This window comes from Dama dama, chromosome 20 (assembly GCF_033118175.1).
Source record: "Dama dama isolate Ldn47 chromosome 20, ASM3311817v1, whole genome shotgun sequence".
In the NCBI taxonomy this organism is placed as follows: Eukaryota; Metazoa; Chordata; class Mammalia; order Artiodactyla; family Cervidae; genus Dama; species Dama dama.
In genome coordinates, this window is record NC_083700.1 from 57972342 (window position 1) to 58116520 (window position 144179).

Sequence of the window (144179 nt, forward strand, 5' to 3'; positions counted from 1 at the left end):
GAATTGAAGATTAATGATGGTCTTCCATGCTTATGTTTTTCTTTCATTGGCTTTCATGTTGCCTTTTATTTCTTTTCCTTCCAGCTGAACAAAACACTTTCAGGAAGAAAAATCTTTTTTCAAGGTTACCCTGTGCCTGTGGAAACATTGTTTTCTCTCTTTTTAATGATTTTAAACAATTGTCACCTTGACAACTCTGTTATCTATTTGGGTTTTATTGAAAAATATTTTCTTATAACTCGGCTAATAGACATATCTGGGACAAACCATTTTCTTTCCTTCCCTAGGCTTCCACTTGGAGAGTTCACTGTGAAAGTTAGGAGACTCATTCTTTCTGCCTCTTGGTTTCATTATGGGATCCCAGTTCTGATAGAACATACCTCTATGGCTTGCAGTGACTGCCTCAAAGCCTGATGTAACATTCTTAGGCCTATTGACTTGGGCTGGTAAGCAAAGGTCATGGGTGACTTTCACTTCATTGAACTACTACTAATTTTTTTTAATGTACTGTTTCTTAACATCTACCTAATGAAAAATTCATATCACATCTCTATCAACATACTCTCTGGTCTTCAAAAGGGATTGCTCACTTTCTTAAAAGCAGTGAGGGAGAGAGAGGGGCTAGTTTGTAGGAATTAATAAATATTTATGATAACGACTTGAGATTAAGATCACTTCATGCATAGATTTAGTTCATACCTGAACTATCTTAGGGGTCAACTATTTTAAAGTTACTGGTGAAGAGTAAGATTTTAATTAAGTAGGACTCTCATTACAGGACTCTCCCTCATTGTCTCCTGCTCCTCCCCATCAAGCCCCTCCCAGGATTTTTCTGGTCCCCCCACTTCTTTCTGCATACACCCATACTTTCATCATGTGTCCATACCACGTCTAGATAGCTAAAATCCCAGCTTACCCTGAACTTCGGTGCCTGGGCAAGCTACTTCCAGTTTCTAGGTGATGAAACCTCGACAAACTGTGGGATTGGCATTTAAGTCAGGTAATTCATGCGAAACCTGACGTTGAACATTGAAACCTGAGCCATTCTTAGTTTTTATTTTCTGCCACGTTTGTATTAATAAGTAGGTTCCATGAAATCATGGGGGAGTGAAGATGTTAAGCCATTTAGTTTGCCAGGGTGCCTGGCCTCCTACTATCTGAGTCTCCTTGGACAGGTCACACCAGCCTTGGTTTCTTCATCTGTAAAGTGGGGATTGTAGGGATTAAATGAGTCAAATGTAAAGTGAGTAGAACTGAGCATGACTTATAAGTGTTCAGTGAATACTGGATCTTCCAAAAGCTTTTCTTGCGTGGTCTACACATGTACAAATCTATCACCTGGGCAAGCCAGGAAGATCTTTACTTTGAAGAGAGCTCACCACACAGTTTTGGTGAACTTTGTTAGGCCTGTAGGTGAGTAGATACCCACATCCATCTTTGTCCTGGAGGCAAAGATCAGTTCAGTGTCTAAAGCTCAAGCAGTTGTGGAGGAGCCTGTGGACCTCAACAGCCTAAAGGCCCTGCCCTCGGGGCAAAGCTGTCAGTAGGATGGGTGGATAAAGGCCCCCGAGGTACAGAAGTGTCACAAATCCCCAGTCCTTCACCCTGAGACACCCTCCCCCCACCGCCCGCCCCTGCGCCGGTCCTCAGCTGGGAGCCCACTGCCTTAACCAAATTTGTCAGAGGTGTGCGGTACTCATCAGCTATTGCTGATCTGATGTAACAAATGTGGAAAGGCGAGAAAGGGTCTTCAGGAAAAGGTTTTCCTAAAAATCTTTTAAGAAGGTTTTCCTTCCTTCTGCCCCTGCTGAAGGCTCACATTGTAACAATCGTGGGAGGGGTGCCTGACCTACCCCTCACCCACTCCCAAGGAGGCCTCAGCTCAGCATCTCAGGTTGATGAGAAGCACAGTGACCCAATCTCTTGATTACTAGCCAGACACCTGGTGGTTCCTGAGGGCCTCCCCGTAAAAACAGCCCAGCACTGTTTCTGAGGTTCAGGGTCACTGGAGTCATTGGGAAAGTATGTTCCCCAAGTGCCTACTATGGTCTTGGCCATGGATTGCTCCAGCCAATATAAAGAGCTGTGATGCTTAGAGGTCCAATTCCAGCTACCTGAATCACTCAATGTGTGGTGGCCGCTTTTTCCAGCAACATTGGATAACTAGATTGCATTTTGCTACTCTCTAGTTCCACATTTATTTTCATGTAATTTGAGCAAATTTATTTTTCTACCCCTGACTTGAAGTTTAAATATCTCAACCACAGTATTCCAGTGGTGTGGAATCTTTCTCTAACAAATATCTAGAATTTCACATACTTGTGGAACATGCAGAAAGTAGCTCTTGTGTGACAGCGTGATTGAGGACCTCAAAGACAAAATCCTGAGCACGGCTTCTGGATCTTAGGCACTATAGGAAGGACAGTGAACAATTGCAATGAGAACTGGTACTAGAGGAGCGCTGAACAATTCTGCCTCCTCCACTCCCCCCCCCCCTTTTTTTTCTATTTGAGAGGTTCCGAGCCCTCAACACTGACAAAAGGCAGCTTCTTGGTTGTGTGATCTGTCCTTTTGAGAGGACTTCACACTTGGTTTAATGTCCTTCCCTGATAGTCTTGAAATTCTCTCTATTTTTTTATGTGCACCATCATTAAAGTCTTCATTGAATTTGTTACAATATTGCTCTGATTTATGTTTTGGTTTTTTGGCCACGAGCCATGTGGGATCTTAGCTCCCCAATCAGGGATTGAACGTGCACCCCCTGCATTGGCAGGCGATGTCTTAACCACTGAACCACCAGGGAAGTCCCATTTCAATATTTTTTGAACATGGGGCCACACAAGTGATGCAGCAAATTCTGCTGATTGGACTGAGTAACTCAGTGATTAGCAACGATTAAAGCATAGCCTTTTAGGAAAAGGCTAGCACTGTAGTTTTTCTTCAAAACAATTGAAATTTAACAAAAGGAAAGAATAAAGCTGATGGGAATTAATTTTTAATAGAATTTCCAATGCATCATTTTTTTCAGTCTCTGATTTTGCAAATAAGTGGCTATGGGGTGGCTTCTCATCTCATATCTTTGTTTCACAGATCAAACTTCTGTGGTTGGTGATATTAGCTAATATCGTTTCCATGTCACACTGGCATTTTGGAACTGGACTTCTCACCTTGCCCCCTTTCTCTGTACACCCCCTTCTCCCCAGCAATGAAGAGTCTCATTTTCCAGATTTCCACTTCATGTTTTTCCCTTGACAGAGAATCGACTTAAGGTGGTTCTTCTAAAGTCGAGCATGTTTGCCCAGTTGCTATATGGCCTTCAACCTGGCTCAACAAAGTCCTCTGGGACCTGCTCCTCCCACTAGACAATCAAGCACTTTCTCCAAGCTCTTTGCAGCCATTTACGTTTAGAATGAAAGACGGTCTTTGAATGGGAAGATGTAGAATTGTTCAGCATGCTGTGTATTAACATAATAGCACTGGGAAAACTTCAAGATAAGCCAGATCTCAAAATAGACACTCAAGTTGTTGGAGAAAATAATACAACCGATGGCTGTTCCACCAGGGCCTTCTTTACAGCAAAAGAGGCTGCAAACCAATGGGTGAAAATGATGGCCAGTGTTTTTCTTGCCAGCTCACTCTGCCAGAGAACCAGGGAATGAATGAGAAAATAAATGGGTACACACGAACATTTCCACACCAGCTGACGTAAAAAGGACAGCTAAACTCTAATTTTCCAAAGACTCCTGGGAGCTATTGGCTGTGGTGGATGGAAGAGACAATTTGTTACCATGATATATGTTTCTTAGTTTCTAATGATACATAAATTATCCCATGAGCCATGATACATACCGTTTAGAGAGAATTTTAAGTGAAAGAAATTTTTTTTTTTTTTCTAGCAGCACTAATTGCCTCGAAGCACCTGCTGCCTGTGGGCTGTGGTCATTACTGTCTCCTGGAGGTTGAGACGATGTCCCCCAAGAGAAATGTTTGCTTTGACAAAATGAATTTACATCCTCCCTTTGGAGCCTGCCAAGCCAGGCCTACAGAAGGAGAGAGTATTAACAGTGCCTTTCAGACTCATCTTTATGCGTTTGTGTCATCCTACACGTGTTATTTATGAAACGGGACAGTGTGTTGGGTCGTCCTGCATGTGTTATCTAAGAAACAGGACAGCGTGTTGGGTCATAGCTCTTGGCTGCCTTTGGAGAAAAGTCAGGGAGCTGATATCAACGTTTAATCTCCAGCTTGGGGGGGGTTTGAAAGGTAGACTTAGATAAAAAACTTGGACATTTCCTAATGACAAGCAAGGCAAGTTGATAAGCACCATTAATTTGAAGAAATGTAGATAAATAACATGTGTTGATAAAAAATGGTGATGCTATTAATGACTAGAATTCAAAACATGCTTGTTGATTTAGAACATTGTGCTGGGAACTAAGGATGCAAGAATGAATGACATGATCCCTTCCCTCGTGAAGTGTGGTGTCCAGTGAGAGGAACAGTCATGTACCAAGGTAATACAAGGTCACCCACATACTGAGTGGGAGTGGAATGGCAGTAGCTCCTGACTGCCTGGAGTGTAATTGGAGGCCTCTTAAGGAGACCTAGACAATGCTAGAACTGAGATTTGAATAATATATTTTATTTGACCAGATGGCCATGATGTGGGGTGGGGGTAGGGCTTTCTGGATAAAAGGAGTGGCATGGCAATGGCTTAGACATCTGAAAGAGAACCCAGCCAGTTGGGGAAACTATATGTTTTCGGGTGGTCAGAATATAGGTCAATGTTGGGGAAAATTTTAGAAGATGAGACTCAAGCAACACCAAAGGAAAGCTTTAGACCTGGGAGCTACATGACCGGAAAACGCAGAACTGGTAGAATTGAGAAGGATGGATTGGGGTGGTGTGAAATGAGCAAGGAAATCAGTTAAAAAGCTGCTACAATCATCCAAATTAAATTTTTAAAAAGTGATGCTGTTATCCTGTAATTAAACTCAAAACAAGCACAATAAGAAGCCTGCTTGAAACTGTCTCTAAGGAATGTACCTCTCTCATATACCTGTTTTGTCTGCCAGCATATGTATATTTTTTGCTTCCTTAAAAGATTTCTCTGCTAAATGCTGTGTCATTTCCCTGGGAATTTATGCTTTTAGACTCTGCATTTAGAGGGATGTTCTCTTTTCATAACTTCTATTATTGAGAAATATACGTACTGGGAGGAATGGGTTGAATGCATATATCTATCATATGCTATTTCTCCTTCCCATATATTTAAAAGAAAATTATCTATTAATAAGACTATCTCTGTGTCATCCCTACCCACCTACTCCACACACACCACACACACATACACTCTGAAGCACCCTGACCTTGACCAGCCACAGTTTATGTCTGTTGAGGTTGTGAGACTTGTGGGTATGTGAGTTCTAATAAAGCCAGCCTGATATCCATAGTCTGAAGCTTATGGGTTACACACAGACTTTCCGAAATTTCTTTCTCCCTGCCCCCTACCAAGGACAGCCATGAAGATTTGGGTGTGCGGTCACAAAGGTCAGAACTGAGGGTGGCACCTGGGAAAGGAGAGTGTCACAGGAAAGAGCTGGGAGGTCCTTGGGTCGATGGCTCCTTAGTCTGGGGCAGTTTGTGGAGTGGGGGTGCAGGGGAGGGGAGCTGGTGGAGGGACTCTGAGGAGAAACTGTGGTGCTCACCCCCACTGCCTTGATTTGGAGGTTTGTAATGGCAACCCACTCCAGTATTCTTGCCTTGAAAAGAGTCAGACATGACTGAAGCGACTTAGCAGCAGCAGCAGCAGAAGTGAATGTGAGTGTTAGAAGAATGTTCTTGGGCCCAGGGAGCCCGAGACTAGGGGGAGTAAGGGGTGGGGGGAGTTGCAGGCAGAGCAGGGAGGGTGGCATGTCTTCCATCTCACAAATGAAGAAAACGTAGCGTGTACCAGTGCCCGAGTGCACCATTGCCTTCCAGACCCTGCAGAGAAGGGCAGCAGTTGGTGCTGAGACCAGCCCCAGCCGTGCCTCCTGTCACAGTCTAGCGAACTCACTTCCTTAGGACCAGAGGTGGAAGACTCTCAGCACTTCCTTAATTTGTGGAGTGGATGAGGATATTGGCGGGGTCAGAACCCTATTAAGGGTTTCCTCACCTCTCAGAGTTGGGGGTCAGGGGAGCCAGCCTGGGTGTTGGAGGTGAGAGAGAACTCTCGAAGCTCTACAGACTGCCCACCCTGAGGGGCACAGTGGGCAACCTGGCTCGGCCTTTGGGGGTTCACCTCTTGGAGTGCTCACCTCTTGGTGTGCTCAGAGGGGAAATCATGGCCTTAAAGGTGCTGGACGACCAGCAAGACACTGTGGGGCAAACTGCCATGTCCACAACTGCTCCTGCACAGTGAGGCTGCCCAGCCTGAGGCTGATATCTGGGGGGAAATGCATTGGTGTTTCCTGCCAGACTAACATGGAGACTGTTTGCTACATCTTTTCTCAAGAAAGTCAAGTTTCTGGAAAGTATTTAAGGAACCACAGTAATGGACTGAGGCAGGGATGGGTGGATCAGTAATAATTCTTCTACTAGACTTTTAGCTCCCTTGCTTAAATGGCTCCAAGTCCATCTGGAAAAGCTGAGCACATGGGAAGAGATGACAGGCAGATGAGGGAAGTTTGGGGTGCGGGGGGAGCATGGTTGTGGCTAATAGGTGATGACCTGGCTCGCACTGTTTTACACTTTTCTCTGGGCTTAGGGAGGCACTAACTTTTAGCCCTTATGCAAAATATTGTGTCACAGTTTCTACATTTACCTGATTGAGACAAAAGAGCTGACATTTATTATTCTGCACTAAAATTAAATCAATTAAATGGGAAAACTCTATAGATACATATTTCTATCCTATGGGCCTTTTCAAAGTGGGACAATTCAAGTACACAGCAGGCAGCTCAGAGGGTAAGTTATTGAGATAGAAATGAGTATAAATCAAATATACTGGTCTCATCAACCAGCATCATTAGGAAGGTGTCTTAAAAAGAGAACTATTCAGCACCTTGCAACCATGTAGCCAAATAAATTCCAGATGGATTTAAGATTTAAATGTGAAAAATGAAGACTGTAAAAGAACCAGAAAGAAAGAGAGATGAATATTGATTTGATTGAAGAAGTAGAGAGGGGCTTTCTGAGTTTAAAGCTGCAAATCAACCATACAAGAAAATCTAGTAGATTTACTACACAAAAAGGAAAATTTGCAGAGAATTAAAAATATAAACAAAAAATTTCAGTGCCCTGGGGAAAAAGAATCGCAACATACCTGACTGGCTAATATCCTTACTAGGTGAAGAACCATTACAAATTTCTGGAGGGTGACCCCCGGAGAGGAGTAAATTTTTTGCATTTCTGTATTTCATGGATAAGGAGCTTCCCATGTGGTTCAGTGGTAAAGAATCTGCCTGCCCCTGCAGGAGATGCAGAAAATGCAGGTTCAGTCCCTGGGTTGGGAAGATACACTGGATTAGGAAATTGCAACCCACTTCAGTACTCTTGCCTGGGAAAATTCCATGGACAGAGGACCCTGGCAGGTACAGTCCATGGGGCGCAAAGAATCAGACACGACTGAGCAACTGAAAGCATTTCATGTATATAGCAAAGCTCCTGATGAGTAGCAAGCACACAAAAAAATAGTATATTTTTGAAAGGCTATATTAGGTTCAATGCCTAGTATGTACACATATTGTGCTATCATCCCAACAAACTTATAGCTTACATATCAGGATTTTCATTTTACTGAGCACAGATCAGGTAACAGAGGCTAGTTTCAAATACAAATCTTCTGATCCAAAGCCCTCACCCACTTCCCTTTCTTCTGCCTACTTTCTAAATAATGCTTACTGAAGAGAACTGAATGGCAGAAAAAATGTTTAACCTCCTTAAAGAGAAATGTGACTTCTATTTTCAAACAACACCCTGTTAAACCACATTCCTCCAACTCACACAATACCAGTGCTTAGTGGAAACTAATCTGTTTTTTTGTAAGGGAGTTGAAATCTCCATGGGAACTCCCAGTTCTTACACTAAATTGCCAAGTGATTTAAAACAAGTTGTCAAGATGCTTGAAACCTCAGAATCATTATCTGTACTACAGGGATAATAAAGCTGAGAATACAGAGAGGTCACGGGACTTGTGCAAGGTCACACAACAGAAACCACCAGTGCTGGGACTCGGACTCAGGCAGTCCATCTTTATTTTATTTTATTTTTTTTTTCCGTTTTATAAACACTTTATTTCTTCATCATCACCTCATACAGATGCTGAGGTACCACCCTCTCTTTCCATTTGGTATGCTTGTGACTTTTTGTGGTGGTTTTCCTTAATCAAGAAAATTTGGAGTAAACACTGTGTATTGCCAGTTAGTCTTCTAACAATAATTTTAAAATGCTGTTGTATCGTCAGTGCAAGAAGACAACACCAACACTACAGTACAAGGGGGTCACACGATGTCATGGCGGAGGGGGTGAGACCACAGCAGGGTTATGGACATGCACCCAGAGACGTGCAGGTCAAGAGGAGCAGGTGGACTTGCAGCCCAGCTGTGGCCTCTGCAGGCAGTCCATCTTTAGAGCTGGCTAGCGCACAAGGCTGATGTAATGTCTAGAAGATAAAGGATGTAAGTAAGCTTTGAAAAGGATAAACTGGGCCCATCGGATGAAAAGACATAAAAATTAAAGCTATAAGCCTGTTTTTGTGTGTGTGTGTGTGTATGTGCAAGAATTGTGAAAATGAGAGCTTGATAGGGACATCTCAGATGTCTGGGTGTGTCCTTTTTGACCTTATATCTATTTTAAAATTTTTTCAACTTAAAATGCACATAGGCAGAGTGATCATCCCCTCCCTCCCACCCTCTTTATGTCAACCAGCATGGGAATACTGGTTAATAGATCAAAGACAACATGACCACACTTAGAAACATATTCAACTAGCTTTTTGAAAAAAAGAAAATGAAAATGAAACATATAATTGCATCCACTGGGGTGGAGTTGCTGGCATGTGCAATAATGAATCACTAGACAGTTGTGATTGAAAAAAGATAGCCACCCCATAAATCTCGACTCAGCACCTCTTTCATCTCACTGGCCAGAAGCCAGGAGAGCCAGTTTAAAATGTGTTTAATATCACTCATGTACTTTTCATGCCTCGGTGCAGTATTTGATCACTGGCAAAGTCAGGGAGGAGATCCAACCAGTCCATCCTAAAGGAAATCAGTCCTGAATATTCACTGGATGGACTGATATTGAAGCTGAAACTCCAATACTTTGGCCACCTTATGCAAAGAACTGATTCATTGAAAAAACGCTAAAGCTGGGAAAAGATTGAAGGCGGGAGGAGAAGGGGACGACAGAGGATGAGATGGTTGGATGGCATCACCGACTCAATGGACATGAGTTTGAGTATACTCCGGGAGTTGGTGATGGACAGGGGGACCTGGCTTGCTGCCCCCAGTCAAAGGGATTGCAAAGAGTCAGACATGACTGAGCAACTGAACTGAACTGAACTGAACTCAAAGTCAGCAGTTGCATGTGCACCCCACTCAGCATATCTTTTGGAAAATGCCCTTCATCTTCTGTCTCTCTCATTTATATAATTTATGTTTCTAAACCATTTGAGAGATGGTTATATATATTATGCCCTTTTATGCGTTAAAACTTCAGCATGTATTTCTTAAGATCAAGAATAGCCTCTTATACACAAGGATGTGGGCTTCCCAAGTGACTCAGTGGGTAAAGAATCTGCCTGCAATGCAGAAGAAACAGGAGCTGTGTGTTTGATCCCTGGATTGGGAAGATCCCCCTGGAGGAGGGCATGGCAACCCATGAATCCCATGGACAGAGGAACCTGGTGGGTACAGTCCATAGGGCTGCAAAGAGTTGGACACAACTGAGGTGACTGAGCATGTACACACATGTACATGCATGCATGTGTACATGATATATTGTACAACACCAGGAATATAGCCAATATTTTGAAAAACTATAAATGGAGTATAATTTTAAAAATTGTGAGTCACTGTGTTGTACACCTGAAACTTACATGTATTGTACATCAACTATGTTTTTGTTGTCCTGTGTTACATATAGCTCCTTCATTTGGATTTGTTGATGTTTCCTCATGATTACATATAGGTTAAATACTTGCAGCAGGAATGCCGCAACGGCATTGCAGTTTCATCCTCAAGGTATCTATCTAGAGGTGCATGATACTACTGTGCCCTCATGGATGATATCTATTTGGACCACCCTGTCAAGATGTTGTCCTCTTTCTCCCTCATCACAGTGGCCATAAAAACACACAACTCAAATCTCCAGATGTGAGGAGCCTAACTGATGACTGTCCCGGCCGCGGTGCTCAGAATCCATTTGTGTGGAGACCCCACTGATGCTCTGGCCACCGAGTGCATACAGCGAAGATCTCAAGGCAGGCCCATTTCTGCTAGATGGGCACCCCTCTGAGAGTGCCCCATCAGTCTGACTGACTTCCTCCTAGAACTGGGCTGCAGCTAAGACTCTCCCACCTGCCACTTTATCTTCCCCTCCCTCCTCCATGAGGTCAGACCAGCATTGTCTGACAGCTTTCCCTGCCTCCTCTGGCTCACTCCCATTTTCCCCTCACAGCCACAGCCTCTCCCCGCCCCTACAAATTCTCTTGCATTTCCCATCTTGTCTTGGCATCTGCCTCTTGAAGGGTCCAAACTACACAGTAATATGGAAAGAGGTGATTGAAAACAGGTAGTAAGGTGAAGATTTGGGACTAGGTTAAGTCATCCCTGGTAGGTGAAGAGGATATCACCCTGAGTGGCAGGTGGGGGACACATAATCTTTGACACAAGGTGGTGGCCCAGTTACCAAAGATTTCACTGTTGGTGACCTGGGGATGCGTCCTGGTGGTCATGAATGCCATTGCAGCCAAGATGATTCAGGATCCTTCAGGCATTTAGAAGATACAGGGAGAAGGATGCTTATGAAGACAGATTGCTTCTAAGGTGACCGTCTGCAAAGGGGTGAGAAACTAAGAGCTGAGAAGTAGTTAAAGGCCAAGTGTGAATCAGAGGTGGTGGTGGTAACTTACAAAGAGGACCTGATCTTCTGAAGTGCAAGAATAGATAGACTGAGCTGAGGACTGAAGACCCTGTTTAGCAGACTTTCTTATCTTTATTCTATAAAAGTGGAGGCTCAGAGAGATGGAGTGACTTGCCTTTATCACCCAGCTCTCAACTTTTTGACAGGTCAGCATAACTTGTCTTTCTGCAGATCCACTTGTGTGAATCCATGGACTTTACAGAAAAAGAAGGTGGCCATAGGTTTTGGGGGGAACACTGCCGTATCACATGCACCGCATATTCCATCTCACCCCTTCTTCACAACAATTTTGACTGCCCTTTTTTTTCATTTTTGTTTTTGCCAGACTCATGCTCTCCAGCTCAAGAATTCGGGGATACCTAAATAAGAGTGACGTGATGGGTCAAAGGTTTTAGTCAGGTTCATAAGAGCTGCAAAACCAACAACTAAGAAAAAACACCTCTTTACACTAAACATTGAAACAAGTTTTCCTTCTCTTTGGTGTATGTATAACTCCAGTGTGTGTGTTTCCAGGGAGAGAAAGGTGAATGGTGAGAATTGTTTTACTGGGCCATGATTTACTTACATTTTTGTAACTATATAAATGGGGGTAGTTTTACTCTTAAACATTAGTAAAAGCACAGTAATGAATAATTGAGATTTTTACAGACATGTTCAAGAAATGCTGGATAAAGCTTTTTAATACTAACAACCCATCCTAGGACCATGGATTTATAATAATATCTTACAGTTCCATAGTACTAAATGTTTATAAAGGGCTTTTACATACATTACTTAATTTCATTCTCACAGCAATCTTGCATTAGATGGAGCAAGTTTTATTATCCCTATTGTATATATGGATAAATTATGTTCTTTCACAAACCAAAAAACTAAATAAAGTTGATTAAAATGCCCATGCATTATAAGAAATGGATCTGAAACCTGGCATGAAAGGAACTCAGTTTCTGAAACTACCTACTGTTCTGCCTGGAAACTTTCATTTCTTTTATAATTTTTAATATTTAATATGTTAATATAATTGCTGGTACACTAAAGTCAGTGTCCCCAACCTGCAGAGAGTCCTCACTTAAATCTATATTTCCTGGTGCTGCTCTTTGCAATCAGGATTTAATAAATAAAATAGTACTAGCACTCAACATGATTTGCTTTTTTTTTGACATTGCTGAAAATTGTAAGTAGCTTAAAATCTTTTAGATTGCTATGGTTTAATTTAAAAAGGAGAGATAGAAGAACCAAACAGTAATTCTAGATCTGATTCATCTGGGAGATGGGATAGAAAGGGGTTATTATTTTTTTCCAGTAGGAATACTTCTGTAAAGTTTGCACAGAAAGTTAGTGAAAACCTTTTCATAGGCAAAACAGCCCTGCCTTTTTTAAGCAAAGTCTTTTCTTGGAGGATACATATGTGGTGATTCTCTTTATTTCAAATAACACTTTTTGTCTTCAGGTCTCTCGCTGGGTATTGATAGAGTTACACAGTCTTTCTTTTGGTTAATCTTTGCCTACCATATATTTCCTATCATTATGCCTTAAATATTTCTCATTCAAATAGCATGTGGCTGGATTTGTTGGCTCAATCAAAGTATCTATATATAAACTGGATAGTTTATTTTGCTTACATTGTTGTGACAATAAATATATTTGAACATATTTGTATAATCCTAATTTTTGTTTTTCATAAATTATGCTCATTTTTCCTAGTTTCTTTCCTTCTATTGGATTAATGGAGCTTTTCTTTATTCCCTTCTGTTCCTTTTCTTTTGGTATTTACTCTTAACTTTTGAACCTTTTACCTGACTTAGAACAGTCTCAAGTTAATCAAAATTTTGATGTGTCTCTTCAATAGTATAAAAACCTTGGATCTTTAGTTTCAGGTCACCTTCATTTTCCATTTACTGTCTGTCTTACATGATTTTCTTGTCTAGTAACTTATTTCCTTTTTCTACCTCCCTTCCCTCATTAATTATTATTTTTACTTATTGTCTGGTGCAGACAATGTTTCCATAGTAAAAATGTTCTTTGTAAACCACTTCTTCTTTCTGGGTTTAATTTCCTTCTTCCTTGAGTAGCTCTTTAATTGAGTCTCAATCTTCATTTGAAAAACATTTTTATTTCATTCTCAGTTTTCAATACATAACTCTTTACCTGGAAATTCAATTAAATGGTAATGGTATTCCACTGTACTAGTCTCCTGTTATTGAGAACTGTTATCAGTCTAAGTAATCTGTTTTTTCTCAATGGTGGCTTTTAAGATTTACTCATCTTTACTACTTCAGTGTGTGTGTGTGTGTTTGTGTGTGTTTAAAAATTTACTTGTTTGAGGATACTGTGGTTCTTGAATCAAAAATGCATGTCTTTCTTCAACTGAAAAATACTGAATCATTAGTTTAAAAACAATGGTATTTGTTTCTGCCCATTCTCTCTTACCTGCCTTTCTGATTGCAAACCTGTTGAACTTTCTCTTTTTGGTATCTCCTAATCTTTCTTTAAGGCTTTCCTGGTGGCTCAGTGGTAAAGAATCCGCCTGCCAATGCAGGAGGTGTGATCCCCTGGAGAAGGAAATGTCAACCTACTCCAGTATTCTTGCCTGGGAAATCCCACATATAGAGGAGCCTGGCGGGCTACAGTCCATGGGGTTGCAAAGAGTAGGATACAACTCAGTGACTAAACAACAATGATCTGTCTTTCATATTTTAATCCCCTTTATTCTTTCTGCTACAGTGGTAACTCCACTGGTGAAGAATCCACCTGCAATGCAGGAGACCCCAGTTCGATTCCTGGGTTGGAAAGATCCCCTGGAGAAGGGATAGTCTACCCACTCCAGTATTCTTGGGCTTCCCTGGTGGCTCAGAGGGCCTTCCCTTTTATATTTTGTCCTACCTCCTTTTGAAGACGATGGGCTGCTTTTCTGGGCACCTGATGTCTTCTGCTAGTGGTCAGAAGTTGTTTTGTGAAGTTTGCTCAGCGTTCAAATGTTCTTTCAATGAATTTGTAGGGGAGAAAGTGGTCTCCCCGTCCTATTCCTCCGCCATCTTGGCTTCTCCCCGCTAGGGCCTTACGTAATAGCTCTCAGTTGGTAAAGAATCCGCCTGCAATGCAGGAGACCCCGATTTGATTCCTGGGTTGGGAAGATCTGCTGGAGAAGGGATAGGCTACCCACTCCAGTATTCTTGGGCTTCCCATGTAGCTCAGCTGGTAAAGACTCTGCCTACAGTGCAGGAGATCTGGGTTGGGAAGATCCCCTGGAAAGGAAAGGCTACCCACTTCAGTATTCTGGCCTGGAGAATTCCAAGGACTATATATTCCATGGGGTCACAAAGAGCCACATACAACTGAGCGACTTTCACTTTGGTGGCTCAGATGGTAAGGAATCCATCTGCAGTGTGGGAGGCCTGGGTTCCATCCCTGCATTGGGAAGATCCCCTAGAGGAGAACATGGCAACCCACTCCAGTATTCTTGCCTAGAGAATCGCCATGGATGGAGGAGCCTGGTGGGCCACAGTCCATGGGGTCACAAAGAGTCGGACATGACTGAGCACAGCACAGTATATAGAGAATTTCTTTAGAAATATCTTTCAGTTCATTAATTCTCTTTTCAATGGTTTTAAAATTTTTGTTCAAGTGGTTCATTGAGTTTTTTTTTTTTTCTATTTCAGGGACTCAGTTTTTCATTCCTAGAAGTTCTTTTTGATTTTCTTTTTGTATTGATTTTTTAAAGCGTCTTGCTATATGCTCAACTTGCATGAGCTGATCTCATAAGATGTAAACAAAATATAAATGTAACATTTCTCTTAATTCCCATTTAAACCTGATGCATGCTGAGGCCTTTTCCTGCCTTTTGGGTGAAGTCATATGCAAGTCTCATAAATACTCTAGTTATCATTAGATAATTAGGCATCTGTGATTACTTTTAGACACAAGAACAATGATAAAAAGACCACCCAATTTGAAGATGAGCACAACACTTGAGCAGAAATTTTAAGAATATAAATGAATGCTAATAAGCACATGAAAAGATGATGAAAAGTCACCAGAGAAATATAAATTAAAACTGCCATGAGATACCACTTCACACATACTATAATGACTAAAATTAGAACGACAAAGAAAACCAAATATTGGCAAAAAGTGAACAAAATGGGAGTCTTATATATTGCCAAAAAGAGTATAAAATGGTACAATCTTTTGAAAACCTATTTACTAATAGCTATTTCATATATATTTAAACATACACCTGTTCCATGACTCATGTATAAAATCGTACAATCTTTTGAAAACCTATTTATTAATAGCTATTTCATGTATATTTAAACATACACCTGTTCCATGACTCAGCAAGTCTACTTGTTCTTTACACAAAAGAAATGAGAACATATGTCCATAAAAGTCTTGTATGGCAGTATTCAGAGCAGTCTTATTTATAGTAGCCCCAAACTGGAAATAGCACAAATGTCCATTAACAGGTGAATGAATATATTTTTTTTATATTTATACAGTGGAATTCTACTCAACAACAAAAGCAATGAACTATTGATATAGCAGCAACTGGGGTGAATGTCAACAGTATAAAGCTGAATGAGAGAAGCCAGATATAGTATATGATTCTATTTATATGAAGTTCTAGAACAAAGAAAACTAAGACATAGTGATTGAAATCAGAATATCAGGGATTCACTGGAAAGGGGCCCAAGAGAAGTTCTGCTCTTCTTTTTCTATCTTTTTTAGTTAGACATTTAGGTCATTGATTTTTGACCTATATTTCTTTCTAATATCAGTACTTAAAGCTAAATATTGTTTTGGCTGCAGCCCATAAATTTTGGTATGTAACGTTTCCATTATCATTCAGTTCAAAATATTTTCTAAATCCTCTTGTGATTTCTTCTTTGACCAATAGGCTATTTTCTGCATGTTGCTTAATTTACAGATACTTGGGGATTTTCTAGGTATCTTTTTGTTACTGGCTTCTAATTTATTACCATTTTGTCCAGAGAATGATCTCAGTCCTCTTAGATTCATCGAAACTTGTTTTAAGATTCAGAAAATGGTCTAACTGTGACGATTACATGTGCACTTAAAAATACATGTATTTTGTAGTTGGTGGGTATAATGTTTAATAAATGCCAACTGGGTCAGTTTGGTTGATAGTGTTGTTCAAATCATCTATAATCTAATTTTTTGTCTACCTATTCTATAATTACAGAGAAATAGATGTTAAAATCCCCAACTATGAGTATGGATTTGTCTATTTCTTCTTTCAGTTCTGTTAAATTTTATTTCATACATTTTGAAGTTCTGTTATTTGATGAATGGATCCTTTTAACATCATGAAATAACCCTGCTTTATTTTTCTGGTAATAATCTCATCTTTAAAAAATTACTATAATATACTATCTCTTGCTAATTTTCACTTCAATTTGAGATATGTACATTATTACATTTATAGTTGTAAAGATTGAGTGAGAATGGCCAAGTTTGTATAACTAGTGAATACTAAAAGTAGAGCATACTAAAGTTAGTTGAGCATAGTAGAGCATACTAAAGTTTTTGAGTCTGACAGCAAGTCTTCGAAGTTATAGCTACTTTAATTAATACAGTCCCCTATGATAAAGTTCTATAAACTGTCTTTTTAAAAATCTTTTTGGCTTTCACAATATTTGGCTATTTAATATTTATTCCTACATATGTGAATCATTATTCTTATTAACATTCATGTTTCTCTCATTGTTCTTTACCTCCACTGTATTCATTCCTACCACAATACATTATTAAAGTAAGCTACATCCCAGAAATGAAAAGGAAGCCGAGAATTGAGCTTCTTAAAAAAAAAATCCAATTATAGGAAAATAATTTATTATGACATTTTCTTGTCTGTTAGGAAAAAATATTTATTAATGATTGCAAACCTAAGTATAAAATTATGTGATATGATTATTACAATGTGCTTCTTTCATAAAATCATAGAATCCTATTGTATTTTATATTAAATTCTTTGGTTTAAAACGTCTCCACATAAAAAAAAGAATGAAAATTTCTCTTGATCTTCTATTTTGAATGAATCAATCCTCTGTTTTAAATGGACTAAAGGTTAATCGCTCAAGTCTCTTCTGGAGTCCATTCATATCTTAGTCTTTTGTGTTATTATTCAAATTATACAAAAACATTAAATATTAACCCAGCCAGTGGCTATGAAATCCAGTTGAAACAATCAATCCTGGAGATAAGAATGTTAGGGTCATATTACAGCATTCTTTTGCAAAACAAGGGAAAATATTTAGTGCATGGAATGCAGAAAATTCTAACAAGATTTATTTACAACTGTTTGCTTTTCCTTTTTCAGGTTTACTAGAATAAATATTTGTGCAGCTGAAAGTGTTGCTGGTAGCAGGTCCTTGATGGCTTCTCAGGGCAAATATGTAGTGGTAGCCTGAGTGTCAGGTTTGGGAGTAGAAGCTGGCCTATTACATAAGGTGTTCCCATTGTCTATGCATGGCTTCAGCTTTGCCTGCCTCCACCCTTAGCACCTCACTGCGGCTGAATACATGCAACCTCCATGATGTACTCTTAAAGTTATCTTGGTGTCATATGTACACATTTCTCAGAATGCAAACTTGGGCAGGCAAACATGTAACTATTTTTCTAAAAGTGTATCTAAAATCTACCTTGAACCTCCTATTTCTATCACTAACAGGCAACTTCATCAGTCTTGGTCATTTGAAGTTTATACTTAGGTTTCTGCCCCTCCCATTTTCTCCCTACTGCGGCAAATAAGTCCTGAACAGACTTATTCGTGTCCAAGTGTTGGGGTAGAATGAGTGGGTGATGAACACATGGTGTACCTTCTCTTAAGAGGTAAATCTGGATGCTGGCTCAGTTCCTGGTATACCCACTGCCAGGATTTCCCTTCACGTACTTCTCCATACATAACTGACTTCAGTGTTGTTTTGCATCAGTCTGGGACCCACAAAAAACTCAGACAGTGGGTTCAGTTCCTCCTATGTCTAGATGTGCCATGTCACCAGTATTGCTGTTCCATTATCACCACAGCATGGAGCATAGATGCAAGAGTGTTTCCTACCCAAGTCTCAGATGGACAGCAGGGCACAGTATATCTCTACTTGGACTAATGAGGATAAATTCAGTTATGCTGTGGTGACAAATGCTCCCCAAATCTCAGTGGCTTAAAAGGACAAAGGTTTATTTCTCACTTGTATGTCACTCCTGGGTCAGGCATGGTACGGCTGGTTCTTGCCCTCTTCACTCCTGGGTCCAGGTTGATGGAACTGACTCTGTCTGGGACACTGCTGGTATCAGAGCAGACGGAGAGAGAACAGGTGAACTTTGTTCTGGCTAGTAGCACAGCTCACACTTTATTGACCAAAGAAGTCAAATGGATACACAGAGAAGTGTAATTATTCCCCAGGAAGGGGCAGCTTATGGTTTTAAATAATACAATCTACCACTCTAATCCTGGGTTCATAATCAAAGGGAAGGATCTATGTTTCTCTAATAATTTAGCCTGAGAAATGGTGAGAAGTCAGCATCTTCATGCTCAAAGATATCAGTGTTGCTTTTTCTCTTCTTAAGTTCTCCTCTCCAGTCAGGGAGGACCTTATCTAGTCCTCAGGGAGGATGGTCTGGTTTTTCATCTGTTTTCTTTTAGTTGATTGTTTATGGGGAAATTTTTTAATGTTTTTTATGTTCAGTTTCTTTCAGCATTTAGCTCTTTGAAGATTAAGAGCACCCAACTTTTGCAAATCACAAATCTGAGGTCAAGAGGCGTCCTAGTTATTATGGTTTTATAATGTATCTTCATATCTGCTAAATCAATCTGATCACATGGACCACAGTCTTGTCTAACTCAATGAAATGATGAGCCATTCATGTAGGTCATCCAAGATGGAAAGGTCATGGTGAAGAATTGTGACAAAAAGTGGTCCACTGGAGAACGGAATGGCAAACCACTTCAGTATTCTTGCCTTGAGAACTCCATGAACAGTATGAAAAAGCAAAAAGATAGGACACTGAAAGATGAATACCCCAAGTCGGTGGGTGCCCAATATGCTACTGGAGATGAGTGGAGAAATAACTCCAGAAAGAATGAAGAGACAGAACCAAAGCAAAAACAACACCCAGCTGTGGATGTGACTGGTGATGGGAATAAAGTCTGATGCTGTAAAGAGCAATAATGCATAGGAAACTGGAATGTTAGGTCCATGAATAAAGGCAAATTGGATGTGATCAAACAGGAGATGGCAAGGATGAACATCGACATTTTAGGAATCAGCGAACTAAAATGGAATGGAATGGGTGAATTTAACTCAGATGAACATTATATCTACTACTGTGGGCACAAATTCCTTAGAAGAAATGGAATAGCCATCATAGTCAACAAAAGAGTCCGAAATGCAGTACTTGGATGCAATCTCAAAAATGACAGAATGAATTCTGTTTGCTTCCAAGGCAAACCATTCAATATCACAGTAATCCAAGCCTATGCCCCAACCAGTAATGCTGAAGAAGCTGAAGTTGAACAGTTCTATGAAGACCTACAAGACCTTCTAGAACTAACACCAAAAAAGATGTCCTTTTCATTATAGGGGCCTGGAATACAAAAGTAGGAAGTCAAGAAATACCTGGAGTAACAGGCACATTTGACCTTGGAGTACAAAATGAAGCAGGTCAAAGGCTAACAGAGTTTTGCAAGAGAACGCGCTAGTCATAGCAAACACCCTCTTCCGACAAGACAAGAGAAGACTCTACACATGGACATCACCAGATGGTCAACACTGAAATCAGATTGATTATATTTTTCCAGCTAAAGATGGAGAAGCTCTATACAGTCAGCAGAAACAAGACTGGGAGCTGACTGTGGCAAAGACCATGAACTCCTTATTGCCAAATTCAGACTTAAATTGAAGAAAGTGGGGAAAACCACTAGACCATTCAGGTATGACCTAAATCAAATCCCTTACAGTTATACAGTGAAAGTGACAAATAGATTCAAGGGATTAGATCTGATAGACAGAGTGCCTGAAGAACTATGAACAGAGGTTCGTGACATTGTACAAGAGTCAGGGATCAAGACCATACTCAAAATCCCTTACAGTTATACAGTGAAAGTGACAAATAGATTCAAGGGATTAGATCTGATAGACAGAGTGCCTGAAGAACTATGAACAGAGGTTCGTGACATTGTACAAGAGTCAGGGATCAAGACCATACTCAAGAATGAGAAATGCAAAAAGGCAAACTGGCTGTCTGAGGAGGCCTTACAAATAGCTGTGAAGAGAAGAGAAGCCAAAGGGAAAGGAGAAAAGGAAAGATATACCCATTTGAATGCAGAGTTCCAAAGAATAGCAAGGAGAGATAAGAAAGCCTTCCTTAGCAATCAATGCAAAGAAATAGAGAAAAACAATAGAATGGGAAGGTCTAGAGATCTCTTCAAGAAAATTAGATATACCAAAGGAACATTTCATACAAAAATGGGCACAATAAAGGACAGAAATGGTATGGACCTAACAGAAGCAGAAGATATTAAGGAGAGGTGGCAGAATGCACAGAAAAACTGTACAAAAAAGATATTCAAGACCCAGATAATCACAATGGTATGATCACTCACCTAGAGCCAAACATCCCGGAATGCAAAGTCAAGTGGGCCTTAAGAAGCATCACTATGAACAAAGCTAGTGGAGGTGATGGAATTCCATTTGAGCTATTTCAAATCCTGAAAGATGATGCTGTGAAAGTGCTACATTTAATATGCCAGCAAATTTGGAAAACTCAGCAGTGGCCACAGGACTGGAAAAGGTCAGTTTTCATTCCAATCCCCAAAAAAGGTAATCCCAAAGAATGCTCAAACTACTGCACCATTGCACTCATCTCACATGCTAGTAAAGTAATGCTCAAAATTCTCCAAGCCAGGCTTCAACAGTACGTGAACTGTGAACTTCCAGATGTTCAAGTTGGATTTAGAAAAGGCAGAGGAACCAGAGATCAAGTTGCCAACATCTGTTGGATCATCAAAAAAACAAGAGAGTTCCAGAAAAACATCTACTTCTGCTTTATTGACTATGCCAAAGTCTTTGACTGTGTGGATCACAATAAACTGTGGAAAATTCTGAAGGAGATGGGAATGCCAGACCACCTGACCTGCCTCCTGAGAAATCGGTATGCAGGTCAGGAAGCAACAGTTAGAAGTGGACATGGAACAACAAACTGGTTCCAAATAGGGAACCAGTCCTAAAGTACTGGTTGTACTCCTAAAGGAGTACATCAAGGCTGTATATTGTCACCCTGCTTATTTAACTTATATGCAGAGTACATCATAAGAAATGCTGGGCTGGAAGAAGCACAAGCTGGAATTAAGATTGCCAGGAGAAATATCAATAACCTCAGATATGCAGATGACACCACCCTTATGACAGAAAGTGAAGAAGAAGTAAAGAGCCTCTTGATGAAAGTGGAAGAGGAGAGTGAAAAAGTTGGCTTAAAGCTCAACATTCAGAAAACTAAGATCATGGCATCTGGTCCTATCACTTCATGGCAAATAGATGGGGAAACAATGGAAACAGTGACAGACTTTACTTTTTGGGGCTCCAAAATCACTGCAGATAGTGACTGCAGCCATGAAATTAAAAGACGCTTACTCCTTGGAAGAAAAGTTATGACCAACCTAGACAGCATATTATAAAGCAGAAACATTACTTTGCCAACAAAGGTCCATCTAGTCAAAGCTATGGTTCTTCCAGTAGTCATGTATGTATGTGAGAGTTGGACTATAAAGAAAGCTGAGCACCAGAGAATTGATGCTTTTGAACTATGGTGTTGGAGAAGACTCTTGAGAGTCCCTTGGACTGCAAGGAGATCCAACCAGTCCATCCTAAAGGAAATCAGTCCTGAATATTCATTGGAAGGACTGATGCTGAGGCTAAAACCCCAACAGTTTGGCCACCTGATTTGAAGAACTGACTCATTGGAAAAGACCCTGATGCTGGGAAAAATTGAAGGTGGGAGGAGAAGGGGTTGACAGAGGATGAGATGGCTGGATGGCATTACCGACTCAATGCACATGAGTTTGAGAAAACTACTGGAGTTGGCGATGGACAAGGAGGCGTGGCGTGCTGCAGTCCATGGGGTTGCAAAGAGTTGGACATGACTGAGGAACTGAACTGAACTGAACTGAAAGCAAGATCCCCATTATGGTTTTCAAAATTGGTCACTTGGTACAAGGATAAAAATATGCAGAAAAGTAGTGATGGGATAAAAATCTAAGAAGTACTGATATTTTTGAATGACTCACACATGTTATATGAGATGGTTTACTCAGTTTAAATGAAGTTTAAGTTAACGTTGATTTTTGATGTTTTGTTATTTCTGACTATTCCTGTGATTTTCATTATGGCTTTCCACTTAAAGTTACATGCATTTAAGAGAGACTCTACAGGGCCATCACCTTCCTTGTGCCATCTCTCTTTTCTTTTGGTTTCTTTAGAAATGACCTTTTCTTCAGGCTTTTCTCAGAACCTTCCAAATAAGTTACTTCAGGTACCACTGACATCTCACTTTATAGCTGCCATTCCACTTCCTTATACCATTCACCTGCTTTAAGCATCATCATTGCTAATTAGGCCAGATAAGCAAAATTGAACGGTGATGCAGTTCAGATACTTCCCAAAGGTAAGAAAGACAAATCCGTGAGCCCCTGTCCTTATACTTGGAGGTCTAAGCTGAGCTGGGGGCAGAGGAACACTTCTCACAAGTCCTGAGAGGAAGAAGTCCTGCCTGTGTCCCGCTTTGCTTCTCATCATGGCAGCTGGCTGACCTGGTTTTAGTTTTGTTTGCTTATTTACTTATTTTGCAGCATTTATTCCCTGCCAAGTAAATGCTGGCTGACACAAGTTCTCCAAGGTCATAATTGTTCTTCCAGCCATCACTATTCCATTCTATCAAGTATTGTAGAATCCATCCCCTACACTGGCCTGCCTTTCCCCTCATAGAAACAATGTTATAAATCTTTGGGTCTCCAGGAACATAAACTAGACCAGTTTGTATACAGGAAGCTAATCAGCAAATGCTTGTTGAAAAAGTTTTGAATGATTTTCCAGCCAGTGATCTTTAAGGGAAAGTATATCCTCAGGCTTTGTCACTTTTTGCTGTTAATTTTAATTTGATTATACTGATTAAAAAAATTATTTTTTTTTTGGTAGAGAAGTGAGACACTGTAGGCCCTACAAGGATTTACAGAATCTGGTGGATAATCCCTCCAAAAAACTAGATTTTAGAGCCACATTTGTCTCTTTACTTGCCCTTTGTGTCCTGTCTCCTTTTTCCTGTTCCTGCCTATAGGTCAATAAACTAGCTGTTCTTCCTGCCCCATCCCCTCTGCATATCTTTCTTGCATCACTTCCTTGTCTTCTGCTCAGATTTATTAAAAACCATCTAGTTAGAATGTCTTTTTCCTTTTGCAACACAGTTCACCATCTTTCCTTCTCCTTTCTCCCTTTTAAGGATTCATACATCAAAGGTAATCACATCTGGCTTTACAAGATCCCTGTTCCACTTTGCATTGCTCCAGTTCAGGAAGTTCCCAAGTTACAACGTAATGAGTTGCCCAAATCCCTTTGCTAATAAGTTGTTTGGAACTTGGAACAAATTTCCCAGCAAAAAGAAGGCTCTAAGTGGTGTTTACAGTTCCCAGTCCAGCCTACAACAAGTTACTCACTCAACATACTACACATTTATTGAGTCAAGCATTCGGTAAGTGCTGGTGGTTGAGAATTTTTGTGTTTACCACATTGCCCTTCAGCACTGTTATTTGAGTTGAGCTGTTCACTCCCCTGACCTCATTCTCATATATATCGTCTGCAAGAGTTTTGCTTGTTCTGGTAAACATGATCTTTAGCACTAACTGCAAGCTGTATCTTTCTCTATACAGTCCATCTGTAAGACACCACAGTCATTTTCTGCACACCCAGAAGAAGCAACAATATTTTGGGAACATGTTGATGAAAGTATGACCCAATCTCTGTCAAAGTTTGAAGCACACCAGGCTGTTATGGCCTATAGGATGAGATCCATTGCATAAAGAATAAAACATTATTATTTTCAGAGGGGGCAGAATTTCTTTAACGGTAAGAGGGAAGTTCTCATCCAGATTGTTTCCTGGGATATGATTCCTAGTTAGCATATAAAAGGGCCCTATATCAACATTGAATGATGAATGAAAGAATGGATGAATGAATGGCAAAGGGTTACAGGAAGACATCTCCGCTTCTGTCTGGGTTTCCCAAGGTTTTGAAGCATGAGGAGGAAGGACCTTACTTTACCGTATTTCCCTCCTGTGTGGTCACCGGGAAAACCCTACTCTGCACGTCTGTGCCCTTTTTGCTTTGCAGACTTCAGAGAGAACAAAGTCTTCATGACAAACATTGGTTTACTTTGCACCTTCCTTCTTTACCAAAGGTGGGTCAATGGAGGCTTTATATTTCAGCTTTGAGAAACAGTATCCAAGACTCTTGACCCCAAGAGGCCCAGAATTCTCTTACAAGAACTTTAAATATTTTTTGTTCCCTGTCGCAATAAACAGGTGCCTAGGAAAGGCCCCAAGTCAAATGTCTGTAAACACCCTTGGCCTCTGGGGGCTGCGTGCTCCCTTAAAGGGCTTTGGGATTCAAGTTTTAGAGCACGCAGCCAGCTGCCTCCCACGTGGGCTGTACTTCCTGAAGCCATTCAAAGGAATCTCTCCCCGCAGAATGAGGAGAGGTACAGGGGGACAGTGCTTTAATACAGGGCTCCCAGGTATGGCTCTGTAGGGCCTGTGGGTCCTTCAATGAGTGCCATCTCCTCCTGGAGGCCGGTCGCACTCCCGGGGACAGTCCCAGGCAGAAGGGCATCTGCAGAAGAGCCCCGAGCGCCGATCCGTGCCTCGCCGGTGGGGGGCGCTCTTCCGTGGGAACAGTCGGACCGGGCGGAGCGGGAAGAGGCGGAGGGGCGGGACGCGGACCCTCCGCCCCCTGGGCGCCGCCCCTCGGTCTGCCAAACTTTGACTTCCCAGCGGGTCTCAGCGGCCACTGAAGAGGAGGCGCGCCGCCGCCCGCCCGCCCGCCCGCCGCGTCCTCCGCCGCTGCTAGCGCCCGGCCCCCGGTCGCCCGTCGCGCTCGGCCCCGAGGGCATGCGGCAGCAGCAGCGGTCCCGGTTCCCGGGCTCGGCGGCGCGGGCGAGCGTGAGCGGTGAGTGGGGCGCGGAGCTCGGGGAGGGTTCCCGGAGCTGCAGCCGGCCGGGCCGCGTGGGGAGGTCGGGGCGCATCTCTGCCGGGCCCAGCCCTTGGCTTTTTTGGGTTGCCTGGCGTCCAGCCCGGACCCCATACCTATTCCACGTACCTTGGACAGACCTCTTTGGGCGACGTGGAGCACATCTTGCCCTTTCCGCCTTCCTTCCCCCCCGCCAGGAATAAAAAGCCGTCGGGATGCAGAATCCGCGCTGCGTCGGTCCCTGCTGTGAGCTGGTGGGCTGGGCGCAGAGGAGCGGAGAGCCGGGCTCAGGTTCCGCTCTGCCCTTGCGCAGGTGTTTCTTTTCCAAACTCGGTCTCGCAGCCGTCGATGGTGAACTGAGGTTCTCCCGTAGAGCCCACAGATATAACAATTTCCAGCCATCAACTCCTCCCGGGCTGGCGGTGTGTTAGTTAGGAAACAGTTCGAACCATGCGAGGCATCCAAAGATTTGGGCAATGGTTATTATGAATTCACTGGTAACCCTGTCAGGGGCTGTGCTTTGAGAGTAAGTGAAGGTCCTGGCGGTCCCCCTCACCACCGGCAAACAAAAGTGCTTTGTTCTGTAGCAGTGTTACTTTATTGCTTTCCTTCAACAAGTTACAACTACCTAAAATTGCTTAGAAATTTCTCAAGCAAGTACTTTGAGGAGTGACTGTGCAAATTGGAAACAGTTTAGTTTTATTAAGGGAATCATTAAAACTGCCCCCAAAACATATAGGTCATTTTTAAACGGTATTTTCCACGAAATGTTACTTATTACTGTCCCTGCGGTGCATTTCGCCCCCCTCACTTCTTTGCTGCTCTGGGTATCACCTGGCCTTGGGATATTATTTTAGAAGTTAAGAGCTGCTTTTAGCTTCTGGCAGTTCCTACTTTTGTAAGTCAGAAAATAAAGTAAATGCCAGTCACAGGCGATCCCTCTTCACCAGTGAGTTATTATTTCATGCACTGCACAGCATGTCATCAATGCATGAACTTTTGTATTGGTAAGGAGAGTTATTGGGTTTCCCAGTGAACTACTTATCAGGGGTTGCTAACCCTGCTTCCGATGAGGAATTGCATCCAATTTTGTGTGTTCTGATCCAGTGAATAGAATTTTCCTTTTTTTGAACAGAAGTGATACAGGTAGAAACACACCACCTCTGCTCTATTAACACCATGCTTGTCCAAACAAGGTGGGCTGTTCTAAAAAAGACAGCAAGCAACCCCTGCCAGTGAGGTTTTTATACTTGAGATAAGCTTCTGGAGGTGTCTCTTGTACCATGCGACTGTATGTAGCATGTAGTGATATTCAGTCATCTGGACATAACATATTCATTGTTATGTCAATTTAAGTACCAAGTGCGTGCATGTGTGTGTATGCATGCTCAGTCATGTCCGACTCTTTGCAGCTCCATGAACTGTTGCCTGCCAGGTTCCTCTGTCCATCCATGGGTTTCTCCAGGCAAGAATACTGGAGTGGGTTGCCATTTCCTTCCCGAGGGGTTCCTCCCAACCCAGGGATCGAACCCATGTCTCTTACGCCTCCTGCATTGGCAGGTGGGTTCTTTACCACCAGCGCTACCTGGGAAGTCCATGTAAGTAACAAGTACCTAGGAAAACAGATTATTTGAACACATTTTTCAAGTTTTCTATTTTTGTCTTTAGAATTCAAAACTTTGTAGCTTTAACTCTAAGTAACACATTTCTTTTCTAAATCTTACAAATGTATAAATAGTAGTTACCAGCCTCTTTATATTATTAGGTCACATCTAGTTAAATATCTAAGTTTCCCTGGTGGTTCAGTGGTCGAGTCTGTCTGCCAACACAGGAGACTTGGGTTTGATCCCTGGGTCAGGAATAACCCCTGAAGGATTGGCAATAATCCTGAAGGAAATGGCAACCCACTCCAGTATTCTTGCCTGGGAAATACTATGGACAGAGGAGCCTGGCAAGCTACAGTCCACGGGGTCATAAAGAGTTGAACACGACCTAGTGACTGAAGAACAATTTACATATCTGGATGATTTACAAGATGTTTTATTGAGCAGATCTACGTATATTTTCTACAAATGAAGACTAAAATGAAAACATTTCAAAATGGGATAATTTTCCATTTATGTTAATCAGAACCTATTTGAAAATCTGTGCGCTAATCCTCTCTCATTTTTCCAAAACGCATAGACACAAAGGAACCCCTGCACACATAGCACCATAGCCAGTTAGCAATCAAGGCGCACACCCTCAAAGTGGTGCACCCAAGCCCGAGGCTGGCTGCCTCTCCCCCAAGTTTTTCATCTTGGAGCAGAAATCCACCATAATCTAAGCCTAGTGTCTGATTTCTTCGGGCTGTGGCTGGGGGAATCACTGTAACTCGAATGGGAATTACTATAACTTAAATTACCCATTAGCCATTCTCTGTGGAGTATACATTAGTTCAAAATGCTTTCTGGACTGTGATTATACCCAACAGAGTGGTTAAGTCTGATTGCAAGGTTCTAAATGGCAGAGCCCAGGCCCAGGGCGTTATTACTGTGGTCTAAAGAGAAGAGCTGGGCTTTGCAGTCAGATCAGCCTTTGTTCCAGGCCAGGCTTTGCGACTATGAATACTTCGCTTCACCTCTCTAATTTCCTTGTCTGTAAAAATGAAGATTATATCCACCTCCCAAGATGAAGAGAGAAAGCACTTAGTTGGGTCTTGATGAACAGGAAGTCCTCCTTAAACGCTGGCTGCCCCCTTTCCCTCCTAGATAAACCCTAAAATATTGACATTTCTATCAACGTGGTGCAAATGTACATTGTACCAGTGAGAGTGCAAAGAGAGATTCCCAAGTCCTGGGTGACTTAGACATGTTCTTCTCACTTTCCTTCCTCATTTTCCTGCTTCCTCTCCATGGCCCTTTTGCTCTTCCGTCCATCGTTTCTCTTCAAGGTACTGAGCTGCCCCCTCTCGGACCTTTGACCCTCATCCTGGATTCTGTGTGTGTGTGGAGGAGTCCCCTGGAACTTAGTCTTGCCGTGGCTGGGAAAGGTGGAGGTGAGGGGTGCAGAGCTGAGTGAAAGCCCCAAGAGCTTGTGTCCTTACAGTGCTGGGTTAGAGAGGCAGTCTGGTGTACAGGGGTCTGGGTTCTAATCCCAGCCACACTTGAGTGAGCTCTTGTAACCTTGAATAAAGGTTATCGCCTTTGAATTAGTTTTCTCATTTGCACAATAAGGGTAATAATTCCTTTTCTAGCTACCTGCATTGGTTGTGTTAGGTCCCATTAAGTCAGGTATGCAGAAGAGCTTTGTGCCCGGCCAGGGTCACATAAATGTTGGAATTAAAGAGGCAGGGCCTCCAGATGTGGGGCAGACAGGCTGTAGGGGTGGGAGGACCTCCACATGGGTGTTGGACATTTTGAATTTGCTGCCTCCTCAAGGAGGAAATCCTGCCAAAGGTTGAGAGATTGCTTCATGGGAAATATGAGAGGAAGAGAAATGTCAGGACCAAGATTACCTAACATTGTGTGATCGAAGGCACAAGGCAGAGATCCAGAGAAGTTTTCATTCCATCTTAGAATTACCTGTGCTGTCTGCTCATCTCAGTTCTTGGTAGACAGAAACATAGAGTTAACTAACCAGCCAGTGAGTCAGAGCAGAGCGGTACTGGTGATCATCAGACATTAAACTGGGGTGTCCTCTCCTGTCCCTGGGCTTCCCAGGTAGCACTAGTGGTGAAGGACCGGCCCGCCAATGAAGGAGACAGAAGAGATGTGGGTTGACCCCTGGGTCAGGAAGATTGTCTGGAGGAGGGCATGGCAACCCACTCCAGTGTTCTTGCCTTGAGAATCCCATGGACAGAGGAACCTGGTGGGCTATAGTCCGTGGGGTCGCAGAGTTGGACACTGCTGAAGCAACTTAGCATGCATGCACGAGCCGTCCTCTCTGGCCTGTGCCTACTTGGTAACTTGAGTCTCTAAGGCTTACTCTGCAAAGCACTAAACTGACTCAAGGCATTCCCCCTCCTACCCCGAACAATTAAGCTTATTATTTCATTCAGTCTGAAAGGTGTGTGTTGCTCTCTGTCTGACTTGCCTGGTGAGCCAGAATAGAGCCCAGTGAAAGGAAAGTCTCACTTCCTGGATTGTACCCCCTCTTCCCTCTCCAGGCTGTCTTCATCCTTATTGCTCCTCATCTCCTGGCCTGGCCTCTGTGGCCCCGACCCCTAGCCTCTTGTCCCATCTGCCTACTGCCTTGAACTCCTCGATTGCCTGTTCCCCTCCCTGCTCCCATGGACCTTGCCTCCCATCCTCAGATGTGAATTATTCATACAGCCAAGTCTGGGCCAGACTGAGTGTCACTCTGGAAAACAGCCTGCCCCACCCCTTCCTAACGATGTTAGTCAGCCCCTGAAATTACTGATCAGCTATCCTGTGTCTTTATTGTTCCCTGGATGTTTCGCTGGAAGACCTACTAGCCCTGGTTGATTCAGCCTCGTGCAGCCTGATGTGGTATCATCAGGGTGGCTTGGCAGGTGGCAGGGGTGGGTTGGAGGGCATTTTATCTCCTCCCTAAGTGCCACTAGTTTGCCCAAAGCCTCTCCAAACAAATATGCAATCTGAATAAAAGCAGTGTGCTTGCTTTGTAAATGCACCTTTAAGCCAAGTCCCCTGGTCTCCCCTTTCAGTCTTGCTGCCTCCAAACCCCTCCTTTTCAGAAAGGCTTGAGCTGTCCCCAGATGGACTCACAGCATGTAAATCAAAGGTGGGCAGTAGAGTCGGTCACAGGCATTCACTTCCCAAAGAGAGCTAGAATCCAATGTTAAGGCTCAGCACCCTTGAGAGTAACTAGTTATTGAAAATCAAAGCAAGGCATCGGGTATAGAACATCCCTGAATGATCTGCCTCCTACCCTGGTTGATTTCTAATAGGTCAATCCTTTGAATGGGAGCCCTTTCCCTGAACTAAACTGTCACATGGGACTGGCAAGGAGAAAATAAGTATAATCTTTTTCTATATCCCCATGGCATTAGGATTAGTCTGGGTTCTCCAAAGAATGGAACCAATGGGATAGCTATTTATAAGAGGGTGTTTGTTTTAAGAATTGACTTAGGGTCATGGAGGCTGAGAAGTCACACAGTCTTGCCATCTGGAAGCTGAAGAACTAGCAAAGCAGGTAGTGTAATTCAGTCTGAGTCTGAAGGCCTGGGAATTGGAGCTCTGATGTCTGAGGACAGGAGGAGATATTATCCCAGCTCAGACAACAGGGAATATTGGCTCTTCCTCCTCCATTTTGCTCTATTCAGTCTCTCAGCAGACTGGATGATACTCAACCACATTGCTTGAGGATCATCTTCTTTACTCAGTCTACAGATCCAAATGCTAATCTCTTCTAGAACCATCCTCACAGCACACTTAGATAATGACTTACCAGCTACCTGGGCATCCCTTAACCCAGTCAAGTTGCACAAAACAATAATCCTTGTACCACCAAACCAGGAAGTTGCCATTGTTACAGCAGTACCATCCAGTCCACAAAGCCCACCCGTATTTCATCAAGAGTCCCCCAGATGTCTCTTTTCTTCCTGCTTGATTTGCGATTCATGTTAAATTTGTCATGTTGTTTTCTAGAATATTTCCTCAGACTTTCCCTTTCCTAAAGCCCTTGCAGTTACACAGGTCTTACAGACAGTAGATGACTCTTAACCTGGGTCTGGCAGGCATTTCTTCTGAACCAGACTTAAGCATATGTTCTTGGCAGGATGCTCTGCTCTTCTTAGCACATCATATCAGAAGGTACACAATATCAGCCTAATCACCACTGGAATTTTGGCCCTAATCACCTGATTATGTTGGTGTCTGCCACATCTACCCACCTTCAATTCACCATTTTTCCCTTTGAAACATATTGGTGTTTGTGGAGAGGTATTCTGAGGTTATTCTAATAGCCTGTTCCTCATTAAACCTCTACCTAAAGCCTTATTGGGATTCCCTGATAGCTCAGTTGGTAAGAATCCACCTGCAATGCAAGAGACTCCGGTTTGATCCCTGGGTCGGGAAGATCCCCTGGAGAAGGGAAAGGCTTCCCACTCCACTATTTTGTCCTGGAGATATCCATGGACTGTATAGTCCATAGGGTCAATGAACAGATGGACATGACTCTTTATTCTTCCCTGCTGCCTTCCTGCCTGAATCAGCTACCTCTCTGAAGGTTGCCAAATGGTGATTCTTTATTTCCATCACTCCTTTCACATTTGTTAGTTGGCATTCTATTATAAGGAAGAACTTTTCCTCCTTCATGCATTTCTTCATTATATTAGGACATATTCGTGGATTCCTTTTGAATACAATATGTTGAGATCTCTTACTATCATTATTTATTTTGATGCTCAAATTGTTCTCAGTTTGACCAGTTGAGAATCCCTCTGAACTGGCTCCTTTGTCCTTTTGGCATCCTTATCATTCACTGAGCATTTTAAAGTTTTCTGTCATCACAAGATATCCCGGGCTTATCTTGTACTTTCCCTGACCTGGTTAGTCATCCCTTTTGGTAGAGAATGGTATTTAGAAAACAAGATATGGAAGGTTGGTGTGCCTGTTGTTACTGGGGTATTGTTGCTTTAGATCTCTCAGAGGACAAAACTAGGAAATATATGTATATATACATATACATTTATGTATTGTCTACATAAGGCCACATATTATAAAATCATGAGTTCATACTAAGACCTCCAATTCCAATCCAACACCCAAGGATCTTTCTAGTCTTATCTGTTTATATATTTCTACATATCATCTCTGGCAGTTAGAAACTTGACTCCCATTACCTTAAGTATTTTTACTTATTTGTTCAAAGTAGCTCATCTCTCAGCCACAAAGGCCATCCTGCTTCCTCTGTGTCCGCCGCTCTTCCCACTGCTGCCTGTCTTTGACTTCCAGGCCTGTTAGCTCAGGCATATGTGCAGCTTTATTATCAGCCTCCAATCCCTCCAGCTCACTGTGTGGTTCCCCAACTATAGCCTATTCTTCCTTGCAACTCCCCAGATTCCCTTTCATCACACTGCATTCTCAGCCACCTGCTGGCCCCTCAGTTCTGGGGAGGGAAGAAAAGAGAAGGCAGCGGAAGAGAGAAGATGAGAATGATAGAAAGCAAAAAGAGAAATAGTATATACATTTTTAAAAGTTTCCATGGGTTGATACTAGGTGATCACTAGCCTTTCTTAGTTAAGTTCTAGTCTAACTTCTGTAGTCAGATAATTGATGTCTGTGGCCTAGTTCAGCTGGTAGACTCTGTTGAATTGATGGGGAAGGTAAAATGCGTTAGGAGAAACTGTTTCTTAAATTATATCATTCAACATGTTAGAAGTAAACTGCGTTGCTTGCTCTTCTGAGTTTTCTCTGAAGCAGGCAAACTAACTAATCGTTGCTATTTTCTATCTTGTATTTAGAGTTTTAGCCAGTCATTTTCATTTGATTATGGATTTTCCCCCATAAACTCTTGTCAGAAATTCTAAGTAGAGATACATTTATGAATTTTTATTGACATTTACCACAATCATATTATATTACTTCTAGAATCACTAAATGTTTGCAAAAGGCATTAATGTCATTATGGAGAACAAATCTGCGTATTTTATTTCTCGTGGGGTTAGGGGATTAACTACTGAAAAAAAAAGAGGCTCCAGTGGTCAGTGTGGTGAAAAGAGCCCTGGACGTGAAGGCTGAGAGCTGGTCAGAGTGAATCAGTCTCCTAGTTTTAGTTTTCTCGTCTGTGAGATGGAGAAAGCTATGCTGCCCATCTCACCATGGGTTCAATGGGAAAAGAGACATGAAGTCACCTCGAAAACTGTTCATTGGTCTTTTAGTGATTTTGATGGGTTACTCCAAGATCCAGGTAGAGTGTTCTAGAGGAAGTGTAGTAAAATTATCAGAAGATTAAACATCAGGTTTAATTTCATCGGGTGAGGATTAAACACCCAGCTGGCTAAACTCCATTTATACTTTTTCTCTGGGGTCGCATGTTTCCAGCTGGTAGTGAGAAACACCAGTTAGTGACCCTGGACAGGGTGGTAGAGGGGAGCCGTCTTGAGGTTGTAATGCCAGTGACCCCCGCCGCCCCAGCCTGAGGGAGGGATTTCCTCCTTTGATCTTCCCTCCCTGGTCGTGTCTCTTGGGACCCCTGCCCCCACCTCTTGGGAAGAGACTTGCCCTGTTGCTTTACTGGACTTGTCTGACTCCTCTGGACCTGGAAGTGGGTTGAGAACTTTACACTGGCTATTTCACTCACTTTGTCCCAATAACCTAACAAGTTAGTCTTGTCTCACTTTCATAACAGAGAAAATTGAGGCTCAAAGAGGTTAAGTAACTGTCCTCATGTGTGCGTGCTCAGTCATGTCCAACCCTCTGTGACCCCATGGAATGCAGCCCATGAGGCTCCTCTGTCCATGGATTTCCCAGGCAAGAATACTGGAGTGGGTTGCCATTCCTTCTGCAGGGGATCTTTCTGACCCAGGGATGGAAACCAAGGTCTAGTGCCCCCTGGGAAGCCCAACTGTCTTCAGACCCCACTGATAATAACAATACAGCCTCTGTGTCAGAGACTATTCTGAATGCCTCATTAAATCTCCCATTAGTCTTAGGAAGAGGGTACTGTTTTTATTCCCATTTTATAGATGACAAAATTAGGGCACAGAGAGGTTAAACCTGGTAAGCAAGGCTTTGGGTTTACCTGTTGGCTCAGTGGTAAAGAATCTGCCCACCAGTGCAGGAGACACAGGTTGGATCTCTGATCCAGGAAGATCCCCTGGAAGGAAATGGCAACCCACTCCAGTATTCCTGCCTGGGAAATCCCATGGATAGAGGAGCCTGCCAGGCTTTGGTCCATGGGGTCACCAAGAGTCTGATACAGCTGAGTGACTAAACAACAACAACAAAAGCAAGGCTTTATACTCAGGCCAGTTATCACCAGAGGCCATGCTCTTTTTGGCCTTTTGATATCCAGTTTCCCCAGCACCATTTGTTTTCCCCATTGCATATTCTTGGCACCCTTGCCAAAGATCAGTTGATCATATATACATGAATTTATCCCTAGGCTCTCTATTCTGTTCCATCTGTCTGTGTGTGTCAGTCACTCGGTCGTGTCCGAGTTTGTGACCCCATGGACTGTAGCACACCAGGATCCTCTGTGCATGGAATTCTCCAGGCAAGAATACTGCAGTGGATAGCCATTGCTTTCTCTAGGGGCTCTTCCTGACCCAGGGATCAAACCCAGGTCTCCCACATTGCAGGCAAATTTTTTACCGTCTGAGCCATGAGTGAAGCCTCCATTTGTCTATATGTCTGTCTTTATGTCATACTTTTTCTGATAACTGTAACTTTGTATTGCTTTGTAGTATGTTTTGAAACCAGGAAATATGAGGCCTCCAGATTTGTTCTTTCTCAAGATTGTATTGGCTATTTGGAATCCTTGGTGTTTTCATATGAATTGTAAGATTTTTTTCTATTTATGTAAAAAAAAGTGCCACTGAGGTTTTGATAGCAATTGCCCTGAATTTGTTGTGTAGGCATCTTAACAATCAGTTCATTTAAGTTCAGTTCAGTTGCTCGGTCGTGTCCAAATCTTTCCGATCCCATGGACCTTAGCACGCCACGCCTCCCTGTCCATCACCAACTCCTGGAGTTTACTCAAACTCATGTCCATTGAGTTGGTGATGCCATCCAACCATCTCATCCTCTGTCGTCCCCCTTTCCTCCTGCCTTCAATCTTTCCCAGCATCAGTCTTTTCCAACGAGTCAGCTCTTCCATCACGTGGCCAAAGTATTGGAGCTTCAGCTTCAGCATCAGTCCTTCCAATGAATATTCAGGACTGATTTCCTTTAGGATGGACTGGTTGGATCTCCTTGCAGTCCAAGGGACTCTCAAGAGTCTTCTCCAACACCACAGTTCAAAAGCATCAATTCTTCAGCACTCAGCTTTCTTTATAGTCCAACTCTCACATCCATACATGACTACTGGAAAAACCATAGTTTTGACTAGACGAACTTTTGTTGGCAAAGTAATGTCTCTGTTTTTTTAATATGCTGTCTAGGTTGGTCATAGTTTTTCTTCCAAGGAGCAATCGTCTTTTAATTTCATGGCTGAAGTCACCATCTACAGTGATTTTGGAGCCCAAGAAAATAAAGTCTCTCACTGTTTCCATTGTTTCCCCATCTATTTGCCGTGAAGTGATGGGACCACCTGCCATGATCTTAGTTTTCTGAATGTTGAGTTTTAAGCCAGCTTTTTCACTTTCCTCTTTCACTTTCATCAAGAGACTCTTTAATTCTTCACTTTCTGCCCTAATATCTTAACAATATTAGGTTCTAATCCATGAGCACAGAATGTCTTTCCATTTACTTATGTCTTCTTCAGTTTCTTCCACCATTGTTTTATGGTTTTGAATATACAAATATTTCGCTTCCTTGGTTATATTAATTCTTAAGTATTTTATTCATTATAATGCTATTGTGAATCAGATTTTCTTAATTTCCTTTTCAGTTTGTTTGTTGTTAGTGTTTAGAAATGCAACTGATTTTTGTATGTTGATTTTGTGTCCTACAACTTTACTGAATTCATCCATTAGTTCTAACAGGTTTTTGTTTTTTTTTTAATGTGTGTGGGATCTTTAGGGTTTTCTTCATATGAGATCATGTCATCTGCAGATATATAAGTTTATGCCTTCGTTTCTGATATGAATACCTTTTTATGTCCTTCTCTTGTCTGATTCTGGCAAGAATTGAGATACTCTATTGAACGAAGTAGTCAGAGTGAGTATCCTTGCCTTGTCCCTCCTGATCTTCAAGGAAGAACTTTCAGTTTTTCAATGTTGAGTATGATGTTCATTGTCGGGGCCTTGCTCTTTAACCACTCTGCTCACCTGCTTTACTACTAATACTTGAACCCAGGACCCCAAACCCGTGTTCTTCCACCACAACACGCTGCCTCTCCTCTGCTTCCTCACCCCCTTCTCCCTGCCCCTTCCTGCTTCCCTGCTTTGTTTCAAGCAGCAGAAGAGGGAAGTGGCAGCGCCCTAAGCCTCATCACAGCAGTGCTGGGCCCATACTTTCAGGCAGGGGAAGAGTCTTTCCTGGACTGTAGTTAGTTTGGTGTAGGTATAGGATGCCTTGGTTATTGGTCCTTGTTAAATTGAAGGGTTAGAGTGTGAACAGTGATTCCAGAATGCCAGTTGTATATTCCATTGAATTTGGGGAAAATTTTGAGTTAACTAACTTTCTTGGTAAGTATTATCTACCATTTATTGAGTACACCCTACGTGCTAAGCATCTTGCTAGGTGCTTTATAAACATTGCTTTCATTATTCTTTCAACAATCTATATAGTTGTTGTAGTTATTGTGCTGCAGTTACTTTTAGAGAGGAAGGAAAAGGGTCTGGCCAGATCAGGGATGTGCCAGGTTAGAGGTGTTGCTGACAGTGATGAGGCCACATCTGACCCGGGGCCAGCTGTCGCCAAAGCTTGTGCTGTTTTCTCCCTGCTCCCCAGCCTCCTGTGTGTCACAGCCTGCCATATTTTCCTTGGAATGGATTTAGGTGACCAGAACTCCACAGGTCTGGCCTTCCCTTCTCTAAACCCTGTTTTAAATACTCATGATAAAATGTCCATTTCATTGCTTATTCTGACCGACTGATTCATTATACAATGGAGGAATAGAAACAAGCAGACCACAACAAAATAAAACTCCCATTCTGAAAAGTAGAAGACACCCAGCAGCCGCAGGTGTATAAAAATGATGAAACACCGCTGGGCAGGAATGATTAAGGTTTCCCCGCCTCAATCTGTGCTTCTGCTCTCTGGGAGAGTTTTCCTACTGGCCTTGACTTTGACTCTGTCGCCTGGGAAGTTCTTCCTTGTCCATTACCCTCTGTGGCCATATCTGAAATGGATGTTGGAAAATGTGAGCTCCATGCCACGCTGTAGCTTCCATGGCAGTATGGTTCCTTAAAAAAGTTTACAGTCTTCTGATCTGTTTGCTTTTGGTCAGTTCCATACACCAGTTACCATATCCAAGTTCTATCCTGGATCAAGTTCTTTAGCATTCCTTATTTCCCAGCTTCTGTCTGGGCCCATCTCTCTTCCTCTCCCTAAGGAGCTCTGCTCTGGTCTCTGCTCTGACTTCCTCTAAAACACAGACTTGGGCAGGAGGGTGCACACTTACTCTGATCTTTCCTATTAGCCTGATTTCTTTGTTCCAATGCCATGTTTTACTGAGAGTCCTTTGAGAAAGGCTATGAGCAATGATACTATTTTCTAGTCTTTGCAGTTGTAGAGGCAGTTAACTTTTCTGATCCTCCAAAGCCTCCAGCTTCTAGGTACTGCTCATTTGTCTCCACTTTTGCTTACAGATGATCTTTGCCTGAGCTCCTCTCTTTCTGGGAATGCCTTTCTAAAAGCTAGGGCTTCCCAGGTGACTCAAGGGTAAAGAATCTGCCTGCCAATGCAGGAGACACAGGAGATGCTGGTTTGATCCCTGGGTCAGGAAGATCCCCTGGAGAAGGGTATGTCAATCCACTCCAGTATTCTTGCCAGAATAATCCTATGGACAGAGGATGCTGGTGGTCTGCAGTCCATAGGGTCACAAAGAGTCAGACACGACTGAGTGACTGAGCGTGCACACACACACACTAAAAACTGTGAGGAGCAGCCAATGCACGCTCAGAGCATGTTTCCTTCCAACACTTGCACCTAGAGCTACAGGCTTCTTTGGCAGAGAGGCCCCCGAATACAGTGATTTGAAGATGACAGAAGTTTTTTTTTTTTCTCTCGTTAATAATCCTGAGGTGAGTGGTTTGGATTTGAAGGGCTCCTTTTGTTTTGTTTCTCCACCATCTACCAGGGTAACATTTCTCAAACTCCCTTTGTTTAAAGATAGATTTCTTTACATCTAGTGTGCTGAAGACCAGTATTTTGGTTTGGACCCCACAGATCATGCATTTGTATTTCATAACAACGTCAAATTGTGACAGACATTTCTAGGTGTTTATTCATAATTTCTGTGTTTTTATCTGTTTATTAATGGAAAGTTGTCCCCGGATGACTTTGAGCTGTGCTTCTAGGGCTCTGTCTTGGTCTGAAGGTTGAGTGCCAGATCACAGGCTTCTCTGAGCTCCAGCATGTGGGAAGGTGAAAGAGCATGAAGGTGTCTGGGCTATTCCAGGGCTAACCCGGGAGCTGTGTTCTTCATTAATGCTCACAGTCAATTAGCAAGGAGTTAGCCACACGACCACCCTGGCTGTAAGGAGGCTGGGGAATGGAGTATATTACTCTGTAAGAAAAGGAAGACATGATCTAACAGTCTGTGCCATAGACCATAAAGCCAAGAATGACAACAGAAATAATTATGAGAGAAGTCACAGGGCAGCAGACAGTCATGGGCAAGTGAGTTGGAAGAACTGTCCTAAGCTCAGTGTCCTGTCACTCAGAACAGGACCTCTTGGAAGTGGAGTCTGGGGTTCTGCTGGTCCTTTTATGCAGTCTGAGGGCCACAGGCTGGTAGTGTGGTGAGGTTAACAAGGGGGAAGTTCGTGCAAGAAGGGCCCAAGAACCATTCTCAGGAGGAAATCCAGAAATGAGATACACAGATTTGGCATTAGAATGCACAAGGCTGTATTCAAAGTGCTGGGGCAGAGGTGGATCTGATTGCCTGGGATGCTGCAGTGATCAGGACTGGTGGAGCACCGGGAAAGGGGTTCTACTAGTCTATCCTGAATCCAAGCAAAGCCCTGAAAGAGGGAAGACAAAAAGTCCAGGCCAGTGTGAGCTGGGAGAAGTCTCTCCAATCCCAAACCTCTCTGCCAGCTTGCAAATGCTATGCTACAAACAACTAATAAAACCCAAGATCACCCTTGCTTTAACCCCTGCGTTATAACCTGGTGCTTAAGCCTCAAACTTTGTTCTATTCCAACAGCTGAACTGAAGGAGGTTTCATCCCATCCTGCACAGATGCTACCCTCATGGTGACTTTCTTGTTTATCTTGGAGGCAGTTTGGGAGCTTAGCATGAGAGAGAGAGGACATGAGCAGTGTCAGGGCTTAAGCTAGTTCTAGAGTCACCATATAGAGGAAATAACTTAAGCAATCATAGCTCTGGTGCAAGAAAGTTTAAAGGGAAAAGAAGAGAGACCTGAGAGCCAAGTCTAGGAATATGTACACTCCAAGGCTGATGGAAGAAAGCATGACAGAAATATTGAGGACAGTGGAAAGAGAACCAGGAAAGAGTAGGCTCACAGAGGCTTGGGAGGGGAGTTTCAAAAAGAGAGTAACTCTCTGTCCAAATCCACAGTGAAACCAAAGAAAAAGAGAGACTGGAAATAAAGGATTTGTTATTGAATTATTCAGTAAAATTGAGCATATATTTATTATGTGCTGATTACAAGCAAGATTCTGTGTTTGTGCAGGGGGACAGAAGGATACCAGCTCTGCCCAACAGGTTTGGAAGTAAGGTGAAGACAAATATTTAATACGGTGTGTTGAATGCCATAGGAGAGGTACCAAGTATTTCATAGCCGAATTTCTTGAAAGAATAGCCTATACTTTCTTTCTACTTCTGTGTCACCCAGGCATCATTCAGTAAAGGGTGATCAAGTTCTTGCCTGCTCTACTCCCAACCAGCAAACTAAAACTAACCAACGCATGAACTAGACGCGTGTTGTCCATGACCTTATATTGCGCATCAGGTGCACAAATGTGAGTAAAAAACTGGTGGCCTTTCAGAAGCTCGCAGTCTGGTAGTAAAGGCTGACACTGAGACAGAGGCTGCTTCTACACTGCAGTAACAGGGGAGTTCCCTCCAGTGGCTAAAAGAATCTGAATTTAGTAAATAAAGAGTCATCTTAGGAGAATGAATGTATATATGTCTGAAAGTTCCAGGTGTATACCTTTGTATAGGTTCCAGAGTTAAGGACTGCCTCTGAGCTCCCCCAAGTGTGTTTGTATTCATTTTGGAAGAGTAGAGGGGAAGAATGCTGGAATAAGATGAGACTGCTGATGGAATGGAGATGAGCTGATTCCTGAGCCCCTCCCTCGCCCTCAGTGCCTTAAGCCCCCACGCTCTTCATCTACTTAGGGACTGAGTCCAGTTCATGTCCGCAGGGCCTGAAAACCATCTGCCATTATAGCATCACCACTATTGTAGTATCTCCACCATTTTAGCATCTCCAGCCTGCAGAGCTTCTGGGAGAGCAGCTCTCATCCAGCAGCCCCCCTGGCTGGCCCTGCCCCTGGAAATGCCACTGCGGAGGATGGATCAGTGGTGCCACCAAAAGGCAGCCCCTGTGGCAATGTCTGCCTGGCCTCATATCAGGTGGCAGGTGCCCCCTTGGTTGAGGTTGTCACTACCCTGCCCCTCTTTGCCTCACCCCCTTCACAGCACCTTACGGAAAAGTCTCCTGCTGCTTTCCAGTTCTAGTTTCAGACCTGGCTAACCTGAGGCCCAAATGAACACCACAACCCATGTCATTTATTTCCATGGCATACAAGACCAGGAACTCAGAGCTGAGACTGATGCTGGATTACACTGGAGGACATCCATGAGGTAGACTCCGGCATGCGGGGATCTGTTGTGCAGTCATCTGTCTTGCATACAACCCCTGATGCAGATGCGTGTGTGCTCAGCCACGTCTGCCTGTTTCCAACCCCATGGACTATAGTCTGCCAGGCTCTTCTGTCCATGGGATTTCTCACGCAAGAAGACTGGAGTGGGTTGCCATTTCCTACTGCAGGGGATCTTCCTGACCCTGGGATTGAACCCGTTGTCTTCTGCATCTCCTGCATTGGCAGGCAGATTCTTTACCACAGAACCACTGGCAAAGCCTGCATATAACCCCTAACTGTGGGCAAATCACTCATCGATTGAATCACTTAGTGTGTGTAGGGAAATTTGCTAGGGTTCTGGCATGTCTAAGGGGACATAGGGAACATCTAAAGAATCGTAATACTGGCCATGCCTTTGAGAATACTGTTTATTCCTCTTTCCTTCTCTGAGAGTTGCTACATTTGTAGCTAGGAAATATTACGTGTGCTTGATCATACTAAAAGATTAAAGAAAATCTATAGCATATTAACACCTTTCAAATAACACTGTTGTATTATAATGTACTTGAAGATGATATCTGTTTTACTACGTGAGAGTTAATTTGGTATCTGGAGGAGGGGGATGATCACTTGGTAACTGGGGGAGGGCAGAGTTCATGAAAATCAAGAAATGGTGCAATGAGCCAGAGCTGGAAACAGCAAGGAGCTGTTAACACCCCTCAAACTGAAAGCCAAGGAGAGGGGGAAGGGGAGGCTGCCAGTAACAAGAGGCTGCCTGCCAGGTACTAACCCGGCCAACCCAGAGCCATATGCCAGGGAGTGAGCAGGGGAAGTCAGTGTCTCAGCTCTGCCCCACCCCTCCTCTTCATCTTTCACTGTACCTCTCAGGGTAGGCGTTGGAGGGCAAGGAAGCCGATGTGGTCCCAACCGGGAAAAGAGCACGTGGATAGGGTCGGAAAGGGAGCTGAATGGGTGGATGGTTGAAATCAGGCACCGCATTCTCTTGTCTTTTATATGCACTTCTGAGACCTGATTACCTTCATACAGGTGTGCTGTTTTACTTCTTGACACGCATAGGGTGGGAGAGGGGGATGGGATGGGGATGACTGTGAGACTCCTGCTTTGGTGACCAAACATCGGTGCTCTCCTTTAGAGCCTCTGAAGCTTTCGTTAAAACAACCGTTTCCCTCTCTAGCCACCTGCTTTGAAAGTGTGATTTTCCTTTCTGTATCGAATTTCAGGATTCAAGCAGGCACTAACCTGGGTGGACATGCTCTCCAGAAGCAAGGAGGGGTCACTGCAGGTCACTATTCACCTGTTACTGGGAACAGCGGGGGACTATTTGGAACACACCATGTAGAGTAGGAGATTCTTGAACATCCTTCTCAGTACCAGAGACATATTTAGTCATGAAATGGATCGTGCCAGGGAATGAATGCAGTATGTGGTTACGTTAAGACAAGCCGTTTGGACCAAAATTTTCTCTGTTGTGAATTTTATAATGAAAAGAAATCTGATATTCTTCTGAGAAGTCACTGGCTGTAAGTAGGAACTTTGAAATTTCTCGAAATATATCTTCACAGAGTGACAAAGTTCTTTATACAAAAAATATCTCTTTCAGGGATGAATGTCCACATTTTAAATTTTGGCATTCTCTCCTCCTTCAAACATGTGATTACATGACGATCTAAGGATCATTTGCTATATAGTAGAACATATGGAGTTATATTATATGTAAATATTATTCATTTTAAGCATTCTGATTAGCATCATTACTTTTAAGATGGCCAAAATGTATGTCATCTGTCCAGCCTAATGAAATAGAGGAGATTAAAATTGTGTACAATGGACAGAGTAAACACAGTTAAAGATTTATATTACACTTGGATAAGCTGAGTCAGAGAATTTGCTGATCACATAAAATCCATGTCTCACCTCTTTTATTTGGTTTAGTTCAGTATGTTTTCAAGTTTGCTTTCCTGTTTAACCAAGAGGTTTAAGACAGTTCTCAGTCGGTCATCAGTGACATCTGGGGAACAATACGTTTGACTCTAGTTGTTTATTAAACAAGTCCTTGGGTAGAAACTGTGTGTTTACAGCCTGCGCTTTCATAAATCCACCCACCTGATGGAGAGAGAAAGCAGTGGTCAAATCAGCTGACATGCAACAGGCAGGCCTCCCTACCTACAGGGCTTGGAAGCGAGCCCTGACACAGTAATCTGTTTATTCTGCTGAGCTCCCGCTGCAGGTCCCCCTGTGTGTCGCCACTCTGAGCTGAAGATGGCTCGAGGCACGGAAGCTTCTCGTTTCCCGAGTGCACCGGTTGTGCCTGCTCCTCCCGTGTGTCTGCTGTTTGAGGAACACTATCAGGAGTGTCTCTCGGTGTACTGCGGGACCTGGAGGCGAGGTGGAGAACCGGGGGTCGAGATCAGGACAACTGTGCCTGAGTTTACCATTTGTTCTTAAGAAACAGAGTAATGAAACTTTTTTAACAGAATTGAGTTTAACTTGCTTAAAGTCCAGTGTATTCAGAGAGGGTAGCAGATTTGTAGTAGCCCTACACTTAGCAGGTAGCCCTAATATAAATGCATGAGCTTTACCTGAGAATATCGAGGATCCCAGTCTTCTGTCATGGACAGTATCCATTTAAGTTGAATCTCCAATAGATGGCTGCGCCTCTGTGTTATTTTGCTACAGCAAAGAGTAAAGTTACTGCTTATGAAACCTGCAGGCTTTATTTATTTTGAAATTGTTGCAGTATAGCAGAGCTGATGTCCTCTCCCCTCTCTTTTTAAAATCTATCTTAAATATTATTTGCTTATAGGACAGTTTCATATTTACAGAAAAATTGAGCAGATAGTATAGAGAGTTCCCATGTTATACTCCTACTCCTATTACTAACATCTCCCATTAATATGGTGCATTTGTTACACTTAATGAACTGATATGGAAACATTATTATCAACTAAATATTTGTTTATTTATTCTCAGATATTAATAATATTATATAATTATAATAATTGAATAAATTATATATAATCATATAATTATGTACTTGGTATGTTTAAATTTATAAATTACATATTTATAAATATATAAATATAATGTTTATATTATAATTATATATGTCATATATTAATAAACATAATAATATTCATTCAAATATTCTCACTTTTTCATAACATTCCTTTTCTCTTCAAGGATCTGAGATATACATTATATTTAGATGTCATGTCTCCTTAGGTTCCTCTTAGCTGGAACAGTTTCTCAGATTTTCTTTGTTTTTGATTACTTTGATGATTTTTGAGAATGTCTTCCTGTTGGGATTTGTCTGAGGTTTTTCTCAGATCAGGCTGGGATTATGGGTTTTGCGGGGGTTCCTTGGTAGCACAGTTGGTAAAGAATCTGCTTTCAAGGCAGGAGACCCTGGTTTGATTCCTGGGTCGGGAAGATCCCCCGGAGAAGGGGTAGGCTACCCACTTCAGTATTCTTGGGCTTCCCTGGGGGCTCAGATGGTAAAGAATCTGCCTGCAATGCGGGAGACCTGAGTTCAATTCCTGGGTTGGAAAAGTCCCCTGGAGAAAGGCATGGCAACCCATTCCAGTATTCTGGCCTGGAGAATCCCCATGGACAGAGGAGCCCGGCAGGCTCCAGTCCATGGGGTCGTAGAGTGGACATGACTGAGTGACTAAGCGGCAGCAGCATGGTTTTGGGAAAGAAGATTGCAGAGTAAAGTGTCATTCTTAATGCATCTGATCAAGGTTACAGGCTAGCAATGTGACTGGTCACTGTTGATGTTGACCTTGATTACCTGGCCGAAGTCATCTTTGTCAGGTTTCTGCACTGAAAAGAGGCCCACACCCTGTCACGCTCTCCTCTTTGGGAAGAAGTCACCATGCACAGTCCACATGTAAGGACTGGCAGAGATGTTCCCCTCTAAAGGAGGGGCACATAATTTATTTGGAATTCTTCTGCATGGGAGATTCATCTCTTCTTTTGCATTTATTATATTTTTCAGTCTTTTATTTCTATCAGTATGACTAATAGATCTTCTTTTTTTAATGTTGGGTGATAGTCCAAGCCTACTTTACTTTGTTGCTCAATTGGCCTAGCTTTGGCCACCATTGAGTCCTCCTTTTCTTTGGAAGTCATGCTCAAAGAGAAGTCATAATTTCTGATGTCCATACAGACCGGGGAGAGGTCTCTACCATGGAACTACCCTTCAGACCACCCTGATTTGTCTGCTCTGGTGAAGCTTTTGTTCCAAGGTGGCAAACACCACTCCTCACACCTCTCAGCTAGCATGGCCGGGAGCCAAGTCTACAGAGGAAAGTGAAAGAGTTCTGAGACCCTAATTAGAGAGTATGCAGCAGCAGAAGCAGCAGCGGAAAGTAATAATGCTCAGTTTGGGTAAACAGGTAGGGGGTGTGTGGGCACATGTGTGCTTCAGTTAATTCTGCATTGAACTAGTGTCTACGGAGTGCCTACTATGTGCTGGGCATTGTTCTGCGTGCTGGGGACATGCCACGATAGCACAAAGGCCCCAGCTTCCTAAGCGCATGGGGAGACAGACCATAACCCCAAGGAGATGGTGTCGGGTGCTGAAAAATGCTGTAAAGAATAATAAAGCAGGGGAAAGGGTGACAGCAGTTGGCAAGGGGTGGGGTGGGAGTTTGGAGAGGTGCTGTTTTACAAAGTGGCAGGGAAGGGACTCTCTGATGAAGTGATGTTTGAACAAAAATGAGGTGGCAGAGTAAGCCCTGAGAATACCTAGGGGAAGAGGCTTCTGGGCAGAGGGGCAGCAGTTTAAGGGCCTTGAAATTCATGGCTGAAATGAACCTCAGGGATCATATGTGGAGTTAAAATATCCCATGCTATCCCAATTTTGCCATTCACATGAATTAGTAAGAAGAATTCAGTGCACAAATGTAGTTGATTGGCAGGAGTGGTCTCTATTCTGGCTGGTAGTATACAAACTTACCTGATCTCCAGCTCCCATCTGGCTGGGGCTTCCAGAGAGGAGAGGAGAGTTCTACACTTGTGGACCACAGGAAATGAAAATGTGCACAGCACCAACAGATCTCATTTTGGAGGTACCCTGTTTCATCCTAAGGGGAAAAAGAAAGTGTTGTTGAAAGCCAACTAAAAGGCCAGCAGCAACTTGTCTCCCAAGATGTAGTTTGAAATAAGCTGCTTGAGTGGTTTTCACATGTCTTAATTTTCATAATTGTTTCCACATTATGGGCTGGCTGGACCGTGTTTTAGAGAATCAAGTTTGGGAGAGTCTAAATGAAAGCTTTGCTCCTGAAGTTTTCATTTGGATTCCACATATAGACTTTCTAAACCATCATTTTCTGAAGTCTTAAATTACTGTAGTTTAAAGTTGTGGTAATACCTCCAGAGTTTAACATCTTTTGTTTCTGGGTCGAAACTATTCAAACCCTCTAAACCTTTAGTATAGAAAAAAAAAAAAGAAAGAAAAAGAAAAAAAAGCCCAGCTGGAGATTTGGGAGAATTCAAGTTGAAAAACATTAGTCTTAAAATTGTATTGTGTGGCCTGCTTACTATGAAATTTGAAAGCATATTTTCAGAAAAAAAATGCCTTTTCCTATATTTCTCAGGGCTTTAGAAACAAAATAAAACACCCAAAGGGTATTTAGGCTGTCCCAATTTTTTTTTTAATATGCATTTAACACAAGACAGACTTTGAACATGATTTGATGGGATCATTCTATTTTGGTAATTCCATGGTTATTGTGAGTATGACTATAGTTCTTGGTCTGTCTGGTATTTCATTTGTCTGTGGAGAGAAAATGTAGTCTTGTAGAGAAGCTTGCAAGCCTGGGAGCACAGCTGCCTCAAGAGAAGCCAAGGTCTTCCAGTTACTAGCTGTGTGACCTCAGGCGAGGATACTTCAGTTTCCTCACCCGCACAATGGATCCTATAATAGTATCTGCATCACTGTGGGTAGGATTAAATGAGAAGACCGACATAAAATGCTTAGTCCAGCATCAGGCACAGAGTAATCACTCAAATATTAGCAATTAAAAATAGTAATAGTAAAGTCAAGATATTAAGTAACTAACCCAAGAGCACATAGTTAATCAGTGAAATTCTCCAGTTGGCATAGTTGGTGGGTGATGTGTAAGTCATCAAAGGCATTTAACTGAACCTCTTCCTTTTAGAGGGGAAGAGAGTGTTAAATGGACATTCATTTGCCCCCTTCACACATGCTGATGCTGTAGATGTGAGCATAAAAGGCTAGGTCCCTGGTCTCATGGAGCAGAGAGATCTAGCAGAGAGGGATGGATAATAAAAACAAAACACACACAAAAAGTATGTCATAACTGGTAGAGAAAGCAAGGCTCTCTGATAGCGGGAACTGAGGGTTACTTTGGATTGGTTAGAGGGGGTATCTCTGTGGAGGGGATGTTTAGAATTTATAATAGAATTATATTTTGAAGTTTGAGGGAGGTCAAGAAATGATAAGTCAATCATTTGTTATAAGAGCACTAAGTTTTTGGTAATTTCCAGCTAAGAAAATATGGTGATCTGTTGTTAATATGTATTGGGGACTGTCAACAGTTTGACAGCTTATGCCGGAGGAAAAAAAAATCAGAAGTACTAATTCACAAACTTCCATTATTCATTTTTGGGACTCTGGGATGATTGTGTTGAGAATGTTTTATAAGAGAGTTGGGGAAACTGACCTCTTGATTTGGCCAGTTGTCAGCATTATAAGATTTTGTTGTTTCATGAAGTTTCAAGTAGAAAACCATTTTGTTCTCATTATCATTGGAAAACTCTAAAGTGTGCTATGCTGACAAGAGTAATAATAATGAACATAAGTGAATCCTTGAGGTTTTTCCTTTGAGGATTAATTTTTATTTTTCAATGTCATAGTTTTCAAAGAAAGGTATACTAAGTAGAATGTGTTCTCCTAAGACAGAATTTGTAAACCAGCATTTAAGAGTCTTTTTATTTATTACAATAAATATGGACTGTAGAAAAAACTGTAAAGAATTAAAAAATAAAAACCCACAATTCTACCATTCTTCATAAAGTATTTGCACTTTGAGTTTTTTCCCCTCTTCTTTTTTCTGTCTTTTAAAAGTAGTCAAGATGACACAAACACACATTTGTGTGTGTTTATATGTGTGTGTGTGTATATTTATAAATATATGTGTACATACATATGTATACATACATATACTTTATTTTAATTAAAACAATGGCAGATGCTTTTCTTCATATTATTACAGCTTCATAGTAAACATGATTTTCAATGGCTGCATAATATTCCATCTTGTGAAATCTTTTTCACTAATTTCGTATGTTAACTTTTTTATAATCTCATTGTTTAGTTCTCCCAAAAGTAGAATTAAAGTCTGGGAGGTAGGAAATTGTGTGGTGGGAGTTCTGGTTAATCATGGTTTTCCACTTTGTAAGACAAAACTGCTTCTCATTCTGAGGACAAATTTTGCTAAAATATGTCAAAGAATGTGCCATTTTGGTTTTGATGAGGGAACGTTGAATTTGAAGATTTTTAAAGTTTTTAAGAATCATTAAGGTTTTAGGGCATGATGTCATTAGAAATTCAAGCAAGTTTATGAACCACAATAAATGTTAAAACCCCTTTTAAAGGAAATTAGGAAAAATTTGGCCTTTTGCTAGTGTGTTAATTCCTATATCTTTCTGACATTAATCTTGATAAACTGATGAGTTAAAGATAATATAATTTTAGGACTTCCCAAGAGGTTCAGTGGTAAAGAATCCACTTGCCAATGCAAGAGACTCAGGTTTGATACCTGAGTTGGGAAGATCCCCTAGAGAAGGAAATGGCAACCCACTCCAGTATTCTTGCCTGGGAAATCCAATGGACAGGAGGAACCTGGTGGGCTACAGTCCATGGGGTCACAAAAAAGTCAGACATGACTTAGCAGCTAAACAGCAATAAATATAATTTTAAAGTCAGAACTGTGTTTCTCTTAGCTATCAAGTGAAAGTGAAAGTGAAGTCATTCAGTCGTGTCTGACGCTTTGCGACCTGGTGGACTGTAGCCTACCAGGATCCTCCATCCGTGGGATTTTCCAGGCTAGAGTCCTGGAGTGGGTTGCCATTTCCTTCTCCAGGGGATCCTCCCGACTGAGGGATCGAGCCCTGGTTTCCTGCATTGTAGGCAGACGCTTTAATATCTGAGCCACCAGGGAAGCTATCTAGAACATATAGCAAAATAAAATACATGAAATATTTTTCATTAGTAGAAGGACACATAGCAATTGCATACTAAAAAGACACATAATCATTAAAATTTCTCATGTGGTTTTTGGATTTTTTTGTCTTGAATTTCAGTATACTTTCAGTACTGTTGAAAGCTACGTTTTCTGTTTGGATATTAAAATTGAATTTTACTTGATTAGTATCTTCCATTCAACTCTCATCTGCTGCTGCTGGTGGGATTAGAAATATCTGTCTCAAGGGCAGTTCAACAACATATACAAGAAACCTTTAAATAAGTTTATTTTCACTACTTCATCAACTAAAATCTATGGATTAATCCTAAGGAAATAATTGGCCAAGTGTGTAAATATTAATGTATAAGAATGTAGTCTTTCTTGTCAAAGTAAGATATTAGAAACAACTTAAATATCCAACAGTTAGGGATTAGTTAAATAAATTGTGGTATATTCATACTGGAATATTGTGAAGCTATTAAAATTATCATATAGACACGTGGTTTTAATTTGGGAAAATTATCATGATATAATGTAGATATATTGACCTGTTTTATGAAGTCATCTGATATTGGCAGTTAGTGGTTGATGAATATCTTCCAAAGAGAGTAGTTTTTGTTTTGTCAGAGTAAAAGGCACTTAGACCCATTTGTATCTTGAGATCATTCTCTTTGTTTGTCTGAAGCATATAACATGATATTTTACCTTTCATTGTTTATGGCAGAGACACATATATCTAATTCAGTAAAAATATCATTATACCATTGTAAATTAAAAAGAAGACTGTCTACAATAATTTTCTATTTTGTGCTACTTTAGACTGATATTTAACGTATTTATTCTGATTCTGGATATGATGTTGGATTTTATATGAGCCTTTAGAATTTATAAGAGCCTTAAAAGCTGGGATTTCCACCAAGTTTTCACTGTTAGAGCCGCTTCATTCCCACCAGTGGCCTGCTCAGTGCATGTGTCTACCAGATATCCAATTTTCCAGCAGAAATATTGTAGCCTCGTTTCTTGAAAGAGAGCCCTGGTCATTTTCCCCAGAAGCTAGGTTTCCTGGTTGTCAACCCCAGTCTCCATTGATTGGACCCTTCATAGCAATGGCCGAACCCCTCTGAGGCAAGAACAACTGGTCTTCCGAACAAGCACAGATGCATGGGCATCATTTGAGCCCCTGCCCAGCCCCTCCTTGGTCGGAACCCCTCACTTTTGGACTGCAAGAGACCGCATCCTGAGACTAGTGTCTTACTTGTCTGCCTGGTACCCCAGTGTGGACTCTCCTTTCAGACATGTGTCTGGACAACTTGCCCTTACTTGGCAAGTGCATTCTCATCCCCTCGGGCTCCAGATCCTAGTCTTACCCATGAAGGACTGGTCTTCTGCTGTCTCCGTTAAACAGCCCTGGGAAGGAAACTGACTTGAAGTGATTGAGGTGGATAATCCAATATGCAAATTCACATTGGTGCAGTTTGGCTTAGGAGAATAAAAAAGAAGTGAATAAGAAGGTAAAAAAGGCGGATTGAGGACAAAGTCTCCAGTCCTGTACCGCATGCTTAACCAGTGTTGCCGTGGCTTGAAACTAAAACATGGCGAAAGGTGGACCAGAAGTCTTGGGAAAGCCATACAGTCACATGAAGAGAAACTCAACACCTGATATCTTGGCAAGAATGTGCCTGGCATTACCAACTTGCCCTTGATTAATGAACAGAACCTATGTATAAGAAATGAGCTGGAAACCACCAGGCAGAGTGTTAACATGCCATGCTGTAATTGTTACCAGTATAGAGGGGATTAATGCAGGACTCAGAATATTTGACCTAGTTTTGCTTCCTGCTCGTTCATTCTCTCAGCCAACCAGCCAACCATTCAGTAAATATCAGTCTTGAGACAGCCAGGGCAGGTGGGTCCTGGGGTTGTCATGATGAACAAAATAGATACAGACCCTCCCTCACTGAGCTTGCACACAACCTGAGAAACAGACAACAGTGACTGATGTGAAATAAATGCTATAATAGGAGGTCAAGGACCAGGGTCCTGGAGCAAGGGACATTTACACTGAGATCTAAAGGATTAACAGGAGTTGACCAGAATAAGGGGCTTAGCAATGGCAACTGGTGGTTTAGTGACTGATTTTTGCAAAGAGTGATATTTGTTTCTTCTTTAAATTTCTTTCTAGGATGTTCAGTTCTTCTCCACAATGAATGAGTGTTACTATGATAAGCGGATGGACTTTTTTTATAATAGGAGCAACACTGACACTGATGATGAGTGGACAGGAACGAAGCTTGTAATTGTTTTGTGTGTTGGAACATTTTTCTGCCTGTTTATCTTTTTTTCTAATTCTCTAGTCATCGCAGCAGTGATCAAAAACAGAAAGTTTCATTTCCCCTTCTACTACCTGTTGGCTAACCTAGCTGCTGCAGACTTCTTTGCTGGAATTGCCTATGTGTACCTGATGTTTAACACTGGCCCAGTTTCAAAAACTCTGACTGTCAACCGGTGGTTTCTCCGCCAGGGACTTCTGGACGCTAGCTTAACAGCCTCCCTGACCAATTTGTTGGTTATTGCCGTGGAAAGGCACATGTCAATCATGAGGATGCGGGTCCACAGCAACCTGACCAAAAAGAGGGTGACTCTGCTCATCTTGTTCGTCTGGGCCATCGCCATCTTTATGGGGGCTGTGCCCACGCTGGGCTGGAATTGCCTCTGTGACATCTCTGCCTGCTCTTCCCTGGCCCCCATTTATAGCAGGAGTTACCTCATTTTCTGGACTGTGTCCAACCTCATGGCCTTCTTCATTATGGTTGTGGTGTACCTACGGATCTACATGTACGTAAAGAGGAAAACCAATGTCTTGTCTCCGCATACGAGTGGGTCCATCAGCCGCCGGAGGACACCCATGAAGCTAATGAAGACGGTGATGACTGTCTTAGGTAAGAGGAACCAAGTCAGCCATTATTCCCCTCATTCAGCAAATATTTATTGAGTACCTGCTGTAAAACAAGGCACTTACTAGGTAGTAGGAATGCAGCAGTGAAGATGAACAGACATAAACCCCCACCTGCCTGGAGCTTATACTCTAATAGGGGAAGACAACGTAAGTACTCTAATGGGACAAACAAAATAATTTTATGGTAAATTTTATTATGAATTTTGTAAAATAAGATGTTGAGGAGTATAATGGGAAAAAAGAGAGCAGGGAAGATAAGGAGTGTGCTAAACTGGTACAGTTTGCAATTTAAAAAGTGTTGTGAGGGACAGCTTCACCTAGAAGATGACTTTGTAGCTGAGATAGGAAAGTGGTGAGGGAGCGAATCACGTGGGTATGGGGTGATGGGTGTTCCAGGTAAAAGATGCAATGAGTTTTGGAGGCTGAACAGCCAGGAGGCCAGTGTGGCTGGAGTGGAGTGAGCGAGGGGGGTGATGCGGTCAGAGAGCTGAGGGGGTGGGGGTGGGGAGACTCAGATTCCATGGGGCTGTGCAGTTACTGTAAAGGCTTTGGCTTTTCTGAATGAGAGGAGAAGCCACTGGAAGGTTTTGAATGAGGGAGTGACATGACCTCGCTTACATTTTAGTGGCATCTCTCTGGTTGCTGTTTTGAGGAAATACTGTAGTGGGGCAAAGGCAAAAGCAGAGAATTGCTTAAGAGGGCATTTCAGTGCCCAAGAGAGATGGTAACGACTAGGACCAGAGAGCAGTCTGGAGGTGATGTCACGTGGCTGGTTTCTGAATTTTTTTAGATGATAGCATCAGTAGGATTTGCTGATGGGTAAGGGACAAAGGAAGATGGGAGGGCTAGGGGAAGGTGGAGATGGGGAAGACAGAAGAGGAGATTTGAGGAGAAGGTGGGGAGTTTGGCTTTGGTCTAGCTAAGTTTAGGAATTTTTTTTAGACATCTCATGGAGTTATTGAATGAAGCTTTCAGGATTTAGGGGTGGACTGGAGATCTATATTTGAGAGTCACTGGGTGGGGGAGGGGAAGTGGTAGTTTAAACCACAAAACTGGATAAGCCCACTGTGAAAGGGAGTGTGGATGGAGAAAAGAAGAGGACCAAGGAACGAGCCCCTACATTCCAATGTAGGGAAGGTGGAAAGGCAGGAGCAACCGGCATAAAACCAAGAAAAGGAGTAGCCAGAAAACCCAGGGGAATACAGTGGCCTGGAAACTATGAAAAGGAAAGGGTGTATCAGCAATGTTCATACTCCTGAGAGGTAGAGTCAGACAAGGTCTCACTGGGTTTAGCAGAGTGGTAGTTGTTTGGTGACCTTGGAAAGGTCAAAACTAGCATGGTTGTTTGGTGACCTTGGAAAGATCAAAACTAAGGTAGCCAAGAGCCTGATCCAAAGGAAATGAAGAAAAGGACAGAGGAGAACCTTTAAGACAATGGGTTTCAGCAGCTCTCAGGAGTTTTGCTTTCCATTGGATTCTTGGACCAAGAAGACTCATTTGGGTGAAGAATTTTACCTTTGTTTTGTATTCTCTGTGGCAGGTAGCCAGTTGTGTGCCAATTCCAGTCCTGTGTCCAGCTGACAAGTAGACTTTGTGATGGGTGGACAAACAAAAACTTTGATGGTTTTGCAGGCCTTGACTTCTACATTAGAGAGGCCATTTCTCACCCTGTGTGGTGGCTGCCGCTGTGGGGCCCATTGTTGAGACAGATTCAGGAGTGGAGTCCTTTTAATTCCCAATGTGAAGGAACTATAAAGTGAATTCTTGGGGAGCAATTCATAGTGGAAAATGTAGGGGATATGTGGTCTGGAATGGAAACCATCAGGATATCAGTAGGTCCTGAAACTGCTAGTGTGGTTTGGAAGTCAGCAGACACATACTATAATTGTTAAAATAATTTCAAACTGAGGATTTATTTTAGATAACAAATATTTATATAGGGTTTAATATGTGTCAAGCATTGTCCTAAAGGTTTTATAGATATTAGCTTATTTAATCCCCTTGGCAACCCTGTGAGGTCAGCTACTGTTATCCCTGTATCAGATGAAGAAACACTTAGTTTAAGTGTTTAAACTTAAGAGTTTAAGCAGTATGGCCAAAGTCATTCATTGTTAATGGTGGAACCAACACTGACCAATTGGCCATTGAAGTCCACATGTTTATTACCAGATTCTGTAACTAGTTTTGCTTTATTTGGACTTTGTACTGGCTTCTTCTTTGTTCTGTCTTCAAGTTTGAACACCTCATTCTCCTTGTAGTGCCTTGACAAGAATGTAGATAACAATAAGAAAAGGTGGAGTCATATTGATCCATTTTTCTACTCTTGAGCTAGAGCTATTGATGTTTTGGGGTTTTATTCCTAGTGTCAATAAACTACTTTTCCTGTTTGCAAGCATAACCATTTGCTTTGTTGCTGTTGTTCAGCTGCTCAGTCGTGTCTTTGCAACCCCATGGACTGCAGCCCGCCAGGCTTCCCTGTCCTTCACCATCTCCCAGAGCTTGCTCAAACTCATGTCCATTGAGTTGGTGATACCATCCAAAAATATCATCATCTGTCATCCCCTTCTTTTGCCAACAATCTTTCCCAGCCTCGGGATCTTTTCCAATTAGTTGGCTCTTCACATTAGGTGGCCAAAGTATTGGAGCTTCAGCTTCAGCATCAGTCCTTCCAATGAATACTCAGGGTTGATTTCCTTTAGGATGGACTGGTTTGATCTCCTTGCTGTCCAAGGGACTCTCAAGAGTCTTCTCAAACACCAGTTTGAAAGGATCAATTCTTTTGTGCTCAGCCTTCTTTATGGTCCAACACTCACATCCACACATACAAGAAAACCATTGCTTTGACTATACAAACCTTTGTTGGTAAAGTAATGTCTCTGTTTTTTAATACACTAAGTTTGCCATAGCTTTACTTCCAAGGAGTAAGCATCTTTTAATTTCATGGCTGCAGTCACTGTCTGCAGTGATTTTGGAGGCCAAGAAAATAAAGTCTGTCATAGTTTCCATTGTTTCCCCATCTATTTGCCATGAAGTGATGAGACCAGGTGCCATGGTCTTAGTTTTTTAAATGTTGAGTTTTAAGTCAGCTTTTTCACTCTCCTCTTTCACCTTCATCAAAAGGCTCTTTAGTTCCTTTTCACTTTCTACCAGGAGGGTGGTGTCATCTGCATATCTGTGGTTATTGTTATTTCTCCTGGCAATCTTGATTCCAGCTTGTGCTTCATCTAGCATGGCATTTCACATGATATACTTTGCATATAAGTTAAATAAGCAGGGTGACAATATACAGCCTTGACATACTCCTTTCCCAGTTTGGAACCAGTCCATTTTTCCATGTCCGTTTCTAACTGTTGCTTCTTTAACTGTGTACAGTTTTCTCAGGAGGCATGTAATATGATCTGGTATTTTTACCAGACCATCTCTTTAAGAATTTTCCAGAATTTGTTGTGATCCACACAGTCAAAGGCTTTAGTATAGTCAGTGAAGCAGAAGTAGATGTTTTTCTGGAATTCTCTTGCTTTTTCTGTGATCCAATGGATGTTGGCAATTTGATCTCTGATTCCCCTGCCTTTTCTAAATTCAGCTTGTACATCTGAAGGTTCTTGGATCATATACTGTTGAAGCTTAGCTTGGAGAATTTTGAACATGATCTTGCTAACATGTGAAATGAGTGCATTTGGACAGTAGTTCAAACATTATTTGGGATTGCCTTTCTTTGGGATTGGAATGAAAACTGACCTTTTCCAGTCCTGTGGCCACTGCTGTTTTCCAAATTTGCTGGCATATTGAGGGCAACATTTTTACAGCATCATCTTTTAAGATTTGAAATGGTTCAGCTGGAATTCCATCACCCCTACTAGCTTTGTTCATAGTGATGCCTCCTAAGGCCCATTTGACTTCACACTCCAGGATGTCTGGCTGTAGGTGAGTGATCACACCATCATGGTTATCTGGGTCATTAAGATCTCTTTTGTACAGTTCTTTTGTGTATTCTTGCCACCTCTTCTTAATATCTTCTGCTTCTGTTAGGTCCATACTGTTTCTGTTGTTTATTGTGCCTTCTTTGCATGAAATGTTCCCTTGGTATCTCTAATTTTCTTGAAGAGATCTCTAGTCTTTCCCATTCTATTGTTTTCCTCTGTTACTTGCATTGTTCACTTAGAAAGTCTTTTTCATCTCTCCTTGCTGTTCTTTGGAACTCTGCATTCAAATGGGTATATCTTTCCTTTTCTCCTTTGTTTTTCACTTCTTTTCTCTCAGCTATTTGTAAGGCTTCCTCAGACAACCATTTTCCTTTTTTGTTTCTTTTGAGGGGGAGATGGTTTTGACCACTGCCTTCTGTACAATGTTTGAACCTCTGTCCTTAGTTCTTCAGGCAGTCTGTCTATCAGATCTAATCCCTTGAATCTATTTGTCACTTCCACTATATAATCATAACGGATTTGATTTAGGTCACTCCTGAATGGCCTAATGGTTTTCTCTACTTTTTTCAATTTAAGTCTGGATTTTGCAATAAGGAGTTCATGATCTGAGCCATAGTAAACTCCCAGTCACGTTTTTGCTGACTATATAGAGCTTCTCCATCTTTGGCTGCAAGGAATATGTCAGTCTGATTTCCATCTTGACCATCTGGTGACATCCATGTGTAGAGTTGTCTCTTGTGTTTTTAAAAGAGGGTGTTTGCTATGACCAGTGTATTCTCTTGGCAAAACTCTGTTAGCCTTTGACCTGCTTCATTTTGTTCTCCAAGGCCAAACTTCCCTGTTACTCCTGGTATCCCTTGACTTCCTACTTTTGCATTCCAGTCCCCTATGATGAAAAGGACATCTTTTTTTGGTGTTAGTTCTAGAAGGTCTTGTAGATCTTCACAGAACCCCGTTTGACTTCAGCTTCAATGGCATTAGTGGTTGGGGCATAGATTTGGATTACTGTAATTTGAAGGTTTGCCTTAGCAATGAACCGAGATCATTCTGTCATTTTTGAGATTGCATCCAAGTACTGCATTTTGGACTCTCTTGTTGACTATGAGGGCTACTCCATTTTTTCTAAGGGATTCTTGCCCATTGTAGTAGGTATAATGGTCATATGAATTAAATTCACCTATTCCCGTGCATTTTACTTCACTAATTCCTAAAATGTTGATGTTTGACCACTTGCTGTCTCCTGTTTGACCACTGCCAATTTACCTTGATTCAGGTAAATTGACCCGGACCTAACATTCCTGCTTCCTACACAATATTGTTCTTTACAGCATCGAACTTTACTTTCACCACCAGACACACCCACAATTGGGCTTTATTTCCACTTTGGCTCAGCCTCTTCATTCCTTCCGGAGCTATTTCTCTGCTCTTTCTTCAGTAGCATATTGGGCATTTGCTTGGCTATATACCTTCAGAAACTACTTGCCTGATTAAAAAGAAACTTTTTTCAGCATGTTCTATATTATACACAGCATGAGATGGAAAAGAACTCTGTCATCCTGTTCTGTCCTAGAATAGGACTCTTTGTGAAAATGGTCATCATGATCACCAGCTTCAGTGTCATATGTAACTTTTGTCTGGAACATATAGCAAGTTTTTCTGGAAGGGTTAAAATTAAAGTAATTAAAGTGTAGTTTGGGCAGGTGTGGTGTTGGATAAGGGCCAGACCAGAAGAAACAGTGAAATTGCCGGGCAGGATAGGAGAAGTCATGGCATCAAGATGAAACAGCATTGAGGAATTGGTTAACGGTAGGAAAATAGCTTGGTGTGGAGGACCTGGGGAAGTTCCTCAGTGGTGAGACAGAGGCATCTGGTGGAAGATGGGAAGTCTGGGGACAGAGGAAATGAAACTGAAGAGCTCGGTGGTATGAGGTTTTTAGACTTACAGCTCCTGACTTCTTTGGATAACAGATTTAGGTTTTTAGCCCCACTTCTATGATTTTCTACAGAGATGATATGAAGCTCACCTTTTCCTGGTTAAATTTCCTTATCAGAGGTTCAATAGGTAATCTTTAAATTATTTTCAAGCTCTGAAATTCAGTAGTCTACCATGACAATAAATAAACCAAAGCCTCTCAAAGTTCATGGATTCACTGAGTATCAAAGCACAAAATCTCCTTCCATGAGAGCATCTTCCATGGTGTTCCTTAGGAAGGAAACCCCTCAGTTGCTCTGTCTGATGCATGTAAGAATTCAGTTGTCTAATACAGGTATCTGTCATATGATAGTATATATATTAGAAAAATCAAAGGACTGGCACCTACCACCACTATAGTCATGGGTTCTGAGTATGTTGAAATTAACAGCTTAATACTTATTTCTTTAATGATTACCTGATTTAAATAAATTCATGATAAAATACTAAACCCTTATGTTTACTCCTTGATGTATATTTTGTAGAAAATGTTAATTTAAAATTAAAGTTTCTTATAAACATAAATTCTTCTAAGTATTAGAAAATTAATAAATACATACCAACTGTCTGTTAAATAGCATCAAAGAGGCCAAAGGCTGTATGAATTCAGTGAACTTAATCTCATTTCAAAGAAGGAAGAAGGGATAACAGGGCCCATAGAATTTGGGGAAGGCTTCTTAGGGATCTGTAATGGCGGCTGGGATTTGTATTGGCAGGAGGAAAGGAATTCTAAGCAGGAGAAACAGTATAATCAGAAGTGTGATGGTAGAAACATCTCAAGCTTGTGCAGTAGCACAAGGAATGCCCTGTGAAACACAGATGCGTGTTGAGGTACAAGGGGAAGTGACTATGAAGAAGAAAAGTTTAGTTGGCTATTCTCTTTGGAAGGAAAAGGGTAGATCCAGATGACCTTTGTGTTTCTTTCCAGGTTTAGGATTTTGGTTGAACACAAAAAGCATACAGAACTGGATGGGGAGCACTCTTTAGGCTTGAGGAGATAGATGGTGGTAGCGACAATGGCAGTATGAATTTTAAGTCTGTGCGTGACTGGAAAGGCATCTAGACAGTGTGTTCCTATTTCAGCTACCCTGAGGCGGAATGCTGCTCACATCTGGGTTATGATGTGTGATGATCCCTTTACATGGAAGAAGTTGCTTATTGAATGTTCTCATTGAAAAGACATTGGAGACATATGATCCTACCTTCCACAGGGCACAAAGGCCCTGCCTAAGAGAGACTCCTGTATTTTGAAATCTTACTGGTCAGCAAGCCTATGGCAACCAAACACACAAAATACCCTGTGTGGAAACCTCTAACTTACTGTCATCATGCTTATTTTCGTCAGCAGCGCGCTGTGTGAACTGTGCACCCAGGGATGTCTTATTTCCTAGGAAATGGCCTGGACTTTCTTTTATTTTACAATATCTGGAAATGCAAAAGAAAAGAAAGATTCAAAGGATCTGTGAACCATTCTTTTGAAATTTTTCATAAGCCCTCCTGTCTCTTAGGATGGTGTTTTCATGTTGCAAGTGTGACCTACTAGCAAGTAATGAAATCAATTAGGACACTTTTTTTTAATGACACACAGTGGAATAGAAGAGGAAGTATCAAAGTGAATTACATATAGTAGGTTTAAGTGCATTGTTTCATAGTGTGTATGTCTGTGTGAGAGAGAGGGAGAGACTGGTTTATGGTATAATTTTTTTTATTATTATGGTTTATGGAGAAGAATGGGCTTCCCAGGTGGTGCTAGTGTTAAAGAACCCGCCTGCCAATGCAGGAGATGCTAGATATGCAGAGACGTGGTTTCGATCCTGGGGTCAGGAAGATCCCCTGGAGGAGGGCATGGCAACCCATTCCAGTATTTGTGCCTGGAGAATCCCATGGATAGAGAAGCCTGGTGGCCTACAGTCCATAGTCTGACAAAGAGTCAGACACGACTGAGGCAACTTAGCACGCAGACATGCATGCATGCATGGAGAAGAACATTTGAAAAGCCATGGTCTTAGGGTCAAGGGTATTTTTTGGCCAATACAGACTGAGGTTTTTAAAAATATGAGCAGCATGAAGTAAAGGGACTTTTCAGTTTGTGGTCATTGAAACAAAGAGCTGAACGTTTTTCTTATTTCTGCCTCCTACCTCTCCACTTAGATCAATGCTGAATCCTCCTTACCTTTTCTCAGTGGGGAGGGAAGGGTGGCGAAGTGGTGGCAAGAGAAGCAGTACCTGGAGTTCTCATGCGAGGAAATGGGTGAAAAGTTAGCGCCATATGAACCTTGCTAGAGTACTCCTGGTAACCATGCACAACATTTCTGCGACACAGTGTCTTTTTCAGTTTTTCAATTGTTCTCGTGTGGAAATTCTGTAGGGTAAATGGGTAAGATACTATTATCCTTCTTTCCTGCCACTCCCCTAGTTGCTCCCTGTTACTCAGTTATAAGTCATTGTTGAGTTCCTCAGTTGGCATCATTGAGCCTTTGCTCAGACTAGAACACCTTTCTTCTTGTTCTTCCTGGGAAACTCCTATTCAGTTTGTAAGGCTCAACCCAAGGGCCTCTCTTCTCCGAATCTTGCCCTGCCTGGATACATCTGGCTCCTATCTCCTTTGGGCCACTCTCTGACTTATCTATACCTCCATCACACACTTCGTTTGTTGACATGCCTTTAGTTTGAACTAGAGTGTCCACTTTTGGAAGTTGGGACCTGTACTTGTCTGTCTGCCTTTGCATATCTCGCATGCAGCATGCTGTCTGGAATACACGTGCTGAGGTTACAATAGAAGGAATAAGTGAGGAAACTGAGGTTTAGAGAAGTGACTTTTCAAAAGCTAGAACTAAAAGTAGAACCCAGGTTTCTTCACATGCAGCCCGACCTTCGGCAGGCTCTGGCTATGACTTGCCTGTGAGGTAAGCGATGGCAGGGAAACGGGTGGGGGCTGTCCCCTATCTTACTGTGGGAGACTGAGGTCTCAGAAGGGCCAGTGACAGTGGTCTCTTGGGAAGAGGAAAACAAATGAATGCTTACTCTGAGGTCTGCATCTTACACGCTTTTAGGATTTTATTTCACTTAACCCTCATGACGACTCTCTGTTAATCTGTTTAATAGATGAGGATGGACTTAGGCATCTTGCCCACAGGCCCATACTGGTAAAAATAATAGTAGTTAATACTCGCTGTGTGCTATACATGGTTCTGAGACACATTTTACTTCGTTTAATCTCCATGACAACCCTGTGAGGGAGGTTCTGTTATTCTAACCAGGCAGCTAAGGCCCTGAGAGGTTCGATGTCTTGCCTGAGATGAGTATTAATAACAGAGCTGACATTCAAATCTGAGCAGATTGGCTCCAAGACCCAGTTTTTCAAGGTTAGTTAGCAGCCACTGGTAAGTGGTAGGGCTAGAATAGCATTGATGCACATAATGAGGTTTATGGGCTTCCCTGGTAGCTCAGATGTTAAGGAATCTGCATGCAATGCAGGAGACACAGGTTCAATCCCTGGATTGGGAAGATCCTCTGGAGAAGAGAATGGCAACCCACTCCAGTATTCTTGCCTGGAAAACCCCATGGAGAGGAGCCTGGCGGGCTACAGTCCACGGGGTCACAAAGAGTCGACATAACTGAGCAACTAAGACTACTAAAGTTTATGCTTGGTATCTCCCTTCACTTCTAGTTCAGTTTATCTCAGTAAAGGTCCTTGATATCTGATGTTTACCTTGCTCTTTGTCTTAAAGATTCCACAGCATGGTGACAGTGATGACAGCATCTCCCAGGGAATGACCGCGCCACACTCTTCAGACTTTATGTTCTTTAAAGTCAATGGCAAGAGTAGGGGCTTTGAAATAGGGAGGGAACCAGATTTAAAATATGGCTTTGCTGCTTCTAAACTGCATGACCTTGAGCAATTAACCTGACCTCTCTGTGACTTAGTTTCCCCATCTGTAAAACAGAGATAATATCAGTACCCCTGGCATGGCAAGGTTTTGAGGATGCAGTGAGACAATGCACATAAAGTGCCTATAGTAGTCCTTATAAACCACCCTCCGCTGCCCCGTCAGCCCTAGTAAAATCCTATCAATGGTTCCTATTTCTAACAAATGATCTTTGCATTAATAATTCATTTTTATTGTGCATCATTTATGAATCAAACATGCTAAGTGAGACCCTGACTATCAAGTGTTAGCTTAATAGGAATCCTGTAATATAGTACCAACATCTTATATGTGGATCTGTAAGATATTTCTCATAAGAAACTGTCCTCATCTTCTAATGAATGCTACCAGGATTCCTAGTTAGCCACGTACTATTACCAGCTTTACTAGGATTGGGAACACACACACACACACACACACACGCACACACACATACACATGCACAGAAATCAGGACTCGAGAAAAACTAGCTGTGGGTCCCCAGGAAATGTGAAATGTTTCTTTCTAGCTTTTGTGACCTTGTAGTAGCTTCTGCATCATAAAAGCCTGCTTTCAGTGTTTGCTGCCTTGCATGCCTTCATAATCAAATATCTGTTAAAAAAAAAAAAGTTAAAGCTTTGCCTTAAGAAATGCTGAGTGAAATGATCAGATTTTTGGCACTCAAGAGCTCTCTTGTTGCTGTGCAGTTGTTTCAGAATGACTAATGCTTTTCAGAGTCAAGCCTTCCAGGCACCAGTCCTCAGTACGTTTGGTCCAAGGGTGTTTGTACTTTTGTCTTGGAAACAGCTAATTAAAGGAGCACCTTCATGGCAGACGCTTCTCCCATGGGCTTCTTGTCACTGCACCAGGGGCCTTCAGGAGAGGGGCCTGGCTTCCAGGCCAGCTGTAAATGAATGAGGGTAAATATGAAGTCACTTCCCAAATGCTGCCCCGAGCAACATGGTGTCACAGACCCTTCCATTCTGAGGGGAAATGTGTAGATTGAGAAAAACCTCAGCATCTGGATTTCGCTCTAAATTTTTTAAAAAGCAGCATCGTTTGCCACTGTATCCCACCTTTTCAAATTGTCTGCACTTTTTGATACTTCTTTTTATCCCACATTTTTAGGAGTCTGTCTCCCCCCTTCTGCCTCTGCTGTATGTAGTCCTTTGTTTTATCACCTCTGGCTTTTGGTTCTTTTTTTTTCCCCTGCTTTCATGTTTTAGATACCTTCCTTTGCAAGTCAGTTCAAAAGTCATTTTTCCAAATCTTTGTCCTTATTTCCAGTGTAATCACTTCTCTGCCTTCTTCCTGCTTCCGTTTCCTCTATGTGCCCCTTGAGTTCTGTTCATCTAAATTCATTCAGCTTCTTTCATTTCCCGATCACACTCCCTCCTTCAGAACTGTTTTTTCTGGTTTTTCATCTTTTCAGAAACCTGAAACCTTTCTCTTCAGCTGGAACAATGATTGAATATGTCCTGAGTATAAGGTACAAGAACACTTCTCAAATTCTGCCTCTTTGCTTCCCCCCCCCCAACTTTATTAAGGAATATTTGTTAAATAGAATTGTATGTGTGTAAAGTACACAGCATGATGATTTGATAGACATATACATTGTGGAATTGATGACCGAGATCAAGATAATGAACACATTCATCACCTCATGTAGTTAACTCTGTTCCCTTTTTTTGTGGTGAGAACAAAAAGATACACTCTCAGAAACTTTCAAGTAAACAGTTATCAACTCCAGTCATCATACTGTATATTAGATCCTCATAACTTACACTTGCTGTAACTGAAAATTTGTGTCCTTTGATCTACATCTCCCATTCCTCCTCCCCTCCCTCTGGCAACCACCATTCTGTTTTCTCTGAGAAGTCAGCCTTTTTTTTTTTTTTTTTTTAAGAGTCCACATATACATGGTGTGCGCAGCATTTGTTTTTCTCTGTCTGGCTCATTTCGTTTAGCAGAGAAGTCTCATTACTCGACTGCATCCCACTCTCCTGCCAGCACCTAGCTTCCTGGTAGGTTGCAGAACTCAGCGATGCCCTCTCTTAGGGCCTTGACATCTGCCAAAGGAGAATGTGCTTATGTCCTATCACACCAGCTGAGTAGCTTAACCCCTGGAATAGCATGGTATATGTTGATCCATGGTAGAATTTATAACAAATCTGTGTTAACCATGTTTGTGCTTTTAAAATTTCCACTGGCTCCAAGTGGGGAAAGGAGGGGAGTGGGATAAATTGGGAGATTGGGATTGACATATATATTTATGTATATATATATATATATACACACATACACATACTATTTTTTGTTATGTATTCAGATATTACCTTTTATTTTTTATTGGGGTATAGTTGCTTTCCATATATACACTAATGATAGTATGTATGAAATAAATAACGAATAAGAAGCTAGTGTATAGCACAGGGAATCAGTGCTCTGTGGTGACTTAAATGGGAAGGAAATCCAAAACGGGGACATATGTAAACCTGTAGTTAATTCACTTTACTGTGCAGTAGAAACTAGCACAACATTGTAAAGCAACTAGACCCCAATAAAAATTAATTAAAAAAATAAAATTTCCACTGGGGACTGCACTCAGCGTGTAGATGAAGCGCACATTTTATGGGAGGGAATTGGGAATAAAGGGTAGAATCACAGGCTCTCATAGACCTAGGGGCCAGCGTGGAAGCTGGGATAAAGGGAAACCAGGCAATACTGGCGGGGAGGGGACACCGCATGGGCAGCCCTCCACCTGCCCTGATTGTCCCTCTAGTCCAGGTACCTCTCTCCTTCCCTCTCCACCAGGTTGATATCATAGCTCTGCAGAGTGTGAGAAAGAAAGATCCTATTACCTAGAAAAATCAATATCGGTTGAGAGATTTATTCAGGTTCATCTTGTAAAGCATCACTCGTGTGGGGGCCAGAGCTTTGGGTTTCTTAGTCCCTGATGCTTCCTGCGGGTCTCACTTCTTGCCTTGGTGAAATACACCTGTCCTTGGGTGCCTGCAGGGCAGTGATGAACAATAAGAGTTGTCTATTTCCGTCAAGTCAGAGAGTTTACATAAACAGTAAAACAGATAAAACAATCGGCCTGTTTTATCCTTTATGTTTTCTTAACAGGAAGAAATTTCTGCTTTTTATACTTCCCCATCATAAATGTCTATTGAGTACCTTCTTGATTTTAGACGGTATTCTAACGGTAAGACATGGCTTCTCTTCTGAAGGCGACAGATCTGTGCTGCTCTAAAGTTTCATGGTTGTCGGGGCATGGCCATGGTTTGAGATAATGGTTGGGTGGTGTGTGAGATAGATTGTGTGAGTGACTTATAGGGAATCCTACTTACAGGCTTATCTGAGGAAATAAGCTTATTAAAAAGATAACTAAAGGAACAAAGAAGTATACACAAGAGCAAGTAAAGGGTCCAGGCCAAAAGTACCATGGGTCTGGATGATCTGTGGAGTCCTCCTTGAAGAGAGAGGGGAGATGAGGGGGTCTGTGTGATGCATGCAGAGGAGAGGGCAAGGCCTCACTGATGGGGGAAAGGTAGGGTGGGAGGCAGGCATGTAGACATCTAGAGACATGCCAAGGTCAAGAGGGGGAGGACAAGGACAGGGCAGGCGGGTCTCTGGAATAAGGGCTTTGCATGGTGATGACAGTTTGGTTTGAGAAGTGACTGGACCAGAGATTGAAAAGCCTTGCATCCTAAGACTGCGTGGACTTTATTGTCAAATGTCCACAGAGACCGAGTAGAACACCTTGGTGTGTGAATTGGGCCTGGGGTGGGGATCAGGCCCTGGGGAGGGGTGGCACCTGTGGCTGACCTGACAGTTCACCTTTTGTTAAAAGCCCCCGTGCAGGCCAAGGCAAATAGGTCTGTGGCCAGTCTTCAGCCCACAGCTAAGCTGCCTCACCTGGCAATGGAGAGCCCCTGTAGGATCTTGGGGTATTGATGGCTTGAGAAGAAGATGGGAACTGCAAGATGGGCTGGAGAGGGCGAGATCCGTTAGGAGACTGCTGGTATTGGCCCAGGACTCTGTGGGCGGTAGATAGCTCAGACACCAGAGAGAGACAGAGCTGGCTTGTCCTAGTGGGTGCTGCAGAAAAGCACGTCTGTCACCAGCAGTCCCAGTCTACACAGGGAGGCAAGAGCAGCCAGAGAGGCCCAGGAGGCTGCAGGGGAGCAGAAGAGAAGCAGGCCAGTGGAGCGAGAGCTGGTGGAAATCTGGCAGGAGAAGGAGCTGGAATAAGCAAGTGGCCAAGGTCGGAGAGACCTGGAGGCAGGAAGCAGGGATCTATCATGGGGACTAGGATTTGGGGGCAGGGGGCTGGTAAGAACAAGATTGGACCTACTCAAAGTTTGCCCACTTTCCTTTAGGCTTTTGAGCTTTTCCCTTTTCCCCTCCCAGCTGACCTCTCCTTTCTTCTAACCAAGAAGGCGTAAGTTACCTGGCATGAATTTCCCTAATTTCTTTCCCTTAACCAGCTTAGTCAACTGGAAAGGCCCCCTTCTAGCTTTTCTGTGAGAGTGATTTCTCATCTCCCCAGGGGCCTCATCCTTACTCTTGCTCTCAGGTGCTCTATTTTTGGCCATTAAAAAATATAACCCTTGATCTTAGGCTCCCTTTTCTAACTACTGCGTTATCTCCTACCATTTATTATACTGTTTTCTTAATACCTCAGGCCATGCTACCCTTGCCATTCTACTGAGACTGCACTGATGAAGCCACCATCACCATTTTGTTGCTTAACATTTTATCTGTCTGGATTCCTTTTTCCCAGTCTTCTCTGCCCCAGGCCTTTCTCCATACCACCAGCTGAGGCATCTTCCTAAAAACACAGTTAACGCTGTCCAATCTTTTCTCATTCCTCCTGTGTACTAGATAAAACTCAGATTCCTTTGCTGGAATTGCAAGGCTCTTTTCACCTCTCCGTTTCCAGTCTTCTTTCCCAAATGCCTCCTGCCCCCATCCCTGTCCATGCTTCTGTGGGTCAGGCCTTTCACTGTCACCTTGCAGGAATGCAGGGATGGTTTAATGCTCCTTGTGGTAATTCTTAAAAGGGCCAACTCCTATCCATCTTTCAAGATCTTTCCCTGTGATATTTTCTGACTCTCAGGCAGAGTTACTTATCCAGTGCTTCTATAGCACACTGTTAATATGCATAAAAGTATTTAGCCCATTTTATTGTAATTCATTTGCAAAATTTCTATATCTCTTACTAGATTGTGAACTTGTCAAGGACAGGAATAACAAAGAATATCTTCATTCTGCACAGATGTTTATAAAATGAACTAACAAATATATTTACTGGGTGGGTCAGTGGGAGGCAGCTGCCCTAGCCTCTATCCTTGTCCTTGTCATAACCACAGAGATGGTCCTACTGCCACTCAGGATCCTTCTTACTAACTCTAGGCTATCTTAATCTGATTGCTTTCTCGAATGCAGGTTCCCTATATCCTGCTTTTCACCAGTGGCCTTCTTTTTTTGAACTGGGGGAGTTTTGAAGAGGGTAGAAAGTAAAGCTGGAATGGGAACTGACTTGTGTGAGGAGTGACCCTAATCTCCTTCAAAGGAGATTTCTTTGGGAGGCATGGGACTAAAGGCTGAGGGAGCTCCAGAGAATACCTGGAGTTTTATTATGGTGCTTAGGAAGCAGTTATGTCAGGGCTGCTGACAGGATCAGCTGCATAATTTGTGGACCTCTTTTAAAAGAAGACAGAAAAGGGGGAGGATTGAGAGTTTGGGGTTAACAGATGCAGACTATTATATACAGACTGGATAAACAACAAGGTCCTACTGTATAGCCTGTGTGTGTGTGTGTGTGTGTGTGTGTGTGTGCACGCACATGTTCAGTGGCTCAGTCATGTCTGACTCTTTGCAGCCCCATGAACTGTAGCCCACCAGGCTCCTCTGTCCATGGAATTTTCCAGGCAAGAATACTGGAGCAAGTTGCCATTTCCTACTCAAGGGGATCTTTCTGACCCAGGGATCAAACCCATGTCTCTTGTGTCTCCTGCATTGGCAGGCAGATTCTTTACCACTGTGCCACCTGGAAAGCCCCACTGTGTAGCATAGAGAACTATATTCAATATCCTGTGATAAACCATAATGGAAAAGAACATAAAGAAGAATATATATATATATGTATATATATATATATATATAAAACTTTACTATACAGCAGATTTAACACAACACTATACACTGTGAATCAACTATACTTAAATAAAAAAAAATTTTAACTACATAATTACAGGGAAAAGAAGTACCACTAAAGTTTGTAAGATATAAAGCTCTTTCCTTTCTTCTGCACATCTCCTCTGCTTACACTCATACTCACTGTCCTGTCAAACTTCACTGACACTGACAAAAGGTAAGTTCAAAGATCCACTTAGGATTTCAAGCAGAGCTGTAAGCCAAGCACAGAGCCCTTGTGAGCGACTTGTGACTGCAGTCTTCACGCCCACAAGGTTGGCCCTGGCTGCTCAGTTTGACCCCTTGGCCTTAAGTCACCCAGAACCCAGCTACTATGATTCAGGGTACTTTGAATGACTTAAGTCTCACTGAATTTGTGCCATCAGTTTTATGAGGACCAGCCATGTGCGTTGTCTTATGATCAGTCTTCTTGACTACGAGAGGTGTTTTCTTAGAGGCTTCCTTGTCTTCGCCAGGGCCTGTGCCTGTTTCCAGGGCGAGTCTCCTCATCACCAGTTTTGAGTACTGATGGGAGGTGGAGTGGGGCTATGTGGCTGAGACAGACCCGGGGCTCCAGCTCAGAGCTCATGTGTTGCTGAGGTTTCAGAACTGGATTCACCGATGAGTCAGGGAACAGCCTGTTCCTGCTCTGTATCTGCTCTGAGCTGCCTCTCTGGGTTCAGGACAAGGCTTATGAGATAAGGGTTGTATCCAGAACAGTCCCCCTCATGACTGGGTCACCATGAGAACACTGCAGATGGGCTTTGTACAAAAGGTCAGGGTTTTGCACGTGACTTGAACAATCCCTCCCTTGGGAGGTCCGTGTTTTCCTCCTGAGGACATGTTCCAAGCTTCTCAGTCCTGGGGCTCCTCATCGCTAGGTCTGTCATTCTGCGGGCAGCTCTGGTCTCCAGAGGAGTTGTAGTGAGTTTGTTCCTGAGGGTCTGGATGCTAGAAAGCATGTAGCCAAGTTCCTAGGACCCGCATGGCCCCTTTGATATCTTATTGTTACTCTAGAGACACATGGCAAGCCTTTTTTGTTTTTTGTTTTTTTGAAGGCTTGCTGCTGCTGCTAAGTCGCTTCAGTCGTGTCCGACTCTGTGCGACCCCATAGAGGGAAGCCCACCAGGCTCCCCGTCCCTGGGATTCTCCAGGCAAGAACACTGGAGTGGGTTGCCATTTCCTTCTCCTTTGAAGGCTTACAAACACACATTTCTTTTCTCATAATTTAGAGGCTAGTTTAGTTTAAGGCCAAGATCAAGCAGGGTTGGATTCATCTGAGCCCTGTCTCATCGTCCTGTAGATGGATGGATGTCTTCTTGCTGTGTCTTCACGTGGCCTTTTTTCTATCCACCACGTAGCAGACTTTTGAATGTCATCTCGGGGTGGGGTTCAGTGCTCTCACTGGGTCTGGGGAGTCTAAGGATATCGAGGTCTCACAGCAGGCCTGAGTGGTGCTGGGTGCTCCATTGGATCTCTCTGCAGCTTAGAAGCTAAAATGGTGTCTCTTTGGTAGCACAGAATGGACCCTCAGAAGGACATAGAGGTGGTCCTACAAGAGGGGAATGTTAATTTCTGGGGTGATAACTGGACTTTCTTCATTTGTTCTGACTTTGAGGGGAAATATTGTTCCCCTGCTTTAAGGCAACTCACAGTTCAGGGCCTGGAGGATCTTTAGGTGTCCTGATTCTTCCTTGGGGCCTCTATAGAATAAGTGACCGTATAGAACCTTCTGGCACAGGGAGTCTCTCCGAATGTGGTCCCCAGGGGCAAGGGCAAGAACCAGCCCCTGGATTCTGGATTTCTGCCATTCGGGAGAGACATTGGCAGGCCTGGGGGCCCTTCAGGGAAGTCTGGACATTCTTAAGTTGAGGGCTTTCATGAGGGCCCTCAAACTCAGGTGTGAGATAATACAGGCAACTTCACTCCTGGGTGAGAGAGTCAGGCCTAGGTCTGCCCCACAGGGAAAACTGATGCTTGGGTTCAGCTTGGGGGGCCTCAGCGATTGTAGACTGGAAGAACCGTGACCTTCAGATCTGGCCAAGAAGAATGGGGATCTCTAAACTGTGGAGTTCCCTGGCACCTGGCTCTGCAGCTTCTCTGCACTCCCCAGGGCTAGGCTCTGGGAATGTGGAATCAGGGCAGCCTTAAGAGGCATCAGGGCCTCAAGAGAGAGTGCCATCTTGAGTCATTAAGAGACTGGCTTAACTTGGCACTGGTAGGCAGATTCTGGTAGCTCAGGCAGTAAAGAATCTGCCTGCAATGCAGGAGACCCAGGTTAGATCCCTGGATTGGGAAGATCCCCTGCAGAAGGGAATGGCAACCCACTCCAGTATTCTCGCTTGGAGAATTCCATGGACAGAGGAGTTTGGCAGGCTGTAGTCCATGGGGTTGCAAAGAGTCAGACGTGACTGAGCGACTAACTTAAACTAGGCACTGGTCTTCCAGAGAACACAGCCGAGCCAGGGTTCATTAGCTGGAGGCAGCCTTGGACAATGGAAAAGAGAGTGGACTAGGGTCCAAGGGCTCTCTAGGAGATGCCATATTCTCTTAAGGTCCCTTGGAGGCTTACTGGAGGACACTGATGCCTGTCCCACATTTGTCAGTCAGGGGCATTGGATGAGACAACCCTTCCTATGCTGAACAAGAAAGATCAGATGCAAAGCTCACTGCACCCATGGGAGATGAAGTTCTCTAGCAGCTGCAGGCTCCGCTGGAGTTTCCTAGGCAGCTCTCTGGACATTCCTGTGGCATGGGAAATGGATGCCTGGAGATCTGGTAGGACAAATGGCCCTCTGGAGTCTGGTGGCCACCTACGTGGAGCTTTTCCCACACATCTAGACCAGGATCAGGTCACAGGGTGATGGCAGGACCCCCTGTAGGGTTAAAGCGGTATTACAGATGGGGGCTGGCCACGTTCAGGTGGAGAACGTCAAGTGGCCACTGTCTGGTCTCTGCTGCAGGTGAAGGCTGGGTCAGCTGAGAGGAGGGGGCCGAGTTGTGGGACCGCTGTGGAGGGAAGGAGCTGGCTCCAGGCAGGCTCACAGATGCCTGTGCCTACTGTCAGAGGTGGCGCTGAGGGAGTGCCGAGGACAGATCAGCGTAAGTGGCGGGTCCTCGTTGACAGTAGGGGCCCGAGATTAACGCCCAGGAGCCTCCAAGGAAGGGTTGGGATCCAGGTGGAAAAGCTGGACAACAGATGCCACTTCTTGCAACAGCCGGATGCAGGCAGCCCCACTGGGAGCGGTAGTTGGAAGTGAGGGTCAGGGAAGCCTGACTGTGGGTACTGGGAACTGGTCATCAACCCTAGCCAGGCTGGGGTCAAAATGAGGGGATGAATTGTCTGGAGGGCTGGAAGGTCCCTGAGAGACTGACAGTCTCTGAGAGCCCCTGAGACAGGTCTCTGAGAGTCCAGGAGAGGCCCAGCCCCAGTGTACCTTGAGTATCAGGTTACCACGGAGACCTTATTAGTGGGGCTGGAATATAAGGTGGAACTGAGGCTTCAGGCTCCTCAGAGTCCTCCTGATCAAAAGATGGGCTCTAAGTGGCTCCAAGTGCTTGGTTTGGAGGGTTGAGAAAGGAGGGGTGCAGACAGTTAATTTTAGAATGTGGTTTCAGGGTGGTGTGGTGATGCTTTGCATCAAGGTCGCCCGGGTGTTTTGCACATACTCAGAGCTCTCCTTCCCCTCCTACACACACATACCAGGTTCTACTTCAGTGGTCTGCTGGCACAGCCCTGATGAGCATATTTTGAAAAAACTACCGAGGTGTTCTGAATGCCCTCATTCCATGCATACATGCTTCAGAAGCAAGAGTTCCTCTGGTGGCACTGAGAAAAGAAAAGGAAAGATAGAATTAAAAGACATTAAAGTGATAGATGCCTCAGAAGGTGGAGACATATCAGACATGAGGGGAGCAGCCAAAAGATGACTCCAACTTCCGAATTTTAAATTTGGGTGACTGACAGAACAAAGAAAGTGGTGGTTTAGAAATGGAAAATTTCAGTGAAATAGAGATACTCAAACCAAAATCTCTGATATTCCTAGAAAACATAAAATATCATTTCTTTTAAGGCCTTTGGAAAATACCTGCTTCCTCAACTCCAGTGTCTAGGAGAATAACCTACAGGCTGAAGTGAAAAAGTGAAAGTGAAGTCACTCAGTCACTTTTTCACTTCAGCCTGTAGGTTATTAACCTACAGGCTAGATCCTCACAACTTCAAGGTAGCACATTGAAGCTGTATCATTTGCTCTGATAGACCTTCCTATTTAATACATATCTTCTCTTCTGCCTCTCTATTATAGAGACTTAACACATTTTTCATCATAGGAATAAACTATTTTGGTAGGTTGAAATTAGCCAGTGTGAATTGGTATCAGATCTCATTTGCTCTGACACAAATAATCCCTTGATGGGTAATGAAAACAATTTAGGGGTATGGTTTGAAGGAGAAAACAATGTTACTCAAACTATTGACATCAGGGGACTTCTTGCTGACCTCTCAAGATGCCCTGCAGACTGTGCTTGCAGTATTACTGCACTCTTGAGAAAACAGGGAGTGGAAGCTTGCCCCAAAATATTTTAGAGAATGCTTCATGTGGAAAAGTCATAAAGGCAGAGAAAGGGAGAAGGGACTTCTAAAATTAACCTGATGACAAGGTTGACTCGTTTTGAGCAGCATGTCTCGAACATCAGTCTGTCTGAATTGGGCACAGGAGCCTGTTGCTATAGCATCTTGAAGATAAAAATTGCATAGGGTTCTGCAATATTGTGTTTTGAGATTCTCTAATAGGACTGAAACTTTCAAGGAAATGCAAATTAGGCCTAGCATTTCTAGCCTTAATTCTGAGTGTCGGGTGAAGCCCTTTGAGGCAGAGACTGGTTTGTCTTTATATTGTACTGTGAATTACACACAGGAATTGAATTATCCAAGCAAGGAAATCTTTAAGAAGACAACCTTTTCATGCCTTGAAGTATAGATGACACCCCCAAGGAAGAGAGAATAATGATTATTATTTAACATTAATGTCTACTGTTTCAGTTATATAACTGGGACATCTTTAAAATGCCCGTTTTAACATAGAGGAAAAATTTATCTGGGAAGTTATTTTTAGTCTTTTATGATCAATAAAGGGCTTGTGGTAAAGAACCCACCTGCTAATGCAGGAAACATAAGAGACTTGGGTTCGATCCCTGGGCTGGGACAATCCCCTGGAGGAGGGCATGGCAACCCACTCCAGTATTCTTGCCTGGAGAATCCCATGGATGGAGGAGCCTGGTGGGCTATGGTCCATAGTGTTGCAAGAAGTTGGACCCCACTGAAGCGACTTAACATGCACGATGATCAATAAACATGCTATCTTGAATTTGGTTTTTAGATCCGTAGTGCTGGGAAATTGATAGAACTTTGTAATATTGATTAAAACTTGCTTGAAGCTGAAAGAATTGGAACATACCCACCTTATCTTGGAATGTGCCCTCTTATTTGAAGTCATGTCAAGAGTGAGAACTTCCAGGGTTTTGACTACTTGAAACAAGTAGGACATGTCATGCCCTCGTTTGTACACCCTGCTTGTATATAATGGTAGCTGTGACCCAATGAACAAAACTTCCTTCATAAACTTCCCAGCGACTAAAACGTCTGCCCCTTCATAGATCACAGCCTTATGGTGGCAAAAGGTCTTATATAACGCAGTGATGCTATTAATAAGAGCCATGCTGTGCAGGGCCACCCACGATGGATGGGTCATAGTGGAGAGTTCAAACCAGTCAATCATAAAACAAGTCAACCTTGAATATTCATTGGAAGGATTGATGCTGAAGCTGAAGCTCCAGTACTTTGGCCACCTGATGTGAAAAGCCGACTCATTGGAAAAGACCCTGATGCTGGGAAAGATTGAGGGCAGAGGAGAAGGGGGTAACAGAGGATGAGATGGTTGGATGGCATCATCGACTCAATGGACATGAATTTGAGCAAACTCCTGGAGATGGTGAAGGACAGGGAAACCTGGTGTGCTGCAGTGCATGGGGTCGCAAAGAGTCAGACACGACTTAACAACTAAGCAACAATAACAGAGTATCCCTTTATGCACTTTGGTGGAATTAGTGCCCCTCTCTTTTTTAAGTCTCATTTTTCCTTCCGGAAAATGCATGTTTGTCTTATCAAAGTGTACATTTTCTCTTCTTAAGTAAAATCCTGAATATTTATTCTGAAGAAGTTTTCCTAAACTGTTCTGGTTTTAAGTGCATTTATTTGAGCATAATTAAAAAGATTAATTGGCCTTGGTAAAGATGAACCAACACACTTTGCAGGAAAAGAAATGTACAGGTTTTTTTTTTTTTTTTTTTGCTGCAGTCATATTTTATTTTATAGTTCCTAAGGTGCTTATTACTGCTCCTGACTATATCCAATCCCTTACATCTTAGAGGATTTCATAGTTTCCTGAGTCTATTCACCTCCCTTTTCTCTGGGTAATGTATGGGATGAAATGGGAGTTTAACGTCAAAGCATTTGATTCTAGTTCTGCTATCCAAGGGAGAAACTTAATTTCTCTCTGCCAAAATTTCCTCACCTGTAAAAATCATAACACACATCCTTTCTAGAGTCTATTCTTAGGAATAAATGAAATATAATGCGAACAAGAAACTTAAACAATATACATAATGGCTTCTTGGAATTTAAAGTGTTTTTAAAACTCATCCCATGAATTTGATTTTGCTACCCAATAACCCTGAGCAGTAGACAGGACAAGAATTCCTAGCCTCATTTTATGAGTCAGGAATAAATAAAACCTAGAGTTGATAGAATTTGTTAACTGAATGTCACGACAAGAGCTCAAAATGTATATAATTTTATAAATATTAAAGTTCTCTGACTCCAGAATTTAAATGATGTTTAAAACCTTGATTGTGTTTTATTATTGTGAACATGGCATTTGCTTGTTGCTAAAATATACACATGACAGAAATGTATTATTTAGAAAGTGGAAGTCCCCCTCAGCCCTCTCTTTAGAGCCGTCAGCACCACTGTTAACAGTTTCATGTGTCATCTTGGAGACATTTTCCCTGCAAATAAAATGTGTGCTACACACACACAGTGATGATTTTTGAACAGAGAGGTATTCTTAATAGTCGTAATAGTTCTCTATCTTGCTTTGTTCCCTTCACCATAATATGTTGGATTTTTTGTCATATCAGTATCAACATACATATCTTATTTTCTTCAGTGACTGTATATGATTATATTGTATTCCACACTGAATTATTGATATTTTATGGATTACTTGGGCTTCCTAGGTGGCTCAGTGGTAAAGTATCCACCTGCTAGTATAGGAGATGCAGGAGACGTGGGTTTGAAACCTGGCTTGGGAAGATCCCCTGGAGGAGGAAATGGGAATCCACTCCAATATTCTTGCTTGGAGAATCCTATAGACAGAGGAGCCTGGAGCTACACAGAGGGTTACACAGAGCTGGGCACGACTGAGCATGCATGCACCTGTGGGTACTTCTGATTTTTCACTGTTATCAATAATGCTGCAGTGAGCAGCCTTGTATAGACATCTCCGAGGATTTCTGGGACTATTTTGTGCACTATATTACTTGAGAATTAGTAGTTCAAGAAAATCCCTGTTTAAAATTTTGTTAGGTATTTCTAAACTGTCCTCCAGCTGATTTTATCAAACCCCTCTCCCACAAGCAGTGCAGTATTCTTTCTCCTCATGCTTTCCATCAATACCAGGTTTATATAATTCACATACCTTTAAATGAAGTGTTTCTGCTTTAGCACAAGACATGCAAAAGGGTGAGAGCTATCCATCTCCCGACTCCTGTCAGCAAACCAAGGGCAAAAAGCATAGAGGAGTAAATCAGAGCTGACGGGGAGTTAGAAATGAGAGATCTGGCTTCTGTTCCTATTCATTCATTTAGCAGTCACTGAGGGCCCGTATAGGCCAGGCCCAACTTAGGCCCCAGGAATAGAGTGATGCAAACACAAAGTCCCTGCCTTCATGAGCTTACATTCTAGTGGGCATGAACCTTAAATAAATTATAATATCATCTCAAATAGTGTGGTGTTCTTTGATGAAAACATAAAGCAGAGGAAGAGATAAAGAGTGTGGCAGGGTAGAGGCGGGAGGAGAGGGGGTAGTCCTGGGATTTTCTCTGCAGACTTGATACCTGAGTAGAACCCCAGGTGCAGTGAGGGCAGAGCCTAGTGCTGTTCAGAAGGGGTCCCCCCAGAGCTGGCAGGAGCAAGAGCAAAAGCCTGAGAAAGGAGCAGTTTGGCGGGTTCCAGAAGTAGCCCCAAGGCGTCACTGACTTGATCTGTCTGAAGAGGATAATGGGGCTACTTCCTTTCTTTATAGAAGGCCATGTGCAGGTGAGTGAACGTGGAAATAAATTAAGTGGTGCTCTTAGGGCAAAGTAGGACTTTTAACCTCTAAAATCCCTCAGCTAGTCCCAGCCAGGGTCCCGCAGAGGTGGCGTTCTCACATTGTCTTTCTCACCAGCAATACAACTCCCTGCGTAGAAACGTGAAGGTGTAAAGCCATACCCACCGCTCCTCCAGCCTGCAGGTTAGACCAGCATACTCTTATGACTGACATGTCCTTCCCCCTGCTTCTTTGCTTCATAAGAATGCAGTTCTTTATTGAAGTGTTTTAAAAACCACCAGAGAGAAGTCACAATTGGAAACCAAGTTTGTGTGGAAGGTGGTCACAGAAAGCAGCTTCCACTCTCCAGATCTGGGAAGTTACTCCTGTGTCCATAGATGGATCACCTGTCCCCTCATCTCTGACATCTCCTGTCCTCAGGAGGAGGCTGAGGGCAGCAGCCAGGAGATTGAAGGGTAGCTGAGTGGAGCTTGAAAGAGGACACACTGAAAGCAAAAAGGCAGCTTCAAATGTGAGGATGAAGGTAGGAGTTAGAATTTTCTGTGGGTCAGAGCCTTCATAGGCATTGAACTTCTGGCTCACCCCTGACAAACACCCCAGACTTGAGTCCCTTTTAATGATGTGAAGAGTGAGACAGGACTTTACTTTCTCTTCAGTGCTTGGTCCCCTCCTTGTAGAGCTCATCTTTTAAGGAAAAGATGAAATTGCCTGGCTATGAGGATTATAGAGGCCAAAGCATTGCATACTGGGTGGTTTATGCTGCTTGCACACCAGCTCCTTCATGTCTCAACATGTGGCAAGTCTTTTTTTTCTTCTCCAAAAGTCTTATGTAAGAAGGCTCAAACAAGAAAAACCTCCCTGTGAACCAAACAGTACCCCTGGAAGACTTTGATATTCATGCCAAGTATGATATTGAACTTGAAATTCAAACATAGGACTGTTATTATCTTCTGCTTCTGAAAGGAGCTCTTGAGTCTACCCCCTTTACCTACATAAGGAAGAAGTGTGCCTACTTAGAAGTGCTTTAACAGATGATTTTTTTTTTTTAGGTGACAAGTTTATAAGAGTGCTATGAATAAACAGATGGATGAGGCTTAAAATCTGAACACTTTGCATTTTATCAAAATGAAAACTAATCTATTTAAGTGCACCTCTTTAATACATCTCTTCAAATCTCTGACTTATGAAGCTAAGGGAAATGGAAGGAAAATAATTTCTAAAAGCTTATTTACATCATTAAAGCCACTTGTGTGGCCATACATTATGTTCTATGCCAACCTTTCCCCCCAAACTCTTTGGGAACTTTTTGGCTTTTGACCGATGAATGACTCAACTTCTTTTGTCTGAGACTCTAAATTTATAGCAAAAGATTGATCTGACTGCAGTGGTTATAAGACATCTGGAAGAAACGATATATTTCAGTTTGTGAAATATATGGAAATCTATGCTTACATTTAGAGTTCCATTCATTTGTTAACTGTACTTTTAATTGCAAAAACAGGGACCAACCACGTCTGTCAGCTTAAGTGAAAAAGTTGAAGAACCAAGAGTGTATAGATCACCAGACCTAAGGAGTGGCCTGGAAGCAGGGTGGGGAAAGTCCTGTGTTCTCCTGGAAATTCTACTCCCTTTTCATCTGAGTTTCTCCTATGTCCTTATTTTCTTCTTATCTCCCTCTGCAAACTGCTTTTTATTAGCCTGCCAGGCTCCTCTGTCCATGGAATTTTCCAGGCATGAATACTGGAGTGGGTAGCCATTTCCTTCTCCAGGGGATCTTCCCAACCCAGGGATTACACTGGGATCTCTCACATTGCAGGCAGATTCTTTACCATCTTAGCCACCAGGGAAGCCCTTTTATTTTCCAGCTACTTCTATCTAGATTGTGCAAAATGTGCAGCCAGTAGCTCCTGTGTGTATGTATCAAGGTCTGTCTCTCCCATTTACATATTCTCTGGGATGAGTCTTACCTGGCCCAGCCTGAAATCAGACCAAACCTTAGAACATTCACATCTGGCCAGAAGCTGGGGTCTAAGGATGGGATTTTGATTGGTCCAGTTTGGGTCAGGTGTTCCAGAGGAACCAGTTTTGGTGAGGAGTATCAGGTGTGCCAGGAGCCTTACCTGTGTAACCACGTGGATGGAGTGTCTGTATGTGTGAGGGAGAGAGAGACAGAGAGAGAGAGACAGAAGGATGAGGGATGTGATACTTAATTTTTACAAAGCTAAGACACAGAGAGATTAATTGAGGGGTATGCAACCACCAGAGAAGAGGGAATCTTTGACTTATAGGTGTCCGTTTTAACCTCCAAACATGATGCCCTACACACTGCATAATTTACTAGTACAGTGGTGGGTATTGACAAATGACAGAGGAGCCCCTGAGAATTTCCTAGGATCTCATGGGGGGGCCTCATCCACTTATCTTTCCCACTGAAGAACAAACTCCACTTCAGAGAAATCTAAAAAGTCTCCAGATTTTTAGTTGGGGTTTTGTTGTTTCAAAAAAATTTATTAAATTCATGAATAAAACAAACATTATTTGTCATAAGGGACCATTAGTTGTCCTTCCAAACTTCTCAAGCAAATAAAGAATTTCATGATTATGCTACATTTTAAGGAGGATTTAATCTCCATCACAGAAATGGGAAATGGAGTTTCAGGAATTCATTTTTGACCTGAGATCCAGAAAGAATAGACAGCCACAGCACCTCAATGAATACTGTTTTATTTTCTTTGCCAAGCATTGCCAAAGAATGGATCATTGTTGAAAACTGAAGGATAATGTTTATAGTAAAAGTTCTGGTTGCTGTTTCTTCACGGGGAAATTCCTGTGAGCATTTAAATGGGTCACAGACGAGAGGACCAAGACTTTGGACTGCTTGGCAGAGGGTCTACTCTGAATGAAACTTTCCTGTATTTCTATGTCTCTTTTGGTGAAAACCAGCCATTGTTTTCAACAAATAGGGTCTCCATTCCAGTATTCTCCAGAGAGTGTCCCTAACAAGGGATGCAATACTCAAGTGACTCCACAAAATCCTGGCAGAGTGTCTGTTTGTTCGGTTATATCCTTTCTAAATTATTGTTTTAATAAGTCATCTGCTGTGTTTTTTAGAACACACAACTAAATCCCTGTCAAGGTCTGAGAATGCAAGTTTTTTCACTGTCAGTGAGTAAATTGTTCAGGGGATTTTCACCATAAATTTTTCCCCATCAAATGGAACTTCTTTGGTCCTAACCATTCTCACAAATCTGAGCTTGTCCTGTTAGTTAGTCATAGGAAACATTTCTTGATAGCTTTCTTATTTAATTTGGTCCTTATATAGGGCTTCTCAGGTGATGCAGTCACCTGGGTGACATGGGTTCGTTCCCTGGGTCGGGAAGATCCCACTGGCAATCCCCTCCAGTATTCTTGCCTGGAGAATCCGCCTGGAAAAGCCAAATGATGGAGGATCCTGATGGGCTACAGTCCTTGGGGTTGCAAAGGTTGAACATGACTAAACACAGCACAGGAGCATGCGGGAGTTTATTTTTTATGTGAGTAAGTGGTGTGCTCTGAAACTTCCAGACCTTTTCCTCTTTAGAGTTGGTTAGAGCTGACTCACTCATCTGCTGTTTTTGTTAGTTTGTTGTTTTCGCTGTTCTTTAAAAAAATCTGCTGACAGGATATTTTGTAAGGAATCCATCCTTAAGCTGTTTCTTTGATGCTTTGTAACAAGTATTTGGGCAATGATGTTTAATTCTAGGAACAGCAGATGTTTGAGGATTGTCACTTTATCTTAGTTTCTCTTGCCTGTAAAATTGAACTAATGATACTTATTCCATTTTACAAGTGCTTTTAATTTCTTTGTTAACAGGAATGCTAATAATAGCAAACACTTGTATAGTCCTTACTTGTGCCAGGAATTCATCTAAGCACGCACAGATATCAACTTATTTAGCTCTTACATGAAATATGTATTATCATTATCCCCATTCTAGGCAGAGAGATAAATTGCTCATGGTTACACAGTCATGGGGCGATCTGAGATCTGAATGCGGAAAGCTCCTAGAATGCGCTGTGTTCCGTCTGAGCTGTGCGAGTCGCTTCAGTCCTGCCTGACTCTGTGTGACCCCGTGGACTGCAGCCCACCAGTCTCCTCCGTCCATGGGATTCCCCAGGCAAGAATACTGGAGTGGGTTGCCATGCCCTCCTCCAGGGGATCTTCCCGACCCAGGGATCAAACCCTCGTCTCTTACGTCTCCTGCATTGGCAGGCAGGTTCTTTACCACTAGCACCACCTGGGAAGCCCGAGAATGTGCTACTAACCTTAATAACGTTTGCCACCCTTTCTACCATATTGCCAAGCATTGCTGTCATTGCCATCAGTTATTAATTTACAGACATTTATTGAGCTTCATCTCAGAAACCACCAAAAATCAGACATGTATTTTCCCTTCAAGACAGCACTCTGTGCAGAAGATTGGGAAAATAGATAACTGTAAGTTTTATGGTAAAGACAGGAGCCTCTGGGAGGACTTTAGAAGTGGCACATAATCCAGCTTTGAGAGATCGTGTGAGCTCATCTATAAAAGAGGAACGTGATAATCCCTTCCTCAGAGAGTTGATGAGGGGATTCAGTGACTGGATGCATAAAAATGCCCTGACAGAACCACTCACGTTAAGTGAAAGCTATTCTTTTTATTAAACTCAATATTGGAAGCTGTGGAGTGGTGTGAGGAACTGGATTGTGGTTCTTTAAAGTGTGTTGGAGACGGAGCTGCAGGGACAAAAACCTGGAAACAAAAGATGGCATGGCCTGTTCAGGGTGCTGCAAATGACCCAGAAGGTAGAAACAAGGGCTGAAGGGACAAGGAGACTGGTGGGTCAGTCGAGGTGAGGTCGTGAAGGACCTGCTGGTCAGGCTGTAGACTTTGGGCTCATCCTGAAGACTTCTAAGCCAAGAGGTAGGTTTGTCAGTCTTGACACATAGAGAGACTGCTGACCACTCTTTGCAGAATATTAGGGCAGAAAGACCATTTGAAAAGTTATTAAATTAACCCAGGCCTAGCAATGATCTACCGCACAATTTCACTCATCTCACACACTAGCAAGAGAGTTCCAGAAAAACATCTACTTCTGCTGTATTGACTATGCCAAAGCCTTTGACTGTGTGGATCACAACAAACTGTGGAAAATTCTTAAAGAGATGAGAATAACAGACACCTTACCTACCTCCTGAGAAATCCATGTGCAGGTCAAGAAGCAACAGTTAGAACTGGACATGAAACAATGGACTGGTTCCAAATTGGGAAAGGAGTATTTCAAGGCTGTATCTTGTCACCCTAATTATTTAACTTCTATGCAGAGTCCATCATGCAAAATGCCGGGCTGGATGAAGCACAAGCTTGAATCAAGATTTCTGGGAGAAATATCAATAACCTCAGATATGCAGATGTCACCACCCTTATGGCAGAAAGCAAAGAGGAACTGAAGACCCTCTTGATGAAAGTGAAAGAGTAGAATAGAAAAGCTGGCTTAAAACTCCACGTTCAGGAAACTAAGATCATGGTATCCAGCCCCATTACTTCATGGCAAATAGATGGGGAAATAGTGGAAACAGTGAGAGACTATTTTCTTGGGCTCCAAAATCACTGCAGATGGTGACTGCAGCCATGAAATTAAAAGATGCTTGCTCCTTGAAAGAAAAGCTATGACTAACCTAGACAGTATATTAAAAAGCAGAGACATTACTTTGCCAACAAAGGTCTGTCTAGTCGAAGCTATGGTTTTTCCAGTAGTCATGTATGGATGTGAGAGTGGACTATAAAGAAAACTGAGCACTGAAGAATTGATGCTTTTGAACTGTGGTGTTGGAGAAGACTCTTGAGAGTCCCTTGAACTGCAAGGAGATCCAACCAGTCCATCCTAAAGGAGATCAGTCCTGAATATTCATTGGAAGGACGGATGCTGAAGCTGAAGCTCCAATACTTTGTGCACCTGATGTGAAGAACTGACTCATTGGAAAAGACCCTGATGCTGGGAAAGATTGAGGGCAGGACGAGAAGGGGACAACAGAGGATGAGATGGTTGGATGGCATCACTGACTCTATGGACATGAGTTTGAACAAGCTCTGGGAGTTGGTGATGGACAGGGAAGCCTGGCGTGCTGCAGTCCCTGGGGTTGCAAAGAGTCAGACACGACTGAGCAACTGAACTGAACTGAGGGATGATGGTAATTCAGTCTATAGGAAACATAGGGTAGTTGGAAAGAAGCAAATGGATTAAAGAGATACTAAAGAGATACTTGAAAGTCCTTGGCGATTGTTTCCATGTGAAGGTGGGAGAAGGGACAAGTCAAGGATGATATCCCAATTTTTGACCTGGACAACTGAGTGGACAGTGATCCTATTTCCTTGAACTCATAGCATGTAACCCATATCTAAGAGTGTAGGTTCTAGCAGCGTTGAGGAACATGAGAGATGGTAGAGTACACAGTGAAAGAGGTTGACCTATGAAAGAATCCACCATGGAGCCAGCACAATCAATACTAGGTGGCACAAATTTCTCAACATTTGTGCAGAGAGGCTCGTAATCAGACTATATTAGTACAGGGTTGTAGGGAAAAATGGTCCTCACCCTCAGATTTCTTTCGTTCTGAGAATACCTGCTGGCCCCTTAGCCTCCAGGGCCCACCCTGGCAGGAGGGGAGTGAACCTTGTTTCTCAAGGAGTTGGCCTGATGCTCTTTATGCCCCAATACATGATGCACCTGTGTTTTATGGAGCTCTGCTATTCTAGGGAGTTTTAAAATCACAGCCTGTTATATCAGGACGGACTTCAGATGCCATCTAGTTCGGCCATTCGCGGAGCATATTTCACAAGTAGATGTGATAATACTGAATTATGTGTAATGTAAGGACACCATTTCTGACTCACATCATTTTTGCTTCCAGCTCCAAGTAAGATTGTTTTCACCCTAGTTTTTGTGTCAATAAGAATATAACTCTCCGCAGCCACACTACCCTCCTGTTTCTGTATCTTGTTACTGCCATTAGATTTCAGCATTTTTTTTCAGTGGCAACAAACTGATAAGGATATTATTTGTGTGTGTTTTACATATACATGTGTTGTTTTACATATATGTGTGTGTGTGTTTTGCATATAAATGTGTGTATATATATATGATATGTGTGTTTTAGAAATATGTGTGTATATATTATATGTTTTACATATATGTGTGTATATATATTATGTGGGGCTATGTGTGTGTTTTACATATATACGTGTATATATATATTATATGTTAATATGTTCCTGTGTGTGTGTTAGTTGCTCAGTCGTGTCTGACTCTTTGTGACCCCATGGACTGTAGCCTGCCCAGCTCCTCTGTCCACAGGGATTCTCCAGGCAAGAAGACTGGAGTGGGTTGCCATTTTCTTCTCCCAGGGATCTTCCCAACCCAGGGACTGAACCCTAGTCTCCTGCATTACAGACAGATTCTTTACCATCTGAGCCACCAGGGAAGCCATATATTAATATATGTATCATATTTCCATGGTTTATGATGGGAAACTCCTGCTTAAGTTTGACATTTCATGTACCCCCTGTGGATTCCATTAGAGTTGTTTTTTTTCCTAGAATAGGAAAGGACCCCAGCATTCTCTGAACTGGCCCCTAACTGGCTCATAACCTGCGGGGAGGCATATCTGCTGCCTAGAATCAAGCTGGAGGAAGTTTCTGTCTTTTTTAAAATGAAGTGCTATGTTCGTATCAAGGGAGTTTTATGATAAATAATTGATAAAGTAAGTGTTTTTCTTTCAGTGATAGAATTTTTTTTAAGACTGCAGGGCTTTTAATTTGCTAAAGAGATCAGCCTTAATTGTATTATTTGCTGATAAGATTTACTAACCCCTTTGTGTCTCAGTTCCCACACCTATGAAATGAAGCAGTTAGCACAGAAATGATTGCTTATTTTGAGACTTGTGGTTTTAAGATTTTGTTCTAATTTTCTAAATAAAGTCCCAAATCAGCGGTTATGGTTGATTGTAAATGAAATAGTCTTATTCTTTCCTGGGACACAATGTGTCCACAATATGTGGAAAAAAATAATAGTTTTGGACTTTAGAAATTTAAATTTAGTTGTCTGATCACCTTTACAAGATCTCTGAGTATTTTACAAATATGAACATTTTTCTATGAAGTCAGAAGATATGTCAAGGATTTATATTGCAAAACTATTTTAATATTTGATAAAGAAACATATGCTCAGCGAAATTGTAGAATGGATTTTTAAGTGAAAAAATAAGAAATGGTGCTCATAAGACCCACATATATTAAATAACAAATTAATTCAGTTTATAATTTGTGATAATGTTGCTAGGAGAGTAGCTAAGAGAATGCTACAGACAGTATGTATATGTGGATGTCAGGAAGACCTTTGATAATTGGACATTGTATTCTGATCATCAAGAGGAACTGTGGGCAGGATTATAGAATAGTCAGGAGATTTCACCAGTAACTGAACGTTTCACCTGAGCCTTGGTGATTAGGTACAGGCTTGATATCAACCTAGCAAGAATCTCAGGATTGCCAGAGGACTCTGTGCTTGGTCTGTATTTCCCCAGCAAAGTAACAACGACTTAGAGAAGATGGAAAAAGACATTACTTGCAGACGTCAAGATATGCAGGTAGCCAAAAGAAGAATTGCTAATATGGTTAGGTAGGAGGTTCCAGACTCATACAGCTATCAACAGAATAGATCTGCCAAAGCGAACAAGAACAGCACTTTATAAGAACAGATGTAGTCATTAGGTTTAAACGAAACACACACACGCTGCAGTTATACAACCAAAGAGATTAGGAACATCTTAAAACAACATGTGTGGGGGTTAGGGGGGAAAGAGGAAGAAAGGGTTTTTATGGACCAGAAGTGCAGTTGTGTCGAGGACATCATGTTGTGTAATTGTCCCAAACGGGAGTGTAGTCATAGACGTGTTCATTGATTGTGAAGGATCTAGACTTAGGAAATTGTCCTGTATTCTGTGGACACAAGGACATCCACAGTGACACCACAAAGCCAGATCTGGAGCTCACATTTTGAGATGAATATTGTCAGTGTAGTCAGCACCTTCTGGAGGGTGACTGGGGTTTGGAAGGATCCAGAACAGATGAAGGAATTGGAATTGTCACCAAAGAAGATAAGAAATGAGGACACAACAATTATTTTAAAACATTTTATAAGTTGTTACCTGGAAAAGAAATTATAGTTTAGAAGTTTGAAAGTTAAGATAGGATCAAGGGGTAGAAATTATAGAAGGAATATTTTAACTCATTATCAGATGAATTTTCTAAAAATGAGAGCTGTTCTCCAGGGGAGCCAAGCTGCCGAGTGATATGAGGGAGCTTCCTCTTGCTGGAGGTGCTGGGTAACTGAGAGATGACTCTTCGTGTGTGGTGCTATCCAGGGATTCTTACACAGTGTGGAAGGATGGATGGACAAACTGTACGAAGGCTTGTGAGTCTCAGAGTCTATGACTCTATAAAAAAATGTTTTATTAGATTTATTGATAACATTTTTGTGCAAGTATGGGAAGATGACTTGATCTTATTTGAGCTGGGTGCAAGCATTAAATACTTTAGTTGGGTTGGATGTATATCATCCGCATAAAGCAAAAACAATCTTGCCAAAGGCCCCATGCAGTGCATCAGCTCTGGCTAGGCTAACTAGAATTGCCAAGAGGATTCATAATAAAATCTCTCTATGGTAAAAACTAGGGACTGTGAAATTGAGGTTCCAGGCTATAGGGACATCATTCTTGTTCATCTTTCTTCTCATTTGCTATTGGCTCCTACCTGGTGACCTAAGAGTCAAATTCTGCACATATAGTATAAAAACATCTGCGTGATATGCTTGTACTTGAACAAATGTCTCCATGTATCTTAGACAGTGAAATGAGAATGTTAGTTGCTCAGTCGTGTCTGATTCTGTGACTCTGTGGACCGTAGCCCGCCAGGCTCCTTCCTCTGTCCATGGAATTCTCCAGGCAAGAATACTGGAGTAGGTTGCCATTTCCTCCCTTAGGGGATTTTAATTCACTCATTTGATCACTGTCTCATTAATAAATATTAAGTGCCTGCTTTATGTCAGGCACTCTGCTAAGAACTGGGACTGCAAAAGTAAATTGGCTGAGTGTAGTCGTCATCCCTTGAGGTATGTATGGTCTAGTAGAGAAAACAGGCAAGAAGGTGAAAAATATCTGCAGCATCACTAGTACTGTAATAGAGATGTGCTAAATGGATAGGGCTCTGCAGGCTACTTCTGCCCCTCAGGTCTTCTCACTTAGTTATTCCTATGTTCTAAAAGGCTGTTAAAAAACATAATGAAAAAATTAAAGACTAAATATCTTGATAAAAGTCATTATCCCAGTGGGATGACTTAGGAAATAACAACAAATTTTTGCATCTCAAGTAACTGGTTTCTTAGTATTTCCCCACCTCTTCCCACTCTGGAGTCTGATTCTGAGCATCTTTAAACCTGGAGAGCAGGGTCAGCCGCAAGAATGGCTAACACATCATGTCTAACTCAGTGCTGAGCATTGATCTGGATACTTTATGTATGATCAGTCATGTAGCCCTTAAGCAACCCCAGGAGGTGGGCATCCTTGTTATCTCCATGTTATAGATGAGGTATAACTGAGGTACAGGTAGGTTAAACAGGTAAAATAAAAATAGCCCAAGGGTACCCCAAAGCAAGTGTAGATTAGGGGTTTGAACCCAGTAGTTTGGCCTTAGTAGACAAGCTATTATAATTCCATGCCATGTTGCTCCTCTGACCAATGCTGTTGTATTAATAGGTTTTTCAAATATCAGATCACAAAAGGTTTTCCTGGAGAAAGAATAAGAGATGCTGATCATGATGATGACTTTGTGCTCCATGCTGTACTGAAGAAACTTTAGTCCGTTCTTCCAGTTGGGCCTTACCAACCCCACAAGGGGAATTTTATTGTCTATTTTGCAAATGAAAAAACAAAGTTCAGCAAGTTTAAGAAAATTACTCATTTACCTAACTAGTAAATCCTTCAGTATATGAATATCGTTAGGTAAAAAGATCAAATTAGTCATTGTACCCAGTAATAAACACACATGTGCTTCAGGAAAATGTTGGGTTGGTCAGAAAAGTTCATTTGGGTTTTTCCATATCTTCTAGAACCCAAACAAACTTTTTGGCCAACCAAATAAAAAGGTATATGTTGAAAGAGGAAGTGTTTAATATTTTCCAGTGGGTGGGGGCTAAAGGATAAGAAGATAAGCTTTCTGTTATTTGAGTATCACGATGTCTTTAGTTCCACAGTTTGAGTGAGACAGTATGTCAGACTTTATTTATTTGCCCTTTATTGAACTTAGGGTGTGTGATGTACCCAGTATCCTGTACCAGGGTAGATAGATAGTCTCTAGTTCAAAGACAGACTCCTTAAACTTTGAATGACCTTTCTCAGCATCACATCAATGTGATTTGACTGTTTCTTCTTCCCTGATTAACAATTTACAAGTTATTTATTGTTGTTTATGTATTTGACTTACTAATCTTATTTGATTACTAGAATAGTAAAGCTAATGTTTTGAACAGAGGGTTCTTTCAAACTATGATGTAATGTGACTTAAATGTGTTTGGTTAACCCAAATATAGCTTCCCTGGTGGCTCAGATGGTCAAGAATCCACCTGCAAAGCAGGAGAACTGGTTGGGAAGATCCCCTGGAGGAGGGCATGGCAACCCACTCCAGTATTCTTGCCTGGAGAATCCCCATGGACAGGAGCCTGACAGGCTACAGTCCATGGAGTTGCAAAGAATTGGACACGACTGAGCAGCTAAGCACACAACCCAAATGTGGAAACACATGGACTACAAGATAAGCCTCAGACTCCTCTGCTCTAGATTATAATAAATCATCTCAAATGAGAAGAGGAGTCCTTGGCCTCCCAGGTGCCTATGATAACATGGCTTATAACATGGGAGAAGAATGCACTGGGAGCTTTACCATTTTGCTGCTATTATTGCACCAAGGGACAGTGCCTCATCTCAAAGGTGTTTGGTATATTTACATGTCATATGTGTGGTCAGTGGGTTAGGAGCATTTCAGCTTTCCTTTCCTGCTTCCTTGAAAATAGTAACTACTAAACATCCAGTCCCCACCCCCCATCAGGTGTCAGGAATCCAAGGTGAATATGGCAGCATGTCTGCCCTTCAGGTGCTCTCAATCCAGCTGGCCAGATGAAGGGATAATCCACTAACAGTGTCTGATTCGATGATACATATGTGGAGAGCCTATGGGAACATGGGATGTGGATCATTTGACCCAGCCTGGGAGGAGTGTCTGGGGAGAGCTGCACACAGGAGGAAAAAAAAGAATCAGCTTTGAAAGAGTAAGAAGAACCCAAGGCTATAAAGTTAGCACACAGAAGAATGTGAATGAAGCATGGCGCCAAAAGTGATTTCCCTCCTTCCTGCCTCCCTCTGGCCTACCCTCTGTCTGGATTGTGTGTGTGTGTGTGTGTGTGTGTGTGTGTGTGTGTGTGTGTGTGTGTGTGTGTTTGTAATTAACTAGAATGCCATCATATTTATTTGGGTTGAGAAAATAAAATTACCAAGACATTTGGATACTCAGTTCAGTTCAATTCAGTCGCTCAGTCGTGTCCGACTCTTTGCGACCCCGTGAATCGCCGCACAACAGGCCTCCCTGTCCATCACCAACTCCCGGAGTTTACTCAAACTCATGCCCATTGAGTCGGTGATGCCGTCCAGCCATCTCATCCTCTGTCATCCCCTTCTCCTCCTGCCCCCCAATCCCTCCTGGCATCAGGGTCTTTTCCAATGAGTCAACTCTTCGCACGAGGTGGCCAAAGTATTGGAGTTTCAGCTTCAGCATCAGTCCTTCCAATGAACACCCAGAACGGATCTCCTTTAGGCTGGACTGGTTGGATCTCCTTGCAGTCCAAGGGACTCTCAAGAGTCTTCTCCAACACCACAGTTCAAAAGCATCAATTTTTCGACACTCAGCTTTCTTCACTGTCCAGCTCTCACATCCATACATGACCACTGGAAAAAACCATAACCTTGACTAGATGGACCTTTGTTGGCAAAGTAATGTCTCTGCTTTTGAATATACTATCTGGGTTGGTCATAACTTTCCTTCCAAGGAGTAAGCGTCTTTTAATTCCATGGCTGAAATCACCATCTGCAGTGATTTTGGAGCCCCAAAAAAATAAAGTCTGACACTGCTTCCACTGTTTCCCCATCTATTTCCCATGAAGTGATGGGACCAGATGCCATGATGTTAGTTTTCTGAATGTTAAGCTTTAAGCCAGCTTTTTCACTCTCCTCTTTCACTTTCATCAAGAGGCGTTTTAGTTCCTCTTCACTTTCTGCCATAAGGGTGGTGTCATCTGCATATCTCAGGTTATTGATATTTCTCCTGGCAATCTTGGTTCCAGCTTGTGCTTCTTCTAGCCCAGCATTTCTCATGATGTACTCTGCATATAAGGTAAATAAGCAGGGTGACAATATACAGCCTTGACGTACTCCTTTTCCTATTTGGAACCAGTCTGTTGGTCCATGTCCAGTTCTAACTGTTGCTTCCTGACCTGCATATAGGTTTCTCAAGAGCTGGGTCAGGTGGTCTGATATTCCCATCTCTTTCAGAATTTTCCACAGTTTATTGTGATCCACACAGTCAAAGGCTTTGGCATAGTCAATAAAGCAGAAATAGATGTTTTTCTGGAACTCTCTTGCTTTTTCAATGATCCTGTGGATGTTGGCAATTTGATTTCTGGTCCCTCTGCCTTTTTTAAAACCAGTTTGAACATTTGGAAGTTCGCAGTTCACGTATTGCTGAAGCCTTGCTTGGAGAATTTTGAGCATTACTTTACTAGCATGTGAGATGAGTGCAATTGTGCGGTAGTTTGTGCATTCTTTGGCATTGCCTTTCTTAGGGATTGGAATGAAAACTGACCTTTTCCAGTCCTGTGGCCACTGCTGAGTTTTCCAAATTTGCTGGCATATTGAGTGCAGCACTTTCACAGCATCATCTTTGAGGATTTGAAACAGCTCAACTGGAATTCCATCACATCCACTAGCTTTATTCGTAGTGATGCTTTCTAAGGCCCACCTGACTTCACATTCCAGAATGTCTGGCTCTAGGTGAGTGATCACACCATCAGTACCTGGCAAATCCAGTTACCATCAGAGGTTGCTTTTTGCACAGAATCAGAACAAAAGCGATATCCCAGCCATGAAAAAGGCTGACGTTGACCAAGAACTTTCTCCCTTGAAATTGTATTTGGTCATTCTAGACCTCCCTGGCTCTGATGACATTCTTTCTTCTGAGATGTTATTGCCTTCAGTCAGATTTCAGGAAAGGTGTTGCAGGTCTGGGGACTATAACATCTCTTTAGGACTCAACTGAAAGAACAACCTCTTTCCTCTCGTTTCCAGGTTCTTACAGAATGTTTTATTGTCATCTCCTTGTACCTCTTGCAGTGTCCATTGTTCCTTTCACTCTTATCTGTTACAGGTATTCTATTTATGTCCTCCAACCTTACTTTGCTTTCTTCTCCTTTCATCCTCACTGTATACTTAACTACATACTCCCTCATATTCCTTCTGTCAGGCTTTGGAAGTTTGTTCAATGCAAACCAAGAACGTATTTCCAAATTATGTTTTTTTTTCCTTCTCTTTTTCTGATTACATAGTATGTTCACTAGGGTATTAACCAGATTGTGCTTTACCAGTAATTTTCTTTTTCTTAAATATGAACCTGACTGAAAATGGCTTTTGTAAGTTCCTGTAAGCCTATACAGTTCACTGTTATCAAACTACGTATCACCGGCATCTACAGAGTATATTCGAATTGAAGATTTTTCCTTTCCTGTGGGAAGATCCCTAAGTGGGATGTAAGCAGATTTGGTCATCAAACTTTAAGACGTGGGTTTGTCCAGCACTTTGCACATTTACCCTGAGCATGAGACTCCCTTGGGACATTGGTTAAACATTCAGATTCTGTCAAATTGGGATAATTTGCAATCAGTAAATGAGTTAACCAACCAGTCAACAAATAAACAAGATAATTGCAGAGAGTGACACAAGGAAATCCAACAGAATAATATTTGAGGAAATGACTGGGCTGGGTGCTACTTTATATGGCACAAAGGAAGAGCTCTCCAAAGGGTTCACTTGGAGCTGAACTCTGAGAAGGAGCCAGTGAAATCAGGAACTGGGAAAGAGCTTATATGTCTCACTTTACTTAGCTATAAAGTGGTTAGCACTATTGTTGGCATCTCTTGTGGCTCAGTGATTTTTTGTTAGATAATGCATGCAGTCCTGAAATAGCAGTGCTTATACCCAGATTCTGAACAATGGAATCAAATAAATGCTGTTTAAGTCTGCAGGGATCTCTAAGTCAGGTTTAGAACATTTAGAACCTGAATGTTTAACAAATGTCCCGAGGGAATCTCATGCTCAGGGTAAATGTGCAAAGTGCTGGACAAACCTGGGTCTTAAAGTTTGATGACCAAATCTGCTTACATCCCACTTAGGGATCTTCCCACAGAAAAGGAAAAACCTTCTATTTGAATATACTGTGTAGTCTCCTATGATATGTAGTTTGATAATGGTGAACTGTATAGGCTTACAGGAACTTAATGTGGGGTTATTATTACAAGTAGGATACAAGCAGAATTCCTGAAGAAGTAGAGAAAATGAAGAAAAGTGGATAAAGGAGAGCATCTGGGATGAATAGGACATGGTTTCGGGGGTGGGGGAGCAGCCAAGGAGTTGAGGGAAAAAAGGAAATAAACGAGAAAAGAAGGCTATCTTTGCACCCCTGGCATCACTGCACTGCTGTCCACCAGGGAAGCTCCTAAAGAAAATTAGAAAAGAAGGCCATCCTTCGCACTTCTGGCATCACTATACTGCTAGTTAATAGGCTGATCAGTAATTATGGCCATCTTCTTGGGATTTGAGCAGCATGCTTTGACTAGCATAGCATTGTTTTCTATTTTGCAAAGTAAAATTAAAAAAAACCTTTGGAAAACAAAGATGGTGTCACATTATGGTGGTGGTTTAGTCACTAAAGCAAATTATGAAAAATACCAATTCCAGCTAGCTTAGGACAAGTTAGATTTGATCAGAAGTAGTAGGTAGAAAATATTTCGACAGAATCTGAATGGCACTCAAATTCATATATCTGCCAAGTTAAAACTATAGATGTTTGTCGCTTGGATTTATTTTTACCTGCTTGGTCACAGAAAGCATAGCAAATGCAAAATGAGTTATTGGAGAAGCTAGCTACTTAAGAACTAGCAGGGTGTATTTACAGCAGACTCCCTCCACATCAGTGTGTGGCGAAGGAAGCTGTAGGTGAAACACAGAATTATCCAATGTAAGAACCAGAAGGAAACCTCCAGGTCTTTCTAGTCCAGCTCCTTGAATATACAGAGGAAGAACCTTGAGGGGGAGAGACATAGAATGACCTTTTTCAAAGCATACTCCAGTCCAGGGCCTGGATTTGAATCAAGATCCCTTACTTCTTCGTTTAACAAGCTTCTATTAAGTACCTATTGTGTGTACCATGCATCGCAAAGCACTGGGTATCACAAGCTGAAGAAGATACAAACAGGATATCCCCTGAGGATGTCATTCTAGCAGGGCAGCCAAAATAGGACAGTGTAATAAAGTGTGTGTGTGTGTGTATGCACGCAGGTGTGAGTGTACAATAGCAACTGAAGCTCTCTACCAGATGTGTTTATAAACTGAGAAAGCTCAGCAGGGGAAGTATCTGACCCCATCCGGGCAGTCAGAATGAACATTTTTGGAGTGTTTTCTGTGTTAGACACTCTCTGCCCATTATCTCGTTAAATCTCACAAAAATCCTGTCCCCGCCCCGGTCAGTATCTTTCATGCTCATTCCATAGCTAAGAAGTGCAGGGAGGCTCAGGAAAATGAACTGACATCCCTGTGGGCATAAACCAGGATTTCAGCTCTGGGACTGCTTGATCTTAAGCCCTTTTTACTGTAATAGGGGTAAGTAGACTCCTCTCAAGGGCAAATTCCAGCTGATTGCTAGAGGCTGAGCCCTATGCTGAGAAGGAGTCCAGGCAGTATCCAGGTTCAGAAGCACATGGTGTGATGGGTTAATGATGGCGGCCATTGGGCTTCCCAGATGGTGCTAGTGGTAAAGAACCCACCTCCCAGTGCAGAAGACATAAGAAATGGGAGTTTGATCCCTCGGTTATGAAGATCCCCTGGAGGAGGCCATGGCAACCCACTCCAGTATTCTTTGCTAGAGGATTCCATTGACAGAGGAGCTTGGTGGGCTACAGTCCATAGGGTCGCAAAGAGTCTGGACATGACTGTAGTGACTTAGCCCTCATGGGTGTGGAATGGAAAGGGTAGTCCTGAGTCAGGACTTGGTACTTCCTGAGATATACCGTGCTTTCACTGTTCCAGGCCCAACTCTGAGTCACATCTTCCAGCTCCTACCACGTCCTGTCCCCTTCCTCTGAGCTCAGGATAGTATTTTGTGCCATTGAGGTGTCTAGAATCTTGTCTCCTAATCAGGTCAGCTACCCTGTACGGTGTCCCATGCTACCCTGTACGGTGTCCCATGCTGTTTGTGTGTGTGTGTGTGTGTGTGTGTGTATGTGTGTGTGCATGCACTCAGTATGGCCAGCTCTTTGCAACCCCATGGACTGTAGCCCACCAGGCTCCTCTGTCCTTGTAATTTTCCAGGCAAGAATACTGGAGCAGGTTGCCATTTCCTCCTCCAAGGAATCTTCTCAAACCAGGGATCAAACTCATGTCTCTTGTATCTCCTGCATTGGCAGTAACTCTTTCCAAAATTTTCAGCCCCACCAAAGATATCCCTTTTGCAGTGCCCCACAACCTCGCTGTGTGCTAATGGCAGCTTCTGTGTTATATAAATTATTACATGCCCACAGTTTTGTATGTTTGTATGTATAGGTGTAATGGCAGGCCTTCCTAATTCAAAGGCGTGACTGCACCAGAAAGAAGTTCAGATCCTGGGGCAGGCTAGCTGGGATGTGTCAGGGTTTAAGATTACACCAGGCAAACAGCTGCTGGCAGTACACACACTTGACCTCACACCTTTTCTTAGATGCTGGGGAGCCCTTGTTATAGTAGTTACCGAGGTGCTGAGGTATGCAGGCCCCTGCATATAATGCTTAAAGAGGAATCTGTAGGTGGAGATGGTGTTCTCTTACTGTTGCAGTTTATAATTTCCAGCTGTCTCTCTGAGTTAGACACTAGAATTAGGTTTAGGCTGTGGTTCTAGCTGGTATGCCTCTGCTTTAAATTTTATCTCCTAACCCCTTGGCACCAAAGAATTTCAATTTTCCAAAGCTGGCCACAAATTTGAAACAAGTGTCTAAAACCAGTTGTTAGAGTCAAAAGACCCAGTAGTAGTAACAATGGTGTTAAATGAATCATTTGTGGAATGCTCAACTGCTCATCATCTGTTTGAAGTGTCTCCGTGCTTTCTTGTTTTCTGCAGTAAAAATAAGTCAGGTTTACTAAAGGTATATATTTTCATTCCTTTCACATATGTGACAATCTATTTTCTGAATTATTGGAGTTCTAAAACACTGTGGGTAAACGAGTATGAATTTGAATGCAAACCATATCTGGAGGTGTTACTTTTAAATTATTAAATAAATTCCTTAGTGTCATAAGAGCATTTTCATTTGAATATCCCATTAACATGTAACTTACGCATTGTGATACTTCTAACCAAGAACATCTATTTATTTAAAATTTTTTACTTTTAAAATTCTTCTCAAATAAGAAGAGAGCTTCCTGTGGATGAGGCTCCCAACCTGATTTTTATGTAGAGTTGTAATTTTCTATTTTAGTAAATCAGGCAGTCCTGTGGCTTAGTAGGTTAGCATTATTGCTAGTACTCTTCTGTTTTTTTTCCTGGACTAAAAACAAAGAATAACAGAGTGAACATATCTAAAATATATCCTCTTATTTGATGAAATGAGTAGCCCATGTGCCAAAGTGAAACTATTCTGTGTGAGTGATTTATTGTTATGGATGCTTTATTTGTGTGCTACTCACATGTGAAGATTTCTTTTTAACTGTATGTGTGAATTTTTAAACAGATGAAAATATGGCTGACTAGACAGAATAGAAAACTCTGAGTATTAAAGAACAAGATTAAAAAAAACTTGAGGGAAGTCTGAATCCTCTACATATCTTGTCTGTCACCCAGACCCCAAGAACTATCTTCAGTACATTCCAGTGAGGGGCCTTTCTCCCAGATGGACTGGTATTCTTTCCTATAATGTGTATCTCTTCTTTCCTGTAATGCAGTGATGAGGTATTAACCAGAGTATTGTTTGAGATATTTTGAAACCTTCCAAATAAGGTAGGTGGTGGTTGTAGATTATTTCAAGATAATATTGACTAGAGAATTGGAAAGATCTTTGATTTCACTTGCCACCAATACTTTCAGTTGTAATTTTATTTTCAAAAATGTTAAACATTCCCTAATTTGATGTTTCTGATTACCTTAAATTGCAGTCATTAGATATCATTTCAGTATGTAATTGAATATTCTAGTATCTGATTGACTATACTTTAGAAAGTTACATGAAACTCATGATACTAGTTTTTTAGTATAGCACTGAAACTAGTTGAATTACTGGAGGAAGGCTCATTTGTAGTCTAATTGGACTGTTAGTGACTCTCTTATTAAACAGGTACTGAAAGAAAAGAGAACATCATTAAAATAAAAAAATAATTGCGGAGCTTCCCTGGTGATCCAGTGGCTCGGAATCTTCCTTCCAGTGCCGGGGACATAGGTTTGATTCCTGGTCAGGGAACTAAGGTCTCACATGCCAGCAGGGTAAGCCTGCAAGCTGATGAAGACCCAGAGCAGCCATAAAAAATAAACAAATGCTTCTCATCAACATAACTGACCTGTCATGTGGCACTAGAAGTAGGTTATATTCGTTATCCAAATGTAATCACCTGGAAGCCATTCACTCTTAGTAGCTGGCACATGGCATGCAGTTGCCTAGTGAGTATTTATTAATGAAAGAACATACAGCTTCAATTCCACCTACTGCTGATGACTCCCAAGTCAACATTAAAATTGGGAGTGCTCATTATTCTGACCCATGTTTCTGGCTGCTTTCTTCTCCTCTATACCTGGAGGAGCCACAGATAGTCCAAGTTCCCAACACCTAAAACTGAACCACCATCTCTTCCTTCTAAACCCGTCCTTCCTCTCTCTCCCTCTTGGTTATCAGAATCACATGCTGCCCAAGCACCCTAGATTCTTTCCTTTCCCTCACTTCCTAGATCTAGTTATTTATACATCAAATCTTACAGGTTTTTCTTCTTACCACCTCCTAACCTGGTTACATCTCTCCATCTCCATCACCAATGTTTTTTCAAATCCTTAAACTTTTCACCTGAATTTCAGCTGGTCTTCAGGGGTGTCTCCCTGCCAAATCAGTGGTTCTTATACTTTACAATACTAAAGCATTTCCCAGGGAGCTGTTTAAAACTGGAAATGCCCAGATCATACCTTCATCAGGTTCTCATTTGGTAGGTATGAGAGGGACCCAGAAATCTGAATTTCAAGCCAGCAGCCCAGGTGATTCTGATGTGTAGCACTATTCCATCCTGAGCACTCAGATACAGCTTTGCTCTAAAATATAAGACTTATCCACGCTACTGATTAAAAATATTTGAAGAACTACCATTCTACAGCAGTGGTTTTCAAGCTGTGGTCATTGAGGTTTCCAGGGGTTTCTCAAGGGTTCCTCAATGTGTGTATGTGTAAGGCATGGTGGTGGGGGACACACTATATGGTGAAGGGTAAATTCTCTATGAAGATCCTTATTCAACTACCCCCACCCCATCTCTTTCTTTAGTCACAACAGCTCTCATTTTGAAGTTTAACAAGAGATTTCCTTTGGGAAGTAACCCTCTACGTTTTAAAAAAATAATGAAGTAGATTTCAATTTAAAAAAAAATCAGAACCTCACAGTGAGAAATAATGTACATTCTCTATCAGGACTCAAAACATACACATATTTTTCTGTGTAACTGAAACAAGTTTCATGAGACATACCCTTACTATATTTGATATGTCCTGAAGTTTTTCTGTTCTATTTTTTAGAAAATTGCTGGTTTCAGCCTATTAAATGATTTCACAAGCCATGGATGAGTTGCAACTGAGCCAGAAAAACCTCAGCTCTAACCTTTCTCAATAGGTTTTCTTTATGAACCGTGGAACATGGAAATATTTTCTTAATCCTCCCATGATGGTCTATGACTCATACCATTCTAGGTGCTTGGAAGAGAGGTTAATTCAGTGTTAATACAGTGCATACCTGAGGGCATTCAGACTTAATTCTCCTGATGAACTCCTGATTGAAAAATGCTTATGGGATGTGATTTACACAATAAATCCAAACTCTTGAGAACTTCCCACAGGGCCCTTCCAGGTCTTACCCAAGTTCACCTCTCAGACTTCATCTTACTTCCCTAGTCACCTTCCTGGGTTAAAACCATCCAAACCTGTTTGGAATTCCCCAAGTGTATCACACTATTCCTCACCCCTGCACAGTCATTCTTGACCTTCAGTACTCTGCTCAGCTGAGTGTCATTTCACCTGACACCTTCCTTGACAGTGGTTAGAACCATCCCATCCTGGTTCCCTGCCTGTCAGTGCCTGAAGGGCAGGGCATTATACTGCTTGCATCAGAAATGCTAGCGCTTATTCATTACCTGGCCCTGTGGTTGTTAATAAACTTCAGTTACATTCAATGGACATGTCTTCTCTGTTACGTGAATGTGGGGCTCTATACTTCACTCTGAGAACACAGACAGGTATGAGGCACAGCCTGCATGTTTAGGAAGTTTATAATGGACCTGAGCAATGGGATTTATGTATTAAAAACTACTTCAGTATAGCACAATGCTCAAGAATTTGCATGGAGGAATCAGGCTGGGGTTCAAATTCTGACTCTTCTATTCATTGGCTTCTGACCTAACTGTTGAGCCATTCTGAAGTTCAGATTCATCAAGTATGAGGCTGAAAATAAGAGTAGCAACCTCACAGGGCCATGAGATTTAAATAATGGGTGTACATAAAGCTTTAAGCACACTGCTTGGCCCAGAGGTCTTGGGAGATGTTAGAGTGGAACAAAGCAGGTGATACGCCCAGTGCCATGTGGATGTTGTAGGTGGGAAGTGTCACAGAAATTGAGAGAAGAGAATGGTCACTGTGGGTTGGACAAATGGGAAAGGTCCAGTGGAGGAGGCAGAATAGGAGCTAAGCTTGCAATGAAAAGTAGACTTTAGATTAGGAGCCAGGAAGGCATTCTTGGCAGGGTGAACCAGAGAGCTAAGGCCAGCGGAAGATGGTGTATGCCTTGCCTGTAGACTAGTTTCCCTGTTTTTATACATTTCATTTATGCATAAGATCTGTTCAAACATTTTTCCAAATAGAAGCTGAAGGTATTGATCTAAAGGTGACTTTTTTTTTATTTTAAAGAATTCTGCCCCCTTTCTGTTTTCCATGTCTTTTGGCCAAATCTATATAGAGTCTACAATTTTGCTGACAAGGTCAGCTTGATGAAACCATATTGGTCAGCATACAGAAGTGATTTGTGAAACTGGTCATGCATTGTAATCACCCAGGAAACTTTTTCTACAGATTTCCCCGTCCTACCACAGACAGTCTGGCCGTTGGGTCTGATATAGGACTAGAGGATATGCATTAGTAAAAAGCTCCCTTGGGAATTTGATGGACAACCAGCTTTGGGAATTGCTATCTTGGAGAATTTGTCTTAATCAGTTTTTAGCCATACTGTCTGATAATGGTGTCTGGGAAACCAACAAGTTGAATTTCTTTGGATTGCGTGGGGAGTTGAAACTCATAGTTTGTAGATAGCAGTTTTCTACTTGGAAAACAGTTCAGAAGCCACTTAACCCTCTGTCTGCCTCATTTGGGGAAAATCCCTTCCCTTTGTACATCTCAGGACGATCTGGACAAAGAAAATACTCAGGCCAAGGGAGGCTCTCTGTCTGCTGGACAACAAATTCCTTGACAAAATAGCTTTCTTTTCTTTTTAAAAAAATTTATGTTCAAATTCTGCTTTTTGATACTTTTCCATTTGGTTCAGGGTGACCTTCAAGGTAAGTTGTGCTTCTTTTTATGTAATGACCCTTTAGGTATTTGGGGGCAGTTAACATAATCTTGTTTTCTTTTCCCTTTTCTTCTCCAAGAAAAATGTACCTGATTTCTTCCATTTCCCAGATAGATACCTTTAGATCTGCTCCTATTTGTTAATGCCTAAGCTAAGGGGGAAAAAATGCGGTCTTGACATATGTCTCTTGGTAAGCCTTGCTTATTCCTAGCTGTTTTTCCTGAGCATTGAGTTTAAATACTCAAAAAAGATTCATCTTAGTTTTTTCTTCTAGAATTTATTGGAAATTCATAAGGGGCTGACTGATATATATTTGCTAGGATGCACCATCTGGCCGTCTTTTAAGAACTGGGACAGTTGCCCATTTGTATGTTTCTGCCATCTCCCACGTTCTTCAAGAATTATCCAAGAGGACAGATTCCCAAGGCCAGAACCATTCCTGGCATTTTCTTCTCCTTTTAAATATTTTTTGGGGACCTCATATCTGCTGCTGCTGACACACAGTAAAAAACCCCTAACAAATGAACTGTTAAGATAAGCTGTGCCTCCACACTGGTATGTTTAGAAGGAGAGCCTGGCCGCTGGGTGGAGGAGTCACGGAGCTGTGGTTTCCCAGGGTCCCTGCTTGGAGTGTAATCGTCACCTCAGATGGCACCACTGAAGCGCCATCTCTGGTTCAGCAGCCCAGTGTGTTTGGGCTGTTCTGTCAGAGCCTTGCCTTTTGTTGTTCTTGGAAACAGTGTAATAAAAAGGTCAGCAGATTTTTTTTTTCTCTTCATACCCCAATGGCCAGCCTATAATTTTGCTGAAATTCTTTCTCCTTTCCTCCCTCCCCTTCCCCTTCTTTCTCTCCTTCTTCATCTTTCTTCTTTCCTTCCTTCTTTCCTTCCTGCCTTTGCCAGAAAATCTTTCTGTTAGCAAACCAAAGAATGACATAGTTATGATATATGCAGTTTTAGATATGACATTCTATGAATAGAACTTTAAAGGCCAAAAGTACTCTCTCCCCTTCCCCATCACTTACTTTAGAAATAAGATCCTTTGCACTCACTTCTGAGCCGAGCACGTGAATAGTAGCACAGGCTCTGGGGCCAGGCTGCCTGAGTTCAAATCCTGGCCCTTCCACTTATCAGCTGCATGGCTTTGAGCAGATTACCCACTTATCCGTGGTTCATTTTTCTCAGATTTAAAATGAGGGTACTGTGACTCAGATGGTAAAGAATCCGCCTGGCAACGATGGCGACCTAGATTGGATCCCTGGCTTGGGAAGATGCCCTGGAGGAGGGCATGGCAACCCACTCTTGTATTCTTGCCTGGAGAATCCCCATGGACAGAGGACCCTGGTGGGCTACAGTCCTTGGGGTCACAAAGAGTCGGACATGACTGAGTGACTAAGCACAGCACACAGCACTGTGTGTGTGTGTGTGTGTAATAGTACCTATTTCCAAGGGTTGCTGAGGATTAAATGGTTAATTCATATAAAATGGTTACAACAGTGCCTGGTATATAAACATTGCCTAAAGAAAAGTGTTTCAGTGTTGACTGAATGAAATATTTTATGAAGTTCAATGCAAAAGAAAAATGTGTATGAATTACCACATTATGACAAACAGATCTGAAGATTTATTTAGAGTGTTAAGGTCCCCTGATTAATCCAAACTAGAGTTTTATGCTGAGGAAAAAAGCTTTAATGAATTTAAAAAATTACATTTTAAAAACAATCTTTAGAAAAACATATTGGCAATTTACTTTTATCCATTTTTTGATGTGTGTATATGAAATAGATCATTCAAGCAAAATTATATGATATACGTACAGTTTAAAGAATAATACTTAAAAGAATTTTAAAAATTAAAACACCTGTGTACTTGCTACCCAATGTAGTAGATCGTTATCAATGTCTTTAGAACCTCCTTTGTACCCTATCCTGGTGGGCCCCTAGCTCCTGTAGAAGTAGTTCAGTTCAGTTCAGTTCGTCGCTCAGTTGTGTCCAACTCTTTGTGACCCCATGAATCGCAGCACGCCAGGCCTCCCTGTCCATCACCAACTCCCGAAGCTTGCTCAAACTCATGTCCATCGAGTTGGTGATGCCATCCAGCCATCTCATCCTCTGTCGTCCCCTTCTCCTCCTGCCCCCAATCCCTCCCAGCATCAGGGTCTTTTCCAATGAGTCAACTCTTCGCATGAAGTGGCCAAAATACTGGAGTTTCAGCTTCAGCATCAGTCCTTCCAATGAACACCCAGGAGTGATCTCCTTTAAGATGGACTGGGTGGATCTCCTTGCAGTCCAAGGGACTCTCAAGAGTCTTCTCCAACACCACAGTTCAAAAGCATCAATTTTTCGGCGCTCAGCTTTCTTCACAATCCAACTGTCACATCCATACATGACCATATCATAAATCCCATGTTAATCGTCTTGGCTTTCTTCATGGGTTTTACCACATATGGTTGTAATGTTAGACATCAAATTATTTCAATTGACTTTTTTAATAGGATACCATTGACCCTTGAACAAAAGGTGTTTGAACTGAGTAGGTTCATTTATGTGAAGATTTTTTTCAGGAAATACATTCTACAGTACTACATGATCCGATCTGAGGTTGTATCTACAGATGTGGAATCATAGATGCAAGGGCCAAATGTAGTTATATATGGATTTTCAACTGTGCCCCTAACCCCCATGTTGTTCAAGGGTCAGCATACTTGGATTCATTTCCAGTAACTTATTTTTTTCTTTATCCCACTTTTCTATGTTTGCCACCTTTCTTTTGTACTGAGACCTTTTTTCCCTTTGCTTGCATGCTTCCCCTTCCATTAGTTTGAAAGTTATATACACTATTAAAGTTTGACAAGGGGCTTCTCTGGTGGCTAAGTGGTAAAGAATCTGCCTATCAATGCAGGAGACACAAGTTCAATCGCTGATCCAGGAAGATCCTACATGCTGTGGAGCAACTAAGCCCATGTGCCACAACTACTGAGTCTGTCTCTAGAGCCCAGGAGCCGAAACTGCAGAAGCCCTTTTGTCCTAGAGCCTGTGCTGCACAAGAGAAGCTGCCACAATGAGAAACCCAAGCACCACAACTAGAGAGGAGCCCCTACTCACTGCAACTAGAGTAAAGCCCTCACAGCAACAAACATCTAGCACAGTCAAAAATAAAAAATAAGTAAAAATTAAAAAAACTTTCATACGTATATTTAACTAAGTATGAAGTTCACCAATGTTTCCTCCTCCTACCCATTAACACAGAACCGTTGGAAACTCCCTCTGGAATTTCTTTGGAATTCTGCAGTTTCACACAGAAAGGACACGTCAAATAAAAGTTGGTAGCTACAGCTTTTGATGTCTGCTTTGTTTAGTTCTTCCCTGTTGGCAACACAGTAATCCTGTCTCAGAAACAGCAGAGAGAGCAGAAGTTTTATTGTTCTAGGAAATACAGACCATTGGAGCTAGACGGGGCTTTTTTCAAACTTTCTGACTAATCCCAACAGTCAGAAATATATTACTTTATGCCCAATGCACGCATAAATATAATATATAAAACTGAAACAAAAATTGCATGAAATAGTATTTCCCTTGGTCTGTGTAATATACTCTGAGCTGTTTCATTCCATTGCATTTCTATTCATTGAAAAAAAAAATGTCCAAACTCATTAATTTGATTGCATACCCACTAACGTACCCCAGCTCACAGACTGAAAAACCCACAACTTGGCACAGATCCTTAATTCACAGTTTAGGAAGATGAAGCCCAGACTGATAACATGGATCTCCCAGAGTTGTACAGTAAGTGAAGAATTTGGACCCAAATCTCTGATCTTTTAACTCCAAGGTCACTTCTTTATTCACATATGTCAGCCAACCCCAAAATAACAGAGAATGGAGAAAAAACGGAGCCACTGGAGAGGTGTAGTTATGAAATGGGAAGTGAACCCCCCTGAGAACTCTGGCACATCTTTTGTCAGATGTCTCTGACAAAGCATCTCATGATAACCACTGCTGAGTGAACCCAGTACAGTGTTAGACTCCACTTTTCATTACCTCTGACCTTCCCAATTACCTTTATAAGTCAAGATCATTATCTTTATTAAATTAGGGAATGAAGAAGGCTCAGAGAGGTGATTTGCCTTACTAGTAGCTCGTAAGGTGAGGGTCTTGGCCTAGCTCTCTGACCCCAAAACTCATAGAGTTTCATGGCCTTGCACTGCCGCTTTATAATTCTTGACTTGACTTGCTTATTGCTCAGAACAAAGATAAAGCACTAAGAGGAATACTGTCCAGGTCTGAATCTAACCAAGAGGAGTAACTAGTTAGTGATACAGTTCACAGACTTGCTTGTTCATTCTGTCTCCCCCATTAGCTCCCAGAGCGCATGGTCCTCACCTCATTCACCTTCTAGCACAGTTCTTGGCACGTTGAAAGTTCACAGTGACTATTTGTTGACTGTATAAGTAAGGGCATTAAAAAGTGATAAGGACTTTTGGAAAAAGAAATCACACCCCAAGATGGAGGCAGGTCCCATAGTGGCCAAGTGTGAAGCCTGTGAAGGAAGATTGCCTAGGTTCAAAATTCAGTGTCACTTATAAGCTGTTTTCTCTTAAGCAAGTTACTGAATTTCTCTTGTACCTCAGTTTCCTGAGGATGACAGTGATGTCTGTTTTCATAGTGTGGTTCTATGAGTTAATAAAGGGAAACATTCCTGTGTTAGCTGTCATTGTTATCTGATGTTATGCTGACTAAGTAGAGAAATAATGAACCTGTGTCTCATATCTCAGGAAGAATATATCAGAAAGTTCTAAAGTAAGCTAAATATGGTCAGATGGATAGAGACTCAGAAGAGACCCTCCTTCATGTGCAGTTGGGGCTAAAATTATGCTAAATAAATGTGCTAATAAAAGCACATCTCTATCTTATGGTGAAAGAGAAAGACTTACTTCTGACAAAAATATCTCAACTTAGAGCAGTTAATTAAGCAGATGGCCAGTGAATGTCAAAAAGAATTTCGTGCCTACTCAGCTTAAACGTGGTTTTGTTAAGAATATAGTTTTTGAGCAAGTGACTTGATTAAAAGACTAGGAGACACCTATGTATGCAGTGTGTCTTATTTAGGACAGCACTTAGAAAGTCTGAGTTGGAGAACAGCAGAGTGCAGGGTTCCCCACATACACTATGTGTGTGAGGCTCCCCCCACATAGACTCTAGAACTGGGCCTCAATTTTCTCACCTGCAGAATGTGGATAATGACCGCACAGCCTTCTAGTGTGATTCGGAGAGCACAAGGAAATAAGGCTGTGTTGTGTTCAATATGTAAGAGAGAAGTGTAAGCCTCTAGTTAAGGTACCTGGGTAAGCAGATGGGAAGGTGAAATGGCATGTGGTTTTATAGTCTGTCTGCTTCTAACAAGCGCAGGCCTCAAATGCTTAGAGGAAGTCTGGAAGTTTGCTTTGCAGTTGTCAAAACAAATCCTCAAAGTCCCTTGATGCCACTGACGGAAGACTGGGCGAGAAGAAACCTAAATAATTAACCTGACGCCTGAGTGCCTGTTGCTTCCTCCCTCTCTCCCTCCAGGGGCCTTCGTCGTGTGCTGGACGCCCGGCCTGGTGGTTCTGCTGCTCGACGGCCTGAACTGCACGCGGTGCAACGTGCAGCACGTGAAAAGGTGGTTCCTGCTGCTGGCGCTGCTCAACTCCGTCATGAACCCCATCATCTACTCCTACAAGGATGAGGACATGTACAGCACCATGAAGAGGATGCTCTGCTGCTTCTCGCAAGAGAAGAACCCGGAGAGGCGGCCTTCCCGCCTCCCTTCCATGGTCCTCAGCCGGAGCGACACGGGGGGCAGCCAGTATATGGAGGATAGCAACCGAGGCCCCGTCTGCAACAAAAGCAGCTCGTAGCCTCGACGCCCCTCCGCCCACCCCGGCCTCCAAGGGGAGAAGAGGTATTCGGAATGGTTACCTGCCTCCAACAAAGCCTGCGTACAGTGTTATTTGAGCGCTTAATGAATCATTGGGAAGTTTGTTTTAAAAATGGTTTTACGTCAAGTAAAAGCACGGGCAGAAGAGAGAGGACACGTGCATTTAGAGAGAATGCACAGAAAGAGGGACGGTAGCACAATGGATCCCCACCTGAGGCCCCGTGACCTTCTCGGAGCACCGCCACCGCCCACCAGGCCGTGCGTTCTGGTCTCTGCCGCCATCTTGTAGGCATTCTCTCTTGTTTTCAAAGGATGTTGTTAAAGGGCTTAGGCCAAAATAAATAAAAACGTTACTTGAGCCACTATCCGTAGCTGCTTGGAAAGCGTATGTAGTTCTTTCTGTATGCATTTGAAATTTTAAAATATGCTTCAGCAGTGATGTTTTTCTCCTCAAACAAACCATGGCCAGTAGCTAGGTGTTCAATGGGAATCTCAAAGTAACACGTCAGTCAGGGCTCCAGATTAATTAACTTGATCTTTAACTGAAAGGACAGTCTGAGGAAAAAAGATTTACTTCAATAACAAAAAAGGTAAACATGAAAAGCTCTACTTGCAGCGAAAAAAGAGGCCTTGATGTAGTCCTCTCAGTGTGCACGCTTATGTATCCACACCTGCATATTGACACACTTCACATTTGTATTGAAAGACATCACAGATAGTGATGGTGAAATAAATTCACTGGCCACCTAGACTTTTCAGTCTAGGACTAATAGCTATAGAAATGACCTCTTATGCTCTCTAATAGCAAGGTGTGATTTATTTGAAAACAGACATTCAGCAGGGTGAAAAGTCTATTAGCATTCGGGCTGAGTTCCTTGCATGTAGGATCGAATATGAGCTCAATTGAGTCTTTCTATCAAGTTTCCTCCATACCCTGGTAAGTTGTCAGATTTAATATATAGAGTCATTTTCACATCTCATATTTTACGTACAATTATTGACATATTTCCAGTACTTGTTTTACTTATGGACTGCATTTTTATTTGGGTTCTATTTAAAATTTTTCTCCTTCCAAGACCTAAGTAAGGAACATGAAAGGCAAGTCAGTAAGAAAAGCTTTATGCACGTAGGCTACTGGCCAGAGTTTTCTATGTAAAGCATGTAGATTATATTCTGATTTTAACATAAGAATAACTTCAAAGCAGATACAATAGTATTTATGTAGTTTGCAAAACAAGTTTACATTTTTTTTTTTGCTATTGTGATATAACATTTTTGTGCAAGAACTACTTGTAATAAAAGGATTTAAGAAGTCATGCTTTTAGATATAATGACCTAAAATAGAGAGTAGTATGATTTGAAGGTATAGATTTCACAAACTGTGTAGTAAGTGGATCTATCTGAAGCTTATACCAAAGCTATCTATAAAATAAAATTAAAAAAAGAGAGAATCTGTTTTCTCTTGTTGGAGGTGTATTATTACTTTGTGTATTTTCTAAGTAAAAATATAGTTTGTGGTAACTATAGCTCTCATTTCTATTACAGAAGAAAAAAATCAGATTTGCTTTGAAGTACATACTCTCAGTATTTTATGTAAGCATTTTGAATCTACAGCTGGGCAAGAGGTGGAGAATTGAAATTGAAAACCAGTCCCTGAATAGCTACTAAGGGACCTTTAAAGGTTTTATTTTGAGGAAAGCACCATTTTTAGTACCCTTCAGCAGAATGTCATGTTCAGAATAGTGTCTGGAGGGGATCCAAGTGTGGAAACTCAGGGTGGAAATAGATAGCTTTTGTTTTTATGCACACACATATCTCAGCGCGGGTCCAAGAGTAGAGGAGTCATGTATATTTGCAGATGACAAGCGCCAGCCATCTCAGGGCTCACCAGGAACACATAAAAGCCATCTCTTAGTTGGAAAAATATAAAGAAAGAATGTTCCTGTTCAAATCCTAGGACCCCCAAGTTTATCTGCAAGTCATTGAGATGATAGTTCTAAAAATCTGACCTAACCTTTTAAGACAGGCCCTTGACTCAAAGCAGGGGCTACACCCAAGCCAAACAAGATTCATTGTCTGCTTAGCTTTGTAGCATTGCCCAAGGTGTTCTGCTAAATCTGTATTGATGAGAGAATTTAGTTCTTCATGAAGACTGTCTCTTGGAAAGAAAGAAGTTTTTTGGAAATACATTGAAATTTCTTGGTGAAAATTTTTTTGAGTGGTAGACTTCTGTAAGCCTCAAACAAAACTCTAATTTCCTTCACAGTCAGCACTTTCATGCTTTTTATAAATATTTGCAATCAAAGTTTGGAAATCTCAATGCCTCTGCTTCACTGGCACCCTGAGCCCATGTTTGGATGGCCCAGGATCAGGGATTGGGGGAGCTCAGCAGCAGCAGCAGAAGGCAGGATGCGAGGGGGTGGGGTGGGTACAGGAAAAGTGTGGGAGGTACAGCTCTGTTCATCTACTGGGGCTGCCCCACGTAGATGACAAGGCATGCAGTGCCCTGTGTTCCTAGACTAATTGCAGGAGATTAAGAGTATTTTGTTTTTATTAGCTCATTGATCTTCCAATCATTCTGTGAGTGGGAGCGGAGGCAATCAGAATGCTTGGCCCTCTTAACTAATTGACTAGGCATAATGCAGGCAAGCCCTGTGATGACACTCATGAAATTGACTTAGAGACAGACTCAAGCCCTGTTAGAACCTGGAGTGAAAATAACCAAAGTGTTATTCTACACAATGGTTCATCTCACTGCATACTAACAAGAATTTAAAACACACACATATCTGACTTATGGGATGTTTACCAGAGAATTCTATGCCCTTGGTGGGTCGCTAAATGTGAGATTAAATTGGAAATTCCTAGGGCTCCTTTTAACATTGCTCTTTGTCTTTCAGGCATAGGGGTTAGGGTTAGAAACACTTAAAGGCATGAAGGAGCTTTAGGAAAAGCTGTGTTTTGTGAGGAATGTTCCCCTGAACACATCACATAATTTAAGATACTCATCATGTAAGGCCAGTTTTCACAGAGGAATAGCATTAGGATTGCAGGGATTTTTATTTGGCCTTAATGCTGTGCTTATTTTCACATCATTCTCTCCAGTGTCTTAGAGTGTGCTCCCTCCTAAATTAACAGATGGTCGTGTCTAAGGATTCAGAGTATTTTGTCACATGTAATTTCTGAGCTAAAAGTTTATGGTGCAAACACTAGTACAATGGTCACTAAAATCATATGCGGAGATTCCAGTACACGTGAATAAGAGGGCGGGCCATGTTATGCTATATATATAATGCAGCACCTCTGCATGTCAACCCACGAACATGGTTTGCAGTTTACTGGATTTTGGAATTTACCATTCTTGCCAGCTTTTTAGAGAGCTGCTATTTTATACAGGAAACTTTATAAATTTTTTTCTAGATTACAAACTTCAAGTTTACATAATTCAAATTTCCATAAACTTCATCTGTATTGTGTTTATTACTGAGATTAACACCTACACATTCTATGGTAATCCCAAGGCTATATTGAAGAAAAACGAGGGTGGTGCCCGCCATAAGTCCATGTTACATCTTTGTGCATATTCAAAAATGCTATCCCTTCCTCAAGACACTTCACTTGCATCTATTGGAAGTCATCTGATATATTAATTTTGTTAGAAGTTTACCACTACTTGTCAGACAACTATACTAACACGTAAGCATATTCACAGTATGATTGGCACACATGGGGGGTTGTTCACTTCACCACTCACACAAATGTTTTGATAGCCATCTTAAATCACTAGGCTGAAATTCAGAATACCAAAATTCTGAGTTCTGTTCTGTCCTAAACTATCTATGAAATTCCAGATATGATCGCTGATCTAAATAACAGACTTAAATGATCTGTGAGAACATTTCCAGCTCCAAAATTCTGTCATCCTATACATCACCTCCCAGATGTGAATCATAAAAAGAACCCCAAGCCTTGGGTTCTTTGTATTTTATTCCTTGCATTAGGAATTTCAACTAAAAGGAGCTGATTTGTTGCAGTGGTTCTGAAGATTTAGTGTATGTAAAGATCACCTAGGGAGACCATTTGAAGTCTAGCAGGCAGGTGTGAAATGTGTAAGTGTAAACCCATCATCAACACAGGGAAGAAGAAATTTCTAGAATAAAATGGAACTGCTAATCAAAATGGAGAACCTAAAGATTTGATGATTTGCTTATGGGTGCTAAAGCGAACTTAAATTAAAAATGTGTGAATTGTTGTTTACTCCATCCAGGCAAACGGAAGCCCACACACTTATTTTTACATTGCATTTAACCAACATCTTTGAGCATTTCCTAGGTGCTAGGGAACAAACAAGCAAAATATCCCTGCCCTTAAAAGAATGGACAAAATCATACACATAAGTAATTGGACGGAAATAAAGAGAAAGGAAGCTGAAAATATTAAGGATGGACTATGGCAAGGTAGTTGTCCACCTGGTGTCACTTGGAGTGTTGTTTGATGTTGGTGTATTTTTTAGATCCAGCTTCTGTAATAAAATTATTGATACAGAATTCTCCAAAAGCTGGGGGAAGAAAAAGAAATCACAAAAGGGGATACTTTAGTGGTTAAAATCAGTTTACATACAATTAATGGGTTGGGTCTGGTACTGATCATCTAAACTAGACTTGTCTTTAAGAGGACACTTGACTACATGTTTATATAAATTAGGAGATTGGAGATTTCAGTCTTTCCATTGAAAAACAGAAACCACTCTGGACACTTGAAGCAGGAAGGCATTTAAAATATGTAATTAGATGCTGATAAGAGAGTTGGAAAAGCTAGAGGAGCAGAGGTGAAAGAAACCCATTGTTAGCTTGTGGCTAACCTTGGAGGAATTCTTGCCACACAGCTCAGGAAATTGTGGAAGCCACCCAGTGAGGCAGGTGATTCGTGGAGGGATACTCATGCAAAATTGCAGTAGAGGGGTCACTGCAAAATCTCACAGCTATTGCTGGGAAGAATATGGCCTCTGTCTGTCTTCTGCCTGCCTCCTCGCTTGTATGTGGCACTTCCAGAATCTAAAATGGGAAATTTGCTGGCTTCGTACTCTGGGAAATATAATTCCCAGGCTTCCAACTTTTCGGATTCAGGGGCGAGCAGAGAAAGGATAAGCAAGCCAGCAGACTGCTGACAGACAATACAGCAGGTGGAAAAAGGAAAAAGGAAGGGGGTGGGGTCTTCTTGGCTTTTGAGACTCTGCCTTTCTGAGATATGGGTCCCATTAGTTTTTCTTGACTGTGGATAGAAGACAATATAACTAGTTCTAGAGTGAGTGAAGTGTGAAAGTCGCTCAGTCATGTCCAGCTCTTTGTCGACCCCATGGACTATATTCTGTAGGCCAGAATACTGGAGTGGATAACTTTTCCCTTCGCCAGGGGAATCTTCCCAACCCAGGGATTGAACCCAGGTCTCCCGCATTGCAGGTAGATTCTTTTACCAGCTGAGCCACAAGGGCAGTCCAGTTCTAGAGTAAGAGATGAAAATTCTGTAAAAAAAAATAGTGTTGGTATGTGTAGCTTTTGAGTTCCATCTTACAGTATATGGGTCTTCTGAAGGCTGAGTGGGTAAATAAGACAAAAAAAGAATGTAAGAACATAGTTTACTTATTGGCTATTTATTATCCAAATCTGTGATATCAAATGAGATTTGAGCATGAGAAATAAAATGTATGGTTACAGTTGATATATAGTCATGGCAAATTTAGTACTGCTTAATCGTCCCTGGTGGCTCAGTGGTAAAGAATCCGCTTGTTATTGCAAGAGACATAGGAGATGGGGATTTGATCCCTGGGTTGGGAAGATCCCCTGGGGAAGGAAGTGGCAACCCACTCCAGTATTTTTGCCTGGAGAATCCCATGGACAGAGGAGCCTGGTGGGCTACAGTCCATGGTGTTGCAAAGAGTCAGACATGACTGATAGACTAAACAACAACAACAACAACAACAACCTTTCTTTTAGATTTTAAGATGGTGAGAAGAGAATCTTGAAACAACAATGAGTGAGCCAAGGTAAAATGAGGTGTTAAATATAGGTGTGCAAAAAAGTCAGAATTGAGTGTTCCACAGTCTTAAAAGATGCAATGGATCAATTCTTTTGTAGAGCTGAATGGAATAGATCTAAGTTTCAGAGTTTGTGGTTTGTCTGGGGGCAGGGAGAAGTAGCGCAAAAGTTTCTTCTTTTGATAGAAATAAGGGTCTGTTTTAGGCATTATTGTGAGGAAGTTGTAATGTAGGGATTGTCTTGATTTTACAAGTGAGGAAACTGAACACCACAAGATTGAATGAGTACTTAAGTGACTAAATCAGGGGCAAACTCAGCTAAGTTCTTCAGAGGTTCTTCTTTATTAAGAAAAAGTTTCCTCAGCCATTAAAAAGAATTCATTTGAACCAGTCCTAATGAGATGGATGAAGCTGGAGCCCATTATACAGAGTGAAGTAAGCCAGAAAGATAAAGAACATTACAGCATACTGACACATGTATATGGAATTTAGAAAGGTGATAACGATAACCCTATATGCAGAACAGAAAAAGAGACACAGAAATACAGAACAGACTTTTGAACTTTGTGGGAGAATGTGAGGGTGGGATATTTCAAAAGAACAGCATGTATACTATCTATGGTGAAACAGATCACCAGCCCAGGTGGGATGCACGAGACAAGTGCTCCGGCCTGGTGCACTGGGAAGACCCAGAGGAATCGGGTGGAGAGGGAGGTGGGAGGGGGGATCAGGATTGGGAATACATGTAAATCCATGGCTGATTCATATCAATGTATGACAAAACCCACTGGAAAAAAAAATAATAATAATAAAAATAAATAAAAAATTAAAAAAAAAAAAAGAAAAAGTTTCCTACAGCTATACATATAACTTCACATTTCAAAGAGCCAACATTTACTAATAAAAAATAAGTTAGCTATTTTAGGGATTGAGAATGTTTATACTCTGAACAATTCAGCTTCTAAGAATGTATGCTAAAGAAATGATTCTAAATTAAGAAGAGGTTTATTACACAAAGGTGATCAAAATAACATGATTTATAACACTGGAAACTTCTAAACAATGTAAATATTCAAGCTTAAAGGTAAAGCATTGTAGTCAAGCCTGTGAACTCAAATCAGTTTCCCTGCATTTACAATCAGCCATTTCACTTACTAGTTCTGTGACTTTGGGCAATTCCTCTGTGCATCAGCTTTTCATCTACAAAATGGGATCACAATTCTGTCTCCCTCATAGGGTTGTTGTAGATTAAATTATAAGTCAAGCACTTAGAACAATGCTGGGCACTGTGAAAGTGTATTTATTATTATTGATAGAATGCTATTTGGTGATTTTAAGTTATGGGTAGGGATAATTGAATAAGGAAAAGCATGTGATGATGTAGGATTTGCCAGTGGATTGGATATGGCAGCAAGAGAGGTGTGTTAAGACAACTTCAAGTGTTTTGATCCAAACCATTGCAAAAGTGGGTTTTCTTTTAATGATGGAGAGGTGGTAGTAACAACAGATTTGAGGATGGGTAGGAATCAAGAATTCAGTTTTAGTGTGGCACTGAATGAAGATCCCCTGGAGAAGGAGATGGCAACCCACTCCAGTATTCTTGCCTGGAAAATCACATGGACGGAGGAGCCTGGTAGGCTACAGTCCACGGGGTTGCAAAGAGTCGGACACGACTTCACTTTCCCTTTCACTTAATGTTGTAGAGATACATATAAGTGGAGATGTTGAAAAGTCAGCTGCAGAAACAAACGTCCCACTCGGGGAAAGGTCTAGGCTGGAGATACTAATCTTGGAATCACCAGTATATGAATGGTATTTATAGCCACAAGGCTGGGCTAAGTCCCAGGGACTGTAAGTATAGATGGATTAACAGATTCAAGAATTGACCCCTGGGCATTTGCAATGTTGGAGGTCAGAAAAATGAGGAATCAGTTGAGGACACTGAGGAGGAGCAACCAGTGGCATAGGGAGAAAACCAAGAGTCAACGAGACCTGGGAGTCATCAACTGTGTCCAATGCTGGAACAGTCTCAAGAATTGACTGCTGATTTGGCCATGGAGGTGTTTGTGATCTTGACAAAGTTGAGTGAGTTAAAGTCACTCAGTCATGTCCAACTGTTTGCAACCCCATGGACTATACAGTCTATGGAATTCTGCAGGCCACAAAACTGGAGTAGGTAGCCTTTCCCTTCTCCAGGGGATCTTCCCAACCCAGGGGTAGAATCCAGATCTCCCACATTGCAGGTGGATTCTTTACCAGCTAAGTCACAAGGGAAGCCCAAGAATACTGGAGTGGGTAGCCTATCCCTTCTCCAGCAGATCTTCCTGACCCAGGAATTGAACTGGAGTGTCCTGCATTGCAGGTGGATTCTTTACCCACTGAACTATTGGTGGTGAAAGCATAACCGAATGATTGTAGGGCGTTCAAGAGAGATTGTGAGGAGAGGAGAGGAGTCAAGTGAGGACTAGTTTTTGTTTATTTGAGATGTGCCAAGTGGCATGTGGGATCTTAGTTCCTGGATCAGGGATAGAACCCTGCCCCCTGCAATGGAAGTACAGAATCTTAACCATTGAATGGCTAGGGAAGTCCCAGGACTAGCTATTTTTAAATTATTGTTTTTATTTTTCTAAAAAGACATCAAAGAAATGGGGCAGTAGTTGAAGAGATACACGAGGTCTGGGGGTGGGGGTTGGGATTTATTTTAAGATGGGAATCATTGCAGCTTATTAGTTGCTGGTGGGAATGCTCCAGTAAAGGGGGAATACATGATGATTCAGGAGAGTCATGGTGATAACTGCTGAAAGGAATGGGCTCTGAGATACAAGAGGAAGGTTTGACCTTTGAGAGCAGTGGGGACATTCCATTCCTATTTGAGGGGTGGGAGGGAGGAAAGGTATGCAGGCATGGACCTGGAAGTAAATCTGATGGGTGTGTGTATGTACGTTCTTCCCCATCTTATCAGTAGGTGAGGGCTTCAAATCCTTAGCAGAGAATAATGATAAGGCAAGAGGTGTTGGAGGCTTCCCAGGTGGTTCAGTGGTAAAGAATCTTCCTGTCAATGAGGGAGACGCAGGTTCAATCCCTGGGTCAGGAAGATCCCCTGGAGAAGGAAATGGGAACCCAGTCCAATATTCTTGCCTGGGAAATCCCATGCAGAGAGGAGCCTGGCGGTCTACAGTCCATGGGGTCGCAAAAGAGTCAGACAGGACTTAGTGAGTAAACAACAAAGAGGAGTTGGAGGTTTGAGTAGAGAAGGTGAGGTGAGAAATCACTGTTCAAGGAGTAGGCCAGTGAATGCATTTAGTAGTGCTTCTGACAAAGGTCCACCCAGTGAGACTTAAGACCAGAAAGTTCATGTGTTTCCCTTGAATCTGACTAGTTGACTGGCTGCAGTCATGGTGAAAACAAAGTTGAAATGTCTGTCAAGTAATGTCTGGGCTCCATCCCAACAAATTAGATCAGAATCTCTGATCCCAGGGGTACATCCAAAGTGATTGCCATGTGTAGGCAGATTTCAGAACCATGGATTAAAGCAAGAAGGTGAGGGAAGCGGGGGTCACAGAAGAGCCTAAGATCTTGGACATCCTGCTGTGAACAAAAAATCAGTATGTTTGACAACCTAATTGTGGGCTGAAATTTTAACTGGGAAAAGAAGGCAAAATAGGAGAAACTAACATTGAAATTTTAACTGGGAAAAGAAGGCAAAATAGGAGAAACTAACCCATTATAGGCTAGGAGTTGTGTTGTACACTATATACATATTCCCCCCCCCCCCATAAGATAAGAATTAGATAAGAACCTTGGAGATAAGAATTTTAATCTCTACTTCATAGCATTGAGATTTAGACAAGTGATGTGAGTTGCCAGTACTAGTATATAGTCAAGCCAGGATTTAGATCCAGAACCAGTTTACTCTAAATTTTTGCATAAGATTTTGTGGTAAATGTGAGACTTGAGCTGTGTGTCAATGGTGGAGTGAGGTTTTGATTTTGGAGAGGCAAGAAGGCTTCCCAGCTGGAGGGATGCTGTAAGAAAAGGAAAAAAAAAAAGGAATGGCAGCAAGAAAGAACGTGATGAACACAAGGAAAATTCAGGGAGAAGGGTGCCTCTTGTGGCTTGGTAGGTTGAAGTAAATGAAGGAACGAATGATTCAGCCAACCAACTAACAAACAGAGTGAGTGTCTTCTCTCAGTGGCCAGACACCCGGGCAGCCTGCCAGGGGGTTTAGGGCTCCAGGAAGTTGCACTGCAGAACTGCTAAGCAAACGTTCTCCATATTGTTTGTACAATTCATTATTTTTAAGAAATGTTAGCTGTTGGGGTCCATTGAGATAAAAGATGGCCTCTAAGTATAATCTCATTATCATCTGTCACCCTGGCTTGGGAGTTTTATGTGTCTACAGAATCTTAGAATCTATATTTCTCCAGCTTTAATCTCAGGGTCAGTATCCCAATACAGCACTGCTCATAATAAATAGCTAGTAGTAAATGATAAAGTAGGCTACTGTGTTTTATTTTATTTAGCTTTCAAGCCAATCCATTTTATAGCTGTCTGCTTGAGTGCTGAAAAAAAAAAAAAATTCTGGAGACAGCAAAGAATCATATGAAAAACTAGAACATGCTGACAAAAAAATCTTTTTATCTCCCCCACTTCCCCCACAGAAAGAGGCCCTAGATAGACTGTTGATTATGCATCTAATAAGGTGGCTGCTCATGGAAATGGTCCCTTTGATTGGTTTGCAGAATAACTCTGTTTTCTGCCCCTTTCGCCCATAATACAGCATCTCATAGGCACCTGTGTGGTATGCTCAGTCATGACATTGCTTTGCTTGCCTTCTCACAGAGATTTTTTTATTTTTTTTTTACTTTGAGGCTATGGAAAATCATAATTCCTGAAGTGGTAGCAAATTAAAAAAAAAGAGAGAAGTGAAAAATAAAATAGTCTGTCCTCAATAGCAGTGGTGATTACAAAGCTGAATTTCTCCTCTCTTTGTCTAGTTATTACTTTTGGAAATATATGTGGTTCACATAAGGTTGAATGCGTTTTACCTGCCCTGTGATGGAAAACCTACACTTCTGAGGTTTTACATTATAGAAAAAAAAAGTATAAATGGTCCAAAAAGAGTATGCAATAAATTCAGCATAAAAGACAATGATTAAGTATACTTGTTATGCTTATCAGACTTTCAGTTTCTGACCAAGAAAGTGTTTTTATTTCAAGTCATTCATTAATGCATCATGCACTCACTATTCATTCATTTTCTGAGCATACTTTCAGAGTACCTGTCATAAAGCATTGTGAAATAAATACCAAGGAAAATGAGATTGACTCTAAGCCCATAAAGAGCTTACATTAGTGACTGAGCCTCTTCGAGTAGATATTCACGGAGCAAGAAAGGGGCTAAAATCAGTGGCTGCCCACACTGTCCAAGATGCACAACCTTTGCAAAATTTACAGACTATGGCATAAAATTCACTGTTGTTATGGAACCAACTGGAATTTTCCTAAGAACCAATGACTGCAAGAGTATTTGCATGTTAATGTGCATGTTTTACATAGGTTATATGAATGAGTTTTATAAGCCTACTTAAAAAATTATTATTGCTATCCCAAGGTATATTTCTTGATTTTTATTTCCTTTATTACTTTTTAACACTTAAAATCCATCTGAGTTCCACTACCGAAGTCTATGCAGAAAGTCAAAAGATGTTTAACTAGAGAGGAAGAGTTAGGGGAAACTGAGAGGGCTACAACAGATATAAATAAGCTGGATGGTTAAGGGGCTCACTGACTTCGTGTGGAAGACATTTCCAGTTAAAAACAGACTCTAGTGCCATTGAAGATCGGACCCTTGCTTCCAGGGCACACCACATTTTTCAGTTGCCCCTTCTCAGTCTCTTTTGCCTGGGTCACTCTTCTCCCTGGCATCTCAGTGCTGCTGGACTCTACTATCAGTCCAGTTCTCTTTTCTGTTCACCTCCACTATCATGGTCATCTCATCTAGTCACGTGGCTCTGAGTATATATATGCTGACAGTTCTGAAATTTTTATCTATAACCAAGACTGCTCTGTTTCTCTCTCAAACTTTAAACTCATAGAAACCTCCCCCCCCCTTGAGGGAGAGCTAAATTAGGACTTTAGTATTAACATACAAACACTACTGTATATAACATAGATAAACAACAAGGACCTATTGTATAGCATAGGGAACTATACTTAATATCTTGTTCAGTTCAGTCGTTCAGTCATGTCCCACTGTTTGCAACCACATGGATTGAAACACACCAGGCTTCCCTGTCCATCACCAATTCCTGGAGCTTGCTCAAATTCATGTCTGTTGCATCGGTGATGCCATCCAACCATCTCATCCTCTGTTGTCCCCTTCTCCTCCAGTCTTCAATCTTTCCCAGCATCCGGTCTTTTCCAATGAGTTGTTTCTTCACATCAGGTGGCCAAAGTATTGGAGTTTCAGTTTCAGCATTACTGATGCGGAGTATTCAGGACTGATTGCCTTTAGGATGGACTGGTTGGATCTCCTTGTAATCCGAGGGACTCTCAAGAGTCTTCTCCAACACCACAGTTCAAAAGCATCAATTCTTCAGCTCTCAACTTTCTTTATGGTCCAACTCTCACATTCATACATGACTATTGGAAAAACCATAGCTTTGACTAGACGGACCTTTGTTGGCAAAATAATGTCTCTGCTTTTTAATATGTTATCTAGGTTGGTCATAGCTTTTCTTCCAAGGAGCAAGCATCTTTTAATTTCATGGCTGCAATCACCATCTGCAGTGATTTTGGAGCCCAAGAAAATCAAGTCTTTCACTGTTTCCATGGTTTCCCCATCTATTTGCCATGAAGTGGTGGGACTGGATGCCATGATCTTAGTTTTCTGAATGTTGAGTTTTAAGCCAACTTTTTCACTCTCCTCTTTCACTTTCCTTAAGAGGCTCTTTAATTCTTTGCTTTCTGCCATAAGGGTGGTGTCATCTGCATATCTGAGGTTATTGATATTTCTCCTGGCAATCTTGATTCTAGCTTGTGCTTCATCCAGCCCGGCATTTTGCATGATGTACTCTGCATATAAGAAAATAAGCAGGGTGACAATATACAGCCTTGACGTACTCCTTTTCCTATTTGAAACCAGTCTGTTGGTCCATGTCCAGTTCTAACTGTTGCTTCCTGACTTGCATACAGATTTCTCAGGAGGCAGGTCAGATGGTCTGGCATTCCCATCATTTTCAGAATTTTCCACACTTTGTTGTGATTCACACAGTCAAAGGCTTTGACGTAGTAGATGTTTTTTTTTTGAATTCTCTTGCCTTTTTGATGATCCAGTGGATGTTGGCAATTTGATCTCTGGTTCCTCTGCCTTTTCTAAATCCAGCTTGAACATCTGGAAGTTCATGGTTCACATACTGTTGAAGCCTGGCTTGGAGAATTTTGAACATTATTTTGCTAGCATGTGAGATGAGTGCAATTGTGCAGTAGTTTGAGCATTCTTTGGCATTGCCTTTCTTTGGGGTTGGAATGAAAACTGACCTTTTCCAGTCCTGTGGCCACTGCTGAGTTTTCCAAATTTGCTGGCATATTGAATGCGGCACTTTCACAGCATTATCTTTTAGGATTTGAAATAGTTCAACTGGAATTTCATCACCTCCACTAGATTTGTTCATAGTGATGCTTCCTAAGGCCCATTTGACTTTGCATTCCAGGATGTCTGGCTCTAAGTGAGTGACCACACTATCGTGGTTATCTGGGTCATGAAGATCTTTTTTGTACAGTTCTTCTGTGTATTCTTGTCACCTCTTCTTAATATCTTCTGCTTCTGTTAGGTCCATACCATTTCTGTCCTTTATTGTGCTCATCTTTGCATGAAATGTTCCCTTGGTATCTCTAATTTTCTTGAAGAGATCTTTAGTCTTTCTCATTCTGTTGTTTTCCTTTATTTCTTTGCATTGATTGCTGAGGAAAGCTTTCTTATCTCTCCATGCTATTCTTTGGAACTCTGCATTCAAATGGGTATATCTTTCCTTTTTTTCCTTTGCCTTTAGCTTCTCTTTTTTTTCTCAGCTATTTGTAAGGCCTCCTCAGACAACCATTTTGTCTTCTTGCATTTCTTTTTCTTGGGGATGGTCTTGATCACTGCCTCCTGTACAATGTCAGGAACCTCCAACCATAGTTCTTCAGGCACTCCATCTATCAGATCTAATCCCTTGAATCTATTTGTCACTTCCACTGTATAGTTGTAAGGGATTTGATTTAGGTCATACCTGAATGGTCTAGTGGTTTTCCCTACTTTCTTCAATTTCAGTCTGAATTTGGCAATAAGGAGTTCATGATCTGAGCCACAGTCAGCTCCCAGACTTGTTTTTGCTGGCTGTATATAGCTTCTCCATCTATGGCTGAAAAAATATAATCAATCTGATTTTGGTATTGACCATCTGGTGATGTCCATGTGTAGAGTCATCTCTTGTGTTGTTGGAAGATGGTGTTTGCTATGACCAGTACGTTCTCTTGGCAAAACTCTATTCGACTTTGCCCTGCTTCATTCTGTACTCCAAGGCCAAATTTGCCTGTTACTCCAGGTATCTCTTAACTTCCTACTTTTGCATTCCAGTCCCCTATAATGAAGAGGACATCTCTTTTGGGTGTTAGTTCTAGAAGGTCTTTTAGATCTTCGTAGAACCATTCAAATTCAGCTTCTTCAGCATTATTGGTCAGGGCATAGACTTAGATAACTGTGATATTGAATGGCCCAACCCACAGAGACTGAGCCAGAACTGTGTCTGAGTATCTCCTGTGGAGGTACAGGTCAGTAGTGACCTGCCTCAGGGGCAGGGACTCTGGGTGCAGCAGACCTCGGTATGGCATAAGGCCTCTTCGAGGGGGTTGCCATTAACCCCACCATAGAACTGCCAGAACTTACACAGGACTGGGGAAACAGACTCTTGGAGGGCACAAACCAAATCTTGTGCACACCAGGACCCAGGAGAAAGGAGCAGTGACCCCACAGGAGACTGATCCAGACATGCCCATGAGTGTCCAGGAGTCTCCAGCGGAGGTGTGAATTGACAGTGGCCTGATGCAGGGTCAGGGGCACTGACTGCAGCAGTGCATGCATGGGACCTTTTGAAGGAGGTCGCCGTTATCTTCATTACCTCCACCTTAGTTTGGCCTCAGGTCAAGCAACAGGGAGAGAACACAGCCCCGCCCATCAACAGAACAATATCTTGTAATAACCCATAATAGAAAAGAATCTGAAAAAGAATATATATTAATATATATATATATATAATATGTACAACTGAATCACTTTGGTGTACACTTGAAGCTAGTACATTTTAAATCAACTATGCTTCAATTTTTTAAATTGGGAGGAGAAAAAGAAAATTCCTCTTTGAATGTGTAGTTATTCATGCATGCATGCTCAGTCATGTCCAACTCTTTGTGAGCCTATGGACTGTAATCCACTAGGTTCCTCTGTCCATGGTATTTTCCAGGCTAGAGTACTGGAGTAGGTTGCTATTTCCTCCTCCGGGGATCTTCTTGACCCAAGGATTGAACCCACATCCCCTATATTGGCAGGGAGATTCTTTACCACTGAGCCACCAGGGAAGCCCATCTTGTCATTCACTGCCCACCTCCACCCTCCCGAAACCTGACCTACTCACAGTTCTCCCTGTCTCCATTGATGGCAGCACAATTCAGGTTGCTCAGGCCAACAATCTTAGTGCCTTCCTTTACTTTTCCCCAAAGATCCCAGAGCCAGTATGTCAACAAATTGCCTTAGTTTTTTTTTTTTTTATCATGAAAGCAGAATCTGTCCACTTTTCACCAGCTTCAGTGCTACCTCCTGGTCTGAGCTACCTTTGTTTCCTGCCTAGATTCCTGTATACCCTCTGACTGGTCTCCCTGCTTTTACCCTTCTCTTCCAACCGTCTAATATCCACACTGTATCCAAAGTGATCCTTTTCAAATTCAAGTTAAATCATGTCATCCCTCTGCTCTTAATCTTGCAGTGACCTCCCATCTTATTAAAGGGATGCTAATGACCTTCAAGATCTAGCCTTGTCACCTCTCTATCTCTTTCCCTTCTACTTTCCTTCTTGCTCATACCATTCCAGTTAAATCACCTCTTATTTGTCCTTGAACATGTCAGGAATGCTCCCACCTCAGGGCCTTTGCACTGTTGGTTCCTGAACTGCCTGAAATGCTGTATCCGCATCTATCTGCATACCCCTCACCTCCTTCAAGTCCTTACTCAAATGTCTCCTTCATTATGGGGTCTGCTCTCTTGGCACTGCCTTTCCCCTTCCCCTGCTCCATTTATTGGGTCATACTTTCCCCTTCAATAAGGCTCCTTCCACTAGAACTTAAGCTCCATAAAGCAGAGATTGGTGCTTGTTTTGTTCAGTGATCCATCCCAAACACATAGAACAGTGGATTGCAAATAGTAGATGCTCAATAAATATTTGAATATAAATCAAAATGAATGAATGCATTTTATGGAGAATAAAACCTCCTTTTAAGGACTATAGTCCTCTATCTACCAAATTTGTGTTAATAGTCCCTAAAGGAATGTAGGAACACTTTTCTGAACAGCTGCTAGATATATAAATTCTAATATTCTAAACACTAGGGCTTTTTTTAAAAAATGCTTTTTGCACTGTGAGAAGTACTGTACAGGCACTTCTCTTTTAATCCTCACTACCCTATGATGCTGGGAGGGATTGGGGGCAGGAGGAGAAGGGGACGACAGAGGATGAGATGGCTGGATGGCATCACCGACTCGAAGGACATGAGTTTGAGTAAACTCTAGGAGTTCGTGATGGACAGGGAGGCCTGGCGTGCTGCGATGCATGGGGTCACAAAGAGTCGGACATGACTGAGTGACTCAACTGAACCGAACTGAATCCAATGAAGTAACTTGAAATGGTGTTGCTTCCACTTTATAGATAGGGGTCCACCATCTCAGAAAGACTAGGTAATTTTCTCAGGTCATACAGCTTATACATATAGAATAGTTTCTTAACCACACTACAAATCCATCTCCTTTAAGTAAGAACTTACTATCAGTATTGGTTCTTTGAGATTCATTGCTCAATGATTTGTTCAAAGTCTTAAGAGTCCTACCCAATTGTTTGAAACTGGCAGTGGAAAGACCTTAGGAGTGTGACCAACTAGTCAGGCAAAACCATAACAAGAATGACAGACTTCAATTGGGCTCCATTTAATCTCTAACCCTGAGAGTTAATGAGCCTAACAGATTGAAAAGACATGGAACCAGGATTATAAAGTTCAGATGTCTTTAGAGATAATCAGAAAAAATATTTTTATACGTTGTGTTAATAAACACAAAACTTAATCAAGTGAAGTGTGCAGTCCAGGTAGGAGGAGGGTTGGTCCAAATTCCATGAGGAGCTAAAGACAGTTAATACAATAGAATATAAATTCAAGGCTGGACTGTGAAACAAGCTCACCTGAAGGGCATTGGTAGCTATGCTATAAGTAGCACTAGTATGTCCCAGCAGTGTTGCCAGCAGAAAGGCACCCAGTTACCACATCTGAGCATTACCGTGATTCATTGGAATGACAGTCATTTTGTGGGGATGATAGATTGAATGGTGGCCCCCAGAAAGACATGTCCATGTCCAAATCCCTGGAACCTTATATGAGAAAAGGCTATTTGCAGATGTAGTAAAATTAAGTATCTTAAAATGAGATCATTCTGGCTGGATTACCAGAGTGAGCCCTAAATCCAAGGCGAAAGTCCTTATAAAAGACAGAAGAGGAGGACTTCCTTGGTGGTCCATTGGTTAAAAATCCACCTGCCAGTGAAGGGGATAGGGAAGATCCCTGGTCTGGGAAGATCCCACATGCCATGGAACAACTAAGCCCATGTGCCACATAGAGCCCATTTTTTGCCACAAGAGAAGTCACCACAAGAGAGGCCCATGCACCACAAACAGTAGTCCCCTTGCTGCAAATAGAGAAAGCCTGAGTGCAGCAAAGAAGACCCAGTGTGGCCAAAAATAAATAAATAGATATAACTAGTAAGTTTTTTTTTTTAAAGAAACACAGAAAAGGAGACACACAGAGAAGGTGATGTGAAGATGGAGGCACACATTGGAGTGATGTGGCCACAAGTCGAGGAAGCCAGGGAAGCCTGGAGTCACCAAAGGTGCAGAAGATATGGAAAGATGCTCCTCTCCAGCCTCCAGAGACAGCAGGGTCCCACTGACACCTTGATTTCAGACTTTGAGCTTTCAGACCTGGGAGAGAATGAAATATCTGTTGTTTTAAGCCACTCAGCTTGTGACAAGTTTGTAACAGCAGCGCTAAGATTATGATACAGAGCTTAAACATCACTCCATCCCAGTCTGGCTTAGATTTATGTATGTATGTGTTTAAGGAAATCAACCTCTTGTATAATAATATTTTGTGTGAAGGAGAATCATATATTTGGTATTTCATGTGCCTGTAATGTTTAACATGATTTGGCCTAATATTAAAATTAACAGATTTTCAGCTCCAATTTATAATATGTGAATAATTGCTTTCAGTTTTTGTTATAATTTTACTAAATTTATATACAACATTGAAACATTTAAAAGAAGTTAAGGTTGACCCTAGTTATAAGTTTGAATTATGAGCAGTGGCTCAGATGGTAAAGAATTTGCTTGCAATGCAATAGACCTGGGTTCAATCCTTGGGTTGGGGAGATCCCCTGGAAGAGGGCATGGCAACCCATTCCAGTATTCTTACTGGAGAATCCCTATGGACAGAAGAGCCTGACAGGCTACAGTCCATGGGGTTGCAAAGAGTCAGACACGACTTAGTGACTAAACACACACTTGTTATTTGAGTACTCAGGAAAATTGTGTTAGTTCAATCAAAGCATGGAAATAATAATTAAAGAAAGAAATAGAATACATTGATTTATAAATGCAATTTAAAATTCTTGAAGGTGTTGATTTAGCTAAGCTTAGAAATAGGATAATATATTATCCAAAGGCATAGTTTTAAAAAATATGACAGGATATATATATTAATACAGTGAGCAATAATATTTGATGCAGAACTTAAAACTTCAGAAAAAGATAGTTTTTTAAATCTCTAACTTTAAATAAATTGAATGTTTATTTTTAAAAGCAACGTTAACCTCTGAGTCATTTTTACTGCCTCAAAACCACTCGAGGGCACCAAAAGGCCCACATTTAATAGAAGCAACATGAAAGAAACTTTCTAACTATGCCATCATTCAGGAGCAGGGCGCTGGGAGGTGGTCAGCAGAGGTGAATCAGTGTCTGGACAGTGCAAAGGTGATCTGGGGAGCAGCAGACAGCCGTGAACTTAGCTGGTGGAGCCCTCTGTTCTGATTCAAAGTGTTTCTCCGAAGGCAGAGGAATGTCAGGTCCAAAGGCCTCTAGTGACTGAACAGATAATGTGAGCACCATCCATGTTCAGCCCGCTCATCCCTGCCTCTCCTCCCCATGAGAGCATGGTGAGGATGGCATTCAGTCTATTGTGTGATTTTCTGTTAAAAGGAACCAACTCTGTCCCTCAAACTTATGTCCCCTGAGTCAGTGATGGTTGGATGGCATCACTGACTCAATGAACATGAATTTGAGCAAACTCCAGGAGATAGTGAAGGGCAGGGAAGCCTGGTACACGGCTGTCTGTGGGGTTGCAAAGAGTCACTCGTGACTTAGCAACCAAACAACAACAAAACTATGTCACTACAGAGAAAGCCACAGAACGACCCTTTCTGGCTTTAGTCCTTTAATTCCCGTCACTGCTGCCCTTATCATTGGTTTCTCGTGAGTGGCTGCTGGTCCTAAAATTTCCAATTTTGTTGGCCCATTGGTCGGGTCCCAATGAGAGAGCCCTGGGCAGATGCTGCCATGACCTGGGATATAGAATGTTGGTCTTAACTTTACCATCATCATTTCTTTGAAGAACTACAGCAAATGACTTAAAGCTGTATCATGGCAACTATTAAAAAAAAAAAAAAAGAAAACTCTAAGGAAATAGAAATGATTTCATATCAAGAAAAACCTGAAAGGAGAGTTGATAATGATCTTAAAATATGTAACCAGTTGTAAGACTGCCGTTAGTTCTGTCTAGATCTCTATTTATTTTAAAGCTCTCAGCATGCTCCAGGGCTGGGAAAGGAGCAGGGGGAGAAGCAAGGTGAGTGGGGAGCTTGAGGCTGCATCGGCAGAGATGTGGCCTCAGAGTTACATGCATTCCCAACTTGGACTGCCCAGAGCTCAGCGTTCTTTCTCCACTCTGGGCCCGATTTGCCAGGTCTAGGAAAATAGGCAACATCCCACTTGCTACTTCCCACTACAGTACCTCATTAAGAAAGCATTAGTCACTCAGTCGTGTCTGACTCTTTGCAACCCCATGGACTGTAGCCCACCCGACCCCTCTGTCCATGAAATTCTCCAGGTAAGCATACTGGAGTGGGTTGCCATTTCCTACTCCATGAGAGAAAAAGAACACTGGTTTTTACCGGATTGAATCAATGGAGTGTTTTGGTGTTTATCTCCATGGAGACCATTTGGTAGGAAACCAAAGCACAGTAATCCAAGATTTTTATTTTATCTACTTAGAAATTGTTCCTGAAGTCTCTTTAATGTAGTTGAGTGTCCAGAAGTCTCTTCAAGGAAGCTGAGCATCCAGCTGTAGCTGAGAGACAAGGAAGAGTAGCCAGGGGCCTTCTGTGAGCAGTCTTGCCCGGGCTGCCCTACATGAGCCCCCTGCTCTGCCATCTTCCATTTTATTTGATGAATATTTGTTTGGCACTTGCTATGTGGGGCATCTAGTAGTCTCTGACTTCAAGGAGCCTACAGTACAGTGAAGAGAAAGAAAAGGAAACAGATACTCACAACGAAGTGTTAGAAACACTATGATGTAGAAAGACTTGTGGTTTCAAGGGATGGGAACGGTGAGGGAGGGATAGAGTTGGGAGTGTGGGATTAGCAAATGCAAACTGTTATAAGTAGAATAGGGCTTCCCTGGTGGCTTAGTGGTAAAGAATCTGCCTGCCAATGCAGGAGACGGGGGTTCAATCCCTGATCCAGGAAGATCTCCTGGAGAAGGAAATGGCAACCCACTCCAGTATTCTTGCCTAGAGAAATCCATGGACAGAGGAGCCTGGCAGTCTGCAGTCTATGGGGTTGCAAAGAGTCAAACACAACTGAGCGACTGAACAATAGCAACAACAGTGCGTAGAATAGGTAACAAGGTCCTACTGTATAGCAGGGGAACTATATTCAATATCTTGTGACAAACCATGATGGAAAAGAATATTAAAAAATAATGTTTATACATGTGTAGCTGAATAACTTTGCTGTACTGCAGAAATCAACACGACTTTGTAAATCCACTCTATTTTGATTAAAAAATTAATTAAAGTTTAAAAAAATAGGAAACACTTTGATGGAAGTGGCAGGGCTGCTGTGTACGGTTATATAAGTTGTCTGCTACACAAATCCGGGTGGGGGGCAAGGTGGCTTTCGTACTGCACAGCCACATGTAGCAATCTGGGTCTCTCTGGAGGTGAATAGGGGGAACAGTTAGTCTGGGCAGATGAAGAAGAGCAAAGATGCTAAATTCTAAAGTGGTTCCTGTGCTTTCAATCCACTGTATTCACAACCTTCTGTCACCTCTTCCCCCGGATCTGTGACTTCATTTTAACTAACATGGCAAAGGTGATAGGATGTTGCTTCTGTACTTTGTTACACAAACTATAACACCTCTCTTGCTAGAAGACCCTCTCCTTGACTGGTTTTGAGGAAGCAGGCTGCTGGTTATGAGCTTCCCTATGGAGAGGGCAACATGGCCAAGAGCTGAGGCAGCTGGCAGCCAGCAAGAAACTAAGGCTGTCAAGCCCACAAGGAGCTGCTTTTCACTGTGCCTGACTTAGTAAGTGCTCATTAAGTACTTCTTCTAAATATTCAGGGCTTAACACAGTACTTGACATGTGCATTATAAATATTTATTGAATAAATGGTCAAATGCAAGAATTGATGGAGAAGTCCAATGTATACCAACCTTATGGCAAAAGGAAAAGTGTCAAAATTTGGTCATCATCCCTCAAGGTCTGACAAAGGAAGCTAAGTCAACAATTGTGCCAGGATGACTAAGCAAACCCAGGCAGGAACAGGCCCAGTTACAGCGGCATCTATCAGAAGCTGCTTCCTTGGTGCTGCCCACTCTGGACACCTGGTTCTTGACTGAAATAAATATGTTGGTTTCACCCAGGGGTTCTTTTTAATGCAGGCTTTATGAACCCACATTTTGTATTGAGAAAAATTGTTTACATACACAAAGCAGTATGTAAGAGAATCAGCAGATTGTGATGTGACTTTTTAATTTCTCATTTCTAAGGACCTGGTAACAGCCTTCAATCCTCCCTTTGCTGCTTCTTTCATTTGTTATGTATTTATGCATTCCACACACAAAGGTTTACTGAGGACAACTCTATGCCAGTCGATGGGTTAAGTGCTGGGAATACACAGAGCTTCTCATGGTCCTGGGGCTCATTAGAGGCACATCAGGTTGGAATCTCTTCTCTATGTCCTGGCGGTCCCCAAACTACCTCCTTGTTGTTTGTGCTATGCTGGAAGGTTCTACTCTTGTTTTAAGGTTCTCAGTATTTTTTGTAGTCTTTACCCATTGCTTATGCACTTGCTTCAAGAAGGGACTCTAACAGTTACTATTTAGTTGTGGGGTGGGCTGCAGTAAACACCAACAGAAGCACAGAGAGAACATCAAGGAGAAAGTCTAGCCACAAGCAGTTTGATGCATCCCAAGGGGGTCTGGGAGGACCAGCATCTGACACTGGAGCCCAGCCTACACTTATTGCTGATTTCTTAGCAAAAGTGTTGAGTCCACCAGGTAGAATTATAAATAATTAGACTTGCTTTAAAGTTTATTTGCTTGTTTTTTAAAAATTGAAAGAATAAAATGAGCAATTATGAACCTACCACCCAACATAAGAAAAAGAATGTTTTTTTTGGTTTGTTTGTTTGTTTTTCATTTATTTTTATTAGTTGGAGGCTAATTACTTTACAATATTGTAGTGGTTTTTGCCATACATTGACATGAATCAGCCATGGATTTACATGTGTTCCCCATTCCGATCCCTGCTCCCGCCTCCCTCCCCATCCGATCCCTCTGGGTCTTCCCAGTGTACCAGCCCTGAGCACTTGTCTCATGCATCCAACCTGGGCTGGTGGAAAAAGAATGTTATAAATATCATGGAAGCTCCTTGTGAGTAGGGTTGCCAGATTTAGCTGAAAACAAGCAACAGAAATGAAAAAGGACACACAATTAATTTTAAATTACAGATAAGCAACAAATAATTTTTAGTATAAGTATACCCCATGCAGTATCTGGGATATACTTATATTGAAAACATTATTCATTGCTTAAATTCAAAGTTATGATCAATCTAGACAGCATATTAAAAAACAGAGACATTACTTTGCCAACAAAGTTCTGTCTAGTCAAAGTTGTGATTTTTTCAGTAGTCATGTATGGATGTGAGAGTTGGACTATAAAGAAAGCTGAGTGCTGAAGAATTGATGCTTTTGAACTGTGGTGTTGGAGAAGACTCTTGAGAGCTCCTTGGACTGCAAGGAAATCCAACAAGTCCATCCTAAAGGAAATCAGTCCTGAATATTCACTGGAAGGACTGATGCTGAACCTGAAACTCCAATACATTGGCCACCTGATACAAAAAACTGACCCATTTGAAAAGACCCTGATGCTGGGAAAGATTGAAGGCAGGAGGAGAAGGGGACAACAGAGGATAAGATGGTTGGATGGCATCACCAACTCAATGGACGTGGGATTGGGTAGGCTCCGGGAGTTGGTGATGGACAGGGAAGCCTGGCATGCTGCAGTCCATGGGGTTGCAAAGAGTCGGACATGACTGAGCAACTGAACTGAACTGAGAATAGTTTGCTTTTGCTACTTTGGTTATAAGTAAGATTGACCTATAAAGTTTCCTTTCTAGTCATATTTTATTTGATTTTAAGATCAATGTTATGCTATTCTCACAGGATAAATTGGAAGAATTTAAGATTGATGCAAGAGGATGCTCAATTAAGTTTCAGTTGAGGAACTAAGATTCAAAAGACATAAACTTCCAAAGTGAGGTGATAGGCCAAGATAGCCTTTTCAAAGGAAGGAATCAGGAATTAGTTCATTGACATCAGTTCCTCATTCTCTTGAACATGTAAATGGCTTGAGAGAATGAAGTTTGATGGAGATTTTGTTCAATAAGATTTTTCCATTTTTTTTCCTTTGGAAAGTGTTACTGGTATGAATTGAGCTAATTGAGAAGGGATTCAATAATTCTCCCTTGGAGAACTCCCTATGAATCTTCTGCAGCTAAGCAGGTCCAGTGGACCCATGTCTGGCTCCTATCTGGAACACAGAGGGCAAGACCAGGGCTGGCTAGAGTAAAAGAAAGGTGTTGCTGGGCTTGAATAAGCTTGTATCCCCCAGGTTTGCCTGGGCAAAGAATGTGTGAGTGTCTCCTTGGCTTATACACAGAGCTGACTCAGGGTCCTCTTAGATTGTTTCAAATAGAGTCAGGTCAGCTGGAAGGTGAATAGGTTCCAGTACAGGGGAAGCTAGAGGTGGATGCTGGTCTCTTCTTTTTTTTTTTTTTTTTTTTTGGTTATTAAACAAGGATTAATAAGCAACTTATAGAATGCAACACATTCATTCAGATCTAAGGAAATTAGCAGCAAGGAGGTAAGAAAATGGATTTTTCACAGGAAAGCACTCGATGAGAGAAAGAACCAGCTTCAAATACCAGCAGGTCCAGAGGGAGCCAAATACTCTAATAACAGTACTGATTCAGTAAGGACTTGCTCTTCCCTTTCCTTCCCCTCTTCCAAACCTGAACAGGATCAGAAACAAAGCTGAGTTTCAGCTCTTCAGGGTCCCTTGTCTAAGCTTTGAAGCTTTAAGACTTTTAACTTCATCCTTTTATTCCTTGAGCCCTGGAGATGGTAACTGCTTCTTGAAATTTATGTTTATGACACCTTAGAATCCTCTTCTTGTCTCCTCAGTCACCTGATTAGTAACTTCACATTTAATTGATAATTCTTTATATTAAATTCTTTCTCAAATAACTGCTGTGTCTTCTGTCTTCTTCATTGGACCCTGATTGATCAGGGAGGGAGAAGGTAGAAGAGAGGAAGTGAAGAATCTGATTCCATCTCCTGTCCCCCAAACAGGTGGTCAGCCTGCCACAGCCTCTCATTGGGGGAAAAGAAGGTGGAATGAAGTCCTAACTTTTAAATTAAAAGCGTGGCTTATTATATTGTGCTGGACATTTTAAGTTACTAACTTGGGTTAGAGTCTATGTCTAAAAGTAAACATAAGCATTTCTTTTATTCAATAATAATCATAAAAATCTGGGCCAATGGCAGAGGGAGAAGATTTAAAAGGACCGTGCTCAGTCGCAACCTACTGTGTGACCCCATGGATCCCACCAGGCTCTTCTGTCCTTGGGATTCTCCAGGCAGAATACTGGTGAGTTGCTATGTCCTCCTCCAGGGGATCTTCTTAACCCAGAGATCAAATCTACATCTCCTGCATTGGCAGGTGGATTCTTTACCACTGAACCACCTGGAAAGTCCAAAGGGACTGTATGAGGCAACAATGTGATCACTTTCTCAATTACATCCCATGTATCCTGCTTATTTAACCTACTGATCATAATCTGAGGTTATTATTAAAATGTCTCCTAGAACTCACAAATGAAATTCTGGAAGCCTAGCATTTCTTTTGTGGGAAGATGTTTTACTACTGATTTTGCTTTCTAGTTCTTATTAAGTCAACATTGATAAGTTATATGTTTATAAGACTTTTTTTTCCATTTAAAACACACATTTTCAAGTTTACCAGCTTAAGGTTTTTCTATCTTATATTTCTATTATCCTTTTGATCTTTGTATATTCTCCTTTTTCCTTCCTAATATTATTTGCACCTTCTCTTTCTGTGTATATATATTTAAATTTCCTTTATCAGTCTTTCCAGGGTTTAGTCTCTTCAAAGAGCCAGTCTTTGGCTTTGTGGATCATCTTTATTGTATCTGTTATCTGTTTATTTTGATTAAGATTGTTTCCTTCTTTCTACTTTCTTTGGAAATATTCTGTTGTTTCATTTCTCGCTTCATATGGTTGATGCTCAGCTTATTAATTTTAAGTCTTTCTTTTTTTTTTTAACCTAATAAACTTTTAAAGCTACCTACTTTCTTTTGTGTTGGAGAACTTGTTATTCTCCTCTATCACGGTTGCTTTTCCATGATCTGAGTGAACTCACTGCATACTGTAAATGTTGAGAGCAGTGTCACATGATCCTCTTTATGTTTTATGATTTCTTATTGACTCCCGGGTTATTATGTAATGTGTTTTTGCTTTTAAAAAACTCTCTCTTGAAGCATAATGCAGAAGATATAAATATATATTCATATTACACAGAAAAGTGCACATATAATAACTTGAAAAAATTTCAGGAACTGTACACACCTATGTACTCACAGATTTAGGGTTTAAACAGAGGTAATGGACATTTCTTTACTGAGGTGGAAATTCACATAACATAATGTTAGCCATGTTGAAGTGTACGATTTCGTACATTGACAGTGTTGTGCAAACACTAGTCAGTCTAGTTCCAATGCATATTCATTACTTCAAAGACAGCCCCATCCCCATTAAGCAGCCACTGCCCAGTCCTCCTCCCAGGCCGTGCAACTGCTATCTGCTTTCTCCCTTTAGATTTTTAAGTAATGTGCTTTTAAATGTCTAAATGTATGGAGGTTTTAAGTTGTAATTTTTTTTCTGATTTCTAACTTAATATGGTATAATCTTATAAAACTGATTCTTTGAAATTTGTTGAGACTTATTTCAAGGCTTAATTCATCATCGGTTTTTGTAAATGTAATATGTGATTTTTGGAAAGAGCATGTACATTCCAGTGGTTGAGGGCCATGCTCTGAAGTCCTTTACATCAAACTTGTTAATCATGTTGTTCAAAATCTTTATAACTTGACTGAATATTTTTGGCTGTTTGATCTATCAGTTACTAAGAAAAAAGCATTAAATCTCCCACTCTGATCACAGATTTGTCAATTACTCCTTGAAGAACTGTCAGTTTTGGCTTAAGTGATAGACTTTTTCAGCTAACACAGAGAGGCACTAATCAAAGCAGAAACTTCAAATGTGCTATATTTGCAAAAAAGATTATCAGCTGTCTCAGTCTTTTCTGCCATATTAACCCCATTTAGTCAAAGTCTTTCCAGAACAAGATGGCCCTTTCTCTATCTTCTGCCTCTTCTCTTCTTCTTCCTCCCATTCCAGAAATACATGTATTTAAAATCAAAAGAATGATCTAAGAAAACGTGGAATAAAAATACTCTAGACCAAAAAAAAAATTAAAAAAAAAAAAAATACTCTAGACCAAGTATCTCAAGATTAGATATGCAGCTGTCCCATAAGGGAGTTCTTTATTTCATTTCAGCAATACAGCTGAAAATATATTTAAAAGTATTGCTTCCCTAACTGCCCCACAACCTTGTAGTTTTTCATTTTCTGCAAGGACTGAGGGCGGCCCAAGCACTGTTGGCATCTCATGGCCACGTGGCCTCCAGCATCGTGCTGCCTCTTGTCAGGCAGCGAAGGACGAACTCTGATTCAGTCCACTAAGGGGAAAGCCTCCATCATCCATCCCTCAGCTGAGTTCACTCTGTGCTTATCTGCTGTTTTAGCCAGAACAGTAAGAGAAGCGTGGGTATTGAATGGTTGGGCTGGGTCCAGCATCTTTATTCTTCATTACCTTCTACATCTAATACCATTGCTAATTGAAATAATTACTGTCTTTACCTGGTAGTAAGGTTCTATTTTGCTTATAAGACAGTCTGACGAATGTGCTTTGGAAAAGCAACAAACTTCTACTGAGCTTGGATTCATTTCCCATAGCAGATGATTTCAGGAACTTCACATCATTTTTCATCTGGCAAGTCAAGGAGAGCCAAGTTCTGAGACAAATGAATCTTGTTCCTTGGAGTGGAACAACGCCGCGAAAAGTGAAATGACTTCACTTTCCCTGCACATGTGTATGCAGAGAGGTGCCTGGGTCTGCTCAGATCCGCTTATGGTTCTCACACTAATTAGGTGTTTGAAATGGGCTCCCTGGCTGGCAGCTGCTTCAGCCACCAGGATGGCCCTGGGGTTGCTGAGTCATTTCTCTCCCTAAGACTGAATGGCCTATTATTTGGAAGGCATGATGGAGCCAACCCAGTTTGCCCCAACTTGCTGCAGGTGACCTAGGAGGGAGCCGCCTCTCCAGTGCCGCTGTTGAACTCTGAAGAAGTCATTTGCATCTTAGCACAAGAAACAGCCTGAGGAGCTGGTTCCCTGGAGCCTAGAGGGCAGACTGTGTGTATGCTAAGTCGCTTCAGTCATGTCTGACTCTTTGCGACCCATGGACTGTAGCCCGCCAGGTTCCTCTGTCCATAGGATTTCCCAGGCAAGAATACCGGAGTGCGTTGCCATGCCCTCCTCCAGGGGATCTCCCCAGCCCAGAACTCGAATTCATGTCTCTTATATCTCCTGCATTGGCAGAAAAGTTCTTTACGACCTGGGAAGCTAGAGGGCAGAGAAGGTCATCAATTCTGCTGGGTCAGTGTACAATTCGGGAAGGAGACTCAAGGATGAGACAAGTTATGCAAACCAGGCAGCTGGCACAGTTTATATTAATAGTATTTGGGGTTCTTTACTCCACCTCAGGATCCTCATTTAACTCATTTTTCTGAGCTGAGAAGTAATGGCCAGGTAAAGGGCTGTGGAGCAGACAATCACTTGCCAAGTTTTGTGATGATGAACACTCTAGTATTCACTGATAGAGCCCTGTATGCATCCAGTCCTTCTACATGTGTTTCTTGAGCATCTATTATACACACATCTATTATACCATCTTAGTACCAAATGGTACTAAGTTCTGTGAGGGATATAAAAACAGAAGTCCAGTAGGATCTCTGCCCTCAAACTCCTTATAGTCTGATTAGGGACCCAAGACCTGAATACAAAACATTAAAAACAATACAGAAGTTAAATGCCAAACTCATTTCTCACAGTAGATAAATTTCAACTTCTTGAGGCAAATGACTTTGAATCTTTAGCAGAAATACCTGTGTGAATAAAAATGAATAGAGGCAGCATTCTTGAGGTTTTACTATAGTAAAGCATTTGTAAGCTCTTTACCCATTATTTTATTTAATCTTCAGAAAAATCACTAAAATGTAACAAAAAATCTTAAAGAGTGAGGCATGATTCAGGTTTAAAACTAGGACTGCAATAAATAACCACTCCTTTGAATTTCAGCCTTGGCCTGATTTGTGTCAAAGCCTGGAATTAAGTTCTTTATGCTGTAGCATGTTGCATTGGAGAAGTTGATCCAGGTCCAGGCTGTAATATTGTGATACAGACCCATAAATGTACAAATAGCCCTGTGACACGGAATCACAGGGGTTAAGAGCAGGAGACAGGAACACACCTAGATTAATAGGACAGCTTTATGGAGGAGAAAGTATTTCAATAGAAGTCAAAAGGTCTATTTACAGTTTAGGAACTAAGGTAGAGACTGAAAGTTTCGACCTATAAACTTTCAACTAAACACCTCAAGATCAGATATCTAGCTATCAAACTTTAACAAAGGAGCAGCTTGGTTTTCTTAGGGCTGGTGAACATCTCCTTACAATGCGTGCATGCATGCTCAGTCACTCAGTCGTGTCCGACTCTTTGCAACCCTATGGACTGTAGCTCACCAGGCTCCTCTCTCCATGGAATTCTCCAGGCAAGAATACTGGAGTGGGTTGCCATTCCCTCCTCCAGGGAATCTTCCCCACTTAGGGATCGAACCCATGTCTCCGGTGTCTCCTGCATTGCAGGCAAATTCTTTACCGTTGAGCCACCAGGGAAGCTCTCTCCTTTCATTAGCAGAGTATAAAACTGTGATCTTTAAGGCTTTCCTCTTCAGTATTCTCAGGGGACTTCCCTGGAGTAGTGGAATGCTGAGCGAGTAAAATGTTATACCGACCATGTCAACCCCTTTTGCTTCAAACTCTTGTAGGATAATGTCTTACAGATAAGGGCCTGGCACTCAACATCCTGCTCAGGTTCAGGGTTTCAGCCCCTCTTTAGTGCCATCTCCCAGGACAGCCTGGTGTCCACACTCTGGCAGCATCTTTCAGCTTGCCACCCATCAGCCTCCCGGTGGGTGTGCTGGGCACCTACTGGGTGGTACATACTGTGCACTCCTTGAAAGTAAATGCCGTCATGTTCCCTGCCTGGTTCTGGAATGCCCACCCACTCCCCAGTGCTGGGGCCCTGATATGTATCCTTGACGACCGAGCCTAGGTCACATCCCTCTGGGGAGCCTACGCTGGGTGACATACTTTTCTCTATTCCCCCATTTATTGGAGTTGTGTTTCCAGGTATGACTTAATCCGTCAGAGTAGAGGCTCATTCATTTTATATTCCCCAGCACTTGTCATCGAGCTTGCCACACAATTGCTGCTCAATAGATGCTTGTTGAACTGAACTTAACAAGGAAAGCCTGGAGACACATGTGCAGAACATCCATCAAGGCCATCGTGCGAGGCAGAGGTAGGGTGAAACGGGGCAGTGCACATGTTAGGTGACTGAATGGTTCTTTTCCCTGGGGAGGAGAAATGTGCTCAGATTCCTTGGTGTTCCTTTTCTGTCCGGGGGATCCTCTGCTCTCTGTGGGCTGATCACCATCTCCCCTGGAGGCATGTCCTACTCTAGAGGGAGAGTGTAGACCTCGGCCCAGCCCTCTGCTCTCTACATTGAAAGTGATGGAAAGTGAAAGTGAAGTCGCTCAGTCATCTCTGACTCTTTGCGACCCCGTGGACTGTAGCCTACCAGGCTCCTCCGTTCATGGGATTCTCCAGGCAAGAATACTGGAGTGGGTTACCATTTCCGTCTCCAGGGCATCTTCCCGACCCAGGTATCAAACCCGGGTCTCCCGCACTGGAGGCAGACACTTTAACCTCTGAGCCATTAGGGGAGGGTAAAATTGAGATTAGGTGTTGAACTGACCTAAGAGAGTCAAAGATAAAGATAGGGAAGTTGGACGGATGAAAGTTTGAGTCATAGTCCAAGATGCTGTGACTGGTTATGTGATGACTTGTACAGTGACTGTGGTCAGAAAGCCCAGTGAGGAGCCCTGGAGCGACAGACCCCAGATCCGGTGGTCACTGTCTGCCAGTGGCTGACAGTAACGCAGCAAGAATAGTAAACACAGAGGGCCTACGAGCAGCGAGGCACTGTGCTAAACCCTTTCTGTGGTCATGGATCAGGACTAACCAAGGAAGAAGGGGTCCAGGTCTATGAAAGCGTCCTCCGAGACATGCTGATTTCACAAAGAAGAAATTGGTGTGGTTTTGAGCACCTCCTCAGAGGAAGCCAAGATCAGAGTGAGGAAGAATGCTGGTAATCCCGAGGTTGGCCTTGAAGATTTATAGAAACCACCAGCCTGTGCCCCCAACCTGGCCCAGCAGACAAGCCTCCGGTGGGGGGGCCTTTGGGGACCTGATTCCTCTTGCACATCCTGGCAGGCTCAGGGCCACCCCTTTACAGTGGCAGCTGGCACTAGTGGTAAAGAACCCACCTGCCAATGCAGGAGACGTAAGAAACATGGGTTCCATCCCTGGGTTGGAAGATCCCCTGAAGGAGGTCATGGCAACCCATTCCAGTATTCTTGCCTGAAGAACCCCATGGACAGGGGAGCCTGGCGGGCTACAGTTCATGGGTTAGCAAAGAGTCAGACTCGACTGAGTGACTAAACCACTTAGCACTCATGCACACCCAGTCCTGGACCCCCAGAGCTTGCCTATCAGGATCAGGCTCCCTGCTGGGAGGAATATAAATTTGAATGGAGCATGGCATCTTCAAACTTCCTACAGAGCAGAGGGACAGCAGGCTCCAAATGATAATATATGAAAAGCCACAGGGAGCCTCCGCTGCTGACGAGTTAGAATTGCTCTTCTTTCATGTGATTAAAGAAGCCCTCGTGGGTTTTTTCTTTTCCTTTGAGACATACCAGGGTGTCTCTCCTCCTACTACAGCGCTGAATGGTTTTTAAGGCTCCTAAGTGCACTGCATTTACATTTGCTACTCATTCTCTAAATGAAAGCCAGGCTTAAACACATTAATGAGCATCCTGATTACCGCAGCCCTTGAGAAATTAATTAACGACAATGCAGCATGCACTTAACATTCCTCCTCCTCCCGGAGATGAAATGGAGAGCCAAGGAGCGGAGCTTTTATCCACATCCAGCCCCAGCCAAGAGCCGCCTCCACACACCTCCTTCACCCAAGGAGCCACTTTTCCTAGGCTCATTTTGCTTTTCCTAGAGAATGCTATTCCCTGGATATTTAAGTGACAGTGTCTTTCTCATGGACTGGAGTTTTCCCCCAGGTGAGGTGTTTTTAACTGGAAGAGACTTTAGTCTGTCTTCTTTCCCTTCTTGTTTTTTATTTATTTATTTTTTGTCTGTTATTAAAAACAGGTATCAAGCACCAGGACTTCCCTGGTCCTACCCTTATAAAATAACCCACACTTAATAGTGCTTCACTAGTCAGGGTCTCTGTGTACGTGTGTATACATTTACTTATTCAATCTCACAAGAAAGCTGGGGTGTGTGTGTGGTAGTCACTCAGTCATGTCTGACTCTTTGCGAGCCCATGGACTGTAGCCCGCCAGGCTCCTCCGTCCATGGGATTCCCCAGGCAAGAATACTGGAGTGGGTTGCCATTCCCTTCGCCAGAGGATCTTCCTGACCCAGGGATCGAACCCAGGTCTCCTGCATTGCATGTAGGTTCTTTACCATATAAACTACAGGGAAGTTCCTGAACTCTGGGGTCAGTGCTATTATTATTGTTTTACAGAGAGTGAAACCAAGGAACAGAGATGTCAATTAAGTCACTTAAGGTCACACAGCTAGAAAGTGGCAGGACCACAGTCTGAACTCAAGAAACTGGCTCAGAATCCATGCCTGAATGGTGAATCACCTCTACAGCTACCTACACATTGTATTTTCAGTCAAGTTTTTAAATTCCAAAATGTATTAATTGAGATGTTTTCTTATTTGTCTTGATTCAGGGTGCTTTCTGTGCTGCTTCTGCCTAAAGGAACATCCTTCAGTGACCTTGCTCTGACTCTGAAAGCCAGTAGGAGAGTCAACACACAATGCTACTGTCAGCATGGATAAACACCAAGGTGATTGTATAGCATCCAGGCATTTCTCATCCAGGAGATAGGAGTCGGGCTCTGCACCTGAACTTTTGTTCATTTTTTTTTTTTTTTTTTTCTTCTCTTTTGGAGAAGGTTGAAGGAGATTCTTCACAAGAAGCATATTCTCACACTGAAGAGGGTAGAGAGAGGTTGACATTTTTTAGATGAGGCTCAGGGAAGACTATTGACTTACCCGCTCAGGGTTATGCAGGTTGTTTTCTGTTGTGCTGTTTTTGTGTGTTTTTGTTTGTTTGTTTTTTGTCTGTTTTTGGTCTGACTCTGCAAAACTACAAACTGGCTGATTCCAAATTGCTGTTCTTTTTACCACACCTTGCTGTGTCTGCGTGGTTCTGCTGATGGTGCATTCACTGACTGTTCCTTATACTTATTTCTGATCTCGGGGCTAATGTAAGAATGAATCAGCCTGACAAATGTGAATCCCCAATGCCAGGTTCTTAAAAGAAGCTCACACCTTTTTGGCACCCCCAGGAAGCCCTGAAATAGATCTGAGGACCAGAGTAGCATTCATGGGCATCTTGGGAGCAACCACGTTTACCTCATAAAAACCGTGAAGACGCAAAGATTTGGCAAGGCACCCCCAGAAGTAGCTTTGGCTTAACAGTGTGTCCAGGTAAGAGGAAGAAAGCAATCGTAAAAGAAAGCGATTTGCCTGAGAGCAAAGCATCTTCCAGGAAACACACAGTCTCAGAAACACTCTTTCCTCCACACGAAGCCCTGTGGGCCTGGGAGTGGCCTGTGCTGCAGCAACACGGAACACTGCAGCTGAGAGGCTGGGAACAAGAATTCAGCCTAGACACAGGGGCTGAGCCTCAGCGCGGCCGTGTCCTAACTATGAGATCTGAGAGGAACTAGGTTGTCTTTCAGCCTCTGCTTCATCATCTCTAAGATGGGAGAGTGATGGTACCAGTGACCCAGGACTGTTGTGACAATTAAATAAGATGGCATGTGTAAGGAGCTGACTTCCCAGGTGGCTCAGGGGTAAAGAATCTGCCTGCCAATGCAGGAGACTCAGGAGACTCAAGTGCAATTCCTGGGTCAGGAAGATTGCCTGGAGAAGGAAATAGCAACCCACTCCAGTATTCTTGCCTGGAGAATTCCATGCCCAGAGCAGCCCAGCGGACTACAGTCCATGGGGTTGCAAAGAGTCGGACACGACTTAGTGACTAAACCACCACCGTGTAAGGAGAACGTACACAATAATCACTCGTGCAAGATGTAACATACACAATAAGCGCTCGATAGTAGTAGCTGTTCTTAGTGTCCACAGTGCTCTTTGCCAGATTCTCCTTTCTTCTAAGGGAGAATCCTTCCTTCTAAGGGAGAATCTCTTCTTCTAAGGGAGAGTCTAAGCACCCACTGATCCCTCTGAAATGCTTTCCACTCAGGACTCTGCTCCAAGCTCAGCTCATCCCCAGACCTTCCCAGACCACCCCACCCAGGGATGCTCGTGGCCTCCCAGCTTGCTTTATGCTTTTCCTGGTGTGGATCACTCTCGGATGCTAAGTTATATAGTCATGTGTTTTATTTGGTGATGGTCTATTGCCTTCCCTAAGAACGTTAGCACCATGATGACAGCAGCTGTGTTGGGTTCACTCTTGGACTTTTGGTGGCTAGAACAGTGTCTGCCACGTGGGAGGTGTGGCGGGGGGAGGTACCAAATCAGTGCTTCCTAAAGACACGTGAGCACAAGGCATCTCTTCTGAGTAGATTCCGATTCCATACAGTGACACGGCCTAAAAGTAGATGTCAGGCACAGGAGCGCTTGTGTACCCGGGACAATCCTTGAGTTTCAGAGTGACAACAGAGTGCCCGTAAGGCGCTGAGCTGTGCTCTGGGGAGCCCTACAGCCCCCAAACGCACACGGGATCTGAGCCCCTGCCTGGCTGGAAAGTTACAGACTGAAGGGACTCCCAGCAGCTCTCCCGCCTCCCCCCTCCCCACAGCCCACCTCCTCTCTCCCTCCAGGTATCGTTACTTCTTCCAGGACCAAAAGCGTATCTTAAAAGTAACCCCTGGCAATGGGTGGTTTACTGCTTTTAAACTCAGGAATGATTTTTTAACTGCGGCACACAGCACAGGTCTTGATTTTCAATAAGTAAAAGCAAAAGTGAGTTTTGCTCTTGGTTCTGCCCGGCTGCTACTGATTTTGCAGCAACCTGTGTTCGTCACACCCTGGCCTCTGGGAGGGAGGTGGGAAGGGCTGCCTGCTCCTGCTGTTTCTCTGGGGAGAGGCCAGAGGGAGCATTCAGCATCCTGGCCCCACCTCACCCAGCCTCCAGGCTTCATACACCCCATAAAGACCAGATAGAGGGTGAACTGAATACAATAATGTGCCTCAGAGATTTCCTGGAGGTTGACTTAGAGATGCCTCTAATGGCATGGGTTTTTTCCATAGGACCAAGTGCTTGTAAACTCCAAGCACTTTCAGAGGTTGTAATAAGCAGATGTGTGCCTTCCCCAAGCCTGCATAGAGCAGAGAAATCAAGCAAGAGGAGGAAATTAATTAAATAAGGTAACTAATAGCAAAAAGGAGAACATGCTCCATGAACTTTAGCGTGACCTAGCAATTCTTGCTAGAATTTAGTTAATTTAGATAATTCATGTTCAACTTTTGTTTCATGCTGGGTAGTGAGATTGGCAAGGTAAGGAAGAAGCCACCTTGGTCCTTGGCTGTGAACCATTGTCCATGCTGTAGGCAGCATTTCCATGGTGATACACCTGTGATGCTGCATCACTGTAACAGTAATTCTACTGCATGAGGCCCATGGACTGATGCAGTGATGAAAGGCTATGATATCCTGAATGGATCTGGGAGCAGGGAGAACCCGAACTGTCCTGACGTTATAGTCTAGAAGTGTGCTGGGAGTGTGTTTCTCCTTAGTCATGTCACATCAAATCACAAGTGTGCGGCTCTCTGGACAAACCTAGCTGGATTTCCTGAGCAGTGTTCAAGTTCTCTGGCCGGGGATGGGTAGTTTCTTTCTTTTTTTTTTTTTAGATTTTATTTATTTAGTGTTGGTTGTATTGGGTGCTGCCTGAGGACTTTCTCTAGTTGCATCTAGTGGGGGCCCCTTTTCATCGCAGTGTGTGAGCTTCTCATTGCAGTGCTCCTCGTGTTACAGGCATGGGCTCTAGGCCCAGGCGTCAGTAGTGGCAACACATCACTCACCTGTTCATGGGCTCTGGAGCACAGGCTCAGTAGTTGTGGTGCTCAGACTTAGTTGCTCTGTAGCACGTGGAATCTTCCGGATGAGGGATCGAACCTGAGTCTCTTCCATTGGCAGGTGGATTCTTTTCTATTGTGCCACCAGGGAACTCCTGGATTGTTTCTTTTATTTATTTATTTTCTCCCTGGCTTGGAGTGTCTCTTAGATACACACAGCTCTTATTGAAGAGAACATCTATTTGGGATTCCCTAGGCAAGGTTGTGCCAGAGAAGGAGTGGCCTCCTTCCAGGCAAGGATGCTCTCTCATGGACATCACCATTCCCATTGTGGAAAATCAGGATGCTGACAATCTGAGGTCCTAACCACTTCCTGGGAGGCTGGAGGACTCGACCCACACCCTACATGCTGGTCCCCACCAGACAGGGCAGGCAGATAGCCTGTGACCATCAGGACTGAAGCCTGGCAAACAGATCTAAGAGTCTATAAAAAAAAAAGCTCTATGTTGTGAATTTCATCCCCAAAACAACTCCAGGTGGTGGGGAGCTTTCCCGCCCTTTCCTCTCCCCTGCAGCGTCCACTCTATGCCCCCACAAAACCCAATCCTCTATTCTAACGCGGCACCTGCAACATTTTGTACTGGTTTCCTCCCCATATTTGAAAGCGCAGTGAGGACCCATGAGGGAGCCTGAGCTTGGCGCAAGGCCTGGAACATACCAGATATAAATGTTTGCTCACTTATTTGTCTGAGGACATTTCTGCCTGGCAGGGAGTGCATCTATGCACGGGAGCAGCCTCTTCCTTACATTCAAATGCAGAGGAAAGCATGACGAATCTGAGCATGAAATGGGGCCAGGTGTTAAAGAAACCCAACGAGATAGTTTGGGTCAGGAATGCTTACTCAAATGTCCTGGTCTGAAACCAAGGGCAAGGATTGCCCCAGTAGGTGGATTCAGACTGTTCCTGCCTCCCCTGCAGGGTCTGCCCTGGACTCCCAGGAGATAGAAACTTAGCCCCAGGTCTCAGCTGATTGACAACAAGGTCACCTTTGATAGTGACTGAATGTCTCTGAGGACCCAAATCATATTCACCCTCTGGTGAGCATCATGTTGTGAAAATCAACAATACGTCCTTGTGATGCAGACATCTGGCATCCTGGGGGTTGTTTGATTGAGGCATGTGAGCTGATGGTGGCAAAGAAAGGATGAACCCACTTGGTTGGATTGGAGTCCGGTGGGAGCTTGTTGGGCCCTGTGTCTGAACTGAGAGAAGAGGATGGGAAAGCTTGTCCTGAGAAGCCAGCTGGAAGGCTCACTGCTCGGAGAACACAGGCCTCTTGCAGATCTATAAGGAGATCCAGAGGCCCTTCTCTGCAGCTCTGAAATGACGTTTGGGCCTTCCTCCCCGTGGAGCTGCCCACCTGTGAACAGAGGGCATGTTTCGAGGGAATCCCGTGCACACGGAGAGCCAGGCCCAGGCATCCCTGGAGAGGCTTGGTGGTGCACAGAGCCTGAGGAATCCCTTCCTGGCAGCTTGTCAGCTGCACCCACTTTTCCTGGGACTCTGGCAACGTGGATGCTTTTTTAAAGAGTGGGTTCATCCCATTGCAAACAGAATGGCCTTCAGCCTCCAGGGCCCTGGACGTGCCCCAGAATGCCCCATGCCCAGGGTCCAGGCTGCCTTGTCCACCCAGATGGCACCCTCCCTCACCACCTGGCCAGAGGTTCCCTGCACGGGCTGCTCAGGGCCGCTGCGCTGTCTCCCCGATGAAGGCGCGGGATGGATCGCCGCAGGCCACTTGCTGTGTGGGAAGACAAAGCCCAGGCCTCTGCTCAGGGCCGGAGCTCCGGGTGCCCCGTGAGAAAGCCGGCGGGGCCTCAGGGGAGGTGATGGGCCGGGTGCTGGCTGCCAGCCAGGAGCACAGGACATTCCTTCGAAGGACA

The 144179-nt window shown here is 42.4% G+C and overlaps 1 protein-coding gene across 1 annotated transcript; it reads left to right on the top strand.

Annotated features, from left to right (window-relative positions):
* The first annotated feature begins 25281 nt into the window (after positions 1-25281).
* LPAR3 (lysophosphatidic acid receptor 3) lies at positions 25282-106028 on the top strand. Its single transcript, XM_061119990.1, has 3 exons — positions 25282-25358; positions 51361-52117; positions 105315-106028. The coding sequence occupies exons 2-3, from the start codon at positions 51382-51384 to the stop codon at positions 105641-105643; spliced, it is 1065 nt and encodes a 354-aa protein (XP_060975973.1). The 5' UTR covers positions 25282-25358; positions 51361-51381; the 3' UTR covers positions 105644-106028.
* Positions 106029-144179: the final 38151 nt, after the last annotated feature.

Bases quoted from the DNA above. Each gene is read 5' to 3' on its own strand.
- LPAR3 (XM_061119990.1), top strand. From the start codon at position 51,382: ATGAATGAGTGTTACTATGATAAGCGGATGGACTTTTTTTATAATAGG. The intron at 52,118-105,314 runs GTAAGAGGAACC...CTCTCCCTCCAG, and splicing joins GACGGTGATGACTGTCTTAG to GGGCCTTCGTCGTGTGCTGG.